Here is a 144,179-nt window from a genome sequence, read left to right on the forward strand (position 1 = left end):
CCAGTATTTTATTGAGGAGTTTTGCATCGATGTTCATCAGGGATATTGGTCTAAAATCCTTCTTTTTTGTTGTGTCTCTGCCAGGCTTTGATATCAGGATGATGCTGGCCTCATAAAATGAGTTAGGGAGGATTCCCTCTTTTTCTGTTGATTGGAATAGTTTCAGAAGGAATGGTATCAGCTCCTCTTTATACCTCAGGTAGAATTTGGCTGTGTATCTGTCCTGTCCTGGACTTTTTTTTGGTTGGTAGGTTATTATTTATTGCCTCAATTTTAGAGCCTGTAATTGGTCTATTCAGAGATTCAACTTCTTCCTGGTTTAGTCTTGGGAGGGTGTATGTCTCCAGGAATTTATCCATTTCTTCTAGATTTTCTAGTTTATTTGCACAGAGGTGTTTATAGTATTCTCTGATGGCAGTTTGTATTTCTGTGGGATCGCTGGTGATATCCCCTTTATCATTTTTTATTGCATCTATTTGATTCTGCTCTGTTTTCTTTTGTGTTAGTCTTGCTAGCGGTCTATCAATTTTGTTGATCTTTTCTAAAAACCAGCTCCTGGATTCATTGATTTTTTTGAAGGGGTTTTTGTGTCTCTGTCTCCTTCAGTTCTGCTCTGATCTTACTTATTTCTTGCCTTCTACTAGCTTTTGAATATGTTTGCTCTTGCTTCTCCAGTTCTTTTAATTGTGATGTTAGGTTGTCAATTTTAGATATTTCCTGCTTTCTCTTGTGGGCATTTAGTGCTATAAATTTCCCTCTACGCACTGCTTTAAATGTGTCCCAGAGATTCTGGTATGTTGTGTCTTTGTTCTCATTGGTTCAAAGATCATCTTTATTTCTGCCTTCATTTCATTATATACCCAGTAGTCATTCAGGAGCAGGTTCAGTTTCCATGTAGTTGAGTGTTTTGAGTGAGTTTCTTAATCCTGAGTTCTAATTTGATTGCAATGTGGTCTGAGAGACAGTTTGGTATAATGTCTCTTCTTTCCCATTTGCTGAGGAGTGCATTACTTCCAACTGTGTGGTCAGTTTTTGAATAAGTGCGATGTGGTGCTGAGAAGAACGTATATTCTGTTGATTTGGGATGGAGTGTTCTGTAGATGTCTATTACGTCTTCTTGGTGCAGAGCTGAGTTCAATTCCTGGATATCCTTGTTAACTTTCTGTCTCATTGATCTGTCTAATGTTGACAGTGCGGTGTTAAAAGTCTCCTATTATTATTGTATGGGAGTCTAAGTCTCTTTGTAGGTCACTAAGGACTTGCTTTATGAATCTGGGTGCTCCTGTATTGGGTGCATATATATTTAGGATAGTTAGGTCTTCTTGTTAAATTGATACCTTTAACCATTATGTAATGGCTTTCTTTGTGTCTTTTGATCTTTGTTGGTTTAAGGTCTGTTTTATCAGAGACTATGATTGCAACTCCTGCTTTTTTTTGTTTTCCATTTGCTTGGTAGATCTTCCTCCATCCCTTTATGTTTGTCTCTATGTGTGTCTCTGCACATGAGATGTGTGCCTATGTGTGTCTCTGCACATGAGATGGGTCTCCTGAATACAGCACACTGACGGGTCTTGACTCTTTATCCAGTTTGCCAGTCTGTGTCTTTTAATTGGAGCATTTAGCCCATTTACATTTAAGGTTAATTTTGTTATGTGTGAAGTTGATCCTGTCATTATGATGTTAGCTGGTTATTTTGCACATTAGTTGATGCAGTTTCTTCCTAGCATCGATGATGTTTACAATTTGGCATGTTTTTGCAGTGGCTGGTACCATTTGTTCCTTTCCATGTTTAGTGCTTCCTTCAGGAGCTCTTGTAAGGCAGGCCTGGTGGTGACAAAATCTCTCAGCATTTTCTTGTCTGTAAAGGATTTTATTTCTCCTTCACTTATGAAGCTTAGTTTGGCTGGATATGAAATTCTGGATTGAAAATTCTTTTCTTTAAGAATGTTGAATATTGGCCCCCACTCTCTTCTGGCTTGCAAAGTTTGTGCTCAGAGATCCGCTGTTAGTCTGATGGGCTTCCCTTTGTGGGTAACCGGACCTTTCTCTCTGGCTGCCCTTAACATTTTTTCCTTCATTTCAACTTCGGTGAATCTGACAATGATGTGTCTTGGAGTTGCTCTTCTCGAGGAGTATCTTTGTGGCATTCTCTGTATTTCCTGAATCTGAATGTTGGCCTGCCTTGCTAGGTTGGGGAAGTTCTCCTGGATAATATCCTGAAGAATGTTTTCCAACTTGGTTCCATTCTCCCCGTCACTTTCAGGTACACCAGTCAGATGTACATTTGGTCTTTTCACATAGTCCCATATTTCTTGGAGGCTTTGTTAATTTCTTTTTACTCTTTTTTCTCTAAATTTCTCTTCTCAATCCATTTCATTCATTTGATCTTCAATCACTGATACCCTTTCTTCCACTTGATCGAATCGGCTACTGAGGCTTGTGCATGCGTCATGTAGTTCTCGTGCCATGGTTTTCAGCTCCATCAGGTCGTTTAAGATCTTCTCTACACTGTTTATTCTAGTTAGCCTTTCATCTAGTGTTTTTCAAAGTTTTTGGCTTCTTTGCAATGGGTTTGAACATTGTCCTTTAGCTCAGAGAAGTTTGTTATTACCAGTGGTCTGAAGCCTACTTCTGTCAACTCGTCAAAGTCATTCTCTGTCCAGCTTTGTTCTGTTGCTGGTGAGGAGCTGCATTCTTTTGGAGGAGAAGAGGCACTCTGATTTTTAGAATTTTGAGCTTTTCTGCTCTGGTTTCTCCCTATCTTTGTGGTTTTATATATACCTTTGGTCTTTAATGATGGTGATGTACAGATTGGGTTTTGGTGTGGATGTCCTTTCTGTTTGTTAGTTTTCCTTCCAACAGTCAGGACCCTCAGCTGCAGGTCTGTTGGAGTTCACTGTAGGTCCATTCCAGACCTTGTTTGCCTGGGTATCAGCAGCGGAGGCTGCAGAACAGCAAATATTGCAGAATGGAAAATGTTGCTGCCTGATCCTTCCTCTGGAAGCTTTGTCTCAGAGGGGCACCCAGCTGTATGAGGTGTCAGTCGGCCCCTACTGGGAAGTGTCACCCAGTTAGGCTACTTGGGGGTCAGGGACCCACTTGAGGAGGCAGTCTGTCCATTCTCAGATCTCAGACTCCGTGCTGGGAGAACCACTACTCTCTTCAAAGCTGTCACACAGGGACGTTTAAGTCTGCAGAAGTTTCTGCTGCCTTTTGTTTGGCTATGCCCTACCCCCAGAGGTGGAGTCTACAGAGGCAGGCAGGCCTCTTTGAGCTACGGTGGGCTCCACCCAGTTTGAGCTTCCTGGCTGCTTTGTTTACCTATTCAACCTCAGCAATGGTGGACCCCCCTTCTCCAGCCTCATTGACACCTTGCAGTTCAATTTCAGACTGCTGTGCTAGCAGTGAATGTGGCTCTGTGGGCATAGGACCCTCCGAGCCAGGCACAGGCTATAACGTCCTGGTGTGCCATTTGCTAAGACCATTGGAAAAGCGCAGTATTAGGGTGGGAGTGTCCTGATTTTCTAGGTACCATCTGTCGCGTCTACCCTTGGCTAGAAAAGGGAATTCCCTGACCCCTTGCACTTCCTGGGTGAGGCAATGCCTTGCCCTGCTTCGGCTCACACTCCATGGGCTGCACCCACTGTCCAACAAGCCCCAGTGAGATGAACCCAGTACCTCAGTTGGAAATGCAGAAATCACCCGTCTTCTGCATCGCTCATGCTGGGAGCTGTAGACTGGAGCTGTTCCTATTCAGCCCAATTTTTGTATTTTCGGTAGAGACGGGGTTTCTCTATTTTGGCCAGGCTGGTCTTGAGCTCCTGACCTCAGGTGATCCACCTGCCTCAGCCTCCGAAAGTGCTGGTGTTACAGGTGTGACCCACTGCACCACACCATAGGTTTGTTTTAATTGTCTGTCTTGCTCACTGGAATAGGAGCTTCAGAAGAGCAGAGATACACTTTTTATCTCTTATGTCCTAGACCTTAGCACAGTGCCTAGCACAGAGTGGGCATTCAGTAGGTCCCAAATTATGGTTGATTTTGATTGGTGGGCTAAGTAATTGTAAGGAGTTGAAACCAGATTAACCAACTGATATCCTCCTGACAGTCATGGACGCCTGGAGAGATGCCTTGGAGGGAACTTGCAAAGAGACACCAGCAAGAAACAACTCTGAGGTACCTGACAATTTTTCCTTATCTCTGATCCACCTTGCCTGGCCATGTTGTGCATAAAGACAGTCTTATGACACCTCTCATAAAAGCAACCCTAACCTCTCGATCACTGAGCAATTTGGGGGAGGAAAATCAGACATTGAAAATGAAAGTGCACAGTGGTAATATATGATATCAGATCCATCATTCTTTACAGCAACATGGACAATGGCCTTTAGGAAGAAGCAGTGCATCTGAAAGATAGGCAGTTTAGACATGTCTTGAGAGAGAAGAATTACCCATCTCACCCTCATCCCCCCACATCCCCAACCTGATCCCAAGGAGTGGCAGAATTACAAAGAAATCAAACACAGGGCAGATTCAGCAGAGATTCAGGGCTTTGGTGATAATAACAAGATGAAGTTCCAGTCTACCAGGTATCAGCATATGCTCAGTCTGGGCAAGGGCGTGGCTGCTCATTAGACAGGACTTGGTGGGATATGGGAGGACTTACTTGCCTCCAATAGCTCTCAATAATTTGTCCAGGGTGCTGAATTGGGACCATGCAGGCCTAATTAGTGTTGACAAGTAGCAGTCACAGGTGATGGCTCTTACCTTTGGCTTCTGTGCAAGAGTGAGTTTATTTTGGATTGATGAAACTGGAGTGGGAGTAGATATCTAGAAATTATAAACATAAGCTTACAAGGGCCAGTTGATAACATAAGCAAGTGAAGCAAGTTATAAAGCAATAGGGAGTAGTGGGGATTGTGGTTAACCTGAAGGTGCATCCGCTACCTAAAGCGGGAAGCTATCACTGAAGTTTCAGCTGTTTGAGGCCAAGTGGGAGTGTGAGACTGGTTTTTCCAATTGGAATTTATGGGAGGAGTTAAAAACCTCTTTTATGTGGGGTCTCTAGATTTTAAATATTGGCAGCTAATTTTAAAATGTTCTAGACTAACCCCTTATCTTAAGATGGGGAGTTGAAGGCCAGTCCAGAAAGGAGACGAGACTTGCTCAAAGCAGCTCAGCAGCTTTGCCACAAGATAGGGATTGTAATTTCATTGCCTGACTCCTAGTTTAGTGCTCTTTCCTTTTCACTTCAGCTTGCTTTCCTCTTTAACAAAAGTCTTTCCTCTCTGATCCCTGGGCCCAGAAAAGACAGGGGAAGGAAGAAATTGGCTGGGTTGGGGGATGTCTAAACAAACGAGTCCTAAATTTTACAAGAGCACAAGATAAACACAATTATTTTAGCTCAGCAAAGTTCTGGGTTTAGGGTACAGAAGCTGGGGAATGAGGATATCAGGATTGGAGAAGCAGGGGTGCTTTGCAGAGATGTGTGCTCCTCTTGGACCATCTGCAGAGTTCTGGGACATCCCTTGTGGAGGACCTCTGAGCTCTGAGCCAAATGCGTCCCCTTTTTCTTTTATCCTAACCAAGTTTCACAAGAACAGATCCTGTGGCCCCTGACTTAAACCACTGTAGTAGCAAACTCTCCTTGTAGGAGTTCTCTGGACCAGAATAATCAGGCAGACCATGGAGAAAAATCCGTCAAGGTATATCTGATCTAGCCACCTACCATACCTCAATCCCATCCTCCTTCTTCTCCCTGGCTTAGACTCCCTGAGCTGTCATCCTCCAAAGCTTGGTGAATCTTTCTCCTTTAGCAATACTGTTTGCGTTAGACAAATCAACAATGTCATCTCAAAAGAGACCAAATAGGGGATAAGAGGCCTCATGGGATTTCTCAGTTACTGTCTAAGACCATATTTCTTTGGGAAGTGATTTTTTCACAGAATCTAACATTTCATAGTTTTAGATTACTTCCAACCAGGACAGCCTACAAGATAGCAGTACAATCAGAGGAGGATTGGGCAATGTAATTATAGTATGGAAATGATGTTGATCACTCAAGCACAGTGTAGACTTTGAATCTAAAATCTTGCTCTGTCTTCCCACCCCCTGTTTTCCATGGCTCCCACTTGAAGCTGTAGCCACCACACCGAGGAAACCTGGATGTAAACTCACTCTTACTTGGAAGCTGGAAGGTGGTCAAATCCCTGTGTAGGGTGTAATGAGGGGTGGGCCAAGTGATCAGGACCAAGTGGGGACTGAGCAGTTGGGGCTAACAGGAAGACCTGAGTTCTCAGGGGTAACCCATTGCCCTAGTTTATGACGGTGACAATTTCCCAAGTACTTAATTTCCCAAGCATATATATATATCCTAAGTCTTGTTACATATTAACAAAACTATGTATATGTATATATGTGTATGTAGTGTATGTATATATATACCTTCCTTCCTCCCATCTCCCTTCATTTCTCTCACTCATCCTTTCTTTCTTTCATCCATTCATCTATCCATCATCCATCCATTATTAAATACTCTTACCATTTTCCTTCCTTTCCTCCTTCCTTCATTTGTTCCTTCCTTCCTTCCTTTCTTCTTTCCTCCCTTGCATCCTTGATTCATTTCACCCATCCATTCATCTAGACATCATTCACTCATCTGTTATTAAATCTTTTCTTCCTCCCTTTCTCCCACACGTCCTTGATTTCTTTCATCCATCCATCCATCCATCCATTCATCGATACATTATCTACCCTTTGTTATTAAATCTTTCCTTCCTTCCTTCCTTCTTTCCTTCCTTCTTTCCTTCTTTCCTTCGTTCTTTCCTCCCTTCCTTCCTCCCTCCCTCCCTCCTTCTCTCCCTCCTTTTCATCCATTTATTTACTGAGCACCATCTCCACATCAGGCAATATGTAAGGCTTTTCAGAATACAGAGATGAATTATTTCAACTACACATTGAGCATATGCTATGTGCAAACATACCTATACCTAGCATCCAGGTATAGAAAAACTCATTATTCATATTATTCATCAAATATTTGTGGATGATTGACAAGTTTTTTGGACTTAGTACTGCTCATCAAACCCATTTCCACTTTTACTTGAGCACACAGTTAAGCTACATTTTCCAGCCTTCCCTGCAGTGAGGTTTGACCAAGTGACTGAGTTCTAGCCAAAAGAATGTGAGCAGAAGTGATGTGGGGTAGTTCCTGGCCTGGCCATAAAATATTCCTGCTTTTTCCACAACTTTCCAGCTAGGTTTCCACACCAAGGATGACCCTGGAAGGCCACTTGTTGAAACTGGCAGAGCCATCAGGAGCCTGGGTTCTTGAATGAACCAGTGGAGCAGAGCCCCTCCTTCCCTCCCCCATCTTCTGCTGCCCTGAACCTGCATTGCATCATCAGGTAAGTAAGGTAAACCTGCACTAATTGAGTTGAATAAACATGGGGGTTGTCAATTGCACAGTTAGATAAACTCTATACCAGGTGCAGGGGGAATGGACACTCATGCAAACCCTTTTTTGTCACCTACTATGGTCCAGGCAGCATAGTGAGTGGCCAGAATATGAGGCACAGTTCACTCATTCAAACAATTAACTCTACTAGGCTGTGGGGCTGTAGAGATAGATTCATAACAATTAATTGGTCATTTCCACAAACACTGATTAGGTAATTAGTATGCCCCAGTCTTGGAGTTAAACTTTGAGGACACAAAGAATAATCCATTCAAACATGGATTAAGTTTACCACTACATGCTTGACACTGGGTTAAGTATTAGGGAATCAAAGATAAACATAACTCCTCTACTCAAGGGGTTCACCATTTGGTGGAAGAGCCACATCATGTCCTGGTGTTGCAAGTATAGAAAGTGTTCAAATAGAACTTTTCATGAGATTCCATGGCGACCCAAGAAATTATCTCTGCTTGAGGCTGAGGGAGAAGAGGAGGGAGCAGAGAAGACTGCAATAAATGGTGGTTTTAGATCCGAGCTTTGAAGGATGATGTAAGTTTTCTAGGCAGAGAATAGGTGGAAGGGAAATCCAGGTAGAGGACACAGCATGAGCAAACGGGGTATGTCCCAGGATCAATGAAGAGTTCTGTGTGTCTGGAGCTCAGGGACAGGTGCCAAGGACAGAAGCAGGTGAACAGGGTGGCAGCCTGACTCTATGGCAGATGCTCTCCTCTTTCTCCCTGCAGGGTTTGTGTGATTGGACTCAGCAGGGATAAGAGGCTGAGATTAATTCCATCCTGGACTGAGGCGGGAGTAGACATTCTGTCTGATGCCTCTCCCACTGAGCGGGGACTGTTGTTCATTTTAAAAATGATACCTTAATGAGGAACCTCATGATGTCATCCTGCTAATATTATCCTCATTTTATGAATGAGCAAACTGATGAGCAGAGAGGTAAATTACTCATTCAGATGACACAGCTGTTTGACCCCAGGTTGGCACTTAAGCCTCCAAGTGAGATTGCATTTATAATGTGCTTGTGGCCCTTGCAAAATAGAAAAGGGTTTTCCAGATCAAACAATGATGCAGAGGCTCTGAAAATTTCGGGGTGAATGACTATATTTGGCAGAGGCCAAGGAGCTTCCCTTTCCAAACACTAATCAGAACTAGTTCCACCTGGCACTCGTGTGTACGTGTGTGTTCATGCACACATACATGCGCCTGTATGTGTGCATGCATGTGTGTGTGTATGTGTAGTGTAGTGAGGGGTGTAAAGGTGGGAGAGTCCTAGCTGAGCCAGGTAGAGCCTGCGCTGTGCTAGGAAGGAATAAATCTCTCCCTGAGCCAACATTAATACAAGCTTGGCAGGTTCTGGGCAGGCCTCCAGTTGATTATGCTAATGGATGCTGGGGAGGAAAAGATTAAGCTGCCAGAGTGGGGTGTGAATGCACATTACACAGGGTGACCACACACAGACCCACACAGCCACACACCAACCCACACAGCAACACACAGACCCACATACCTACACAGCCCCCCACACCCACACAGCATACACTGACCCACATGGCCTTATCAAGGTGATGAGAGTCTGGAACACTCTCCCTATAGACTGACCGCAAATTGGATTTCCTATCAACTCTTGTACTTGGAGCCACAGCTGAGGGTATTTGAAGAACACACTTGATGGGGGCTCACAGAGCCATTTCCCTAATTTGGGGCAGCCCAATCTGTAGAGTTATAAATTGTTGCTTTTTACAAGGTTACTTCACTGGATGGGTTTTGTGCGGCTTTGAAAATCAGATTTATTCCTAATAGAGCTTTCCTCTGGGGCTGTTGTTCCGTTACTGTTTTTATTATGTATTTATATGGGTGTGACATGGTGGGGGGAGGAGAAATGGCATGTGTGTGTGTGTGTGTGTGTGTGAGAGAGAGAGAGAGAGAGAGAGAGACCATGGAAGCTGGTTGGCACCCTCTAAAGCATTTGTATGAAGTCCCTTCCAGAAATGTGTTTACGTGTTTACGTGACAGACTGTCTCAGATCCAGCAAGGCAAAGGCTGCTTTTCGGCATACATTATCAATTCCAAAATGTATAATAAATACACATTTCACAAAAGCAATGTGTGTTTTAAAATATAATATGTGCAAGCAATCTTATAAATCACTAGGCTTGACGCTAGTGAGCTGGAGAGGCTTCTGGGGCAATGGTGATGTGCATGTGTGTGTGTTTTTAATAATGTCAACATATTCATAACCTGTTTGAAAAACAACAGCCAAAAACCCCTTCTACCTGCCAACTTTATAGTACATATTTACCCAGAACCTGCTGTATCCTAGAGTCCCAGGCAAATAACAAGGGGCTTCATCTCAAAAAAAAAAAAAAAAAAAAGAAAAAGAAAAGAAAGGAAGAAAGTATAAATATGAATAAGATGTGAAAGCTCCACTCATCTCAGGATATGTTTCCCAGATGGACTTGACCAGCTGATGTCGAGACCAGCCCGGTCGGGGAGACCCTAACCCAGCGGCGTTAGAGGAATTAAAGACACACACACAGAAACATAGAGGTGTGAAGTGGGAAATCAGGGGTCTCACAGCCCTCAGAGCTGAGAACCTTGAGCAGAGATTTACCTACATATTTATTAACAACAAGCCAGTCTTTAGCATTGTTTCTGTAGATTTTAGTTTAACTAAAAGTATCCCTTATGGGAAACAAAGGGATGGGGGGTGGGAAATAAATGGATGGGTTGGGCTGGTTATCTGCAGCAGGAGCATGTGCTTAAGGCACAGATGGCTCATGCTGTTGTTTGTGGTTTAAGAACACCTTTAAGCGGTTTTCCATCCTGGGCAGGCCAGGTGTTCCTTGCCCTCATTCTGGTAAACCCACAACCTTCCAGCATGGGCGTCATGGCCATCACGAACATGTCACAGAGCTGCAGAGATTTTGTTTATGGCCTGTTTTGGGGCCAGTTTATGGCCAGATTTTGGGGGGCCTGTTCCCAACAAGCTGAGACTTCAGATGTCAAAAAGCATGCATTTTATGGTCTTCATGCAGAGGTTTCTGTAATAATATTGCACGAGGCAGAGCCTTGGACTGTAAGAGAGGGAGGGCTTCATCAGATCCCCATGCTGACACACCCCATGGAGCCTCATGCTGTCATGGTGTGTTAAGGCCTCAATGTCAACCTAGAGTATAATTTTTTTGCACTTTGTCAGCTGGTGATACCCTTTGGATTTTTTTCATGCCCACTTTTAGTATTGAATGGTTTAATGTCACTCTTCTGGTATAGGTAGTAACGGTCACAGTGGGATTTCTGACTCACAGTTACCCTTTACTGGATCCCTTAATCTCTTCAAGTAGTTACGTGGGCCTCATCACCTTGTAGGTACGGCCTCACAGAGCATCAGTATTCTAACCCTAACCCAGGGTTGTCTATCTCTCCCATCACCCCACCAAAACTAGCAAAGAGAACCAGCATTTCTCAAGTGTTGCCACCAAGTTTTCAACATAAAAATGAGACCAGTGCCCAGATGATGTAAAGTATATTTATAAAGAAGAATTCTCTTACAAAGTACCTAGTGCAGCCTGGGCAACAAAGTGAGACCCCATCTCTACAAGAAGAAAAATTTAAAAAAAAAATTAGCCAGGTGCGGTGGTGCATGCCTGTAGTCTCAGCTCCTTGGGAGGTGGAGACAGGAGGATCCCTTGAGCACAGGGGTTTGAGGTTACAGTGAGCTGATCACACCAGTACACTCCAGCCTGAGCAACAGAGAGAGACCCTGTCTTCAAAACAAAAACAAAAATAACAAATACTGGAAAAAAAGAATATATGCCTATATTTAGGTGAAAGGATACTCATATAAGCATTGGTCATAATATTGAAAAAATAGAAGCAAATTAAATTCCCAAAAAGGAGAGATTATTTAAATGAGTTATGGTACATCTGTGCAGTGGAATACTATGCAACCATTGAAAAAAAAAAGAAAACATTTAGAGACTTAGAAAAGGTTTCATGATACATTAGTAAGTACAAAAAGCTGTTATAAATCAGGCCAATTTGAGAGTACTTTATATTCTGTTATGTTTGTTATTGCTATCGTGAATTACTTATGGAAGGCTGCAAAGTGCAACATATTCAATATGAGTTTAATGTTTTAGCATATAATACACTTCATATATAGGTTTATATTTGGAAGAATATGTCTGGAAATGTTAACATTTGTCATCTTGGGAGAGGGGATTCAGGATCATATTTATTTTCTTTGCCTATTTGCATTTGTTTCTGCAGTGAATAAAAACTGTTTTGTTTTCTTTTAAATTAGAGGGGTTTTGTTTGAGAAAGGGTCTCATTCTGTTGTCCAGGCTGGAGTGCAGTGGCACAATCATAGCTCACTATAAACTCAAATTCCTGGGCTCAAATGAGTCTCCTGCCTCTGGCCTTTAAGTAGCTAGGACTACAGGCATGCAGCACCATGCCTGGCTAGTTTTTGTTTGTTTGTTTATTTGTTTTTTTTTACTTTTAGTAGAGACGAGGTCTCACTATGATGCCAAGGCTGGTAATAAGAATTTTAAAATGTGTTTTTAAAGGATTTTAGTGTCCTAGGAAAGTAAGATAACATTTAAATATTTAGGTCTACCATGTGCATAAAAGAAATCAGGCAGTAGAAGAAAATACTAAGTCAGCAGGTGTCATTACAACTTGCTTGTGACCTCTTACTCCTTTAGGGAACTTTCACTGGTGGACGTCCATGTTTTCTCATTCTCTGAGTGCCCCATTAGTTGGTAGTCACCCCAGTAGCAGACCTGGAGAGTTGCAGGCTGAAGCTGGTATCAGATTCCAACCTTTTTGTTCTTTTATACAGACAACCAGAAATGGGTAACAGCCAGAACAGAACAAAATGACCCTTTCCCCTTGGTCTTGAAGTAATTGTAAGTGAAGGAAAGGGCTCAATGCATGTTCTTGGGAATGGTCATCATCCTCTTTTTTCTCTACTGGCCCACCCATGACCTTATACCTGATTGTCATAATATCAGTAAGTGGAATGACCTCAGAAAATAATACCAGAAAGAGGGTGAGAATAACATTGATAAATGCAAATAGTTGCCTGAAAGCAGGTGTCAGCAAAGTTTTATTGGAACACAGTAACACATATTAGCTTACCTATTGTCTGTGGCTGCTTTTGGATGATAGTGGCAATTGAGGAATTGAGAGTTTAGTCAGGAGCTCACAAACCCCCAGTATAGACTATCTTGATGTTTTATTATAGATCTGTTTATTTGTTGTCTGACTTCTGTGTCTGAAATGTAATATCCATGAGGGCAGAAACATGGTGTCCCTAACAGGCCTTTCCTTAGTATTAAGAGTAGTGCCTGACACATAGTAGGCACTCAATAAATCAATATTGAATGAATAAAACTGAACACAAAAATGACAAGTGAAGAACTTAATCATAACTTAAGCAAACAGAAGCCAGGGAAAGGAAGACAATTTAATGCAACTGCACCATGTTGCTAAGGAATGAAATAACATATATATTTTTAAAGGAAATCAAAGATTATAAAATAGTGAAATGAGAATTAGAGATTTCAAAGTGAAAGAGAGAAACTGTGGGCTAAAACAAAACCACCATGGAACTGACAGATAAATTAGAACAGCAATGATTGAAATACGATTAGCTAAACTAAAATTCTGACATAAAGGCTTAATTTAATCATGGTGAGTGCAGAGAATAAAAGACAAAGCAATAAGAGACAACGTAATCAGTAATGGAGGACAGTCAAAAAGTGATCAATGTAAAGACAATTGATGTTCCTGAAGTAGAGAACCCACCAATGAAGAAACCTGTTAAAGATAGAATTGCCAAAAGATATGAGATAACAACATTACAGGTAATTAGTGATAGATTCACAGAGAAACACTGACCTTACGCTATATTCTGGTTAAATTTTTTAACCTTGATAACAAAGAAAAATTGTTTAGATTTCTAGACAGAAAGTGCAAATCACCAGCAAAGGATCACCGTCCTTTTAGGATGAAGATTAGATAACCTCTTGGCTTTGTCAAACCAATGTTTACTGGTGGACAAGGAAGTAAAGGCTACTTAGGACTTGGTAAAAGAAATGCAACTGTGGAATGATGGGAAAATACGAAAGGAAAAGTTTGTTAATTTTGCAAGAAAATATCTGGAAAAATAAAAGACGCACACAAATGGACACGCACACACAATCTGCGGACTTCAGAAGTTTTCTTTAGAATTGCAATTCATTTTTTTGTTCTTTTTCATGTAATGTGTCATTTTGGCATATCTGCCAGATTGCTTTGAGGTAGCTTTGTGCTGTGAGTCTTAATGAATTCTCATTTGGTTGTTCCTAAAGTTGGCTTCCCCATGTCTGGCCCCAAATCAGGCCGAGTAATCAGGTATGCTGCCTCTGCAACTCCCTGATGATGTGTATATTCTCTGATTAGTGTATTCCACAAGCCTTTTGTTGTTGTTGTTGTTTTTCTTAAACCACTTAATTAAGGTATGATTGACATATAAAAAGTTGTACATATTTAATGTATACATCTTGATCAGTTTGGGGATAAACATCCATGAAACCATCACCACCATCAAGGTTATAAACATACCTGTCACATCTCAAAGTTTCCTCCCACCCCCTTTATTGTGATTGTTGTTGTTTTGATAAGAGAACTTAACAGAAGATCTACCCTCTTAGCAATTTTAATTACACAGTACAGTATGGTTAGCTATAGGCACTATGATGAAACTTTATACCTTGTAACCATCACTTTCAAATCTCCCCCTTCCCCCAGACCCTGGCAACCACTATGCTACTCTCTGCTTCACTATTTTAGATTTCACATATAAGTAAAATCATACAGTGTTTGTCTACCTGTATCTGGCTTATTTCACTTAACATAATGTCCTTTGGGTTCATCCATGTTGTCACAAATGGCAGGGTTTCCCTTTTTTGGGGGCTGAATAATATTCCATTGTGTGTATACCCCACAATTTCTTCATTCGTTCATTTATCAATCAACATGTAGGTTGTTTCCATATGTTGGCTGTTGAGAATGCTGCACTAAACATGAGAGTACAAATATCTCTTCAGCATACTGATTTCAGTTCCTTTTGATATATACCCAATAGTGGGATTGCTGGACCACATGGCGGTTTTATGTTTAATTTTTTGAGGAACCTGTATACTATTTTCTATAATGGCTGTAACAATTTATATTCCCACCAGTAATATACAAAGTTTTCCTTTTTTCCACATCATCACCAACAGTTATCTTTTTTAAAAAATATGAGCCACCCTCATTGTGGATTTGGTTTGCATTTCCCTGATGATTAGTGATGGTAAGCACATTTTCCTATGTCTGTCAGTCATTTGTATGTCTCCTTTGGAGAAATGTCTCTTTAGGTCCTTTGCCCATTTTTTCATTCAGGTTATTTGTGGGTTTTTCTGCTGTTCAGTTGTATGAGTCTTTTAGGAATTTTGGATATTAAACTCTTACCAGATAATATGGTTTGCAAATATTTTCTCCCATTCTATAGGTTATCTTTTTATTTTATTGATCGTTTACTGTACAGAATTCTGCATTTTAGTTTGATATAGTCCCACTTGTTTATTTTTGCTTGGTGTTGTATCCAGTATCAAGGATATTTTTCCCTATGTTCCCTTCTAAGAGTTTTATGGTTTCAAGTCTTACATTTAAGTTTTTAATCCATTTTGAGTTGATTTTTGGATATGGTGTACAACAGCTGTCCAATTTCATTCTTTTGTGTGTGGATATCCAGTTTACCCAACATCATTTATTGAAGAGACTGTCATTTTCCCACTGTGTATTCTTTGTACCCTTATTGAAATTTAGTTGACCATATACGATGGGTTAATTTCTGGGCTCTCTATTCTGTTCCATTGTTCCATGTAGCTGTTTTTCACTAGCCTTTCTACCATGCATAGTTGTTATCACAGACTACAAAAATATCTTAGGTATTTTTAAATTTATTGCAGTGTCTTATTTGTGGAGCTAGTGATTGCTTCATTGGCTCTGTTGCAGGACTCTGTTCTGAGAGAAGCAGGATTAATATTTCATGCAACCTCCCTGAAGCTGCAGCTGCTATATGTCCTGATGTCTTCAGCCTGTTTTACTTGACAGATGGGTTCTAGTGCTTGCCAAGCTTCTAAGTACAAAGAATAATACCATTATTGAAAATGTCCAAAACCACATGAATGAAAAGATCTGATTGCCTTTACAATGCCGTATAAGACATGAGACACGTACAGACAAAACAATCATTCAGGGCTGGGTGCATTGGCTCATGCCTGTAATCCCAGCACTTCGGGAGGCCCAGGTGGGCAGATCACTTGGGGTCAGGAATTCAACACCAGCCTGGTCAACATGGTGAAACCCCATCTCTGTTTTAAAAAAATACAAAAATTGGGCTGTGCGTGGTGGCTCAGGCCTGTAATCCCAGCACTCTGGGAGGCTGAGAGGGCCAGATCACTTGAGGTCAGGAGTTCATGAGCAGCTTGGCCAACATGGTGAAACCATCTCTACTAAAAATACAAAAACTGGCTGGGTGCAGTGATGCATGCCTGTAATCCCAGCTACTCTGAAGGCTGAGGCAGGAGAATCCCTTGAACCTGGGAGGCAGAGGTTGCAATGAGCCGAGATAGCACCATTGCACTCCAGCCCAGGTGACAGAGGGAGACTCTGTCTCAAATAAAATAAAAATAAATACATACATAAGTAAATAAATGATTAGCTCGGCATGGTGGTGCATGCCTTTAATCCCAGCTTTTCAGGGGGCTGAGGCACGAGAATTTCTTGAACCTAGGAGGCAGAGCTTGCAGTGAGTTAAGGCTGTGCCACTGCACTCCAGCCTGGGCGACAGAGTGAGACTGTCTCAAAAAAAGAAAACAAAAATAAAAGAGTCACTCAGTACCGACACCTTTGAGAGTCCACTAGCAGTTTGCACTGGATTCCTCATTACCTTTGTCTTCAAATTATTTTCTCAATATAAAAGACACAATCTTTCATTGAATATGAGCTCATTCTTTTTTTCTTTATAACCATAACAGAGTATATCACTTTCAGATCCCTAATATGTGATAAAATGTAAAAACATTGTATACTTCTGACTCCTAGTAAAATAAAATACCCAATAAGCTTATTTAAGACACATATATTCATCTTTTGGATACTTGGTAACAAAAACCTGAGCACTATCTAGGAGTCAGTTTTCTGAAAACTTCTTGGAGGGAAAACCCAATACCTTGATGAGTTCATTGGGGTCAAAACTTCTGTCCTTAAAATTTCTGCAAGAGGAATTATAATAACTCTAAGGTGAGTGAAAAAATCTGTAAGATGATTAGCATCATAATTTGTAAAGATTATGAAAGGAATGTGTAGACAGGAAGTTGAAGATGGTAAAGGAAGTTGTATTACACTCAACTGAGAAGTATGGGATGCCCCCCGCTTAGTGGTAGAAAAAAACAGAAGACAGGTGAAAATTATTTGAAACTGTCCTCTAAGAAATCAATCACAACTTTCTTACTCCACTGTTATGATCACTTTACCAAAAACATGCATGCTGGGATGGACTAACTATTTTTTACTGAGACTATAATGCTAAAGTTGCTTAATAAGAGATTTGCTACAACAATAACAAAAACCTTAACCTAGTAGAGTATCAAGATCCATATTTTTATAATTATTTCTTTCAAGAAGCTTCTTCCTTGGGTTTAAACGATCATTTACCAAATTAATGGAATAGAATACAGTACCCAAGAATGTTCCCTTTTGGACACAGAAATTTAAAGAGTCTGATATGGTTCAGATCTGTGTCCGCACCAAATCTCATGTCAAATTTTAATCCCCAGTTTTCGAGGTGAGGCCTGGTGAGAGGTGATTGGATCATGGGGGCAGATAGTCCCCTTGGTAATGTCATTGCAATAGTAAGTGAATTCTTGAGAAATCTGGTTGTTTAAAAGTGTGCTGAACCTCCCCTCACTCTCTCTTTCTTCTGCTCCTGACGTGTAAGAGGCCTTGCTTCCCACTTTGCCTTCCACCATGATTGGAAGCTTCCTGAGGCCTTCACAGAAGCCAAAGCCTCTCTACTTCCTGTACAGCCTGCAGAGCCATGAGCCAATTAAACCTCTTTTCTTTATAAATTGCTCAGTCTCAGGTATTTCTTTATAGCAATGCGAGAATGGACTAATATAGAGACATTTTCCTTTCCACTCTAAGCAAGGCAGATGAATTCAAAGATGAGTGAATCAGAAAATCATCAGTGATGGCTTTTTGGGCTTTATTAGGCACGTTGGTGACCTACAGACAGAAATGCTTACATTGGGTGACAACTACAAAGCTAACAAAGTCATGAGAATTCAATTTATCTACAATTTAGGGCATTATTCTCCTCTGTAAATGGTAGCTTCTAAGAATAAACGGTATTATACTTTTGGAATTTTAATAAAGATTTCATTTACCTGCTAAGAAAGACAAATGGGAGGACACCTAGAGCTAAAATCCAGAGAGCCTGGTCCTGCTCTGGGGTTCTCGAGACACAGTGCTGCTCTTGAGAATGATTTGTGGGTTGGTATTCAGTAAATCCGGGGTGACTTTCAATTCATTCCAAAAATTAAATATTTTCATTCAATAGAAAACAAGAACATCAACATGCAGTTTGTCAGTCCTGAGATTTGTTGTGAGTGTTTTGTGAGTTAACGTAGCAAGTGTTTGTCAAGCCCTTAGCAAGTTCTTTTGAGAACATTTTTAAAAGTGTGACACGTAATTCCTCATCGTAGGTATCTTACCAGTATGTTTAATGAAAATAATTCAGAATTCCCCAAAAATGCATGATGTAAATCAACCAACCAGTTTCTCAGTTTCTATAGAATCTCTCCTTTAGAAAACTTGGCACTTTGTAAATCTCTGACCTGTTCTAACGGGCAGAAATTCCTCCTAAACCTTGGAAGGTAGAAAGGAACATGGCAGAAAATAGTTTTAAGGATGTCACAGTTTCTGAAATGGCCTTGACTTAGCCCGTATGATGTTTGTCCCATCCCAAAAGCATCCTTTCCCCTCATGTAATTGAAGATTTCTCACATTCATGGAAAATTTGACATTTATCTTAAGTGGTTCCCCTGTGAGAATATGAAAGTATTTTCTACCTTTGAAAAAAATTAAAAAAACCACACAGAAATATGAAAAGATTACTTCACATTTAAGACCCCAAACACCATTTCACTGTGTATATTAAAACATTGTCTTCTACACTTTAAATACATACACTAAAAAAGAAAATATTTTTAAAAGAACCAAAGAAATGGGGGAGTATATTTATTTTTACATTCTATTGTTTTCAATATTATGAAAACCTGTATCATGTAACAATAATGTAAGAAATACAGCCACTAAGGCTAGGTGCGTTCGCTCACGCCAGTAATCCCAGCACTTTGGGAAGCCAAGATATGCTTAAACCAATAAAGGGTGTCTATCAGAAATATATAGATCACTTGAAGCCAGGAGTTCGAGACCACCCTGGACAAAATGGCGAAACCATGTCTCAAAAAAAAAACCCCACCAAATTAGCCAGCCATGGTGGAGCATGCCCATAATCCCAGCTACTTGGAAGGCTGAAGCATGAGAATCGCTTGAGACCAGGAGGTGGGGGTTTCAGAAAGCCAGGATCGCACCACTACATTCCAGCCTGGGTGACAGAGCTAGACTCTGTCAAAAAAAACAAAACACAAAAAAACTGCCATTGGTAGACAGTTACCCCTCCAATGCCCAATTTTCTAAATCAAACAGCACAACCAACTAGATCAGAGAATTCATATTATACAATCTGCTGTCTAGGAAAAATGATAAGAGTTTTTAAAATTGAGCATGGACACTTCATCATCTAGTAAGTTCCCAATGTCATCCTTTCCTATCCCCACTCATCACTCTTTGCCCCTAACTTCAGAGTTAGGTGTGAAGCAAAGGATATTGCCTATAGACTGAAGCCCAAAAGTCTCACTGTATTGCTAAGCAAAAACATATACCAGGATACCTTCTTTTATTGTGCTTCACTTTATAGCACTTTACAGATACTGCATTTTTTACAAATTGAAGACTTGTGGCAACCCTGCATCAAGCAAGTGTATTGGCACTGTTTTTTCCAACAGTATGTGCTCATTTCATGTCTCTGTGTCAGCATTTGTTAGCAATAAAGTATTTTAAATTATGTTTTTAAACATAATGATATTGCACACTCAGTAGACTGAAGTATAGTGTAAACACAACTTTTATATGCAGTGGAAAACCAAAAAATTTGTGTGACTCACTTTATTGTGCTACTCACTTTATTGAGGCAGCCTGGAATCGAACTCAGAATATCTCTGAAGGAATATAGTGGAAGTCTTGGTTATGCAAGGGGATTTTAACATATTGGAGTTTCCAGATATAAAAACAAACCTCCGAAAAGTCTCCTAGTGAAAGATGACCATATGGTATTGTCCCCAAGCCCCACTGATCATGACCACCCAAAGCTTCATTAAATGATAATTATACTTTTAGATTCTGATAATCTCCTTTTCAAAACCTAAGAGGGAAATACACACACACGGACTGTCAAGAGGGCATGGTAAATTGGACTCAAAAGCATCACAGGTTTCCCCATGGACCAGAAATGGAACAGAAATACAAAGTCACACGTGACACAAGCCGCAGACCTGCCGGAATCTCCGTCCAGAAACGGGGAGTGGCAACTTGGAATTGGGCTACTGTGCAATGATACAGACTAAATGTGCTCTGTAAAAGGTGGGAGATTAGTAGGCTCTGTACATCTCTGCTTGAATTCAGAGGCTAAAGCAAATTTTAGAAGAGGAAATAAAAAGTCCTGCTTGCTTACTGCCTGGAGATTCAGCTTTATAGGGAACTACAGTTTCTGAAACCAATAAGGGGTATCTATTAAAAATATAGAGCATACATCATACAGAATACTTACAGCATTCCATCGGAGTCATTTCCTTTTGATAGAGAAAATTAAGAAGATAATACTGGTAATTATTCTAACATAAATATAAAATATGTAGGAAATTACAAGGAGGATATATGGAAGAGTAATGGAATACGTTGTGCCTATCAGATTATCAAAATAGATTAAGAAGCAACAATAATTAAAGCAATTTGGTATTTCAAGAACTAGAGAGATGGGGAGAATCCAGAAAGAATCCAGAAATAGATGTAAACATAAAGATAGTGTATCGAGTCAGGAAAGAATAGATGACTGCCTTCATAAATAGTGTAGAACACCTGGCTAAACAGTTGGGAAAAAAATAAAGTGACATCAATAAACCTAAATAAATTCCAAATGGATCAAAGACTGCAAAGTAACAAAAGCATAGAAGTTATAGAAGAGAACATTAGTGAACTTAGTATACCAAAGTGGGCAAACTTTCTAAAACAAAGATGAAGACCAGAAGCCACAAAGGAAAAGATTAGTAAGGTTGACTACGTACAAACCAATAAAGAAAACCTGAACAAATAGGAAAATAAGCAATGTAAAACATCAATGTCCTATTAAAAGTCAACTATTAATTTGGCAAAAATGCAAGTTTGAGAACACTAATCCCTGGCAAAGAATTATACCACCATTCTTCATGGAATACAAATTTGTGGAACTTTTTGGAAGGCAATTTGGTAATAAGTATTAAACATTTAAATACATATATTCTTTTACACAGCATTTCACCTGTAGGAATTCGCAGATATGCCTCAAAAATACCACAAAATATCTACAGGGAGACATTTATTAAAGCATTTCTAAACAAAGGACATTAAATATTTGGCAAATGGATTGGTTTAAAAAAAAGTATGGAATATCCTGTGATGGAATACTGTATAGCCTTTAAGAAGACGGAGATAAGTCTTAACAAACTGGTAGAGAAACATCTCTGGAATGTATTTTCAAGTAAAAAACAGTGGAGAAGAGTATGGTATGTTTCAGTATGAGTTCTTTGAGTAAGAAAAAGAAAAAATGGATGGATGATGTATATTATGTGTGTTTTACATATACATTTTAATGCTGACATTATGGATGTGAGCCACCATGCCTGGCCTAGTTTGATGTTTTTGATGAAATGTAGTGCATTTTATCCAGGACGGTGACATTTCATTGAATGGAAGGCTGCCTTTGCATTTCCCTGTCTTCCCTGGATATGAGTTGGCTGGATTTGACAGTGACCTGACGTGGCCAGGTGTCGCGGGTGCCCTGTTGTCAGCTCTGAAAGCAGTGGCTGTTGTTCAGGTGACACCAGAGGCACCTGGGCTGAGTGTGGGAAGTGATTTCTGTGCTCTAGCCCTGCACATTACAGCCACATGCACTGGCCAATCCAGAAAGACTCGCTTTCCAGTTCCCAGGAAAGGAGGTTTTCTCTCAGGGGTGGATGGTTTTGGGGCCTTTTCATCATCTTCTGGGGGTGGAGGCCAGCATCAGACCCAGTCTCCTGCCAGGGCCACAGCCAGCACCTGGGCTCGTTCCACCCTCTCTGATCCTGTTTCCTCCTCTGTGAAATGGGAGCTGTGACCTGTGGCCCGCAGGTGGTGAGAGAGTGTGGGATGTGCCTCACAGAGCATGTTTCCCGCTCCAAGGGACATAAAAAAGGGGGTCCCAAGTTCCCTCACCACTTTCCTCTCCCACTCCCAGAATGTCCAGCTTCGTGGAGCCACCTGACACTATGAAGAAACTGTCCTGGGTAGGAAACTCCTGGCCAGATGATGCATTGCTGGCCAAGCCCAAAGTGACCAAGTCCTGCCTGATCTGCGTGAAGGGCAGCTACACCGACTTCCATATTGACTCTGGGGCGCCTCTGTCTGGTACCACGTGCTCAAGGTGAGCCACACCCCTTGGGGCACCTTGGCTTTACGGTGGCCATGACCCATCTGCAAGATGGTCTGCAGTCCCCAGGAGCCCTGACTGTGGCCAAGATGCCACTCCCCAGCGGGCCCTGGACCATCTATCCCTGCGACAGGAGGCCATGGAGACATCGCTGGGTGGAGGGGCAGGGGTGCATGTGGGATCAGAGAACCGCACGAGTGTCTCATTTTTCTAATGGGATTCAGGCTCAATAACAATTGGGTGAGGCTGCTGGGTGACCGTGCACTTAGAGGAGAAAGTGGGGGAAGGGGGGTGTTGTGAAGACATCCTGGAAGAGGGGCCAGCAATAGCCAGGGCCCCACACAGGAGCCAGCAGGCAGGATAGGGGCATCCGAGTGGGCAAGGAAGGCTAGGAGTCTCATCATCAAGGCCGAGAATGGGAAGCCAGAAGAAAAATGAGACATAAATAGCAACAGAAAAAAAGGAAACCCTAAGCTGTGGGCTCCCCCAGCTGCTCATTGAGCTTCTCCAGACCCGCTGGAACTGGGGACAGGTGCACGTGCTGATCCCACCTCTGGGAGGCCTTGAGCAAGTCACTGGGGCATTCTCGGAACCTGGCTGGGCTTCGCTGCAGTAGGACAGGGGTCTTGCTGCTGCCAGTGCAGAACCACTCCTGGGGCCTGGCATAAGACCGCCTGGGACACAGTGGCATCATTTGACCCAGCCTGGGATCCAAGCGGCTCTCAAGAGTGGAGCTACCTGTCAGTTGCAGCTTTATTTGCAACCTGAGCACCCACACCATTTGTAGTGCCTCAAAACTATGTAATGTGGGATTATGGGCTTTAGCTCTTGACTGTGCTGGGGGCCCAGATACCCAGAGCCTTCCTAACATGCACACCTCTGAATTGCAAAGCACCTGTGCTCTCGGTGTTGCAGGCAGGATTTGCGGAACTGGACGGGATACTTCTCATGTTAAGACCTAACACTTGCACCCCCACCCCTGTGTTCCAGCATGGGCAGCTCTGCCAACAGGCTCTCTTGGCAGGGGGAGCAAACCTTCTATCTCATCAGGCTGACCTCGGCCAACATCTCCCTGGATGAGCTATGGCAGTCTGCCTTTAACCACAGCGAGATGTTCTTTGCCGACCAGGTCCACAAATGCTACAAGTGCATTGTCAAACAGGGCCAGACCCTCTTCATTCCCTCAGGTGAGTGCAGGCAGCTTTGGGGATCATGTCCTAGGGCTTGCCGGCCCTCATCAAGGTTATGCCCCTCTCCCTTGGGCTGTATGCCCACCATAGGGTCTGTCTGCATCCCTGGCATGCCTGCTCCCTTGTCCGGAGCTTAATGCCACCCCAGCCCAGTCCCTGCAGAGGGACCCCCAGTGGGGCTTGTGCTGTCTGGTCAGCATGGGCACTCCTCACCACCGAGGCCACCTTGGAGCTGCACAGCCAGTCAGCCCCTTTCACAGCCTGGCTGGGTTCACTGTGACTGAGCCCCCGGCTGGAGACCCAGCTCAGAGAGTCTTGTGTGGGGACAGCAGCCACGGCATCAGAGCCAGTGAGGGAGGAGGGCACTAGCTGCTAATTAAGGCAATATTAGGGAACATTTTGTGTCTGTGCTGAAGGAGAAGGCCCGTCGTGAGCCGCTGTGTGCCCCTAGATGATGTAAGAACAAATCCCAGACATCCCACTGTTTCATTAAATATTCCACTATTTCTGAAGGACTTCCTTTCCTTCTAAAGTAGCACAGCTACAGTACTGTTTTGACACCTCAAAAAATTAACAATTAACAGCAATTCCCTAGCATCCTCAAATAGCTAAGTTGTGTTCAGATTTTTGAATCATTTTATGGAGGGTTTTTTTTTCATTTTAAAAAATTATCAACTGAGGCCTTCACATTTTAATGATTTATAAGCCTCGGAATCTTCTGTAATCTCTGGGTCCCTCCTCCCTCTGTCGGCTTCCTCACAGTCACGGCTATTTAGGAAAGAGCTGTGGATTTCCCAGGATCTGGCCCAGGCTCCATCTCCGAGGATAACCTGGGGTCCAGTCCCAGCTCTGGGGGCGATGCAGATGCCCCGGCCTTGTCTCCTGCCCCTGAGTGTGGTTGGGAGGACGGGTAGCTGGACACAGGCTGGGGCTTCCTCTCTGAGTACTGCACTCATGTGGCCTGAGCGAGTCTCCTCAGCTCTGGGCCTCGGTTTCCCTGTCTGTGTGGTGCAGGGCTGGACTGACTAGTCTGTGCCGCCTCAGACACAGCCTCTCCCCCAACCCACTTCCATGGAGGCTGGGGTGGTGCCAGGGCTAGAGAGCTGCTCCCAGGGAGGCCTCAGGCTGCTGGTGAAGCTGCAGAGGTGGACAGGGCACCAAGGCACAGGCAGGTAGGAGCTGGAGCCTGGGCTGGGGCGGAGAAGGCCCGTGCTGGTCTCTGCCACTCCCTGATCTGGAGCCATGAGAAGCCCGTTCATGGGAGCGAGGTGGGGCGCCAGACACTCCTGTCTCTCTCTCAGGCTGGATCTATGCCACACTCACCCCTGTGGACTGCCTGGCCCTCACGGGACATTTCCTCCACAGCCTGAGTGGAGATGCAGAGGAGGTAGTGCCTGCCGCACTGTCTGCCCTCAGGCTCCGCAGAGCAGTGTCCTCCCTCTAGCGGGGTCGGTGCCAGACGCCTTGGGCTGAGCACTGGCTCAGCCTGCCTGTGGGTGACCTGACATGACCGTCAGCCTCGGTGGGCCTCTTCTTGATGTGGAGGGAAGGAGGAGGTGGGTTCTGGTATCGTGCAGGCTGGCTCCTCTAGGCACCTGACTGCTGGACGGTCATAGTCGCCCTTGGTAAGGTTGGGGTTGCTTAAAAGGCTGTTCCCGTCTCTTCTCAGGCACAAACAGAGCTCTCACAGGCACCAAGGCCTGCAGCCACCCAGGGCGATTGTCCTCTGGTTCACCTCAGCTATGCAGGGCCCAGTGGGGAAGCCTGAACTGGTGTGTCTGGGGCCTGGATCCACCCCCATCGTCACCTGCTTGATGGTCAGTGCATTGAGAGTGGCTCTTTGGTGGCTTCCAGAGCATATGAAGTGGAAAGAAGGTTGAAACTGTGTAGCCTGACTCAGTTTCCCAACTTCTAAACTGCTTTCTGGTACCTGGGGAAGCACCTGCTGGAGGCGTTCAAATGTACTGGTTACTCCAGGGTGGGCGTCCAAGCCTGAGGCTCTTGGCTGTGGGGGTGGCCAGACCTGGGTCAGGGCTGACTGTCAGGGTGTGAGTGCTGCCTTCCTGTGACCTGAGCAAGTCCCCTTGGGACTCAGCGTCCTAGGCCTCAGTTTGCTCATCTGTGTAATGCAGGACCAGATTGAACAGGCTGGGCCTCTCCTTCTGATTGGACTGTGCCTTGTTTTAGAACGAACACTGGGCTGCGGGATGAGAGGGGCGAGTGTGCGTGGCCTCAGTGCAGGTATCAATCACACCTGCTCCACCCTCCACACTTGCCTCCATTGGGAAGGTGGGGCCCTGGTTCTGTCATGAGCTGAGGAGTGGGTGTGAGTGGGCTCTGGGTCCCCTTAGGATCCCTCAGGGCCATGGCAGCTGGACCATGAGGCAGGCTTGTGGCTCGGCCCTGGCCCTCTATGGACGCACTGTGGCATCCCTGGGCCGCCCCTTCTGTCCCAGGTCCTGCCTGGTTACACCCTCAGAAATGAGAGCAGGTGGCTCCTGGCAGCCACCACCCTGTTCAGGTTTCCAGAGTCTGCCCAGCAGCATGAGGGAGCCTCCAGGAGGGTTTGCATTTATGTGTGATTTGCTTTCTCAGTGTGCCCTTCACCAGAAGTTGCTCTTAGTTGCTCTTTTTTGGTTCTGATAGCAGCCAAGATCTCTTTTACCCAGAACCGTTTGCACTCTGGCCCTAGTTTGAGAAGGAAAAATGGTCCATAGTCATGGCTGGCCAAGTTTCAGTAAGATTTTCCCATTGCTCCCTAAATATGAAGCCCTGAGCTTGACTCTGGCAGAGCGAAGTGCCCAGGATGGGAGTTTAGCCCTGACCTCAGGGGACTCTTTCCAGCAGGGAGGGGATCAGGGTAGCACCTGGGAAGCCCTCCTGTGGGAGGCCTGATTACTGGCCAGCTAGGCCACCGTGGCCATGTCCTCTCTGCCTGGGCCCTCTTCTCTGAGGGGATGACAGTTCAATTTGCCCCCAGGACTGAGAAAACCCAGGGAGCTGTCTTGGCCCTGGTGAGTCAGAGCCCTGGAGCCCTGCAGCCCTCTCCAATAGAGGCCCACAGCAGGAGCGCATCTACCAGCTGAGCTGTGGTTTGTCCCTCCGCTGTGCCAAGGGGCTCCATGAGGTGGGAAGAGGTGCCTGGGGATGTCTGGTGTATGCCCAGGGACAGGCTGTGGCCCGGCTCCTGGCATGACTGTGGTCCCTTGCTCAGGCAGGTCTGGGGTATTGGGCAGAGAGAGCAGAGCCAGGCAGCCTGTGTTAGGGGCCTGTAGGATGAGACAGTGGGAGCACAGTAGGAGGGCCAATCTTTTCTCTCACAGGGCAGGCCACCAGGAGGATGGGCGCCCCCAGGTTCCAAGAGGAACCGTTGGCATTTGGGCTGGTGGCCATGGGTGAAGGGAGATCTCTGGAAGGCTGGACCTGGCGTCCCCCAGTCTGGCTGTGTGGCTGGGCTTGAAGGCACCTGTGGGCAGCGGGCACCCACCCACCTCACCCAATGTCTCTTTCCCGGGCTCTCACAAATCTGGCAAGCAGCTGCCCCCTCATCTAGTCAAGGAGCTAAAATTCTCAATGATGCTTTGAAACCATGGATGAAGAAGCAGGTAGGAATCATGTCACAAATGCCCTAGGGCAGGAAAGCGGTGACAGGTGGGAGAACCTCCCTGGAGACCCAGCAGCAATGTCCTGCTTAATGAAGCTTGTCCTGCTTCAGTAAGATCTGGCCTGGCAGGGACAGTGGTGCTTTCCTGCCTGGCTTGGCCCAGGGTGTGACTTTGCCCCAGACACCCCATGGGTCCGTCCCCTGCTCTCCACTGACTGGGCCACTTGAGAGCTGGGGGAGGACAGATGTAGGTGCAGAGCACCCTCCACCAGGGGCTCACAACTTGGTCGCAAGTTGGTGGGAGGAGGGTGGGCAGGTGCCCATGTGTCCTGGGAGGAAAATGGGTCTGCAGGTGGAGGACAGATGGCTCATGGTGGGATGACACTGTGTGAGCACAGAAAGGCCTGGAACCTGGTGGGAGCAGGGAAGGACTGGGGGAGTGGCTGGCTGCAGGACAGGCAGTGCTGGAGATGCCCTGTTGGCTCCTCCTGGCTGGCCCTGGCATCAGTTCAGAAGCTAAGCTGCCTGATGCGGGTGCAGCACCCCAGCCACCTTGCTCTGTGACCCGGGCATCCCCTCCCTGTGACCCTCCCCGATGACCCTTCTGTGCACGCCCCCACAGAAGCTGCTTCCTGTGTTCCTTAGCATCTTCCCTTGGTTTTGGCTACAGAAGGGAGGGGAAGGTCTGGCTCAGCCTCGAGCACCCTCTGGGAGAGTGTTTCCTGCTGGAGCTCTCATTGTGCAGAGGCTCCATGCCCGCTCCTGAGGGAGGAGGATCCTCTCCCAGGCCAGAGAGGGCCAGTGGAGGTTTGCAGAAAGCCTTCAGGAGGGGGAGGCCAGGCTGCAGGGAACACTATGTGCAGCCTTCCTCTCTCATGGGTGGGCCATGTAGGAGAGGCGGCCAGTACCCTCCCAGGGCCATCCTGCAGCCACCGCCTCCCTCAGGCCTCAAGGCCCAGGGCAGTCCAGGGTGCCCCTCCCACCTCACCTCAGCTGTGTGGCCCAGTGGAGTGGCCTCTGACCAGGAAGAAGGGATGGGACCCATGTTTACTCCATAGCCTGCTGGTGGTGGCCTCAGGCATGCTTGTCCCCTGTGGTTCTCAGTTTGTCCACCTGTTGGTGGGGGTCACAGCAGAGACCTCTTGCTGGGGCAGAATTTGGCTGGGAAGCCCCTCTCATGCTCGTCTGGGTGTCTCAGCAATCAGGGGACAGCCTGGAAGGATGCAGGAATAGATCAAGGCCATGGGATGTGTCTGGCGGTGACCCTGGGCCCCATTGTCCTGTATGCTTTGGCAGAGCATGAGGACAAGCTCCCAGAGCACTTCAAGCCTTCACAGCTCATCAAAGACCTGGCCAAAGTGATCCAGCTCAGTGAGGTGGGGTTGGACCTCACTCAGGTACTGAGTCAGGTACTGGGCTGGACCCCTGGGGATGGGGGAGGGCCTGCCTTTCTTTCTCTGGGCCTGGGGCCCAGCCTGACACAGAGCTGCCAGCTCCAGGAAGGGCAGTGTCCCAGACAGTCCTCCCTGCACTCTCCTGGGTAAGCTTGACTTTGTGAGGGCTCAGGGTCTCAGGTCTCTGGCTGGGTCTGTGTCCTGGTGTGAGTGTGTAGGGACTGAGAGATGGCACTGGCACCTCTGAAGCTCCCATGGGGAGGGCATTCTGTGGGAGGAGCCCCTGCCTCAGCCCCTGGAGTCCCAGCATGTGTGATCCTGGATGAGCCCCCAGCCGCTGTGCTTGGGGTAGGACAGAAGAGCCTCGGGTAGAGCAAGTGACTGACGTCATATGGTAGGTGTGAGTGTGTCACACAACAGTGTGGGGTGGGTTTGAGCATGTCACATCATTGTGTGGGGTAGCTGAGCCTTTCTGGGCTAACAGCTCCCCACCAGGCTAGCAGTGAGGGTCTCCAGCATCCCGATGTGTGGACCCTCCTGGGCCACAATTTGGCAGAAGCAGCAAGTGACCCTCCCCTTTCTGTACCCCAGAATGCCTCCAAAGCTGTCTGACTGGAAGTGAATACTGTCGCCTCGTCAGATGAGGTCTGTGATGGGGACTGGGAAAAGGACGAGCCCCTGCTTCCAACTGAGGCCACCCTGCCTCCAATTGAGGCCACCCCACCTCAATCCCTCCTGGAGAAAGTGCCCCCCCCCAAAAAAAGACTCCCAAAACTGTGAAGATGCCCAAGCCATCCAAAATCCCCAAGCTCCCAAAACCCCCTAAGCCCCCAAGGCGAAGATGGAGGCAAGAAGAAAGGGAAGAAGTCCTGAGAGTCAGCCTTGCCTAATATCCCCAATCTGGACCTGCTCGAAGCCTGCACTAAGGAGGCATTGACCAAGATGGAGCCACCCAAGAAGGGTACAGTAGGGCCCCCTCACCCTGATTCCCCACCTCATCACCAGAGGCACTGCAGCACCTCTTTTGGGCCAGGCCCATAGATATAGCTGGGGCCCATTGTCCTTGTTCTCCAGGGGCCCCTGGGAGGATGTGGGGGTCTGGGCTCTTCTGTGAGCTCAGTCTGCCCAGAACATGCACTTCCCTGCCTGGTCCTGACCCAATCCTGCAGCATCCGGGCCCAGACCCTTCAGGGTGAACAGGCTCTGCCCCAGCAAGCCACAGAGCAGTGGGCCTGGAGAGAAGCCCTCATTGAGGAAGGCAGCACAGTGTGTGTGTGCTGTGGCAGTGGTGGCACTCAGGAGGGCCACCTGGTGGGGGAGGCACCGTGGTTTTCCAGGATGGGATGTCTAGGTTTCCTAGCCAGATGAGCAGTTGCCAGGGGACAAAGAAGCCCTGGGTCCTCCTTGGGGCCAAGGCATTGAGGCTGAAGCCTGAAGGTAGATGAGGTGTCTGTGCAGAAACAACAAGGAGAATGCCATTGGAGGGGAGAGTGTTCAGGGGTGAGGACAGGAGCAGAGTTGCCCTGATAGTCTGAGCCCCTGTGGACAGTGAGAGAGACGGGCCCATCCCTGAAGACCCACTCTAACTAGAGGATCTTAGGTCTGCGCTTCAGGGACCATGAACCCCTGAGATCAAGCACCATTGAGTGTGAACTTCTGCCAGGAGGAGGAGGTTATCCATTTCCTGGGGGCCAGGACATTTCAGGGCCAGCATCACAGGGATTTAGTGGGACACTTTTGTGTTCCCCTTCTCAGGGCAAGCATGAATGAATGCATGAACAAATGAATGGATGGCTAAATGACTGGAAGGATGAATGTGTGAATGAATGAATAGATGGACGAATGGATAGATGAATGGATGAACAGATAGATGGATGGATGAATGAATGAATTGATGAATGACTGGATGGATGGTTGAATGGATGAATAGATGAATGACTGGATGGATAGATGAATGAATTGATGGATAGGTGGATGGATGGATGGATGAATAAATGAATGTGTGTATGGGTGAATGGGTAGATGGATGGATGATGGAAGAATGAATAAATGAATGGATGGGTGGATGAACGGATGGTGAATGAATGGGTAGATGGATGAATGGATTAATGAAGGGATGGATGGATGAGTGGCTGGATGGATAGATGAGTGGATGGATGGATGGATGAGTGGATAGATACATGGGTAGATGGATGGATGAATGGATGGATGGGTGGATGGATGAAAGAATGGATGGATGGTTGGGTGGGTGGGTGGATGGATGGATTGATGAATATATGGATGGATGGATGAATGAACAAATGAATAGATGGATGGGGGGATGGAATGGATAGTTAGATGGAATAGATGGATGGATGGATGGATGAATAAATGGATGGTTAGATGAATGAATGGATAAAAAGGTGGATGAATGAACAAATGGATGGGTGGATAAATGAATGGATGGATGAGTGGATGAATGAATGAACAAATGGTGAGTGGATGGTTGGGTGGGTGGTTGGACGGATAGGTGGATGAATGGATGGATGCATAAATGGATGGATGGATGGATGGATGGATGAACACATGGGCGGATGGATGAATGAATGGGTGAACAAATGGATGGATCGATGGATGTGTGGATGGAGGAATGAATAGATGGACAGACGGATGTCTGAATCAATGGGTGAGCAAATGGATGGATGGATGAACAAATGGATGGATGGATAGGTGGGTGAATGGACCGATGGATGGATAATTGAATGGATGAATGAATGGATGGGTAGATGGGTAGATGGATAAATAAATGGATGAGTCAATGGATGGATGGGGGGGTGGATGAATGAATGGGATGAATGAATGGATGCCTAGATGGATGGATGGATGGGTGGGCAGATGGATGGATGGATAGATGGATGGATGAATGAAGGAATGAATGAATGAATGGGTGAGTGGATGGATGGGTGGATGAATGAATGGGATGAATGAATGAACGGATGGATGGGTGGGTGGATGAATGGACAGATGGATGAATGGATGGATGAGTGGATGGATGAACAAAAGCATGGAGGATGGATGGGTGGATGAATGAATGGATGAATAAATGGATGGATGGATGGATGGATGGGTGGGAGAATGGATGCATGGATGGGTAGATGGATGGGTGGGTGAATGGATGCATGGATGGGTAGATGGATGGAGGCATGAGCTGCAAGCACACGGGCTAGAAGGAGACAAGGAATCTGTGTGGCACAAGGGAGTCCCACTGGCCCTCTGTGTCCACCTCTGGGTCACAGCAGCACTTTTTTCTAGGCCACAAAGACCATCCTGAGTGTGCCCAACAAGGACGTGGTCCACATAGAGAATGATGTGGAGAGGCTGGAAATTCGAGAGAAAACCAAGAGCAACTTGGAGGCCAAGTGGAAGTCCAAGGTGAGACGTGCATGTGTGCATGGATGCATATGCGTGCATGTAGGTCAGTGAGTGTGAGCAGAGATGTGAATCCATGAAGCCCTGTGTGTGTGAAGGAATGTGCAGACATGTGTCTGCTTGTCCTGAGCAGTTGGTGCCATGGGGTGTGGCTATGTGAGTCTGAAGTGTGTGTGGCCACCCATGGACTACCTTCCTCTGAGTTGGTTGGGATGCAAGAGGTTGGCTGTGTCACCCTGTGTGTTGACAGTGTTTCCCTTCATTGTCCACACTCTGGTTTTCATTCCCACTCCCTGAGGGCCAGGCACCATGGAGGCACTGAGCCCATGGGGTGCAGGCCCCTGAGCACCCCACAGCGGCCCAGGTGGCCATGAGAACTATGGGTGACTTTCCTTAGGCCTGTTCCCAGCAGCTGCCTCTGCCCCCTGACACTAGTCGGGGTCCTGACCCCCTACTTATGTGTGGGGCTCAGGGACAGCCCTGGTCTTGCTTTTCAGAACAGCAAACCCGACTCCTTACTGAAGATGGAAGAGGAGCAGAAGCTAGAGAAGTCGCCTCTAGCTGGAAACAAAGACAAGTTCTCTTTTTCTTTCTCCAACAGGAAACTCCTCAGGTATGTGAGTGCCTGGATGGGAGGGGTGACCTCGCATGTAACCCACATCACACACACCATACATACTGCATCACACATGCTGCCTGATACCACACACACATTACACACACACCATGCGTGCACACTGCATCAAACACACACCACACACTGCATTACACACAACCACACACACCGCACATCACATACCCCATACACACACAAACTTTGGCTGACACACCTCTGGGGACTCCTCTCCCTCTGAGCTGCTGACCTCACTGACTGCAGCCCTGTTCCCGGCACCTCTTCTTCAAGGCCTAAACACCAGCAGAGCCGCGTCCCTGCCTCCCACCATGCTCCACCTGAGGGCGGGTGTGAGGAAGCAGACATGCCTGTTTGGGGCTGGGCTGGAAGATGCAGCCAGCCTGCAGAGAGGGATGGGCCCCCAGGCAGGGAGGGAGGCTGTGGGACTCCATGAATGTTAGATGTGTGGCTCTTGTGAGCTGGCGCTGAGGACATGCGTGGTGGACAGGATCCTGGCCCTCGGAGCCCAGTGGCCAGTGGGGAGGGCCTGGTATGAACCCAGCATGGGACCCTGAGTGCTGAGAATGTGACCCATCTGGGAGTCAGGAGGGCCTCCTGGAGGAGGTGTGGCTGAGCAGAGATTAGGGGGTGTGTCTGGGCGGTGTGTGCATGCTGGATGAGCCTCGGGGCGAGGCAAGGGGTGCTGAGGGCTGTGAGCCCCATGGCAGCCTTGAGAGCCTCATGGTACCAGCGACAACACTTGGGCCTGTGTGTGCTCCCAGTGCGTGGGGCATGTCACCTGCTGAGGCCCCACATCTGCCTGGAGTCAGAGAGGTCCCAGTGGGAGGGGCAGCCACTTTTTTGCAGCAACCACTGATTCACTTGGCTGGGTCATAGTTTCCTCGTTGAAGAGATGGGAGGAGAAGACCTCTTTCCGGGTGGTGGAGAAAGGGAGCAGTGCCCAGGCAGAGCCTTGTGAGGGGCAGGGAACTCAGGGCAACAGGAGAGGCCATTCAGCCAAGGGGTGGGTCTTCAGGGTCCTGTGGCTGCCCAGCTTCATGACCCTGGGCATGCCGCTTGCTCTATCTGAAGCTCTGCTTCTAGGTTCCGTTCACTCTGTGGCGGTGCCAGGGAGTTGAGGATGGAGATGAGAAAGGCTGGCATGACTCTAGCCTGTGGACACTTGCGTGTTCTGTGGCTCAGCCCGTAAGGCAGCGGGGTGCGCTGCCCTTTCACTTAGAGCACTGGAAGCAGCCTCGCCCTGGAGCTCTATCCAGGTGTCTGCGCTTCCATTTCCTCAGGATTGGAGCTGTGTCTGTTTGAAGTTCCAGACTTTTCTGCCTCGGCCTGTTGTCCCTGAAACTATAGAGGGAGAAACCCATCCTCAAACCCCTGGGAAGGCAAGGGCAGCAGCTGCTTGCAAGCCAAGCTCTGAAGTAGTCCTCCTTCGCCCCAGCAGGGAGACAAGTTACAAGCCCTTTCTTAGACTGTTAATCTATCCTGTAGCCCTGGGCCTGAGTTTAGTTTTCCAATATAGCTATGGAGAAAAAAACAGGAAAGTTGAATCCTATTCCAGTTAAAGACAGATTCAGCATGTGCCAGGATTCCCAGGCAGGCCAGAGGCAGGGCTTAAGCTTGTCCAGTGGCCCTGGGACAGTTGGGGGTCACTGTCTCAAGCATCTGAACTGCCTGGGGAAGGGCTGTCTCTGGCTGAATGTGGGGAGGGAAGCACAGCATTGTATAGGAGGCCATGGGTTTGGGGAATGTTTCTCCTGTGGGCAGGTAGCTTCCCACAACGGGGACTGAGGGCCCAGCCTGGCCTGGCTGCAGAGGCTTGGGCCCTCCCCCCTCTTCCCACCTTGACTGGTACTGAGGCTTCTTCGGATTGAAATTCAAATGGTGGGGATGTCACCTGCCTCCTGGAGGCTATCCTGCCATGGCCCTGGCAGGGGACGCCTTGGGAGGTCCCACCTGTCCGCTGCCATGGGGCTGTGTGGATGCTGCTGACCCACTCGTTTCTGCCCTAGCTCCAAGGCTCTCAGGCCCCTGACAAGCCCTGGTGTGTTCAGGGCCTTGCAGAACTTGAAGGAAGACAAGCCCAAGCCCGTGCAGGATGAGTATGAGTATGTTTCGGACAATGGCAAGCTCAAGATCAACGAGTTTCCCATCAGGAGGAAGAAAAAGGCCCCAAAAAGGGACTTGTCCTGTGAGTTGGAAGGGGCATTGGGGGAGGGGTTGGGAGAGGCCCATCATGCCCTGAGAGGTCTTCCTGGAGTGGCTGGCTCCCCCCAAGGCTGCCCACTGGACTCCCATCTGCTGTGCTTTCAGTCTTGTTGCATAAGAAGGTGGTGCTGTCCACACCTGTCATGAAGCCAAAGCTTGACTCGGCAGCGTACAAGGTGAGCTGCCTTCCGGGCCCCCTCGGTCTCAGAGGCCATCTCTGGGCAGTCCCCAAGGCCGTGGTTTGAGTGACTCCAGGGCGGACTCTGAGGGTGTTTCTGCACAAGATGGTGGAAGGGCCCCTTACCCTCACTCAACCCTTGAGTGAGTGTTCTAAGGTCACATCTAACTCTAAGACACAGTGGGCATCTCTGCCTGGGCGTGCGAGGGGCGTGTCCCCGCTGAGCACCCTGCCAGAGGGGTTTATCCGGATTTGAGCCTGTTAACTGCTTTCCTGCAACTTGAGGTCCCTCTGAGGCTGCAGACCCTGCCCCTGCCTCTCCACCCAGTCATCGCGGCATCTCTTTATATGTGTTACACACTGGGACTCTCTCATGTTAAGGGTTCCATTGAACCAGTTTCTCTGTGAATATGGTGCACAGTGTGAAGACAGTTTGGTCCTTTGTGGTCCTGAGACATCTCTAGCACCCGCGTCTGCCCCGTGTGCCCGTGTGTGGGCCATCCAGCCCCGTTGGCTCCAGGGGCCTCTGTCTGACCCCAGCAGTGCTCATTAGAAAGGCAGTGCTCTTTAAAAATGTTAAAAAACCTAGTTTAGTCCCTGAAGGGAAAAAGTATCCCCCTCCCAACTCCCAGGCCACTTCGGTGGCCGGACCCTCCCCTGACCGGCACCCTGTCTCTCATGCAGCAGAGTGACAACTCCTTGGATGAGGGTTTGCTGCACATCAACACAGACACCAAGCCCGGCCACAATGCCAGAGTCAAGAAGGCAAATGGGAGCTTGGCAGCCGACATCTTGCACCTGCTACAGGCCAGCAAGGAGATCAGTGCCCTGGAATACAACCCCAGCAGGTGGGCCCCACCACCCAGCAGCACCCAAGAGTGGGGACCAGGCAGGCCCAGGGCTGGCCCTTGGCCATGGTGCTGGGAGCCTGTGAGGTGGACACACAGCTGGAGCCAGTGCTGAGCCGCCCCGGGCCTGGGCAGGAGGGCACACCACAGGGTACAGATGCTGCTCTAATGCCAGGAGGGCACACCGCAAGGTACACATGCTGGACTGGTTGGTCTCACTGGGGCTTTGCTTTCAACCAAGGGCTTACTTTTCTAGTGATGGTCCCTGGTAAATTCTCTCAGAACTCACAGGTTTTCAATTTTAAGTGCGGAGACTGTTGTTTTTTTCAGGTGGAAATGTTATGGGTAGTTCCACATGTACTACAGACAGGTAGCCCAGTGGGCAGAGCGGCAGCCCCCTCCCTGGTGCCCCTGAAGCTCTGCTTCTAGGTTCCTGGGAAGCTATTAGATGGCATTCACTCTGAGACGGTGCTAGGGAGTTGAGAATGGAGGTGAGAAAGGCTGGCATGACTCTAGCCTAGCCCCATGCAGGGTGCCACAGCTGCCATGGGGAGCACAGCTGCAGATTCGCATTGCACGGATGGGGAAACTGAGACTGAGGGCTTACACTTGCACATGGCCACACTGCTAGGAAGCAGCAGAGGCATGCCCAGAATCTCTGTCTGCCTGATTCTGGAACTTGAGGTTGTAGGTCCTGGAGGGTTGACTAGTGCTGGGCAGTGATGTCTGGGTGTGCATGGCAGGTCCCTTGTCCAGGAGTGACTTGGATTGAGGCAGACAGAGCCCATGCTTGGGTCCTGCTCAGTTCCCAAGATCTGCTCTGAGACTCTGTGGTTTCCAGAATCTGTGGGCAACCCAGGGCTGTCCTGCCCCCTGCTCCACAGCCCCGAGCTTCCTCAGTGGGCAGGTGGAGGCCACAGAGCAGGCCTGCTTTTAGACAGATGAGGGGCTTGAGCAAGGTGGATTAAGGGCTTGATTGAAAAGGGCTTTTGCTAAATCAATTGGCTGTATTTTATTTCATATATTACCGTTTTACATGCAATATTATGTTCACGTAATATTGATCAGAAAGCCAGCTGTAAGGTGCTTTTTTTATTATTGGGAGTGAAGCATGATGGGAGGCTTCCATAGCACCTTAGGGGACAGATTTCCTGCTTGGCACTAGGTGGTTTCTGTCCATGTTAAGCTCCTTGCTGCAGAGATGTGCTTGTGGCTGGGGGTGAAGCCTGGCTGTGAGCTCTTCCTCCCTATCAGAGGCTGTGGTGCTCCACACAGCTCTTTGAGGGATGCCTGTCTCTGGGAAGAAGTGTGCACTAGCTGACACCTCAGTGACTGGCCTCAGGGGTGGGAGAGGCTTCTAAACACCCAAGGCCCCTCCCAAGGTCCCTGGAGAGGCCCGGGAGCCCTGGAGGTGGGGGGTGTCCAAGGCTACCCAAGATGAGGGCAGACAGGGCCAAGAGCCCAGGGGCCATGAGGTGCTTTGTTGTGGGCACCTGTGGACTTGCAGGGGACATGGTGATGGGGACAGAGGTGGGGAGGGTTTTGTGCTTGAGTCTGTGAGGAGGCACTGTGTCCTGGGCTCCCGGCTGTGAATCTGAGCCCAGGAGTGGGGCAACCAATCCGTGGACACACTGATAACCAGAAACCCAGAGCTTCCCCGCTGAACCCGTGCCTCAGGGGAGTGTGCACGTGCACATGTGCCTGCCAGGGGCCACTGAGGCTGCCGGTCCCCCTCAGCCCGCTGCAGGCAGTTCCTCTCTCAAGGTCTCCCATTTGGAGCGTAGGCCAGTTTTTGATGGTTCAGTTGCTCTGTTTAATATGGACTGTTTGGAAAAAACAGCTGAAGAAAATGGAGGAAAATATGTTAATTTATCCTGGATAGTTTGTTCAGTGTTTACTGCTGGGGGAAAAAGAGAAGATTTGGGTACGATAATTGGGGGATTAATGTATTATTTTTCATGCCAACTAGTTAGACATTGCTCATTGATTCACCAGCAACCCTGCAGGGCCCGGGCATGCAGCCCTCATCCTTTTAGTTTTCCCAGATGGCACGGCATGAACCCTCGCAGTGGGTGTCCCTGGCCACCCCCGTCCCCCCGTGGCTGGGTGCAGACCCCACCCTCCAGTCTTTCTGGGCCTTGCAGGCCATTTGAGGGGTAGGGTAGGACCTGCCAGAGGCTGCTGGGTGAACTGCGTGCTCTGGCTGGCTCCTGAGCTGGGGCTGGAAGAGCTTGTTCCTGTGGAGATGTCAGTGAGGGCAGGAGTGACCACCCTTGCTCAGGCAGGCCCTCAGCGCTGCGGCTTGTGTGGCAGGGGAAGTGTGGCCCTGACACTGCGGGGGTGGCTCCCAGCAGTGCCTTCTGAGGAGTGCTCGAGGCTGACCGTGCTTGATTTTCTCATTGGTGTGGCTTTCAAACCTCAGTCCTGTTCAGTTCCTGTGAAACCTGAAACGCGGCGCAGTCCGGTGCGTCTGAGACAGGGCCTGGGAGGTGGCATTGGTGAGGGCTGCAGCGAGGATGTCTCCCCCATCACTGGGCACCCCCTGAGTCCACTGGACCCTCAGAGAGCAGTGGATTCGGGCCTCAGTGCTGTCCGGCATGGGCAGCTTTTGTCCAAGTTGCCTCATCAGCCCTAGGGCTCCCTCTGTGTCTAGGCTTCCTGCGGCAGCTTCCTCTCCCTGTCCCGCTCCAGCAGACCCTCAGTCTTAGGAGCCCTCTTGCTTCTGAGCAGGGACTTGTCCTCATGGGCCACTGCCCCAGGTGCCTCAGTCTTTGTGTCTGGTGACACAGGTGGGTACAGGCACGCAGAGCTGGGTGGCCCGCCTGCCGCTGTGTTGTCCTCTTCTTTCTTGTCTCACATGTGTGCTGTCTCTGGTGAGGGGTTCTTGGTACACAAGACCCCATAAAGTGCCTGGGTGCGCTCACAGCCACAGGTTTTCCAGCCTTTCTCGTTTGAATGGTTTTACTGAAAGTGCCTCTAGTTCTTCTGGGAAGTGGTGGAGAGGGGATGGGCAGCTCAAGAGACAGTGCTGTTGATGCAGAAGTACTGGATGGGTGGGTCCAGGGAGCAGAGGGAGAAGAGAGCAGGCACCCTGTGTGCCCCAAGTATGGGCCCAGGAGTGCCCAGATGCAGTGACAGATGTGGCTGGGCCTCTCCTGTAAGGTGGGGTGGGCTGCCTTGTCCTGGGGCCAGGTTTGGGCCACAGGGAAGTGGGCAGGGGTGAGGACTAGAAAGGGATGTTGCAGGGGGTACCTGTTGGGCTGGACCACGTGAGTGATGGGGAAGCCTGGTGCACCTGTCCTGGCTACACACAGCATCTGGAGCCCAGGGCAGACTCCTGACTCATAGTTTTGGGTGGGGCCTGGGCCTTCACTTTGTAAAGCTGCCCAGGTAGTTCTGGTGCACAGACAGGTTAGGGACCTGGCTGCAGGGGGGCTTGGGCTGGGGTGGGGCAGGGACCCATGAAGAGGCCAGGGCTGGATCCCGTGGGAGGGCCCAGCAAGGAGGTCCCCAAAGAGCCCAGGACTTGGCTTTGGGGGTCCTTGCCATCCAGCAGCACCAAGCCCCTGGTTCTGTGGGATGACAATGGTCACCCCATCTCACCACTTTGTGTGCTAGACAGGCTGATCACATATCGGGTATTTTGGAAGCTTCTTCTACAAGGAGGGGAGGCAGTGTAGACAAGAGGTGTGTGCACAGGCCATGGGGCATAGGACAAGGATGCAGATGACAGGCTGGGCACTATGGGAGTGGCCACCTGAAGCTGAGGGCAGTGGGGATGGGTGTGGGGCAAAGAGAAAGCCTGAGAGTCTATGTGGAGCCTGCCAGAAGGGAGTGAGCTTGGGCTGAGCTGAGGTGCAGCTGTGCCTGTTCAGGTGCACATATAGCTGCAGGTCCATGTGCAGATGGGTGCAGGTGTGGGGTTAGGTGCACGTGTAGATGCAGCTGGGGGTGCAGGTGTGGAGTTAGGTGCACGTGTAGATGCAGCTGGGGGTGCAGGTGTGGGGTTAGGTGCACGTGTAGATGCAGCTGGGGGTGCAGGTGTGGGGTTAGGTGCACGTGTAGATGCAGCTGGGGGTGCAGGTGTGGGGTTAGGTGCACGTGTAGATGCAGCTGGGGGTGCAGGTGTGGGGTTAGGTGCACGTGTAGATGCAGCTGGGGGTGCAGGTGTGGGGTTAGGTGCACGTGTAGATGCAGCTGGGGGTGCAGGTGTGGGGTTAGGTGCACTTGTAGATGCAGCTGGGGGTGCAGGTGTGGGGTTAGGTGCACGTGTAGATGCAGCTGGGGGTGCAGATGTGGGGGTAGGCACAGGTGTAGATGCAGGTGCGGGTGCAGGTGTGGGGTTAGGTGCACGTGTAGATGCAGCTGGGGGTGCAGGTGTGGGGGTAGGCACAGGTGTAGATGCAGGTGCAGGTGCAGGTGTGGGTGTGGAGAAAGTTGCAGGTCACTGGGGAGAGCATGCGCCATGGGAGGGAGTGGGCTGTGCTGCCCCTTCTCAGGGTGACACGTGGGAAGGTTCCCTGCGAAGTGGGGTGAGGAATGCCCAGGGCTAGTTCTGCAGTTGGGAGAGAGGGTCAGGATGGACTGAGGGAGTACCCAGAGTGGCTGGGGTGCAGGAGGGAGGTCGCTGAGTCAGCTTGCTAGCTTTAAGGTGAGAGAGACCAGACCGTGACCATGTGAGGGTCTGGACCCTCCTTCCCATCTGCTGTCTTCCCAATTCTCCTCTCCATGCCCATCTCTCTCCCCAGGCCTCCAGCCCTCCCTGTGGAGTATAGGTGGGTGAACAGAGCTGGATGGGGGGAGTGGCTGGCCTTTTCCAAGGGAGAAGTCATCAGCTCACTGCCACCCTCTCTGCTCCACGCCCTCTGTCTACTACCAAGGCCAGGAGTTTGTGCAGGAGTTTGTGCAGGCCATGGGCTGTTGTCTAAGTGCCTGGGCTGCCAGCTAAGAGCACTGGGCTGAGTGCCCGTCTCTCTGTGCCCCTAGCCAGCCCCCAGCCTGCCCCAGCATGCAGGAAGCCATTCAGGGAATGCTGTCCATGGCCAACCTGCAGGCCTCCGACTGGCAGCTGGTTAGGTGGTGCCCACTCAGATTGAGGGTGCATCTGCCTTCCCCAGTCTACTGACTAAAATGTTAATCTCCTTTGGCAACACCCTCACAGGCACACCCAGCAGCAATACTTCACATCCTTCAATCTAATCAAATTGACACTCAGTGTTAATCATCATAGGTGGTAATGGAGAATAGAAGTGATCTGGCTGGTATCTGTGGCTGCTACAGTAAGATCTAATTGCATGGGATACTGCATTTCAAGGCAGCCTACTTTTATGAATAGCATTGTTCATGTTAAGTATTTGGAAAGATTCATTGACATTCCTGGGACTGTTGCTATTACGTTCATTCCCCACAGCTTCCTCCCAGGCTTTCAAATCTCAGGTTCTCGCTCTTTCTCTCTCCCCACCTACTTAATTCTTCCTGTCCTTCTAGGAGCTGGCCTTCCTCTGCTCCACCGCCGTATCACTGGGTACCAAATTGGGATACTCTTTCTATACAAGTGTAGTTTTTAACCTATATCAGTGTCCCTTTCGTTACTAATTGGTGAGCTTTGCTTAAATAGAAAGAGATTTATTAGAGTCTTAGAGAGCTGGAAGAATCTCCAAGAAGGACAGCAACAACAGAAGTTAAGAAAAAGCTCAATCATATTTAATTATCTTCAAATGAAAACCCCAACACTATTTTTTATGGTACTAGACACTAAGGGTTTTAAGAATTATATACTAGGACTTCCACTAGACCTGAATACAAGGCATCAACCCACTGAACCTGTGCTGCCTGCTTTCTAAAGAAGCCATGATCCCTCGATATAGTTGCTTCCTCTGATTGCTCACTTCCTTCCTCTGATTCGATGTAGTTATAACTACTTAGAGGAACCACAGCTGTGTGGGAGTCCATCTGCAAAGGAATCTGAAAATGGTAATTATCTATGTATGTATGTATGTATGTATGTACGTATGTGTTCATCTATGTATCTATTAATAACTTGTTCATTTGTTTTTAGTTTACCACATTTTTATTAAAGAAAATTGTATTAGAAGGTGATTGAAATGAATATTGACTCAATTCATAGTGCTCTCAAAACATCTCATACTAATTTGTTTGAAGTAATTATTTAATCCTGAAAAATCTTTGAAAAAATTTTATGAATACATATTTAAAGTGTTTCCAACAGCAAAAATAACCAAATAATTTGATGAATCATATCTACAAAAGAACATTAAACATCTCATTTAGTAGCCCTAGATAATATTTAACACATTTTATACATACATTAGCTGCCTTTAGATAGAGAGTTCTACAAACATAATATAGTTTGTTAAAATCTAGCATTATATGGAATAATAAAATGCATTTTATTTGTTCTGCTAACAGTTGCCTAAATAGAGGTTTAACATTTAGTGCAAGGGATGAATTTATTAAATCACCCTTCTGGGAGAGGTGGCCCAGAAGATGCATAAAGTTTGTTTGCCTTCATGCAAAGTTATGTTATTTCTGGACTTTCAGAGTGTAGAAGTAGCAAAAGTTAAAAATAGCATTCACAAAGAGTGGAGAAAAAAGACCACAAATGTAAAAAATACCCGTGTAATTCTCTTTAATGCAGAAAAGTTAACTAAAGAGACTTGGCCTGAAACTTCTTCAGATAAAACAAAATTCCAAAAGAGTATTACATGGGCCCTAAAGTAATTTATTTATTTCTTAATGGTGTGTAAAATGTCTTACAATTGTTTTTCATCAGTACTTTTCTTTTACTATCCCCAGAACATATGGGATTAAAAATAGGTAATTTAGAATTTCAATGAACATATTTACCATAGTATTCACTTTGTTTTTTCCCATCCAAACTAAAATGAAAACATTCCAGGTCATTTTATTTTCAGAATAAACCCTCAAAACTGCAGAGTTCTAACAAAAGATTGAAATAGTTGCTCAATTATCAAACAGATGATAGTTGCAAGTTTTTACTAAAAAATGTATATTCATAATAACCTCCAAAAATAAAGAATGAGGATGCTATAGTTAATCATTTCAATCAAGAGTGCAGGTGTCAGATTTCCAGGTGATGGGGGTTAGGCACTGTGGTATAAACCTGGCTATGCCAAATGGAGATAATAGGTACCAGGTTTTGTCTTTTTTATTTATTTTTTGTCTTTTATATAATTGAAGAAAATATTATGTATCCAAGAAAATATGTTTTCAATTTCTTTCTGCCAAAGGTTTCTTCAGCCCAGTCTTTGATTCATTATAATATTTTCTCTCCTGATATCTCAAAAATAATATAACATTATTTTATTTTGCAGCGTGGAAATCCAAAATCCAATTATAATTTTGTGTTCTTGGAAATGTGCTGTGTTTCAATACCAAATATTTTAGGCTTGTTTAAAAGAATAATAAAAGGAGGAGTAAAACAAGAGAAGAAAAAGACCATAAAGGTACAGAAGGAGGATAGTAGTCGTTGTATCAGTGGTAAATCAGAAGGGAGGTCTTCACTTCTCTCTTTCTCCCAGTCTCAATCTGTACATCTCTCTGGATTTGTATTGATCTTTATGTTCTACCCTCTTTCATTTCCAGGGATGTGTCACATTTTTCCCAAATCTAATGTTCAGTCTTTCACAGGAAAAAATGGGGAGGCATCTTTTCCCATCTCTTCCATTATCATGGATTTTGCTTCATAGGTCATCCACTACCCTATCTGGGACTCCAGATTTCCCACTCCATTTCTTTCCTGTCCAAAGTAAACATCTCTACATTTCCATGATGTCAGAAAACAAATGAACACACATAACAATTTTTATTTAATCTTTACATACCTGCAACATACTACAGCTACACCATTGTTCTCCTTCACACCAATGTTCCAAATTGTATTTTCCTCTTCCCATTTCACATTTCTATTCCCACTGTCTTAAAACTCATGGTAGTATGGCTTCCAATTCAACTATTCAAGTGAAAAGTGCTCTTAGGAAATTTCCAGTGTCCTCTAGTTTGCTAAATCTCAGGAACAAATTCAAGTGGGAGTCTTCTCTTTATGGTATATACTGCTGTTAGATTGCTTTACATTTTCACTCTTAAAATGCAGTCATCCATAGCTCCCATGACACTAGTGTCTCAAGATTTTTCTTTTACATTTCTGAGCATTCTTTCTCAATTACTTTTGTAGACTGTTCTTCTTTATGTCATTCTTCCATACATCATTTACAGTTAGTGTCACATAGCATTCTCTTCTGGGCTCAATTTTCTTCTTACTCTCCAAACTCTCCTTAAGTGATCTTATGCATATTCATGGGCTAATAGACAGTAAATGTATATCTACAGATCACACATCTCCTTTTTGAGTTTAAGACCAGTATATGTATACACATATATGCATTGTGTAGCTCTAATTGAATTTCTTAAAGACAGCTCGCCATCAGGATATCCAAAACTGAACTTATCACTGCTTTTATTGTAACATTCATTACCAGTCACCAATCTCTATTCTCTGTATTAATGAGTTGCCAAACAATTCATTCAGTATTTCAATCACTATAAACCATGCTACTTATACATGCAGTCAGTCTTATATGCGCTCTGTTTCCAAAAGCTCTCTATCATGCCTACCACCATCTCCTTAGCTCAGGCTGTCCACATTTCATGCCCAAATTATCACAGCAGCCATCAATTAGATATTCCTGCCTCCAGGCCTACACTGTCTTCTCATTTCTTAAATGATACTCTTCTTAAAATGTGATATTGACTTTTAATCACTAAGTCTTTATTTTTAACTACTAATTACTCTCTGGAAATCAGGAGAAAATATTAAATTGAGCAAGAAGAACAGGAACAAGAAAAATGGTTGAGAAGAATGGTTCAGGTCAGGGCCGAAGTAAACAGCCCATGTTAATAAGTGCTTAATATATAATGTGCCACATGTTTTAAGCCTATTTTCACATTTTAATCATTATAATGTCCCTATGAGCAAGGCAGTATGATTTCCTAAATGTGGTGGTTAATATTGAGTGTGAACTTGATTGTATTGAAGGATGCAAATTATTGTTCCTGGGTGTATCTGAGAAGGTGTTGCCAAGGAAGATTAACATTTGAATCGGTGGACTAGGAGAGGCAGATCAACCCTTAATCTGGGTGGGCATCACCTAATCAGCTTCCAGTGCAGCTACGATAAAAATAGGCAGAGGAACATGGAAAGATTAGACTGCCTGCGACTTATGGCCTCCACCTTTCTTTCGTGCTAAATACCTCCTGCCCTTGGACATCAGACTCCAAGTTCTTCAACTTTTGGACTCTTGGACTTACACCAGTGGTTTGTCAGGGGCCTTTGGCCACAGACTGAAGATTGCACTGTTGGCTTTTCTACTGTGGAGGTTTTGGGACTCGGTCTGGCTTCCGTGCTCCTCAGCTTACAGACAGCCTTTTGTGGGACTTCACCTTGTGATCATATGAGTCAGTATTCCTTAATAAACTCCCTTTCATATCTACATCTATCCTATTAGTCCTGTCCCCCAGAGAACCCTGACTAATACACCAGATTTTTGCATATAAGAAAACTGAGGTGTGGAGACATCGAGTACCTGGAGAGAGATTCAGTTCCAGAAAGTCTGAGTACAGGACTCAGGCTCCTGTGACTAAAGGCAATTATTGAAACCACCACTTTTTGTTTTCTTGGTGGAACATAAGACATCAAAAACATGACCTTGCCTTGAAAGACAACTGTGTACAAGTAGAGAGAGAGAAGCAGTCAAAGAGGTAGAAAAATTAGAATAAAACATTCAATAAATCAAAAAGGAAAAATTTTCTGTAGAAAAGGAGGTCATCCACAGTGTTAAGAATCCTAGGATGGTGAATAGGGAAAAGCCATTTTTAAAAGCCTTTTCAATTTCTCTTAAATAATAATTGGTGGCATTTTAAAGTGTACATTTATTAGAGTGGGAGTTATTTTTAATAAACTCTGGGTTATAACTTTTTAAAATTTTATCACAGCTGATGACTTGCAAAAACAAGACAGAAGACTAAAATTTCCCAAATTTTCAATATGGCTTTTTATACTAACAATAAAACACTTTATTTGCTACTAAAATAGTACAAGTAAATAAGGAAAATAGAGAAACTGATGTTATTTCAATAATTATTTCAATATGAATAGAATAAAACATAATGAGGAACACGTGTTCGCTTGGTGCTAATGATATAACATTTTGCAGTTTTATAGGTAAAGCAAAATGTGTAATTTGAACAAGATGTTGAAATGTTTTAGGATTAGTATCTAAGGGCAAATATTTCAGAAAATATGTGGAAAGGTAAACCACATGTTTGCTGCTGGGAGTCCTGTATGTATGTGTCTTTAGATTGCACTTTACTTGGTTTCTCAAAATGAAATTGTGATCTTTTCTCAATACTCTCTACCTTTAAAAAATCCCACAGAAGCAGTTCAGCAAAGTGGTTAAGAACTCAGGTTCTGTGTCACATTTTTGGCTAAGTCATTTCCCAGCTACAGGACCTTGGGAAACTTAACTTTTCTGAGCTTCAGATTCCTCATTTGTAAAATGAGAATGATAACATTAAAACAGCCTCATAGGACCAATGTGTTGTTTAGGTTAAGATAATGCCTGTAAAGTACTTTCACTGGAACATAGTAAGCACTCAATATAAAGTAGCTAGCATTGTTGTCATTGTTATTATCACTACTATTTTTCATTATTGCTACCAATAAAACCAACATTTCCTAAAATTACTTACTATTAATCTGAGCATCCTTTCAGTCTCACTATCAGTGTCAATTGTTTGCATTCTGAGAAGTGTATCATATACACTTAAAAGAAACTTAAAAGTTTCTTTTAAGTTGCATAGCAGAGAATCACATTCAGTTTTCTCAGGTAATGGGCACCTAGTTTAACAATATATGGGTAAATAAGAAAACATAAAAGCTGGCCTTAGAAGCCACTTGGGGCCTGAAATGTTGTTTTCTTACAGGACCTCATACAACCCCAGCTCTATTGGTCTGGATGTGCTGAATCAGAAGTATTTCTGCTGGTCATTTCTGCTAAAACAGGTATTGCCTGGGCTCTATGGAAATACTTCTACCTATTTGATGTCCAGCTGCTACTGCAGAACCTGCTGCACCTGCACTGATTCTAATGTCAAGGTGAATGATTTCAGCTCAAACTCCCCTGGAAAAGAATGCATTGATGGATTGACCATCACAATCCAGCATAGTGTGTCTCTGGTATGTGGGGTTCTTCCCTTGATCCTCTTAGACTGCTGGACAGTAATCCCTTGTAAATCAACTGCATAGCCAATGCAAAGGGAACATAATTTGGCAAGATCAAGATAGATCTGGCTGTTACGTTCAGGATCCTCGAAGAGATTAATGTAACTGGTAGATGCCTTGCATAACATTCCAATATGGAAAGTGCATTAGGTGGCAAAGCAAGACTTTTTAATTCATTGGTCTCCCTATTAATTCATTTTGGAATTTCAAAATACAGAATTTGCATTCATTATATATTTCTCATGAGAAGTCATTCTGACTAGTCTTCATACCACCCTTATTTGGTGGCTGCTTTTCCCATTTCACCACAAGAGGGCAGTGGTCAGTCTGGGAGGCTATTTTGTACAACATGACCCTGTCCTCTCACCAGGCCTGACAGGGAAGGGCCATCAGAGCCCATTCCCCAAAGACAGTGACTTAGCCTAAGCTATCCACGGTTCAATCCCTAGGAATTTGAAGTTGAGACTGAAAAAAAGAAGTCGGCTTCAGGGAGCAACATGTCAACTCGGGTTTCATCAGCGGCCATGTTTTGTTGTTGTTGTTTCTCCATGTGGTCAGGAAAATTGGAATCCGCTGATCCTTGAGAAGGAGAAAATTGAAACAGACACAAAGAGAGGCATAAAACCTCCTAGCTCCTGTCTCCAGGCAGTTCCAGAGAACTAAATATATGCTTACCCTTCAATTCTATGAGATATTCTAGTCTTAAGCTAGTGCCTGTGAGTGTCTGTAATTTGAAACTGAGTGTAAATAATCAATACAAAGTTAAACTAATTTTTTTCCTCCCAAGAATGTAAATTAGGCACTAAAATGGCATAAATTATATACTAAAATTCCAAAATAAATTTTGTAACCATTCTGCAGTATTGAAAGAGGGACAAAAAAAAAAAAACGTGGATCATTAAATTCTGGGAATAGTACAGTTTTGAGGACCTCAGCTATTAAATTATTTTAAAGGTTTTTGTTTGTTTGTCTCATCCTTATTACTGAAATTTTAAATTCCTAACATACTTGATGACATGTAGTAGAGAAAATAAATATTCAATTATCTTGGGATCTTCAATTCAAATAAATAGTAATTTCATAGTTAGAAATATAGATATAAATGTAGACAGTAGAAGAGGTGGTGAAGGTTTGCTCCAAATCCAGGAGGATATGTATGTGTGTGTGTATGTGTGTGTGTGTGTGTGTGTGTATCTAAAGAATATCTGAAGATGAGTTTATATTATGACTAAACTCAAATTCTAATATAAATTTATTTTCTTGTCATTTGTCTTTTTCTCTAAGGAAGTACACACAGACACACACACACACACACAACTATTTTTACATTTTCTGTAATTAGGGATGCATACGTATATATTCCCATCATTCCAGGATGCAGACATAGAGCTGACCAGGTGGGTGATACTTGTGTTTCTAGTGATTACTATCTGGCCTCGGTGATTCTAAAATCACATTCCTAAAGCCATTTCAGACTTGCATTAATAGTTGGCTTTGAATATTAGGGGCTTAATAGGAAACAACTGATTCTGGCCAGTTAGATTCTGATGAGGCTTGAAGAACTCCTGAAAGAGTTTGACATTTCTGAGAGTTCTCTTTCTCAAGAATTGTCCTTTTCCTTTGTATGATTCATCTGTTGCATGGATGTATGGTTTTCCCTCATCCACACTCTTTTCTCGAATGTACCAGTCATTATTGCTATATAACAAATGTACCCTAATTTGGTGGCCTAAAAAAAACCCCACCATTTGATTGTGTTTATTGCTCCTGTGGATCAGTAATTCAGACAGTGTCCAACAAAAATGGCTGGTCTCTGGTGTATGATTTTGGAGCCTCTTTCACTTCCTTGTCTGGTGCCTGACTTAATCTGCCTCAGCTGGGACTGTAAGCCAGATACCCTCACAGGGCCTCCCTAAGGTGGTTTAGGTTTCTCTTAGCATGGCAGCTGGATTCTGAGATACCAAAGAGGAAGCATCTGGAAAGTGATTGTTCTGGGACAGCAAGGTAAAAGCTGCATGGAAATTTTATGTCCCAGCCTTGGAAGTTATATAGCATCACTTCCTCATTGAATTTATAGGGCAGGGGATATAGACCCCACTCTCAATGGAAGAAATGTCAAAGAATTTGCAGCCGTCTTAAATCCAATCAACTAAGAGCAGACAGAAGAAGCCAAATCAAAATCTGAGTATACATTATTGGTAAAACTAGATTGAAAAATACAGCAGGGATATTTTGCTTATCCCACTCTTATTTGAGTTTGCCTACCTAGAGGCAGATAAAATTTCAAAACTGCGGCTTCTTCCTCATCTTTCCACCCCATTGTAAGAGAGGATAGATCCCAAAAGGTTAATTACACTAGAAGAGGAAAGAGAGAAGAATTTACTCTGCTTGAAGGCAGTCAAGGGCGAAAAGAGAGCTTTTGGGACACTAACTGATTATGTGGACAAATTAGATACTCCTTCCTCCTCCTGCAGAGTAGTGAGTCAGGGGGCAGACAGCAGAATAATGAGAAGCGTCCTGAACAAGATATCCAAGAAAGTATAAATGGTGATGCAATTTTTTTTTCTCTGCAAATGTAACACACTTAGGACAATTTTTTTTCCGTAATAATTCCCTACCTCACTCCCTCATAATCTCTAAGAAATATGTGTGTTTCTCAAACCTAAAGATGTAAAACCACACAGTATGTAATCCTGAATGTGTAAAAGTTTTGTGCAAAATCATCGGAGATAGAAGGAAATAGCCTGGCTTGCTTAGCTCTCAAAATTAAAGAGAGAAATAATCAGATTTTTACATAACCAGGATATTATTAGTTTTGTTTCTTAATGTCAATTTTAAGCATTTAACAAAATACAGACTAGACATCATGTGCATTATTAAATACCTCTTACTATGGAAACATGATAGTCAATATTATAATTATCCAGGATTGCAATCTTGAAATAGAGATGCTTAACAATATATTTGTTTTTTGTATTGTTTTCCATGTAGAGCTTACCATGCAGTATTTTTTCTTCATAATACTTAATACAATTTTAAATAATGAATTATGCTGTAATTACTTATTTACTGTGTGACATCCTCCTAGGAGTCACAGATTGTGTTAATGGCTTGAATACTTCACAATTCCTCTGACTAAAGCTATTGCCTTGAGATTTTGCATTTTCTTCCACAAAAGGGGACATTTCTCTGCCCCTTGATTTGAGGTTTGGTCATCTAACTAACTTGCTTTGACCAATGGAATAAAGCAGAACTTATGGAGAGCTAGTTCCAAGTCAAGAATCCAAGAGACTTTGTGTAAAATGCTGTTCTACATGAGCTGATGCCATCATCATGAGAAAGACACACCTGGTCTAGCCTATTAGCCTGTGGAAGAGAGTGAAAAACACGTGAAACAGAACTTTTCCATCTAAACAAAACCTTCCAAATCCAACCAAGAGCAGAACTCACATGTCTGGCATTACTCTTATGTTTGCAGTTTAGCTGCTTGTGCATTTGCAGATACCAACAGGGGCTCACTATAGGCTGCATTTGGCTGGGGCAGCTTACCTGGTGTTATGGTCTGAATGTATCCCCAAACTTCATCTGTTAGAAACATAATCCCCAATGCAAGTGTTGGGAGGATGGGTTTTTGGGGAGATATTCAGGTCATGAGGGTTCTGCCCTCATGGATGGATTAATGTCATTGTGAAAGGACTCAGTGGAGGGAGTTTGCCTCTCTCTCATCCTTCCATCCCTTCCACCTTTTCTACTTGGTGAGGACACAGCCTTCCTCTTCTTCAGAAGATGCAGCAACAAAGCACCAACTTGGAAGCAGAGATTAGGCTTAATAGATCTGAACCTGCTGGTGCATTGATCTTGGGTTCCAGTCTCCATGAAAAATTCATTTCTGTGCTCTATAAATTACCTAGTCTAAAATATTTTGTTATAATGACACAACCAAAGTAAGACACCTGGTATATCTCTGTTCTACAGCCCAACCATCCTCCTTTTGGGTGGCTAACACAGACATGTTCTACTCATAGTGATTGCAGAAATGCTAAAAAGCAAATAGAAATGCATTATGGTGCTTACTTCAGCAGCACATACACAAAAATTGAAACGATATGGGGATTAGCATAACCGCTGCACAAGGATGACACACAAATTTGTGAAGCATTGCAGATTTTTGTAACACAAAGGATAAATACTTAAGGAGATGGACACCCCATTTCGCATGATGTGATTATTATACATTGCCTGCCTCTATCAACATATCTCATGGACCTAAAGAGTTATTTAAACATCTATTATGTACCCACAAAAATTTAAAATGAAATATTTTTTTTAAAAGTATGAGAGCCTTTGAAGCCTAGGCTTTGAAATACATACCTTCACTTCTGCCTCATTCTACTAACCAAAGCAAGTCATATAGGGAGATATATTCCGCCCTTAAAGTCATTTGACAAAGGGCTCAGTTAGAGAGAGGAGTGAAATATAGGGATTATTAATAAAAATTCATTTCTGGCTTTTCCCATATCCACCTAGATTAAGAAATAGAATATTACTAGGACATTGGAAGTTGCTCTGATGTCCTCGTTCAGTTATTATCTCTAACCTTCATCCTCCATATTAACAATTATCTTGACTCCTATCCACATAGATCAGTTTTGCTAACTTTTATAAAATGAAATCATAAAATCTATATCTGTGTTAGGACTCTTTATTTTAATAAAGTTTTGTGAGATTCATTCTTATTGTTATAGGTAGCCCTAGTGAGTTAATTTTCATTGCCATTTAGTGTTATATTTTAGGAATATGCCACAATTTGTTTATTATCAGTCATCTACTATTGACGGATATTTAGGCTATTTTCAATTTGGGGATATTACAGATAATGCTGCTGCAAACACTTGGCAAACAACTCTAAGCTCGTCTTTTGCCTGTATACTAACAGTGGGTTTGCGCTGTTGGTTGCAGGGCTACTGGACTACAATCCCAGCATGCACCGGGATGGGGGCAGTGTGTAACGCTGCAGGGAAGGATAGAGAGGCACCTCCCTGGCCAGGGATGCTGGGAGTTATGGTCTCTTAAAGGTTTCCAGCGATTGGCTCTCAGACAGCCGATTACAATTCCAGCAGGTACCGGGCTTCGGGGCGGTGTGCAGCACTGAAGGGAAAGATAGGGAGGTGCGTCCTTAGCCAGGCATGCTGGGAGTTATGGCCTCTTAACGGTTTCCAGTCCATTGGTCGCACGGCTACCTGACTACAATCCCAGCATGATTTGGGCTTGGGAGCGGTGCGCAGCCCTAGAGGAAGGATCGGACGGTGGGTACCTCGCAAGGCATCCTGGGAGTCATAGTCCTTTAACTATTTCCAGCCCATTGGTCGCGGGGCTAACAGACTACAATCCCCGCATGCGCTGGGTTTGGGGGTGGTATGTAGTATGGAAGCGAAGGATAGGGAGGTGCGTCCCTAGCTAGGCCTGCTGGGAGTTACGATTTCTTAACAGTTTCCAGCCCATTGGCCGCCGACCTGCGGACTACAATCCCAGCATTGTAGTCCCCCCTCGTGGTGCGCAGCCCTGGAGGGAGGGACAGGGCGGTGTGGACTTCGCCCCTTCCTAAGCGATGTCACACGCTAATTCTGTGCCACACCCTCGCCAAGGGACTCGGGAGAAGGACTTGAGCGGCAGGTCTGGGCTGGGCGGTGAGGACGGTGTGACGCTGCGAAGTGCACCTTCCTTGCTCAAATAGGAGGGGTCTGGTCGTCACTGCACAGCCCGCTGCACATCTCGGTGTCCTCTCCCATCCACACCGGGGGTTTTTCCAGAGCATCGCGCCTCTTCCAGCCCAGGGAGCCGCCTAATGTGCTAAACTCTATGGGAACTGAGACATCCATCTGCTGCGTGGCCGCCCGCGCACAACTTCAGAGCTTTCAAGGGGTGATGCGGGCGTGGCTCCTTCGTGAAAATGTCACCCACTACAGCGCCTTTCTTGTGATATAGAAGTTGACGTGTGAGAGAGATTTATTGGGTTACCCAGGATCTGCTAACAGCAGAGGAGAAAACCACAATTCCCAGGCATAAGAATCTACCTAAAGATGATGGTTTAGATATTTTACACTTGAAATCACCAGCCTCGTCTCAACTGAGTCCTGACTGTCGAGTGTCTCAAAAACACAGTTGGTGACCTGATCCCTCAGGAACAGGTGGTGCTCCAGCTTTGTGGGAATGGCTTTCAAGGTACGGAGCACTTGGGCAGCATTTGAAGTCTATCATGTTTTACATCTCTGCTTTGGATGGAAAGTTAATCACCCATAGCCGTTAGGGATGTATCTCAATATGCTGGGGCTTATCCGTTGAATTTTCCTGTCTGGACAATGGAAACCCAGAAGAACTTCTACTTGCAGGTAACCTCTTAATAATCGACGGCCCTAAGTTCCTTATGTCCTCAGGATGGTTCCTTGGATTCCCAGATGGTACCAGCTTTCATGATGCATCTAATCTGTACAAACCTGGGTATTACTCTATGTGAAAAGAATACTTTGTTCATATTACATGTTCTTATAATTTTCATTTGTGATTCGTGAGTATGGGACACTATAAAAAAACCTGAAAAACCTCATCGTAGCAATTGAATCATGTTACTGTACTTTATGAAGAATTAGCCCCTTCAGGATTAATTACACATGGGTTCATCAGCACATTTGTAAAGAAAGGAAGAAAAGCTGTATGGCATTTATGAAATTGGAAAAATAAAGAACTATATATAGGGAGACCACAGCGCAATACTAGGGCAGTTCTCTTATTTTAAATAGACTCTGTGCGGTCGAGTGCCCGCATTCCTACCCTATCCTGCAGTATTCTCATCCTACTATTTACTGCGTATTTAGGTGGGGGATTCTGAATTCACTTGTCCACAGCATTAGTGGGGATGTTGTAACATGAGGCTATCCATCATCTGTCATCTTAATAAATAATGAAGAGAAGAGCCTTGGGATCTGTGTTCAGATACACTGCTGCTGAGTGTGCCTGCAAAGACACTGCCCACAGCGGTGGTCTCAGAATGTTGAACGTGATGCCACCACAGCTGCTGTTCACAGATCTAGGTGCTCCTTGGGATGTGAGTCTCCTGCTTAGATTTGTGGTTGTGAACCTGCTATGCTCACCCCAATTGTGGTGCTATCTTCTGTATTGCCTTTTCTATTCCATTAGTTTCCTGGGAACTCACTGTGTAACTGCAATTCGGAGACTATGCAGGGATTCCACCCCCACTACCTAAGTCACTGTACACTGGTCACATTTGTGTCATGTTGTCAGACTCCACGCTCTTCCTTTCCGATGGAATTTGTTGAAGAAGTATAGTTACCTGTAGATCTCCTCAGTCTAATGCTGCTGGGATTGATTATGAAGCTGGGCGGCCTCATTGACATTATTCAAAATACGTTTCCCATATTTTGAAGTTTGATACTACTTTCTTAGTGTGAACATTTGCCATAGCAGACAGTTTTAAATATCTTTGTGAATTTAAGTGTCAAAACAACTAATGAAGTAGGCACATGATCCCCATTTTACAGGTGAGGAAACTAATGTTCCAAGATTTTGAGTAATTTTCTTAACTTTACACAACTTTCTGGTGCATTTTGAATGTTAAGTTGGATCTCTGCCTCCACAGTGTGTGGGTTTACCTCCTTTTCTATTTTGTACCTCTCTGCTAGCATCTGCAAGGGCGCGTGTTTTATTCTCAGTCCATCTTCTCCTTGATGATAGGAAACTTGCCAAATACATCCTTAGTGGGAAACAAAACCCGCTGGCAATTGTTCCTGTCTCTGCTCCTTCTCACCCTGGCAGGTGTGAGAGTTACCGAGTGAGATGGAGCAGTGGTGGATCCTGACCAGTCCTCACCTGGAATATTGGTTATGATAAAAAGATAATCCTCTCACTTTTTACAAGCATAATTTATTTGCCTTAACGTTTTGTCTGGGCTTTCTCTTACAGGTTCCTGCTAATGAAGTGCAAATATTGATGAAGATAATACTGCTGCCTTGCTGCCAAGCAATAACAATCGCCTTTTTTTGTATCTCCAATTATAAATGCAATACATATTGTAAAAAGAAAGGAACACACCATAAATATCTTTATAAAGTAAAAGTCTTGGCTGGTGGCCAGGAGCGGTGGCTCATGCCTGTAATTCCAGCACTTTGTGAGGCCGAGGTGGGTGGATCATAAGGTCAGGAATTTGAGACCATCCTGGCCAACATGGTTAAACCCCGTCTCTACTAAAAAATACAAAAATTAGCTGGGCGTGGTGGCGGGTGCCTGTTATCCCAGCTACCCAGGAGGCTGAGCCAGGAGAATCGCTTGAACCCAGGAGGTAGAGGTTGCAGTGAGCCGAGACCATGCCACTGCACTCTAGCCTGGGCAACAGAGTGAGACTCCATCTCAAAAACAAAACAAAACAAAAAGCCTCGGCTGGCCCATTGGCTCAATCCAAGCACTTTGAGAGCCCAAGGCAGGTGGATTTTTTGAGCCCAGAAGCTCAAGACCAGTCTGGGCAACACGGTACAACCCTTTCTCTACAAAAAATACAAAAATCATCCAGTTGTGGTGAGGTACACCTGTATTCCCAGCTACTAGGGAGGCTGAGGTGGGAGGATTGTTTGAGCCTGCAAGGCCAAGTTTGCAGTGAGCTGTAATCATGCCACTGTGCTTCCATCTGGGCAACAAAGTGAGACCCTGTCTCAAAACATAAAAACATAATAAACTGAAAATCTCCCCTTTATTCCCTTCCCTTCAAACTCACTTTTTTTTCCTCTGAAAAAACTGTTAAGAGGTTGTTTTTTATTCTTCTGGCTATGTTCTATAAATTACTTTTTTTTTTTTTCTTTGAGAGGGATTCTCGCTCTGCTGCTCAGGCTGGAGTGCAGTGGCGTGATCTCGGCTCACTGCAACCTCCGCCTCCCGGGTTCAGGCAATTCTCCTGCCTCAGCCTTCTGAGTAGCTGGGACTACAGGCACCCGCACCACGCCTGGCCATTTTTTTGTACTTTTAGTAGAGACAGGGTTTCGCCGTGTTATCCAGGATGATCTCAATCTCCTGACTTCGTGATCTGCCCACCTCAGCCTCCCAGAGTGCTAGGATTACAGGAGTGAGACACCGAGCCCGGCCTGTTCTATAACTTTCTAAATGATACACAAAAACTTTATTTTAAAAATTACATCATACTACATTGGTTTTATAATTTACTCTTTCTCTAGCTATATTTTATCTATCTACCTATCATCTATGTATGTATGTATGTATGTATGTATGTATCTATCTATCTATCTATCTATCTATCTATCCATCTATCTATGACAAGGCCTTAATCTGTCACCCAGACAGTAGCTCAATTATGGCTCACTGCAGACTCAAACTCTCAGGCTCAAATGATTCTCTAACTTCAACTTCTGAAGTAGCTGGGAGTACAGGTGCATGCCACTACACCAGGCTAATTGTTAGTTTAGTTTTGTTTTTTTAAACAGGGTCTCACTGTGTCACCCAGGCTGGAATGCAATGGCACAATCACAGCTCACCCTAGCCTTGACTACTCAGGCTCAGGCAATTCTCCTGTCTCAGCCTCCTGAATAGCTGGGACCACAAATGTGTATTAGCACACTTGGGTATTTATTATTATTATTTATAGAGACAGGATCTCTGTATGCTGCTCAGGCTTGTCATGAACTCTTGGGCTTAAGCAATCTGCTACCTCGGCCTCCCAAAGTGCTGGGATTACAGGTATGAGCAACAACAACTTACCCAGCCTTTTTATTCTGTGTAAGAATAGCTGATGCTATTCTATATTAAAAATATAATGGAAATTATTTATGGTGTCTTTTCAATTCTTATGCATTAAAATTCTCTTATTAGAGCCTTTTATTAATGGTCATAGTGTATTTTCCATAAAATATTACTGTCATACACTACACGCCAGTGATTCAAGATACCTGAACTTCACGAATGCACAGTCACATTAGAATACTGTAGTTATCTAAAAAAATATTTTTATAAATGATACATCAAGTTTGCATACAAGGTAGCTGGGTGTGGTGGCAGGTGCCTGTAATCTCAGTGAAGGCTGAGGCAGGCGAATGGCTTGAACCCGGGAGGCGAAGGTTGAAATGAGCCAACATCACGCCATTGCACTTCAGCCTGGCTGACTGAGCGAGACTCTGTATAAAAAAAAAATAAAGTTTGCACACAAGATTTTATGAGGAAATATTTTTCTTATTTTTCTTTACAATTCCGTATTAGTGTCTCAGTTATTTAGAGTAGGTTCCAGGGCAGCAGTTGATTTGTTTTGGGTTTTACCTACGTATTATAATTTTGGATGTTATAATTTCCAACTCTGCCTGTACACTTGAAGTCAATGTGGATTAAAAAAAATTAATAGTACAAACTCTTCATAGATTCAACTTCATAAAGTTAAAAGCAGGGGCAGCTCCTGCTTTAAAAAGGGAATAGTGGAAGGCAGCATGCCATTTTATTTAAACTCGCAAGTTAGGTTTTTCAGATGGATGATAGTTAAGATCATTCAATCCCATTCCTGCTTCTAAGTGTTCCACAAAATAGCACATTAAATCCTCAGTCCTAAGAAATCACGGCAGAGATTCCAAATTTCCTCTCAATGTCAAGGTGAACAGCGCAGTTTTTTCTCTTGCAATAAAGGTACATCATTTGATACACAAGGGAGCGTAGCAGTCAGATACTTACAAGATTGTGTTGTAGAAATAACTTCTGTGTTTCATGCGCAATATGTATCCTCACCTCTATCTCCCAGTCAGTAACACTATCAGTTTCCTCATCTGTCCTTTCTACTTTCTTTAAAAGAGGATGATGATTGCAGACAACACATGACAGAGGCATTTCAAATCAGGAAGAGTTTCTTGAGATATACGTGATATTAGTTTTAAGCAGAATTTCCTGAAGAGTTTTAGTTACAATACCACATTCAACAGGATGATGGTGAAACTCATAGTAAACATTTGGCAAAACTTAGATTATGGGGCAGCCATCTCCTAGAAACACTTCATCGGGGTTTGTATATGAAATGTGAAATATCGTAGGTTTAATCCTGGCACAGAAACAAAACTGAGTGCATTGCACTTGAACAGCTGACCAATCCCCAGCACAGGTCCATGTCAAGAAACAGAGAAGAAAGAATCCATTTAACCCATGAAAGGTCTTCATTTGCCCAAATTGAAAACCAAATTTCTCTCAGGAAACTAATGTTGGGTTTAATTAAAATATAAATCGGTCATATATTTTCAAAATTAAATTATATATGTGTTTGTTTGTCTCTATAAATATGTCCCCAACTTTGCTTATGGCTTATCTTCTATGTTTTTTGGCTGATTTTCAATGTTTGTCTTATCTTGTGTAGATGAGTAGTCATTGAAATAGTCTTAATTTCACCAAGTGTTTAATTATAAATCTATACTTCCTTTGTGTTAGAGAAAATATTTTGTGAACAAAATTTAATTTTTGGAAAGATTTATATTTTTTCTTTTAAAAATTGTAATTGTGGTAAAAACACATAATGCAAAATTTACCATCTTAATTCTTTTTAAGTGCATATTTCATTAGTGTTAAGTGCATTCACATAGTTATGCAAAAGATCTGTAGAACTTCTATGTCTTGCAAAACTAAAATGCCTTTTAAGACAGTTGCCCATTTTGCTGTCTCTTCAGCCCTTTGACAAACACCATTCTAATTTTTGTTCCTGTGAGTTTGTCTACTTAAGATACCTGATTATGAATGGAATCATACACTGTCACTTTGTTCCTGGCTTATTTCAATTAACATGATATTCTCATGAATTATCATAGAATGTGACTTTTTAAAGACTGAATAATATTCCACTTTGTGTATATGCCACTTGTTATTAATCTGTTCATTGGTCAAGGGACATCTGGGTTGTTTCTGCCTTTTGTCTTGTGTTAATAATGCTGTAATAAATTTGGGTGTGCAAATATCTCTTCCAGATCATGTGTTGCATATTTTAAATACATACGTAGAAGGGGGTTGCTAGATTATATAATAATCTCATTTTAAATTTTTTGAAGAGGTTTCTTACTGTTTTAAAAATAGGTTTGAGGTGATAGATTATTGTGACTTTGCTTTGCATTTTTCTAGTAGAGTAATGTCGAGTATCCTTTTAAATGCCTAGCCATTTGCATGTCTTCTTTGGAGAAATGTCATTTCAAACATTTGCCATTCTAAATCAAGTTATTAACTTTTTGTTGTTGTTGAGTTTTAGGAGTTTATATATTTTGAAAATTAACACCTACCAAATATGTGATTAGAAAATATTTTTACTCTTTTTTATTACATGTATGTATGTATGTATGTATGCACGTATATAACCCTATACAAAATAGGGTCTTGCTATGTTTTCATGACTAGTCTCAAATTTTGGGCTCAAGTGATCATTCTGCCTTGACCTCCTAGAGATCTAGAGTTATAGACACGAGCCACCATGTCCCGCTTTCATCCACTTATTAAGTGACATTTGTATGCCACTAAATGTTTTCTTTGATATGTAGAATAGTTGAAGCTTAATATTGTCCCCCTTTTTTTTGTTGTTCTTTTCCTTGTCGCTTATGCATTTGATGTCATACTTAGGCAAAGAGTTTTAAGATTTATGTCATAAAGTTTTCCCCTATGTTTACTTCTAAGAATTTTATTAGTTTTTATGTTTAAATATTGAATCCATTAAAAAAACTTTTCTTTTTATATATGGTACAAAGGAAGCATTCAACTTAATTTTTTTCTCTGTAAATATTCAACTTTGAAAATTCTTTGTTAAAGAGATTCTTATTTTTCTATTGTGTGGTCATGGAAAGCTTGTGGAAGATTATTTTATCATGTTTGTAAGGGTTTATTTCTGGGATGTCTGTTATTCTGTTTCATCATCTATGTATCTGTTTTTGTGGCAATACCATATTGTTTTTATTTTTGTAGCTTTGTATCATGACTTTAAATCAGAAAGTGTAATGTCTCTTTGTTCTTTTTAAAGGGTGTTTGGCTAGTCATAGTTCCTAAACAACTTTTAGAATTATAAACAAAAATTCTGCATAATAACATACCATTGGGATTTTGATAAAAATTACATTATATTTTTATATCATCATGACTAGTACTGACAACTTTTTTTTTCTTTTTGGAGTAGGAGTTTTAATCAGTCACTCAGGCTGAAGGGCAGTGATGTGAGCTGTGCTCACTACAAGCTCCGCTTCCCAGGTTCAAGCAGTTCTCCAGTCTCAGCCACCCGAGTAGCTGGGATTACAGTCATGAACCATCACGTCTAGCTAACTTTTGTATTTTTAGTAAAGATGGGGTTTTGCCATGTTGGCCAGGCTAGTCTCAAACTTCTGACCTCAAGTGATCCACCCACTTTGGCCTCTCAAAGTCCTAGGACTACGGGCGTGAGCCACTGCGCTGGCATTGACATTTTAACAATATTAAATCACCTGACACTGGAGCAAGGCTATATGTAAGATTTTGCTTAATTTCCTCTTATTTACATATTTGCCTCTTTTTCTTGCTTTTGATTTCTAGTTTCGTTTACATTGTATGACTTCAGTTTTCTTAAATTTAACAAGACGGGTACCCTTACAGAATGTACCATGTGTGATTGATTGAGAATACTTCATATGTTGCTGCTTTCGATTGCAAAGTTCTGTAAATGCTGGTTAGGTCTATAATGTTCAGGTTTTGCTTTCTTACTGGTATTATATCTGACTATTCTAGTCATGATTGAAAGTGGAGTCTTGAAGTCCACAATTGTTGTGTTGCTATATATTTCTTGCTTCACTTCTGTCAATATTTGTTTTACATATTTGAAACACAAGAATCAGTTGAACCTGGGAGGAGGAGGTTGCAGTGAGCTGATCACGAGATTGTGCCACTGCCATCCAGCCTGGGAGACAGAAACTCTGTCTCAGAAAAAAAAAAAAGAAAGAAACATGTCAGTGCTATTTATAGATTTATAGTAATATAAAAATTTAATGTAATTTTTATCAAAATCCCAGTGGTATATTTTTGCAGATTTTTCAAATTATATATATATGATTTATAAATTATTGTTATAAATTCCTTGCAAGTTAATCCATCTCACTATTACATAATGCCAATCTGTCTCTTGTTAACATTTTTGACTTAAAATGTATTTTGTTTAATACAATTATGACCACGCATCTCCAATTGTAGCTCCTCTTTCCATAAAATATATTTTCTTTAAACTGTTACTTTCAACTTATTTGAGTCCTTAGAGCTAAAGTGACTCTTGTAGACAGCACATTGCTGGATCTTCTTTGTTCTTAATCCATTAAATCATTTTATTCATTTTCTTTAAGGTATTTAACTTTTTATATTTGAAGTAATTATTGCAGTTAATGAAGTTACTACTATTATTTGTAATTGTCTTCTGTGTTTCTTGTAGATGTGTTCTTTATCATTTTTTCTCTTACTGCTTTATTTTTGTTGATTTTGTAGTGACATGATTCAATTTCTCATTTGCTTTTGCATACCTTCTACAGGTTTTTTGTAATCATCTTGAGAAATGAAGACTTAATAAAACATCTTAAAGTTATGACAATATATAACAACTATATTTCAATGGAATGCAAAGCTGTACCTCTTTATACCCCCACTTTGTTATTAATATCACATATGATATTTTCTTATTGAGTATCTATGAACACTCATTTATGCAAATTTATGCTTCATTTTTTAAACTCCATAGCAATATTTTGAAAGTATTGTGCACCATCATTATGACAGTAGAGATTTCTATGTCTGTTTTTATATGTACATTTAATAGAGAGGTTTCTATTTTCATATGCTTTTATGATATGCAGCAACATTTCATTTTTGGACATGATAGACTTTCATTTACATTTCCTTTAGGACTGTTCTAGCGGTTAATAACACACTCAACTTTTATTTATTTTGGAAAGACTTAGTTTTTTTTTTTTATTATTTCTGAAGTGAAATTATTCCAGTTGAAGGTTTTTGTTTGGCAGTATTTCTTCTTGTTTAATTACCTTGTCATCTGGGGAGTTCTCAGCTACATTTTAAAATAACCTCTTTATTACTTTTTTCCTATATTGTTTTTCTAAGACTCCTTTTATAAATACAATGGTCCACTTGATGGTGCTCAGTAAGTCTCATATTTCATCTTTTTTTCTCTATTCTGTTTAAAAAATGTTTTCATGACTCAGTATTTATAAGTACAATGTCATCAATTGCATTTTTTTCTGCTTTATTAAGTCTGCTTTTGTGACTGTTGATTAAATTTTTAATATAGTTATTGTGTTCTTTAGATTCACAATTTTTGTTGGTTTTTAAAAATCTTTTTATTAATAATCTCATTTTCTTCATGTGTCACTTCTTCTAATATTCTTTTGTTGTCTAAGTTCTGTTTTTGTTCATTAAGCAGTTTTTTCTAATTACATTTTATTGAAAACTGCACTGAATGCTAAATGTCTACCTTTACAATTAACAAATACAGTAATGGTAACTCACACTAAAACAAAACATACTTCTGATAGCCATTATTTTTCTTCTTGGGACAATTTTAAAGTTTTTCTTTTGTCACAAAAACAGGAATGTACCTATACAAAGGCTCAAAATCGGCCATCATTTTAAACAAATGCAATGATTCACAAAAGACTATGACTAGAACATGTAACTAATTGATACGAATCTAATAGGATTTGTTAAAATCAGCCACATCCAATACATCTGAAGTGTTCTTGTATAAAATACCACGTGAAGAAAAGAAGACTATCAGTATCTAAAAAAGTGGGTTTGGTCATAGACAATCTGACAAGTTACAACTAAAAGTGTTTCCTGTGACATAAGGAAATGCAATATTATTTTTCTTGAACCCTTTTAGCTCAAGACTTTCCACTCAATAAAATAGCAGAGGATCTGAAACTGAGAAAATATGCTTGATTACAAACAGCTTGTGAAACTTAATACTTTTTTTTTTGCATTATCGGAGGCATTTACTGAACTTAACGACCAACTTGCCCGCTCAGTATGCCGTTCAGATGTGAGAGACGCTTCTCTGTACAGGAGCCTGTACTGTCCTCAGTCGTATGCATGCAGGTGTCTACACAGGCAAACAGTTTACTCCACATTTTCTAGGAATGTGATCTTCCTATTAGCACAAAGAGGTAACCAGTCCCTGTAGACTGAAGGGATTCAAGTCACAGGATGGGGATTTCCTCTTCATGGTTTTTATTTTGATGTTTGAACTCTTAATGCAACATTCTAAGCAGGGTGTTCAGGACCTGCTGTGCCCAAGAGACTGATAAAAGAAAAAGTTCTATTTATTCTTTGTGATTTGATCACAGATGAAAAACTTAACATGCAATAACAGAAGCTGGTCATTAATAAATCACACCCTAGTCTTTCAGAGCTTTCGTAAGCAGACGACATCTTCAGTTTTCTAGCTCTTGTAGTTTTAACACTGCAACATTAATGATAGGTATGTCCAGAATCAGCTAAAAAGACCGTCAGATTCTTTTTCTCTTAGTTCATCTATTTTTCACTGTCCTTGTTCCCAAGTATATCTGAATGATTACCTTCCGGCATTCTCTGCTATTGCTCGTTGGGGTGCTCTCGATTGTCCCCGTGTTTTGTGGGCTGGTTGGGAGAGGGCGCTTGGGAAGGATGTGCCACTGTCGGGAGGTTGTGAGTCACCGGTATGCCTCCAGGGATGATCCCTTCCATGGGTTCAGGAAGTCCTCCTGAAGCCACGCCCAGGATGCCTGGATGAATTGCTTGCTGGTCTATTACTGACCAAAGCGCTGATGTGATAAAGAATTCCTTGTTCACACAGTTTCTTAAGCTTCCTGGGATGTGACCTGTGATGGCTCGGCAGATCTCTGTGACAGCTGCCTCCCTCATCTCCTGTGACACCTGCTTGCTGTAGCAGGCAGTGTGAGGAGTGCAAATGAGATTCGGGGCATCTTTGAAGGGACCCTGAGCAAAGCTAAAGGGCTCCGACTCATTCACGTGGAGAGCTGCCCCTAGTATCCTGCCCTCCTTGAGGGCCTATGCTAAGGCTTTCTCATCCACCAGGCCACCACCGGCTGCGTTCACAAGGAATGCTCCCTGCCTCATCTGCTTTATGGTAATTCATTGATGAGGTGGTGTTTATGTTCGTTGAGATTGCAGTTCAAGGAGACGCAGTCGCTCTGATACAGCAAATCCTGCAGGGTGTAGACCCTCTGCACGCCCAGGGACTGCTCGATCCCATCCTGCAAGTAGGGGTCATAAAATACGACGCTGAATTCAAAGGCCGTGTCTGGAACTGCAAACGCCTGCTGCGTGCGATGAGGCCCAGTGTCTCCCAATGAATGCGGGCGGCTCCCGAGGCCACCTCACGGATCTGCTCCACGCTCTGAACCCGCGTGCCTTCCCGCTGTGCTGGTGCACCCAAGTGTTCCTCCAGTACATATTGAGGATGTGGCAGAAGGTAGAGTCAGCTGTCTCTTCCACTGCTGCGGACGGGATGTTTCACACAGCAATTTCGAGCTCACCAGCAGCCTTGATGTCCACGTTGTCATAGCCACTGCCCACCCGCACGATCACTCTCAGGGCCTTAAAATTTGCCAGGTCCTCCCTGGTGAGGTGATGGTGTGGTACATCATGGCGCCCACAGCTCCATTTAGAACTTTCTCGTGGATCTCCTGCGTGGACTGCATCACAGAAGGCCACGGTGGCCAGGTCCTTCAGGATGGGCATGTCCACAGTGCAGTCGTGGCCGACTACCAGCGCCGCCAGGGAGCAGGGATGCAGGGGGCCTTTCATGATCTGGGGGCGAATTCCTTCACAAATTCTGTCCAGTCGCTATCTCTTAAGTTTGCGTTTATCCACAAGGGCCATTCTTTACAGAACGTTGCAACTCTCAGATCAAAAGGCAAAGCAGTTCTCTAAGAACTTAGGGGAATTCTCAACAGTCTGTGTGCATGACGCCACTATGAACCCAATATAAATTTGTTCACAAACTCTATAGTTCACACGATGGGCTGTCCATCTTTTCAAGGGAATATAGCTTCATTGGTTCAAAACCATTTAAGGTGATGAAACCCGTTTGCTTGCAACTCAGCCACCATCGTGCAGTCAGTCAACGAATCTCACCATGACCCCAGGTCTGGAGCTCTTGAAGTCCGTGACTGCTGGGGGTGGAGGCGGCTTCAGCCCATTGCAGCCAGGTCCCTGCTCCTGCTCTGAGCCTCGGGCATGGGTTGGGGGTCCACCTGGGTGTCCCGCATGGTCTTGAGGCTCCTCCCTTGCCGGGGCGCCGCGGACCAGAGGAGTGCTGGTGTCATTAAGGAGCTTTGATAATTATTTTGATTTTTAAAATTATATAATGCAAAAACAACAACAACAACAAAGAATAAACCTACAAATTTTGACCCTTAAAAGTCAACAAAGATTTGTAAAGGTCAATATTTGTAGGTTTATTTTATTTCTTCAATTGGGACATGTTTTCTGCCATGTCTGTGTGCCCTGCAATGTTTTGATGAGATTCAGAAATTTATAAAACAACTGTGTAATGTAGTGTGTACAAACTTTCTTACTACAAGATAATACAGCAATCAGTGAGGCTGTACATTCTGGTGCTTCATTAACAGGGTCTTCAATGTGTCTTCTCTGGGTTTCTGTGTGTATTTTTAAGGTAAAGATATTTTTCCCATTGCTTTCCAGACACATTAGTCCTTTGCTTCCACAGTTGATTGCAGTGTTTGTTCTCTGAGGCTGTGATAAGCATGCAACTTCTTTTCTCAGCACTCATAAATTGTCATTCTCATTACTCTGCCTTTTCCTTTAGCACTCCCTGTTGCGGGAGACAGAATCTAGTCATCAGTGGTAGCCCAAAAAGCCAAACCTTTGAACATATGTTCCACTGTTCTCATTCTATACAGAGGGAGATACTAAAAGTTGGGCGTTTTCTCTTGAGCCCAATTGCTGTACTGGGAAAGAAGAACGGATGTGGTGAATATAAGCCAGACCTGGTTGCCTTTGTACAGCAAGCTTTTCCAACCAGTCTTATTTTGCTGTTGTTATGGCTCTGTTTTATTTTAGACTTTTAGCAGCCTGCAGCCATAGTTTTTGGACTGTCTCTAATGATAAGCGGGAAAGGGGGATGAGGAAAGGGCCTTACTGGCTCATCCGGAGACAGAAACTAAGAACTCATGGCTGTAGTCTCCCTTAGATGCCCTGTTCTACAGTAAAGGAAATATCTTTGGAATGTAAAAAGAGAGAATAATAGGCATCACCCCGATAGGAAAGAATGAACAAATAACAAAGATGAGAGGTGCAAAGGCCAAGGAGAAAACCTTAAAAATGTGGTGTTAGAAGTTCTGCTTCAATGAAATTAGTTCTGGAAACTCCTAGATTTACTCCTTTGGCTGCCACAGATGGAAATTTCCTGCCCTATGCTTATTATGCTCTTAAATCTTCTAAGCCTTCTCCTGTGCGTCCGCTAACATTCCAGGGCATTAACAGTGAGAGCCAATGTTCTCCTCTTCTTTCTGCTATTCCTGTGAAGGCCTTGTACTCTCAGTACTTTTCCGTTGTTTTTGGGGATCTGGGAAAATCTGCACATTTTGTGAGACTTCTATATTAAGCTATTTTGCAAAAATCTGTGCCTCGTGTCAGAAGTTTGTGAGAGAAAAAGTGCAGACATTGGGGTTTGGTTCACATATTTCAGAAACACCAAGCACAAATATTTCCCCTTCATAATTTTCAGTCCTATGATTTCAAATCTGATCCTGCAAAATAATGGGAAAAAAATTGTATCAGAGCCCAAAGTACCTCAGCACGTATGATAAAGTTGAATCTTCTATTTCACTTTATTCTTTTTTTCATCTCTGGTAATGTAGGTCAAAAAGTTTTCTTTTACTTAGTAGGAACTAACTTAGAAATGTGAACTCTATATGCCAAGCGCCTCACCTGTGGAATAGTTTATTGTATCTACTCATCTCAAAGAATCTTAAAAGACCTTAATGCCATAGAAAAACTTAGAAACTTGCCAAGAATAGAATAAATTCTTAATTGTTACATTATTTCTTAATGAGTTATTTTATTAATTAATCATCTTACATAAAGCTTAGTGGGACTGTGATCTGTACGTTTTACCTGTCCTATTTTTATGTATGCCAAATTAGCCTATAATTTTAGCTTCAGGGGTTTCAGAATAGCATATTTGAACTTATGTGTTATATAAAAAGTGAATTAGATACTTAGTATGCATATCACATTAAGAAGTTTTAGTTTGTCTAAGTTTACTGCATAGAAAAGCTTATTAATGTTTCCATTTACTTTCCTTAACAATTATCTGAATGATAGTATAATTTATTTCTAATTGCTTATTATATAGTAGTGTCCCATAGCATATTTTAGAATATTCATGTTGTTCCCATATTTTAAAATATAAGGCTTTGCTTTGCTTTTAAAAAAATAAATTATAGGCCGGTGTGGTGGCTCATACCTGTAATCCCAGCACTTTTAGGAGGCCAAGGTGAGTGATCACGAGGTCAGGAGTTCAACACCAGCTTGGCCACCATGGTGAAACCCCGTCTCTACTAAAAATACAAAAAAAAAAAAAAAAATAGCCGGGAGTGGCAGCGGGTGCCTGTAATCCCAGCTACTTGGGAGTCTGGGGCAGAGAACTGCTTGAACCTCAGAGGCAGAAGTTGCAGTGAGCCGAGGTCTCGCCACTACACTCCAGCCTGGGTGACAGAGTGAGACTCCATCTCAAAAAATAAAATAAAATAAAATAAAATAAAAATAAATTATAGCCTTTCCACTTGTATAAAAAGAGGAGTAATATATTAAGAACATAATAAAACGTGTCTCTAATATCATTGAAATCTTTATTAAAATTTTCTTCTAAATGCTCTTTATGGGAGGTTATAATGCATTTGTTGTGAAATTTTGTTACTCTAATCATAGGCTAATAATTCAAAATCTGCTCTTTATGGGTGCCCAGTTATGGTTGAACATTGTAGTTATCTAGAAAGAGTCTTCTTCAGTTGTATGCTTTTTTAATTTGGTATTTCACAGGTTAATGTTTATTTAATTTTTTGTAATATTTATATTCCTGTATTTCCTTGTTAGGATAGGTGGACTTTCATCACTGAATTGTGTTTTTAGATTCTGCCTATATAATTTTATATGACTATATTCAACTCTGTACACTTTAAGAGAGTGTAGAAAAAAAGTCAAATATAAATCAACCACATGTCTATTTCCAACATAATTCTCTGTTCATTTGCCTGTATAAACAATACTAATACTTTATTTATGACTTGTGTGTTTGTTTTATTAGTTGCTGATCAATTATTTTTTTAATCCTCTCTGAGTGAGTAGTTGTGGAAATTGTTCTAATTTCCACATCTGTTAATGAATCTATATTACTTTTGTGTGAGGGAAACACTTCTGTGATTTGAAGATAATTTTTTTTGACCTCTGAACTTTTATTGGCCTCCTGCTCCCCAAAGGGACCTTGCTTCTACTGGCTCAGCACCTCAAAACGTCAGTGTTGTTGGTCTCAGACACCACTTTGCCGTCCACTGTCCTGCGGGGGGTGGTCTTTTGGATGGTTTGCAGGTATTTGCTGCTGTCCAGAGCATCGTCAAGATTGAAGTCCTCCCTGTCTTCTAGCAGGCAGCAGTAGGTGGCAATCTCAGCCTCCAGCTTGACCTTGATGTTCTGCGGGGCCTCATGCTCCTGGGCCTGGTGCCCCTCTTCCCAGGTCTGTGTCAGCTCTGACTCCAAATGCAGCAGAATCCTATTGAGCTGCTCCATCTGCATCTACTTCCCTCAGGCTCTTCTTCAAGCTGGCCTTCAGATTTCTCATCGAGTCCAGGTCGATATCCAAAGGCTGGACTGTACATCTCAGCTCCCTAAGAGTCATCTCAGCAGCTCCGATCTCAGTGGACTGCGTGGTGACTACTGTGGTGCTGTCCTCAGTCTGCTGGGATCAGTACTTGTTCAATTCCTCTCAGTTTTTCTGAGCCATCTCGTGATATTGGGCCCAGATGCCTGCCATGATCTTGCCAAAGTCCTGTGACTTGGGGATATCTATCTCCATGGTCAACCAAGAGCTGGCAAGCAGGGCTTGTAGACCTTTAACTTCCTCCTCATGGTTCTTCATGAAGAGCAGCTATTCCTTGAGGGCCTCAATCTCTGTCTCCAGCAGCAGCTGAGTGACACTGGTGTTATCAGTGATGTTGCTCTCCATAGACTGGCACATGGCCAACTCTGTCTCACACTTTAAAGTCATCAGCAGTAAAGTGGTCATTGTCAGTCTGCAGGATGATGCAGGCACTGTCCACAGAATTGGCAAAGATCTGAGTTCTCAGGTCCTCGATGGTCTTGAAGTAATGCCTTCAGTCTCTGACCTGGGGACCCTTCTTCTCCAGGTGCTCCCGGATTTTGCTCTCCAGCTTCTGATTCTCAGTTTCCAGGCTCCTCACTCTGTCCAGCTAGGAGGCCAGGCGGTTGTTCAGGCCTTGCATGGTCTCCTTCTCATTCTGGATGCCCCCCTTACCCGCCAGACCCCTGGCAATCCCCGCGGCTAGGACCCCAGACCCCAAGCTGTCGTGGAAGCTGGTGGAATGGGACACAGAGATCCAAGAGCCCCAGCTCCCAGCACCTGCATAGAAGCTGGCTGCGCTGCTGACCTGCTGGATGCTTTAGCTAGGCAACTGGACAGATCCCAGAGACCGGTAGTTGCTGGAGAAGGTGCGGAGGGAGTGGGGAAGCTCGCTCTGTCTGGGGAGGAAAGTGAGAGGACAGGACTCAGGTTTTGCCGAGGACCTGAAGGTAATTACTGAAATGCATTATAATTCTATTTCACTTACGTATTATTGTTGTTTACATTGTTATAAGCAACACATAAAATTGACAATTATTTACAATTTTACAATAATTTACAATGACTATATAGTTTAGACTTGTTAAGCATATTGACATTATGCGAGATATCTCTAGAACATTTTTATCTTACAAAACTAAAACTCAATACACCTGAAACCACTGCCCATCTTCTCCTTTGTTCAGCCCTTTACAAATGCCATCTTATTCTCTGTTTCTCAGGCCGTTACTACTTTAGATATTTTATACATGTGGATTCACACAGTATCTGTCTTGTAGCTGGCTTATTTTATTTAGCATGATGTCATCAAAATTTTATATTTATTGTAGATTGAAGGTTTTCTGCTTTTCAAAAGCTGAGTAATATTCTATTGTTTTTAAATTCCAAATTGTATTCATTCATTCATTTGTTGAGGGAAGTATGGATTGCTTTAACCTATTGATTTTTGGAAATAAAGCTACAATAAACATGTGAGAGTTACATCTTTTTTGCATTCTGTTTTATTAGTCATCTGTCTTTATGCCAGTAACAAACTACTTTGATTGTAATGCTTCCAACATTTTTTCTCTTTTCGAAAATTGTAGAATTCTTTGTGGTCCCCTGAAATTCCATATACTTTTGGGAGTCACATTTTCTGTTTCTGTCAAAAATCAAATTAAGAATTTCATAGGGATTGTATTAAATCTGTAGCTCACTTCGGGCATTATAGACATGTTCAGAATATTAAGTATTCTAACTCTCGAACAAAAGCATGTTCAAGAGTAAATAGTTTAATTTTCATGTATTTGTGAATTTTATTAATTTTCTTCTGTTAGTGATTTCTGGTTTTAATCCTTTTTGGTCAGAAATTACAGTCTGTAACATTCAATTTTTTTATTACACTTTAAATTCTAGGGTACAAGTGCAGAATATGCTAGTTTGTTACATAGGTATACATGTGCCATGTTGGTTTGCTGCACCCCTCAACTCATCATTTACATTAGGTATTTCTCTTAATGCTATTCCTTCCATAGCCCCCGCCCCTAAACAGGCCCTGGTATGAGATTTTTCCTGCTGTGTGTCCGTGTGTTCTCATTGTTCAACTCCCACCTATCAGTGAGAACATACAGTTTGGTTTTCTGTTCTTGTGATAATTTGCTGAGAATGATGGTTTCCAGCTTCATCCATGTCCCTGCAAAGGACACGAACTCATCCTTTTTTTTATGGCTGCATAGTGTTCCATGGTGCATATGCGCCACAATTTCTTAATCCAGTCTATCATTGATGGACATTTGGTTTGGTTCGAAGACTTTGCTATTTTAAACAGTGCCGCAATAAACATACATGTGCATGTGTCTTTATAGTAGCATCATTAATAATCCTTTGGGTATATACCCAGTAATGGGATTGCTGGGTCAAATGGTATTACTGGTTCTAGATCCTTGAGGAATCACCACACTGCCTTCCACCATGGTTGAACTAATTTAAACTCCCACCCACAGTGTAAAAGTGTTCCTATTTTTCCACATCCTCTCCAGCATCTGTCGTTTCCTGACATTTTAATGATCGCCATTCTAACTGGCATGAAATGGTATCTCATTGTGGTTTTGATTTGCATTTCTCTGATGACCAGTAATGATGAGCAATTTTTCATAAGTCTATTGGCTGCATAAATGTCTTCTTTTGAGAAGTGTCTGTTCATATCCTTTCCCCACTTTTTGATGGTTTTTTTTCTTGTAAATTTGTTTAAGTTATTTGTAGATTCTGGATATTAGCCCTTTGTCAGATGGGTAGATTGTAAAAATTTTCTATGATTCTGTAGGTTGCCTTTTCACTCTGATAGTTTTGTTTGCTGTGCAGAAGCTTTTTAGTTTAATTAGATCCTATTTGTCAATTTTGGCATTTGTTGCCATTGCTTTTGGTGTTTTAGTCATGAAATCTTTGCCCATGCCTATGTCCTGAATGGTATTGCCTTTGTTTTCTTCTAAGTTTTTATGGTTTTAGGTCTTACATTTAAGTCTTTAATCCATCTTGAGTTAATTTTTGTATACAGTGTAAGGAAGGGATCCAGTTTCAGTTTTCTGCACACGGCCAGCCAGTTTTTGCAGCACCATTTATTAAACAAGGAATCCTTTTCCCATTGCTTGTTTTTGTCAGGTTTGTCAAAGATCAGATGGTTGTAGATGTGTGGTGTTATTTCTGAGGCCTCTGTTCTGTTCCATTGGCATATATATGTTTTGGTACCAGTAGCATGCTGTTTTGGTTATTGTACCTTGTAGTGTAGATAGATTGAAGTCAGGTAGCGTGATGCCTCCAACTTTGTTCTTTTTGCTTAGGATTGTCTTGGCTATGCGGGCTCTTTTTTGGTTCCATATGAATTTCAAAGTAGTTTTTTCCAGTTCTGTGAAGAAAGTCAATGATAGCTTGATGGGAGTGGCATTGAATCTGTAAGTTACGTTGGGCTTTATGGCCATTTTCACGATATTGGTTCTTTCTATCCATGAGCATGGAATGTTCTTCCATTTGTTTGTGTCCTCTTTTATTTCATTGAGCAGTGGTTTGCAGTTCTCCTTGAAGAGGTCCTTCATATCCCTTGTAAGTTGGATTCCTAGGTATTTTATTCTCTTTGTAGTAATTGTGAATGGGAGTACACTCATGATTTGTCTCTCTGTCTGTCTGTTATTGACGTATAGAAATGCTTGTGATTTTTGTACATTGATTTTGTATCCTGAGACTTTGCTGAAGTTGCCTATCAGCTTAAGGAGATTTTGAGCTGAGACGATGGGGTTTTCTAAATGTAAAATCATGTCATCTGAAAACAGGTACAATTTGGCTTTCTCTTTTACTAATTAAATACACTTTATTTCTTTCTCTTGCCTGATTGCCCTGGTCAGAACTTCCAACACTATGTTGAATAAGAGTGGTGAGACAGGGCATTCTTGTCTCATGCCAGTTTTCCATGGGAATGCTTCCTATTTTTACACATTCTGTATGATATTGGTGGTGGGTTTGTCATAAATAGCTCTTATTAATTTGAGATGCATTCCATCAATACATAGTTTATTGAGAGTTTTTAGCATGAAACGCTGTTGAATTTTGTCGAAGGCGTTTTCTGCACCTATTGAGATAATCATGTGTTTTTTTGTCTTTGGTTCTGTTTATGTGATGAATTATGTTTACTGATTTGCGTATGTTGAACCAGCCTTGCATCCCAGGGATTAAGCCGACTTGATCATGAGGGATAAGTTTTTTGATGTGCTGCTGGATTTGGTTTGCCAGTATTTTATTGAGGATGTTTGCATTGATATTCATCAGGGATATTGGCTTAAAATTCTCTTTTTTTGTGTGTGTCTCTGCCAGGCTTTGGTATCAGGATGATTCTGGTCTCATAAAATGAGTTAGGGAGGATTCCCTCTTTTTCTATTGATTGGAGTAGTTTCAGAAGGGATGGTATCAGCTTCTCTTTGTAGCTCTGGTAGAATTCGTCTGTGAATCCGTCTGGTCCTGGACTTTTTTTGGTTGGTAGGCTATTAATTGTTGCCTCAATTTCAGAACCTGTTATTGTTCTATTCGGAGATTCAACGTCTTCCGGTTTAGTCTGGGGTGGGGGTGTATGTGTCCAGGAATTTACCCATTTCTTCTACATTTTCTAGTTTATTTGCGTAGAGGTATTTATAGTATTCTCTGATGGTAGTTTGTATTTTTGTGGGATTGGTGGTGATATCCCCTCTATCATTTTTTATTGCATCTATTTGATCCTTTTGTCTTTTCTTCTTTATTAGTCTTATTAGTGGTCTAGCTATGTCCCTGATCTTTTCAAAAAACCAGCTCCTGGATTCATTGATTTTTTTCAAGAGATTTTGTAACATTCAAATTTTCAAAAATTCTGTTAGAAATTGTTTTTTGGCTTAATAGTTATTTTTTGGAGAATGTTTTATGAGCTTTTGAGAAGATTGTGAGTTTTGTTGTTGTGTAGAGTGTTCCCTATGTTACATCAAATTGCTTTACAGTATTTTCATGTCCTTTGTTTTCTTTTTAATATTCTATCTGGCTTTATTATTAATTACAGAACAGGTATATTAAAATATTGTACTTTTAGTGTATTGCTGTTTTTTGCTTTTGTTCTGTCAAGATAGTATTGATGTATTTTAAAATTCTCATGTGAGGTGTACATATATGTGTGTGTACACATAATTAGATATATACACACAATTAAATAAATGTATATAATTTTCATAGGTTTCCAGTGAATAAACCCTTTTATTATTTTTTCCTTTGTTTTCTTTGACAAGTTTAATTTATAATACATTTTATAAACTGAGACAGTTATTTAAAAAGTGTTTTTGCATAATATAATTGTGACCTAGTCTGTCCCCATTTGGTTAAGATTTGCATAAAACTTTTTTGATGCATCTTGCCACTTTTAGTCTGTTTTTGTTACTATATAGTACAATGGCTCATATCTTCCATCCTTGCATTTTAGGAGATTGAGGTGGGAGGATCACTTGAGCCCAGGAGTTTGAGACCAGCCTGGGAAACAAAGCAATACAGTGTCTCTAAAATAAATAAATAAATAAATAAATAAATAAATAAATTTGAGTCCCCTGTAGACAGATGTGATTAGATTTTCTTTTTTTTAAATCTCTGTACTCAATTTATGACTTTTGGTTCAGAAGTTTAGTTTGTGAGTAGTTACATAATTTCCTGTATTCGAAGGAATTACTTTTGACACTTTGTGGAGTAAAAGTTAAATATTAAATTTGAACTCAATTGAGCATGGACTCAAACAATGGTCACCAAGTCCTGGAACAGGTTGTGTGAGCCCGTTGAGGCATCATCCAGCGCTATTTCGGCTAAACCTCTATTTCAATTTATTCCTATATGTTAGTTATTGAAAAACAATAGAAGATCACAAAAAAGAAGTTGAACTTTTAGTGTTCCTTGAGCCCAGCCATGAGGGGCCCTCCCGACTGGACTTCACGCCAAATAACTAATTAGAAAAAGAGCTAGGGCTCCAGACTGCACCAAAGCTTCATGAGATCTCTGCTCATCTGTGCACAGACAAGTGGTCAACTCTGGAGCCCAGGATGTTGCTTCCCAGTCTGGTGGTGAATCCTCCATAGTCTGGTGAGTATATATATACATATATATATATTCCGTTCTCCCCTTCCCATTGCAACTTGCTTATTATGTCACATGCTTATTATATCTGCATTGCCATTTACGTGTTATAAAGTCTGTTTATCCTTAAAGGTACTGTGTGTGTGTCTTTTCTTCTCCCTTTGCGCGTTTCCCACACAGAACATTTTTGGTGTCACGAACAGGATCCGAAAGGGAAATCATGCCATTTTTTGACTGCAGGGACCAGACTGAGAGCTCGGGGACTTTCCATATCCTCGGATGGGAACTCCCCCAGTTCTCCCCCTTGGCCATTCAGTGGTCCAAGGGAACTGGCCTTTCCGAAAATTGGGAATCTAAATTAGTGTGTTTTAAATCATTGGCTGTGCATGCGGTGATGCAGGGAATCGCAGTTGGTAAATGGGATGCTGAGGGAATTTCCCGGTATGGATGGTGCTTGGTTACTGCTTATAAGTTAATATGCCAATATAGGGACTGGTTGCTACAAGAGAAATGTATGCCGGAAAAAGGAAAATGCTAATCTGACTTCCAGACTGGCCCTGGCCCAATGCCAGGACTATGTCTTGACTGATCAGGCTCAAAGTTATCAACCTATTGCTGAAAAAAGCAGCAGTCTGAGTGGCCCAGTCAGGGTAAAACTGAAGAACTAGTCAGCCGGGGCTTGGAGCGGGTCAAAACCCAAATCCTATCTCAAGGATGGGAAGTTAACCCTAGTAAAATTCAAGGACCTCCACAAACTGTAAAGTTCCTTGGCATCCTATGGACTTCAGGGAAACAGCCCATTTTACCAAAGGCTAAGGCTAAAATACTGGAATTTGCAACCCTACCACTGAAAAGGAGGTCCAAAATTTTATTGACTTGTTTGGATTCTGGAGACATCATTTTCCCCACTTGGGTAACATTTTACAACCTCTGCATGCAGTCACTAGAAAACACTATGACTTTCACTGGAGAGAGAAAGAGAGCCTGGCTTTTCAACAAGCCAAACAAGCAGAGCAACTGGCCCTGGATCTATGGCCCTTACAGGATGGGCCAGTAGAACTGCAAGTAACTGTCCGAGATCAACATGTTAATTGGAGCCTTAGGTAGAAACAAGATGGGAAGAGGATACCTTTGGGGTTTTAGACCTAGAAGCTGCCAGAGACTGGCAAAGCTTATACTCTCTTTGAGAAGCAGCTGTTGGCCTGCTACTGGGCTCTACAGGAAACAGAACACCTTTGTTTTAATCATGATGTTTTTATAAGGCCCAAAATTCCTATTATGACTTGGGTCATTAGCTCCCTCAAAACTCATTGAATAGGGTACACTCAAAAAAGTAGCATCATAAAATGGAAATGGTACATACAAGACCAGGCTAAGCCGGAACCAAAAGGGGTATCATTTTTACATGAGGATGTGCAAAACTTGCCTTCTCAGGAAACCACTGAGCAAGTCCTGCAGATAGCACAGAGGATTAGAAACATGCTTGGTTTACTGATGGTTCTGCCAAAAACATTGGTGGGACCCGATGCTGGGAGGCTGTGGCTTATAATCCTGCTAAAAACGTAAGCATTTCTGATGAAGGGAGGGATGTGAGCAGTCAGCTGGCTGAGCTAGTAACTGTCCTCCGAGCTATTCAGGAGGAGGCCAGAGGGATTTGTTACTTGTATACTTACTCTTGGTCGGTAGCAAGTGGTCTTACTACCTAGATGCCCAAATGGCAATGAAACAAATGGTCAATTGAAAATAAAGAGGTTTGGCGAAAACACTACTGGGAAGATATATGAATCCTGGCGCACACTACCATTGTCGCTGTTTTCCATATTGATGTTCATGAATCTCTGCTTTCTCCTTTGACAGACTAATCAGCAGGCAGATCAAAATTTCCACCATAAATGCAAACTTGGTTGTGGATGAATGGACAACAACATGTTCAAGACTGGCAATGAGACACATTATAATGTATAGTGGTATAATTGATAGTAATTACCGGGGATAATTAAAGTTCACTTTATACAATACCACTCCAGATTCTTTTGCTACAAGACCGCAGAGGCGGGTTGCTCAATTTTCGGTGGTACCTTGTTAACAATTAACCCCTGAGGAAATCTCTGCCCCAACAGAGACTACGTACAGAACTGGGAGATTCAGACCCACTGGTACAGGTAGCTTAATTCCTGGCGCCAAAATATGGATACAGCATCCATCAGATCCCGCCCCTAAGGCTGGTGACCTTGTAGCTATGGGAACAGAAAATAAAGGGGTAGCACAATTTCCTAAAGATGAAAAACAATATTATGTTCCCCGCCATTTTTCTTATTACAGAGAATAACCTATCTGCTAGTAATCAGTACCTGGGTCATCACGTCTGAGGCAGAGAATGAGTTCATCATCTGGGCAGCCACCGCTGCAACAGAAGCAAACCACAGTCAATGCTGGCTGTGCACCAAATTGCCAGAGGCCACTTGAAATGAACTACCTTGGGGAATTGCCCCTGCCAACATTTCTGAATGGCTATGTCGGTACCAATGGGGCCACAACAACAACACTTGCAATCCAACCTGGACTTCCTTTGCTAATTTAATAATACCTTGATACACTATAATTATAGTATAACCATTGCTGTCTACTGGGGGGCCCTCTGGGTATGCAGATCCTATGGGTGGTGATACCTGGCCCCATATTGGATGGGGAGATGCACTTGGGGGTGCCATTAATTCCATTCATCATCTGGGATAGTATTTTCCTCCCCAGTAATCTAGATGCTTACAAACATTGCTGGTTATGAACGTGCCAGACTCCCTGGTGGTGGTACCCTATCACAGTATTCTTCCCTGCCCCGGTACCATCCTGCTTCAGCAACAAATTAAAATATTAAGCTTACATGTAGAAAAAGCTCTTAATGATAGTAGCACTGGACTTATGTTGTTACCAGATGAATTTGCTCAGCTGCGTACTGTTGTGTTGCAAAATTGAATGGCATTAGGTATGCTTACCACAGCCCAAAGAGGGTTTGAGCCTTGCTGCATACCGAATATTGTGTGTATATCACTGAAAATTCTCACAATATTACTCTCCTTGCCCAATGCAAGGACAAGTAAAACAGTTAGAATCTAACCATCGGGACCCCATCATGGACTGGCTGTCACGCTGGCATTGGCGTTGGCCATGGTGGGTGCGGTTTTTATTAATTGTGCTTTTAATTCTCCTCTGCTTACCCTGTATCTGTAATCTATACCAATTGTGCCTTCCCTGTATATGTGTAAAAATATTTTCCTACAATTGAGCATCAAATTAAGGCTGAATGTGGAGGAAAAGTTAAATAATATATTTGATCTCAATGAACACGGACAGAAACAATGGTCACTAAGTCCCGGAACAGCTTGTGTGAGCCCCTTGAGGTGTTCATCCAGCGCTGTTTCTGAGAAATAGTTATTGAAAAACAACAGACAATCGCAAAAACAAGTTGGCCTTTTCGTGTTCCTTGAGCCCAGTTTTGAAGGGCCCTTGTGACGGGGCATCATGCTAAACAACTCATTATAAAAAGAGCTAGGGCCCTAGGCCACGCCAAAAGTTCATAAAACCTCTCCTTGTCTGTGCACAGATGGGCAGGCTACTCTGGAGCCCAGACTGTTGCTTCCCGGTCTGGTGATGAATCCTCCGTAGTCTGGTGAGTGTGGTGTTTGACTCTGGAGCTTAGGCTGTTGCTTTCCTATGGGCAAATCCCAGGGAACAGAGGAGGGTCACATCAAATAGTTGATGAGTCAAGAGATATGTCACAATGACTCCTGTATGCAGGGTCCAGACAGGAAACTCAACATCGTTTTGGTGCTGAGCCCAGCAATATGTTACAATGCCTTCTGAGGGAAGAACCAAGGCAAAAAACTGGTGTCACTTTGGTGTTAACTCCATTGATATTTCACAATCCCCACTTGAGCAGGAATCAGTCAGCAGAAGAAAGTTACATAACTTGAGTGATGGGTGCAGAGATATGTCACAATGCCCTCTGTAGGCAGGGCACAGGCCAGAGTGTTACATCGCCAGGGTGTTGAGCCCACCAGTATGTGACAACTCCTCATATGTGGGCAGAGCACAGGCAGAAGTGTCACATAACCTGGGTGCAGGGCCCAGTATATTTCACGATGCCTCCTGTGGGCAGTGCCAAAGTAGAAGAAGAGACAACCATCACCTGTGAGCAGGCCCAGCAATACATCATTATGCACACAGTGGACAGCACTAAGATGTGAGAATAGAGTCACATTACACAGGTGTTCTGCCCAGTGATATGGCACAATACCCAAAATATGCAAGGCCCAGGCAAAAGAGGAAAGTCATATCTCCTAAGTGCTGGTTTGAGTGATGTGTCACTATCTCCCTGTTGGGCAGGTTCCAGGCAGAAGAGGAGAATCATGTCACCTAGGTGATGAATAAAAAGATATTTCATAATACCATGTGGGCAGTGCCCCTGCAAGAGAGTTGCATCATCTATATTTTGGACCAAAAAGTCATAATACACGATGTATGCAGAGCCCAGGGGAAAAAAAAGGGGGCGCGACACCTGAGTGCTGGGTTCAGCAATATGTCACGATACCCCCTTAGGGGAAGGCCCAGGAAAGACAGTCACATCACCTAGGTGGGAGGCCCAGAGATATTTAATATGTCACCTGTAGATAGGGCTCAGGAAGAAAAGGAGGGTCACTTAACCTAGAGGCTTGGCCCAGCTATGTGTCAAAATCACTCCAGCGGGCAGAAACCAGGCATGAGATGAGGGTCACATCACATATTTCCTGGGCCACAATCTGCACTCTGGACAGGTCCCAGGAAGAAGAAGAAAGTCACATCATCTAAATTCTGGGAATAGAGATATGTCACAAGAACCTTTGTGAGGTGAAACCGGGTAGAAGTTTCACATCACCGTGTGCTGCTGTCAACGAGGTTACTCTTTTTTCTGTGGACATGACTCAGGCCCAAGAGGAAAATCACATCACCTAAGTGGTGTGCCCAGAGATATGTTACAATCAAAGCCCAGGTAAAAGAAAAGAATCACATCAAATGGTGGATGTGCTCAGAGATATCTCACAATACTGCTTGTGGGCAAGATCCAGGCAGAAGACTCCCATCAGCTTGCTGAGCAATATGTTACGATGCCCGACTATATGTTACAATGCCCAACTATATGTTACAATGACTTTTGAGTGCAGTGCTAAGACAAAAGGGTAATGTCGCTTTAGTGTTGGGCCCAGCGATAAGTCACAATCTTTACTGTGGGAAGAACGTAAACAGAAGAGAAGAGCCACATCATCTAGGTCCTGGGTTCAGCGATATGTTACAAATTCCTCTGTAAGTATGGAACAGGTGAAATAAGAGAGTCACATTTTCTGAGTTATGGGTGCAGAGATATGTCACAATATCCCCTGTAGGCAGAGCCCAGGCAGGAGAGCTGCATCACCTGGGTATTGGACCCAGAAATATAGCTTATTTTTCAGGGCCCTGGCAGAAAATCACTACAAAACATGGGTCCAGAACCAAGTGATATGTTATAACGTCCCCTGAAAGCAGCACCAAGGCGTGAGAGGAGACTCACATCACTTGGTTGCTAGGACAAGTGATCTGTTACAATCTTCTTAGTAGGCAGGATGCAGGCACTTTTTCTAGGTGATGAATGCAGAGAGATGTCACAAGACCCCCGGTGAACAGGGCTCGGGCAGGAGCCATCAATTCCCTAGGTATTGTGCCCAGCAGTATGTCACAATATCCAAAACACGCAGGGCCCCGGCAAAAGAGGAGAGTCATATCATGCGGGTGCTTGTTCCAGTGATTTGTCACAATTCCTCTTTTTGACAGGACCCAGGCAGTAGAGGAGGGTCACATAACCCAGGGGATGAATAAAAAGGTGTCTCATAATACTCCTAAGGGCAAAGCCCATTCAGTAGAGTTCTAAGTGTTGGATCCAGCACTTAGAACAATACACAATGTATGCAGTTCCCAGGTAGGAGAGGAGGGTCACATCTAGTTGCTGGCCCCATTGATACATAGCAATCCACCCTCAAACAGAGACATAGCAGTAGAGGAGACACACATCAATTTTTGAAAGGAGGGCCCAGGTAGGAGAGTCAAATCACCTATGCGAGGGACCCAGTGATATGTCACAATCTTCTCTGATGGAAGAATCTAGAAAGAAGAAAGGAGTCACATCAGGTAAGAGTTGAGCCCAGCAACATATCACAATTCTTCCCGTAAGCAGGGACCAGGCAGGAGAAGAGAGTCACAACACCTGGGTGATGAGCACAGAGATATATTACAATGTTTTTCATTGCCAGGGCCCACACCGGAGACTTTCATGACCTAATTGTTGGACCCAGCAATATGTCCCAATGCCCCATGTTACAGGATGCAGGCAGGAGAATCACATAATCTGAGTGTGGGGCCCAGGAATATGTCACGATGTCGCTTGTAGGCAGTGCCAAGGCAAAAGAGGAGACTCACTTTAACTGTGTGTAAGACCAAGAGATATGTCACAATGAGCCCTGTGGGTATTGCCAAAGCAAGAGAACAGAGGCATCTCACATAGGTGCTGGGTTCAATAATGCCACAATTTTATCTGTGGGCTGGGCTAGGCAGAAGAGTCAAATCACTCAGGTGCTGGGTCGAGGTGTATTTCACAGTAACACCTCCAGGAAATTCCAGGGTTGAGACTAAAAATCTTGCACATGTCCCAGATCTAGGTGTGAGAGCAAACACATTCTGCATGTTGTGTCTAAGTATCCAAGTCACAATCTCAATGGTGGACTGGATCTGTGCATGATAGCCTCAGTCTTTCCTGAGGACTGTGGCGCCTTAATGGAGTTTACATCACATGTTACTGAATGTTGGTTTTAAAGTCACTAATTCAAACATGAATCACATCCACTTCTGAGTCAATTGTTCAACTTTCAACTGCCTCCAGGTGTGAGATTCGGGACCTCAACTGTGGGCTGTATTCATATGAAAAGATGACAATTTTTACTCTTGGCTGTGTGTGCATATGAGTGTCACAATCTCACCTTTTTTCTGGGCCCTGTCAGGGCACTCTCTTCACCACATGAAGCCTTTATATAGTATGCATGAGTGTAAGAATCCTCTCTGAGACCTTAAGCTGGCACAGACCCCTGCATGTACCTTTAGCTTTAAGCCCAGGTATGACAGTCAACATCTTTCTAATTGGCTGGGTCCAAATAAGAGTTCTTAACTACCTATGAGCTGTGTTTAAAAATGAGTGACCATCCCCCCTGTGGCTGGATATTCACATATGAAAGTCACAATCCCAATTGTGGACTGTGCCTGCCTGTGTAATTCAGGAACTCAAAGGTGAACTCTCTCCATATGTGATAGAGACCATCCTGAATATTGGTGGGGTGTGCATCTGAGAAGCATAATCTCTCCTGTGTGCTGAGCCCTGTGGGGACAATTTCTCTACCATACTTTACACAATATGCAAGAGAGTGGTACTCCTCCGTGTGACATATCACTGGATCTTGCACACAGGTAATGTGAGTCTCCTCTCCTGCCTTGGCAATGCTCACAGGAGGCATTAGGACATACCACTGAACCTGATATTCGGGTTATGTGACTGTCTTTCCTGTGCTGTGTCCATGGGCTTTTGTGACATATTTCTGGGTCCAAAACACAGGTGACATAGCTCTCCTGTCTGGACCCAGCCTAAAGAGGGCATGGTGGCATATTTCTGCACAAGCCACTAGATGATGTGACTTTATCTTCTGTCTAGTCCCTGTTTACAGGGTGAATTGTGACTTATTGCTAGGCGCAGAATTTAGCCAATGTGACTCTTCCCTTTTTTCAGATTCTGCCCGTATTGTGGGCAGATTGTGACATATTGATGGGTAAAACACAAAAAAAATTTTACTCTTTTGTCTTGGCTCTGCCCTCAGACGGCATTGGGACATATTGCTGAACCAGCACCAATGTAATGTGAGTGTCCTACCTGAACCCTGCCCACAGGGAGCATTGTGACATATCTCTGAGCCCATAAACTATTTGATATGTCTCTATTCTCGTACCTGGGCTTTGCCCGTGAGAAAGATTGTGACATATTTCTTGGTCCAGTGTTTAGGTGTTGTGATTCTCCTTTCCAGCCTGAGACATGCCCACAGAAGTAAGAGTGACATCTCTGTGCCTAGCCTACAGGTGATGTGACTCTTACTCCTGGTTTCTGCCCAGGGGAGTCATGGTGACATATCTCTGAGATCATTATTAGAATGATGTGACTCTCCTGTCCTTACTGAGACCTGTCCACAGTGGGGATGATGACATATCACTTAGGCCAGCACATATGTGATGTGACTCCCTTCTCATGCCTGTGCCTTGGCCCGTGGGCTAATTGTGACATATAGCTGGGCCCCTCCTCTAGGTTATGCAACATATCCCTGTGATAACACTCTTTGTACCATTCAAGGGCTTTATATAAGAGACAGTGGTATTCCTCTAAGACCTTCATACAAAGAGAAGACTTAGGACCTACCCGTTTTCCAAAGCCTCGCTATGAAAAACAGCATTTCTCTTATTGGCAGGTTTGAGGTATGAGAGTCATTATTACACCTGTGAGCTGGCCAAGATATATGTTTCAATCTCTCCTCTGGGTAGGGGCTGAGCAGGAGAGTCACATCACCTGGATGCTTGGCAAGAGATCTGTCAATATCTTCCCTGATGGCAGGGACCAGGTAGGAGAGTCACATACCTAAGGCTGGGCCAGGGATATGTAACAATGTTTTCTGAGGTCAGAGGCTAGGAGGGGAGTCCCTTCACTTGTGTGCTCACCAGGGATATGTTACAATCCCCTCCTGAATCAGAGTACATGCAGCAGAATCAAATCACCTGAATATTGGGCTCAGTGATATATCACCACACTCCCTGTGGGCAAGGCCATGGCAGGAGAGACACACCTGATTACTGATTACTGGGCCAAATGATATGTCACAATCTTTCCTGTGGGCAAGGTGCAGGCAGAAAGAAGGGTCATATCATCTGGTGGTGTATGCAGAAATATGCTACAAGGCCCCCTGTGGGCAGAGTTCAGGCAGGAGCCTCCAATCTCCTAGGTGTTAAGTTCGGTGATAGGTTACAATGCTCACTGCGGGCAGCACCAAGGCAAGAGAATAGAATCACATCACCTACGTTCTAGGTCCAATGGTGTGTCCCAATTTGATTTGTGAGCTGGGCTTAAACAAAAGAGTTAATCACTCAGGTGCTGGACAAATGTGTATGTTTTTCACAATGACACCTGCATGAAGGTCCAGAGAAGAGATTAATCCTGCACATATTCTGGTTTTAGGCATGAGAGTGAACAACTTCTGTATGTTTGATCTAAGTACACAAGTCACTATCTCAATAGTGGACTAAATTTGTGCATGGCAGCCCCATTTTCTCTTGCAGACTTTGTCCCCTTATTGAAATCACAGCTTCACAGGTGTGTTGACGCATGATCTGAGAGTCATCAATACATCTGTGACTCTCACATATGAGAGTCAATTTTTCAACTTTTGAAACTGCCTTCGGGTGTGAGATTCAGACCCTCAAAAGTGAAATATGATCATGTTAAAGAACGACAATCTTTAATGTTGGCTGGGGGTGTATCCCAATGTCATTATATTATTGTGTGCTAAGCCCTCTTAGGACTTTCTGTGTTGCACCTGAGGGCTTTATATGGTATGCATGACAGTCTCAACTTGTTCTGAGATTTTCATGCTGGTATGGACCCATGATCATACCTGTGGCCCTAAGCCAATATATGAGTCAACATCTTTACAATTGGCGGGGTCCAGATAAGAGAATCATCACCTTTCTATGAGCTGGGTTTATAACAAAGTTCCCATTCCAAGTATGGCCAGATGTTTACATATGAGAGTCACAGTTCCAACTATAAACTGCATTCATGTGTGAAATTCAGGACCTCACCAGTGGGTTCTGTTTATGTCTGAGGGTGAAAATCATAATGGTCAGGAGGGTGCAGTGTGTGCATACGAGAAACAAATTTCACCAGTGTGCATACAAGAAACAAAACCTCACCTGTGTGCTGGGCCCTGTGATGAGACTATGTACCACCTGAGGGCTTTATGTAATATGTGAGAGAGTGGATGACCTTAGTGAGGAGACCCAGGGTTTTTTTTTTTTTTTTTTTCATTTCCCTAAGTGTAGCTAGGAGAAGCAGTATCTCTCCTATTGGCTGGTTTGACATATGAAATTCATCATTGCACCTGTGAGTTGTTCTCCAAGATATATATCACAATTACACCTGCATATAGGAAGACAGCAGGAGTGCAAAATCAGCTGGACACTGGGCCAGGGATATGTTGCTTCCCTGAGAACAGGGACCAGGCAAGAGAGTCACATTACCTGAATGCTCAGGTATGGGTATGTTGCATTCCACTCCTCAAATTAGGACCCAGGCAGCAGAGTCACATCACCTGGGTGCTGGATCTAGCAATATGACACAATTCTCTCTGTGGTCAGGATGCAGGCAGAAGAGGACAGTCACATCTTCTTGGTGATGAATGCAGAAATACGTCACAAGTTTCTATGTGGGTAAGGTAGAGGAATAAACCTTTTATCCCCTAAGTGTTGGGCCCAGGGATATGTCACAATATCCAAAATATGCAAACCCAGGAAAAGAGAAGAGTCATATAACCTTGGTGGTAGGGTCAGTGATATGTCACAATCCCCTCTTTTGGAAGGGCCCAGATAAGAGTGGAGAGTCACATCACCTAGGTAATGAATAGAAAAGTATGTCATAATACCCCTGTTAGTAAAACCTATGCAGAAAAGTCACATCACCGATGTGTTCAACCCAGATGTATGTTACCATACACCATGTATGCAGGGCCCAGGCAAGAGAAAAGGCCACATCACCTTGGTTCTGGGCCCAGCAATATATCACAATACCCCCTAAGAGGAGATGACAGACAGGAGAGACACATCACCTAGGTCAGAGGAGCAGAGCTATATGGTAATGCACTGTGTGTTTGGGCCCAAAAATGGAGGAGAGTTACATCACCTGAAGACTGTACCCAGCTATAAGTCACAATGACCCCTGTGGGCAGCACCCAGGCATGAGAGGAGAGTACCATCATGTAGGTGCTGTGCCAGGCTGTATTTCACCATCTCCACTATGGATAGGTTTCAGGGAGAAAAGGAGCATCACATCATCTAGTTGATGGGTCTAGAGATACGTCAAAATGACCCCTCTGAAGAGACAAGGATGCAGAATCACATGATCTTTGTGCTGGGCCTTGGAATAACTCACTGTCCCTTCTGCAAACATGGCCAAGGCAGAAGATGAGGGTCACATCTTTAAGGTGATGAACGTGGAAATATTTCACAAGGATCCCTGTAGGCAAGAACCAGGCAGGAGATTCCCTTCCCTCAGGTTTTTGGACCAGGAATATGTCACAATGTGGGGCTCAAGCAAAAAACAAAAGAAACATCACCTATTTTCTGGGCACAGAATTATGTCACAATCTCTCCTATGGGCAAAGTCTTGGTTAAAAAAGAAGAGTCTTGTCAAATATTTGATGGGCTCAGAGATATGTCACAATGCCATATGGTACAAATTGCTGTAGGCAGGGTTCAGACAGTAGACTCACTTTGGTGTTGGGCCCAATAATGTGTCACAGTGCTTTCCACTTGCAGGGCAAAGTCAAAAGAATAATGTCACCTAGGAGGTGGACTAACCAATGTATCACAATCTCCTTCCAAACAAATCCTAAAAAGCAAAAGTGTAACATAGCTAGGTGCTGGGCACAGTGATATGTCACAACCCCTTCTTTAAGCAGGGACTAGGCAGGAGAAGAGAATCACACCACATGGGTGATGGGCACATAGATATTTCACAATGTCCCCTTGGGCAAAGCTCAGGAAGGAGAGGTAGATTATCTAGGTTTTGGACGCAGCAATATGTCACAATGGCCATTGTGGACAGGGCACCAGCAGAAGAGTCACATAACCTGGATGTGGGGCCCAGCAATACATCACAATGCCCCTGTGGGTAGCACTAATGCAAGAGAGAAAACTTACATTACCTAGGTGCAAGGCCAAGTGATATGTCCCAATGTCCCCTGTGGGCAGCACCAAGGCAGGAGATAAGAGTCAAATCACCTAGGTGCTGGCTTCAGTGATATATCAGAATCCCATCTGTGAAATGGGCACAGGAAACAGAGCTAAAACACTCAGGAGCTGGGCAGAGATGTATGTCACAATCCCACCTGCAGAAAGTGACAAGAATGAGATGAGCAACTCCACATGTCCAGATGCCAGGTATGAGAATTTGTATGTTGGGCCTAAGTACACCAGTCCCAATCTCAGCAGTGAACTGGATTCATAAATGAGTCTTCTCTGGCTGACTGTGTCCCTTTAGGAGAGTTACAGTCTCACAGATGTAATGAATTTTGGTTTGAGAGTCACCAATCCACCTGTGGACAAGATCCATATATGAGAGTCATTTTTCATTCTTTCATTCTTTCTTTTTTTTTCTCCCTTGAAATGGAGTCTCACTCTATCGCCAGGCTGGAATGCAGTGGGGCGATCTCGGCTCACTGCAACCCCTGCCTCCTGGGTTCAAGCTACTCTCCTGCCTCAACTTCCTGAGTAGCTGGGATTACAGGTACATGCCACCACGCCCAGCTAATTTTTGTATTTTTAGTAGAGATGGGGTGGCCAGGTGCAGTGTCTCATGCCTATAATCCCAGTACTTTGGGAGGCCGAGGTGGGTGGATCACCTGAGGTCAGGAGTTTGAGACCAACCTAATCAATATAGTGAAACCCCATCTCTACCAAAAACACAAAAATTAGCTGGGCATGGTGGCATGAGCCTGAAGTCCCAGCTACTTGGGAAGCTGAGATAGGAGAATTGTTTGAACCTGGGAGGAGGAGGTTGCAGTAAGCCTAGATGTTGTCACAGCACTCTAGCCTGGGTGACAGAGCAAGACTCTGTCTCAAAATAATAATAATAATAAATAAATAGTAGAGAGACGAGGTTTCACCATGTTGGCCAGGATGGTCTCCATCTCCTGACCTTGCGATCCGCACACCTCAGCCTCCCAAAGTGCTGCAATTATAGGCGTGAGCCACCGAGCCCAGCTGGTTGTGTTCATTTTTGAGGATGATAACATTTCTTGTCACCAGAGTGTGCATGAGTATTACAATCTCACCTGTTTGCTGGGCCCTGTTAGAACACTATGTACCCCCTGAGGGCCTTTTACAGTACGTGTTAAACATAATCCACTCTGAGGTCTTCATGCTGATATGAACCTATGATCACACCTGTGGCCATAAACCCAGGTATGAGAGTCAACATCTCTCCAGCTGGCTGGATCCAGAAAGAGGATCTTTACTTGGCTATAAACTGGGTTCAGAAATAAGTCACTATCCCAACTGTGACTGGATGTTCATATATGATAGTTACAATTCCAACTGTGGACTGTGTTCAGGTATGAGATTTAGGACCTCCCCAATCACCTCTGTTCCTGTGTAAGAATGACAGTCCTGATGATTGGTGGGTGTGCCTACATAGAACACAATCTCTATGTGTTCTGGGCCCTGTGATGACACTGTACCATCTGAGTGCTTTACATGATATGCAAGAGTGCTTATTTTCTCTGACCTTCATAGTAAGAGAAGACCCATAATTTTGCATGTCTTTTTTAAGCCTGGCTATGAGAGAAAGTATCTCTCCTATTGGTTCGTTTAAGGTATGAAAGTCATTATCACACCTGTGTGCTAGGCCAAAATATATGTGACAATCTCACATTTGGGTAGTCAGCAAGCAGGAGAGTCTCATCACCTGGGTCTGTGTCAGCGATATGTCACAGTCTCCCCTGAGGACAGGGACAAGGCAAGAGAGTCACATCCCTAGGTGTTCTGCCAGGGATATGTTATTGCTCCCTCCTGAAAGCGCGACACATGCAGCAGAGTCACCTCACCTGGGTTCTGGCCCAGCGATATGTCACAATTTTCCCTGTGAATGAGGCACAGGCAGGAGAAACACATCACCTGTTTGCTGGGCCTAGCAACATGCTACAATTTTTCTTGTGAGCAGGGCTCAGGCAGAAATGGGGTTGGATCACATTTTCTAGGTGATAAATGCAGAGCTACGTCACAAGGCCCCCAGTAGTCAGGGCCTTGGCATAAGCTTCCTACTGTCTAGGCGACTGACTTAGTGATATATCACAATATCTAAATTATGCAGGGCCCAAGGCAAAGGGGAAAGTCACATCACCTAAGTGATGAACAAAAAGATATGTCATAATACCCATGTGGAAATGGCCCATGCAGATGAGTCACATTACTTAGGTGTTGGACCCAGTAATATGTCACAATACACAATATATGCAAGGCCCAAGCAAGAGGGGAGAGTCAAATCGCCCAGGTGCTGGGCCTGGTGATACATTGTAATCTCTCTTTGATCAGAGCCCTAGCAGTAGAAGAAACTCACATCACCTAGGTGCTGAGGTCAGCCATATGTCACAATACCCCTGAAAAATGAGCCCAGGCAAAGAGTAACATCATTTAGGTGAGAGCCTCCTGTGGGTAGCACTCAGTAAAATGACAGTCACATTTCCTGGAGTCTGCCCCCAATGATTTGTAACAATCCCTGCTGTGAACAGGCAGCAGGCAGGAGAAGAGAGTCCCATCACCTGGGTGATCAGTGCAGAGATATGTCACAATGCCCCCTGTAGGCAAAGCCTAGACAAGAGTTACATCACCTGGGTGTTGGACCCAGCAATATGTGACAATGGCTCATGTGGGCAAAGCACAGGACAGAGCCACATAACAAAGTGCCAGGACCAATGATAGGTCAGGATACCCATTATGGGCAGTGCCAAGACAGGAGAATAGAAGCACGTTAATTAGGTGCTGGATTCAGGGATGTATCACAATCTCATCTGTGGGCTACACCCAGGCAAAAAAGTAAAATCACTCAGGTACTGGCTAGAGGTGTACGTCGGAATCACACCAGGAAGGTCCATGGATGAGATTAACAATCCCACATAAGTGCCGGTTCTGGGTATGAGAGTCAATGCCTCCCATATGTTGCATCTATCTACATAAGTCACTATCTCAATGGTGGAATGGAGTTTTCCATGAGAGCCTTAATCCCTTTTGAAAACTGTGTTATCTTAGTGTAGTCACAGCCTCACAAGTGTTTGGATCTTGGTCAGGGAGTCACAAACCCACTTGTGGACAATATCCACTTATGAGAGCCAATTTTCCAACTTTTGACTGCCTCTGGGTGTGAGATTCAGAACCTCCATTACGGGCTGTGTTCATGTGGGAGAATGACAATTTTTACTGATGGCTGGGCTCAGGCAGGAGCCTTTCATCCTGCAAGTGTTGAGACAAATGATACATCACAGTACCCAAAATATGCTGGGTGCAGGCAAAAGAGGAGACTCATATTAGCTGGCTGCTAGGTCCAGTTATATGTCACCACCTCCCTTTTTGGCAGGGCTAAGGCAAAAGTGGAGAGTCAGAGCCAAAGAAATGTCATAATATCCCTGTGAGTAGGGCCTATGCATAAGAGTTGCATCACCTAGCCATTGAACCCAGCCATATATTACAATACACAATGTATAGAGGGCCCAGGCAAGAAAGGAGAATAATATCACATAGGTACTGGGTCCAGCAATATCTCACAATACCCCCTGAGGGGAGGCTCCAGGCAACATGGTAACATTACCTAAGTGAAGTGCCCAGAGAGATGTTTCAATGCCCCTGGTGAGTAGGATTTTGAAAAAGGAGAAGTTACATAACCTAGGGGCTAGGCCTAGCTTTGTGTCACATTCATCTCCAAGACAGAGCCCAGACATGAGAGAAAATTCACACCATGTAGGTACTGGGCAAAGTAATATATCACAATCCTTACTGTGAGCAGGCCCTAGGAAGAAGTAAAGAGTCACATAGTCTAGATGATGGGCTCAGAGGTATTTGACAATAACTCCTGTAGGTAGGGACCAGGCAGAAGAATCACATCACCCGTGTGCTGTGTCCAGTTATAAGTCACACTTCCTTCTGTGGGCATGACCCAGGCAGGGAGAAGAGTCACATCATCCCCGTGCTAGACCCAGAGATATGTCACAATCTCTCTTATGGGCAATGCTCAGGTAAGAGAGGAGAGTCACATCAAATAGGTAATGGACCCAGAGGTATGTTACAATGCCTTCTGTGAACTTGATCCAGGCAGAAGATTCACATCAAGTTGGTGCTAAGCCCAGCAACATGTCACAATCCCTTCTATGTAAAGGGACCAGGAAGGAGAAGAGAATCACGTTACCTGGCTGATGAGCACAGAGATCTGTCACAATGCCTCTTGTAGGCAGGGCCCAGGCAGACGAGTTACATCACCTGGGTGTTGGACCCAGCAATATACCACAGTGACCCATATGGGCAGTGCACAAGCAGGAAAGTCACATAACCTGGGTGCCAGGCCAATCTATATATAACAACGCTTCCTGTGGGCAGCGCCAAGGCAGAAGAGGAGACGCACATCACCTGGGTGCAAGGTCTAGCAATATGTCAAAATGCTCACTGTGGGCAGTGCCAAGGAAGGAGAATAGAGTTACATCCTCAAGGTGCTGTATCCAGCAATATGTTAATATCCCATCTGTGGGCTTGTCCATGCAAGAGCGTCAAGTCCCTCAGGTGCTAGGCACTGGCAAATTTCATAATGAAACCTGCAGAATGGTCCAGGAATGAGATTAACAATCCCACAACTGTCTCAGTTGTAGGAATGACATTCAACACCTCCTGTATGTTGGGTCTAAGCCCATGAGTAACCATCTCAACACCAGACTGGGTTTGGCATGAGACCCTCAATTCCTCTGCAGACTGAACTGTGTTCATGTGATAGGATGACAATAGTTACTGTTGGCTGGGTGTGCATATGAGTGTCACAATCTCACCTGTGTGCTCGGCCCAGTTAGCATGTTCTGTGTACTACCCAATGGCGCTATACAGTATGAATGAGAGTTGCAATCAACTTTGAGACCTTCCTGCTGGTAGGGACCCATGATCGTACCTGTAGCATCAAGCCTGGGTATGAGAGTCAACATCATTACAATCAACTAGGTTAAGATAGAAGAGTCCTCCCTTGCCTATGAGCTGAGTTTAGAGATGAGCCACCATTTCAACTCTGGTTGAATGTCTATGTATGAACACGGGCCTAGCACCAAGGTGATGTGAGTCTTTGGCTTAGACACTTCAAGCAGGAGGCAATGTGACATATCTCTCGGCCTATCAAATATTTGATGTGACCTTCCTCTTTTACGTGAGCTTTTCCCATAAAAGAGATGTGACATATGTCTAGACCAAGCACCTAGGTGATATGACTCTACCTGGGTTATGTGGCTTTCCTTTTTTGACTGAGCCCTGTGCATTTTGGGTATTCTGACGTATCCCGGGTCCTAACATCTGGAAGATAAGAAGATCCAGTATGGGCCCTGCCTGAAAAGTTTCTTGTGACATATTTCTACATGAATCACCTTGGAGATATGACTCTTCTCTCTTACCTGAGCTTTGCCCATAGAGAGATTGTTACACATATCTGCAGCAAGCACCTAAATGCTGTGACTCTTCTTTCTTGTCTGGGTCATGCCCACAGATGAAAGGGTGGCTTATCGTTGTGTCCAGCACACTGGTTATGTGATTCATCTGCCTGATCTCTGCTCACAGGAGCCATTGTGACATATCCCTGGGCCCAGAAACTACTTAATATGACTCTTCTCTATGACCTTAACTTTGTGCATAGGATAAATTGTGACGTAGCTCTGGGTTCAGCACCTAGGTGATGCGACTCTATGCCTACAAGAAGGAGGCTGACTTATTGCTGTGTTGACAGCTCTGTTCTTGTGATACCTCTGTTCTTGTCTTCTTAGTTTATAAGAATTTAAACAACAGACACACAGAAAAAAAGTACAGCATAATTTATTGGAGAAGAAAAATAAATTGAAAGTTAAGTGCAGAATAAAGTACACCCTGAGAGAGATATTCCAGGGCGGGCTGCTCATAAGAGTGAGACAGCTTGGATCATCACTGGAGAAACCCCCTTATGGGAGTTTTACATTATTATTAAGGAGGGGGGAAGAGGAGTTGCTAGTGAGCATGTTCTGAGTGGTCTTCTGGGTGCACATGTGCAGTAGCTTTACATGGTTGTTCATATGTTACATGTCTAATTAGCATCTTAGCTCTCCACCCAGGAGTGTATTTCTGTTTGTTCATTTGTTGGTTTGTTTGAGACAGAGTCTCACTCTTTTGCCCAGGCTGGAGTGCAGTGGTGCGATCTCCGCTCAATGCAACCTCTGCCTCCCGAGTTCAAGCCATGCTCATGCCTCGGCCTCCTGAGTAGCTGGGATTACAGGCATGCACCACCATACCCAGCTAGTTTTTGTATTTTTAGTTGAGATGGGGTTTCACTATGTTGGCCAGTCTAGTCTTCAGCTTCTGGTTTCAAGTGATCCATCCTCCTCAGCCTCCCAAAGTGCTGGGAGTACAGGTGTGAGCCACTGTGCCCAGCTGGGGGGTGTATTTTTGCTATTAAAATAAGCACAAGTTAATTTTGAGGACAGGTAAAATCAAAATGCACATGCTCTCTAGAACAGAAAGTCCTTAATGAAGATGGCTTTGCTTGAATGAGCCCAATTACAATGCGAATGCTAAGGCTTATTGTGTTGGCTGTACAGTCACCACGGTTTCTGTATCCCGAGATCATGGTCATTTTCTTGACTATCTATTCTGCCTCAATTTCCCCCTAAGAGATTTTAGGGCCATAATCATATTGGAGGTTGAGGGGCTAGGCCATTTTTTTCTGGAGCTGTTTCCTGCTGAGTGGGTGTTACTTCTGCCTAGCCTGGGCCCTAAAGTTTCTTCCTGTGTGATCTAACCGGGTGTAAACCATACTGTTCATGGAACCAGTGGGCAAGATGTTGGCAGCCAAAGGTTGAAAGCCTTGCAAAACCATCATGCAAACATGGAGTTGCCATAAGCAAGACAGCAAGAAATCAGTTAACATTTTAAACAAAATTGGAACAAAACTAAAAACTGAAAATCCAGTAATGACTGGTACTGTTAAAGAGAGCAAGGCAGGCAATAGACATTGCTTTCAGGTTCCCATGGAAGTTCCTAGAGATTCAATTTTTTTCTGCCGGGGTGATGATATTATTAATTTTTCTTGGACTAAACCAGACAGATTGATCTCAAAAACAGCATTCTTCTTTTAGATATAAACATGTTCCTCTTTGCCTGGTTGGGAGAAGATCCCAGGCTCTTTGGTTTTGTCGGACTACAGTGCCCATGGAGTCCAAACATTGTTGAAGTCTATTGAGGCCCTTTGCTGCTTGTTGGGGACCCATTGAGGTTTTCTGAGATAGTTTATACTGGATTCCCAAGGCTCCACCTTATGGTGACATTTGTGCTGCAAAAGTATTCTGCATTAAAATGGTGAAAGCAACAAAAGTTTTAAGTCTTTTCTATATTTTGCCAATAAGCAAAAGTTTTGTGCAGCTAAGTTGGCAGCAGTCATTGAGTCCATTTATGGACGGTGAAGTTGAATGGTGGTCAAAGTTAGAGCCTGGAAGCCTTCAGTAAATGCCCTGAAGTTCTCTGATAGCCATCAGAGTTGTTGCTTACATTGGATTAGATCATTTATTGAGAAGAGAACCAGCACTCTGATGGTCCTCTTTCCATTTGGGACTTTCTGTAAGGGAAGCAATTTCTCTGGCCCTGGATGGTGTGAAGCTCCACTGCGAGTAACTACAGCTGGGCTTGTCTCTATTGTACCTGGCAAAGGCTGACAGAGAGGAGCATGAGGAGGTGGAAAAAGCTTAGATTCTACAGAAGACTCTGGTAGTGTGGGGGACACTGGGGATTCTAAAGGAGGTGTGGGCCCCTATCTGGAGGTGGTGTTGGGCTGTGGAGTCTGCTGTCCCCTGCCCTTAATAAGAGATGATCTTCTAATGGTTCTGAGGGGCTTTGTGGCTTACTAGGCTTTAGCCCACAGGTGCTGCATAGAGTTGGGTTTTGTTGTCAGGCCATAAAGGCTTGCACATAGGATACTTCAGACCATTTTCCCTGATTTCTACAGAAACGATCTAGCTATAGGATGGTGTTAAAGTTCACAGTCTCATTCTCCAGCCACGTTTTGTCAGCTAATCTGTATGCAGGCTAAATAGTGTTACAAAAGAAGATAAGCTTTTGTTTTGTTTTTTTTTTTTTTTTAGGTTCATCTAGCCAAAAGCTGTTCCAATTTTTAAATATACATCCCAGGGGTGTTTCAGTGACAGTAGAGGAAGCGGCTCCCACAGTGCCGAGAGAATCCTGCAAAGACAGAACATGTACTGAAGTCCAGGAGGCCATGGGCATCCGCATGAGCCAAGTGGAAACACCACGGTGTCCAGTGCGTCCCCTCGAAACCCCATTAACTGAAGCTCTAGGAGGTCGTAGGCATTTGCCATACACCGTCCTAGCTCTCACCAGGGCTGAACATCTCCAGCCCTACCTAGATGACCCCCACTGCTGGCTGGGGGGCAGATGTCTGGCCGACAAGCCTTTCCCTAATTCACTGGTTTGCCATTTATGAAGCCCAATTATAACACCTGCAATGCTGAGATGCAATCCCTATGACTGGGCGTCTACATGACTGTGAATCTTTTGTTCAGCAAAGAAAATCTGTTGAAGAACAATTACAAGGAGCTGGGAAATGCATAAAGCCTGAAGGGACAGGATTCTGTTAATGTGCTGCTCAAAACAAAACAAAAATTTTGTAAACAGAAAACCTGACCAGAAAATAAATTATAATAGCCACTAGGTGGCGATCGAGTATTGCTGAACGGACAGCAAACGATAAGCTGTGTCTGAAGTGTGGCCAGAAAGATGTGAAACTAAGCAGGGAAGTAGCCCGAATATGAAATGTTGAGAGCAACACATGTGGTTAGTTAGTTATGGATAGTACAGAAGCAGCAGCCAAAAGGAGAGAGGACATATATTCTCTCTCTAAAGAATATAGGTGACTTAAACACATTTCCCCAGAACTTTAGTGAAACAGCGCTGGAACAACCAGCGATAGTTAAGCAGGTAGTCTGGAAGTGTCATAGTATTCACTGCAAGTAAGGGGAAACTGAAATTAATGAATCGGACAAACCTCTCTCCGGGCCATGGCACCAGAAATGTTGACGGCTGATGTAATACCTTGGTTCCTATCTTCTTGGTTTAAAACAATTTAAACAAGAAACACACAGCAAAAGAAGTACAGCATAGAGTAATTTATTTCACAAAAAAAGAAAAGAATATTTTGAAAATTAAGTGCAGAATAGACGGTACAGTTTGAGAAAGAGATTCCAGGGCAGCCTGCTCATAAGAGTGAGACAGCATTAATTGTTGCTGGAGAAACCCTCCTTGTGGGAGTTTTACATGATCATTCATAAGAAGGTGGAAAGAAGTGTTACAGTAAGCATGTTTTGAGTGGTCTTCTGGGTGCACATGTGCAGTAGCTGTACATATTTGTGCATACATTGTCTGTCTCATTAGCATCTTAAATCTCCACCCAGGAATGTATTTTTTACTATTAAAATGAGCATAGGGTCAGCTTGAGGACAGATAAAATCAAAATGCACACGCTCTCTAGAAGTTAAAATCTCTACTGAAGATAGCGGGTTTCAAATGACCCCAAGTGCTCCACATCTTAAAAGTCGCTCCCACAAAGCTGGAACACTATCTGTTCCTGAGGGATCAGGTCCCATCTGTGTCTCTGAGACACTGGCAAGTCAGGCGTGACTTGAGATGAGACCGATGATTTCAAGCGTAAAATGCCTAAATAGTCGGCAGCTTCAGGTTGCATTTTGGAGGTTGTCCACTTAAATGGATTGACGAAAATGACTTAGAAGACTCACGCCTCAGAAATGGGGTTTTCTCCTTTGCTCTTAGCAGATTTTGTGCAACCCAATAATTAACCTTCCTGATGCCGCGACTTTCACATTCGTGAAAAAGGCGCCATTGAGAGTGACACTCCCAGGAAGCCACAGCTTTTATCACTCCCTGCAGAGCTCTGATGTTTATAAGCAGGCCAGGTGGAAGATTTCTCTAAAAAGCTGTTGAGCACTTGCTCTGGCTAGAGCAAAAAGAGGGCTGCGGCACAACAGATAGTGTCTCGGACATCAGGACAGTTTCCACAGCAGTTTAGGAGAGAAGGCAGCGCCCTGGGCTGCAGAAGACGCAATGCTCTGGAAAGAACCCTGGGTGCAGCTGAAAGAGGAACCTGAGAAGGATAGGGCCAATCGGGTGAGGACAACCCGCCCGATTTGGGCAAAGGTAAGGTATCTTCGTAGGGTAATACCCTCCTCAATGCTCAGCCCAGATCTCCCCTCCGGGTCCACCTCTGTACTCACTCTCCTTGGCAAAGAGTTAGCATAGCATCAGAACTCAGCCACGCTTTGGACACTAAGAAGTTCACACCGCTCTGCCCCTCCCTCCAGGGCTATGCACCCCCGCATCCCGGTACATGCTGGGATTATAGTTCTGAAGCCTGCCCACAAACAGACTCAGAGCAGTTAACGGACTACAGCTCCCAGCATATTAGGTGGTGCGTGTACCACTCTGCCCCTTCTTCCACGTCTGCGCATCGCCCCGGAGACTGGTGCATGCTGGGATTGTAGTCCTGTAGCCCTTTGACCAAAGGCTGGAAGTGTTTATGAGAATACATCTCCCAGCAAGCCTAGGGAGACGCACACCGCTCCCCCTCCACTCTTTTTCCAGTGAGACGCACTGTCCCTGACCCCAGTGCATACTGGGATGGTAGTCCTGCAGCCCTGTGACGAAAGTTCTGGGAGTCTTTAAGAAACTACATCTCCCGGCAAGCAAAAGGAGGCGCCCACAGCCTAGCCTTTTCCTCCAGTAATGCGCACTGTCCCTGAGCTGGGTGCATGCTGGTATCCTAGTCCTGTAGCCAGGCGATGAAAGGTCTGGGAGTGTTTATGAGACTACATCTCCCACCAAGCCCAGGGAGGCGCGCACAGCCCTGCCTCTTCCTCCAGTGACGCGCACTTTCCCTGAGCCCGGTGCATGCTAGGATTGTAGCGTTGCAGCCCTGTGACCAACGGGCTGTTAGTGTTTAGGAGACTGCATCTCCCAAAAAGCATAGCGAGGAGAGCACAGCTCCACGTCTTCCTCCAGTGACGCACGGTGCATGCTGGGATTGTAGTCCTGAAGCCATGTGACCAAAGGGCAGGGAGTGTTTATGAGACTACATCTCCCAGAAAACCTAGGGAGACGCACGCAGCCCCCGCATCTTTTGCCAGTGATGCATATTGTTTTTAATCCCAGTGCCGCATACTGTTTTTTATCCCAGTGCATCATGGGATTGTAGTCCTGCAGCCCTGTGACAAAAGGGCTGAGAGTCTTTATGAAACTGCATCTCCCAGCAAGCGCAATGAGGTGCGCACAGCCTTCCGCTCGTTCTCCAGTGAGGCGGACTGCCCATGAGCCCCGTGAATGCTGGGATTGTAGTCCCGAAGCACTGTGACCAAAGGGCTGGGAGAGGCCATGAGACTACTCTCCCAGGAAGCCTCGCAAGGCGCACACTGCTCTGCCTCTTTCTCCTTAGACTAGCGCACTGTCACTGAGCCGGATGCATGATAGGATTGTAGTCCTGCAGCCCTGTGACCAAAGGGCTGGGACTGTTTATGAGAATACATATCCCAGTAAGCCCAGGAGGTGCACACACCCCTGCATCTTCCTGCAGTGACTAGCGCACTGTCCCTGAGTTGGGTGCACGCTGGGATTGCAGTCCTGGAGCTCTGTGACCAAAGGGCTGGGAGTGTTAATGAGACTACATCTCCCAAAAAGCATATTGAGAAGCGCAGAGCCCTCCCTCTTCCTCCAGTGACGCGTCGTTGTCCATGAGCCCAGTGCATGCTGGGGCTGGCATTGTAGTCCTTCAGCCTGTGTCAAAAGGGCTGGGAGTGTTTATGAGAATACATCTCCCACCAAGCCCAGAGAGTTGCACACAACCCCGCCTCTTTTTCCAGTGTCGCACAATTTCCCTGAGCCCGGTGCTGGCTGGGATTGTAGTCTTGCAGCCCTGTGACCAAAGGGTTGTGAGTGTTTATGAGACTACATCTCCCAACAAACATAGCAAGGAGCGCACAGTTCCGCCTCTTCCTCCAGAGACATACACTGTCCCTGAGCCAGGTGCATGCTGGGATTGTAGTCCTGCAGCCCTGGGACCAAAGAGTTGGGAGTGCTTATGAGAATATATATCCCATCAAGCCCATCGTGGCGTGCACCCTCACCCCCCATCTTCCAGTGATACGCACTAGCCTTGATCTTGGTGCATACTGGGATTGTAGTCCTGCAGCCCTGTAATGAAAGGGCTGTGTGTCTTTACGAAACTACATCTCCCAGGAAGTCAAAGGGGGAGCGCACAGCTTTGTCTCTTCCTCCAGGCACGCGCACTATCCCTGATCCCAGTGCATGATGGGATTGTAGTCCTGCAGCCCTGTGACCAAAGGGCTGGGAGTGTATATGAGACTGCATCTCTCAGCAAGCAAAGCAGGGCCACCACAGCCCCGCACTTTCCTCCAGTGACACGCACTGTCCATGAAGGACTGTTCATGAGATTACATTTTCCAGCAAGCCCAGCGAGTCGCGCACAGCCCTACCTCTTCCTTCAGCCATGCACACTGTCCCTGATTCCGGTGTTTGCTGGGATTGTGGTGCTGCATCCCTGTGACCAAAGGGCCGGGAGTCTTTATAAGGCTACATTTCCCAGCAAGCCCAAGAGATGCTCACAGCTGCGCACGCCCCCCACCACCCTCTGCCCCACTTTTCCTTCAGTGACGCGCACTGTCCTGTGAACCTGGTGCATGCTGGAATTGTCCTGTTGCAGGATTCAGGAGGACCAGAGAGACCTCAGGTTGAAACATGAGAATCTTTATTGAGTGAACTCAGGTCCAGCTGACTCACGTCCAAAAGACTGGGCCTGGAACAAAGACAGTACCTGACTTTTATAAACACTTCACAAAAGGGGGTGGGCTAGCTTGAAGCAAGCTTACAGTGGCGTGAAAGCAAGGATACAGAGGCAGGACAAAGACAGGATTGCACAAGACCATTGCCAAGCAACCCAGATGTCAGTTATCTAGGTTTGCCTGGGCATGGGCTTATCCTATAATCCTCGGTAAGGTGACCAGGCAGCTGTAGTTCAGTCTTACTCAGGCTTCTCATGACCTTCATTGTACTTCTTAGATAAAACAGAATAATTGAAGTCACTAGTTACAGAGAACAAGAATCTATCAACTCATTCCAAAAAACAAAGGAAAATTTGTTTTTCTTTTCCCTATGTTGGGGGAGTGTTGGGAGGGTCTCCAGAGCACATTAGATAATATTATCAATAATTTTCCTGGGTCTGGGCTGTGCCTTTTGCTGCCTGTGGGACAAGTCAGCCTAAATCAGGAAAACCTCTTTCTTTTCAATTTTATTTTTCTTTAATTTCCCTCCTCAGTACTGCAGCCCTGTGACAAACGTGCTAGGAGTGATAATGAGGCTACATCTCCCAACAAGCCTGCACACAGCCCCGCCTGTTCCTCCAGTGATGCGCATTGTTCCTGAGCCTGTTCCATGCTGGGATTGTAGTCCCACAGCCCTGTGACCAAAGGACTGGGAGTGTAGAGTTACACATCTGTTCACTTGTCGTGAGACTGTTTTCCTTTACCCCCATGAGCATAGTTACAATAGCTTGTTTCAAATCTTATTTACTGATTACAGCATCTTGCACATCTTGAGAATGGGTTCTATTGTCTGCTCGTGAATTGATTACATTTTCATGCTTCACACATCTCATGAATTTTTAAATTATGTAATAGGAGCTACAGGGACTCTGGATTCTGTTGTATTTCTTTGAAAATTATTATTTTAAGAGGGAGTTAATTTGAATAGATTCAAACCCCAATCCTTATCTCTTCTACAGTGGCATAGCTAAAATCTTCATTCTGTTCCTCGAAACATACATATTATATATGTATTATATATAGATGTGCATTTCTATATAGTAAAATATAGTATTTTATTAAGCTTTATTATAGTTATCTGTGAAATAGTTATTCAACAAACTACTTCATTATTACTGGAAGCCAAACCTCAGTTGTGTTCACTTTTTGGATTTTATATAAGTGAAATTATATTATATATATACATTTACATCCACTTTCTTCTATGCAACTTTATATTTATGATATTAATTCATGCTATTGCAGATAGCTATAGTTTTTTAATTTAAAAAATATTTGTTACATTGTGGTAGAGTATACATAAAATTAACCATTTTAGCTATTTTAAGGGTGCAGCTCAGAAAAATTAACTACATTCACATTGTTTTGCCACTATTATTCCCATTCATAGAGACCTTCTTTCAACTTGCAAAACCCTAATTCTGTACCCATTAAATAACAGCTCCCTGTTACTCCCCCTCCAGCTCCTAGGAACCACTCTTCTACTTGGGTTTCTAGGATTTAACCACTGTAAGTAACTCATAAGTGGAATGATACAGTATTTGTCCTTTTATGACTGGCTCATGTCACTTTGCACAATGTCCTAAAGTTCATGCATGATGTACCATATGTCAGAATTTCCTTATTTTACATAACTGAATAATATTCCACTGTATGTATAAATCACATTTTATCTATTCATTGATGGTAATTCAAACAACACTTGGGTAATTCAAACACCTTTTGGGTGATGTGAATAATGCTGCTAGGAACCTAGGTGCACATGTATTATTTTGTGTCTTTGCTTTCACATCTTTTGCTACATAGCCAGATGTGAAATTGCTGGATCATATGGGTGATTTTATGTATAAATATTTTAGTTACTATGCTGTTATTTTACAGCAGTGACAGCATTTTACATTTCCACCAACAGTATACAAGGGTTCTAATTGCTCCAAATCCTCACCAACACTTGTAATTTTCTGGGTTTTTTTTTTTCCTTTTTGTAGTAGCTATGCTGATGGGTATTAAGTGATATGCCATTTGGGGTTAGATTTGCATTTTACTACTGATTAGTTTTGTTGAACATCTTTTCATGGCCTTATTAGCCACTTTACATAATTTTTAGAGAAATATCTGTTTAAGATTTTTGCCCACATTTTAAACAAGTAGTTTGTTTTATTACTGCTGAATTGTTCTTTGTATATTTGGGATAGAGTCCTATTCATCTATTTTTCTTTTGTTTCTTGTGTTTTGGGTGTCCTGTTAAAAAAAAATCACTGCCAAATTCAGTGTTATGACATGTTTTACTTATATTTTATACTAAGAATTTTGTAGTTTTAGCTCTTACATTTAGGTCTTTGAACCAGTTAGTTAATTTTTTCTTATGGTATAAGTTAAGGACCCAGCTTCTTTTTTACATGTGGGTACCAAATTTCCCCAGCACTAATTGTTGTAAAGACAGTTCTTTTCTCATAAAAATCATTTGACCATATATATGAGGGTTTATTTATATTGGCTTTCTATATTATTCCATTAGTCTATTTGTAGCATGCTATTTTGGAATTCTGTAGTAAGTTTTGAAATCATTAAGTGTGACTTCTCTAACTTTGGTATTTTTTTTCAAAATTATTTTTGCAATTTAGGGTCCCTTGAGATTCCCCATAAACTTAAAAATTGATTTTTTTTAATCTACACAAAAGTAATTGGAATTTTACTTCTTGGTTACTTCCTAAGTACTTTATTCTTTTGAAGTTACTGTAAATTGAATTGTTTTCAAGTTTTCTTCTCAGATTATTTATATTACTACATAAAATAGAGTTTCTTTTTCTTTTTCTTATTTATTTATTTATTTATTTATTTTTGAGACGAAGTCTTGCTCTGTCGCCCAGGCTGCAGTGCAGTGGTGCGATCTCGGCTCACTGCAAGCTCCACCTCCTGAGTTGACACCATTCTCCTGCCTCAGCCTCCCAAGTGGCTGGGACTACAGGTGCCCACCACCATGCCTGGCTAATTTTCCATATTTTTAGTAGAGATGGGGTTTCACCGTGTTAGCCAGGATGGTCTTGATCTCCTGACCTTGTGAACCACACGCCTCGGCCTCCCAAAGTGCTGGGATTACAGGCATGAGCCACCGCGCCTGGCCACAAAATACAGTTTATTTTTCTATGTGGATTTTGTATGGTACTACTCCGCTGAATTTATTACTGATAATATTTTTTGTGTGGAATCTTTAAGATTTTCTACATATAAGAATATATTTTCTGTACACACTTTGATGCAGTTTATTTCATTCTTTTTTAATTTCTCTGACTGAAACTTCTAATACTGTGTTGAATAAAAGTGGCAAGAGCAGACATTCTGTCTGTCTTCTGAGCTTAGAGGACTTTTGGCCTTTTCCTCTAGAACATATTGTTTGCTGTGGGTTTTTATATATGAATTTTACAAAGGTGGTTTCCTTTTATTCCTAATTTATTGTTTTTATTATAAAACATTTTGAATTTTGTAAAATACTTTTTCTGTATTAATGAGATAATGTTTTAAAAAATTTTGTTAATGTGGCATATGCGTTGATTAATTTTCATATGCTAAAACTTTTGTTAAGAAAGGATAGCTAACTGAACCAGTGGGAGTGGAAAAGGAATAAAGAGATCTATACTGGTTGTGATCAATTAGTTGTAAACACCACTGTGCTGAAACCAGCCATAAGCTAAAACTTCCTTGCATTCCAATAATAAATTCCCGTTGGTCATGGGTGTAATCTTGCTAGTATGCTGCTGAATGTAGTTAGCTAGCATTTTGCTGAGTAGTGTTGCATCCATGTTCATAAGGGATATTAGTCTGTGGGTTTTTGTAGTCTCTTTGTCTGGCTTTGGTATGAGATAATGCTGGCATCATGGAATAAGTTTGGAGCTGATCTCTTCAGTTATTTGGTAGAGTTTGGAAAGGATTTTTGTTCTATAAATGCTTGATATAAACCACTAGTGAAGCCAAAAAAAAAAGGGCTTTTCTTCATCAAGAGGTTTTTAATTACTGATTCCATTTCCTTAGTAGTTGTGTATCTATTCAGATTTTGTATTTCTTTGTAATCAAGTCTTGTATACCCAGGAATTTGCCCATTTTATCTGGGTTTTACAATTTATTATCCTATCATAGTTCATAGTACACTTTCTTAAACATTCTATTTCTTTAGAATTAGTAGTAATGTTCCATTTTCATTTCTCATTTTAGTATGTGAATATGCTATTTTTTTTTTAGTGTAGCTGAAGATTTGCCAATTGTTAACTTTTATGACGATCTGAGAATCAACTTTTGGTTTTTTGGAATTCTGTTGTTTGTATAATCTCTATTTCATTTATCTCTGCTAAAATCTTTATTATTTTCTTCTTTCTATTTGCTTTGCATCTAATTTGGTCTTATTTTTCTAATTTACTAGGTGATAAAGTTATTATTGATGTGAGATCTTTGTTCTTTGTAAATGTTTTTTAGCTGCAAACTTTTCATCTTAGCACTGTTTTTGCTGTTTCCCATAACTTTTGATATGTTTTGTTTTCATTTTTCTTCCTCTGTAGGTATTTTCCTACTTCCTCTGTGATTTCTTCTTTTCCTTATTGGTTGTTTAAGAGTATGCTGTTTAATTTATACAAGTTTGTAAATTTTCTAGTGTTTCTTCTGTTATTGATTTAATTTGAGATCTAATATAAAGCCCATCCTGGAGAATTCCCCATGTACTTTTGAGAAGAGTGTGTACTCTCTTTTGTTGGATGGAGTATATTGCATATATCCGTTAGATCAATTTGGTTCATTGTGTTAGTCAAGTCCTCTATTTCCTAATTTATCATCTATCTCATTATTCTATTCATTAGTCAGAGTGGAGTATTAACATCTTCAACTATTATTTTAGTACTGCCTATTCGTCCCTTTAATTCTGTCAACTTATGCTTTCTATATCTAAATGTTTTATTATTAGGTATGCAAGTGTTTAAAATATTTCTATCTTCTTGCCAAATCGACACTTTATGACTATATAATGTGTTATTGTTCCTTGTAACTTTTTAAAGTCTATTTTGTCTGCTACTGATATAGTCATCCCCAGTATTATTTCATACTATTTGTATAAAATAATTATTTTCTTCCTTTTTTTATAACCCCCAAGTCCTGTGGAAAACTAACAGCAGAATTACTTAATTTAAAAAGCACAGAAATCTTAAATCAATAGCTTAATTTTTGTAAAAGCATTTAAATGGAAATGTACTCCTCAGTCCACGAGGAACAAAGGATATCAGTTGGGTCTGAAAATAATCATGCTGAAAAGCTGTAGGAGGAAAAGCTGGTGAGAATTAGGACTGTGATAATAGTCTTGGGGATCAAGAAGGAAATGGGGATGCTCAGGGTCAGGCACATACTTAGCAAAAGACTCGGAAAACTCTAAGCTCTCACCTCTGTATTTTAAACTCTGCACAAGTAGAAAGTAGAGGCACAAGGACAGTTGTAACTTCATGTTGATTGGTAAAGGCATGCTCCAACACATATACATAGATCTCAGGTGAAAAAATCAGAGATGTGTGTGTGTGTGTGTGTGTGTTGAAAAATCTAGAGTCTTACTTTTCAATTAAGGTTTAGTGAAAATATTTGGGGAGATTTGCATTGATCAATTTATCCTGAGGTCAAGAAAATCTTGATTTTGATATTTGGAGCCTCCAGTAATGAATTAGCTTCCACCTAGAGGTATTCTTTGGGCTTTTGGACTCAGAGCCATCTTAACACTACTGCTGGTTACGCTGATTTGAAAGTCAGCTAAGAGCTTGCTACAGAACTCCTGCCAAGCTAAGTTTGACCCACAGAGGGCTAGGGCATCCCCAGCTGGTAGAAACTTTGTGCCTCCTTCTATCCTCTGAAGCAAAGCTGCTGTCTCTGTGGGGCCCCCAGTTTACTTAGTATTCCCTATATGACTGGTCCTGGTTTACAGATGAGTCAGGGAAGCTGACACCTCATGACGTCCACTGGGCTGCTGTGGCTATTTAACGTGTGCCAGCCATACAGAGCCTGAAACAAGTGGTTGCTCCTCTCAATGGTCAGAACTCAGGGTTTGGGATAATTGCCCATATTCTATCTGTTTGGTTATCTACAATGGAAACTATAGACTGTCTAATTGTCTTTTGGGCTGCAAACTGGAAATAATCTCAGATGTTGATGCCTAAATCTGTGTCTAATGCAAAGTCTAATACTGCAAGCCAGACTTGGAGTTGCTGGTGAAAGTTGGTCTATTTGTCTCATGGTTGAACAACTCCCAGACTATACCTAGCAGAATAACCAGAAGTGGACTTTTGGTCCACTTCTTGAGATATCAGTCACGACTGTTGACATCTTCAGCATAATAGTCAGCTGACTCCAGCCATACCATATGTCCCTTGAAGCTAATCTGTGCCACCTTTTAGGCTTTTGAGACCACCTGAGCTCTGACTTCGTGGCATTTATCACCACATCTACTAAAACGGGCCAACTCTATGATGTTACCTCCTTTCCCACACATGTTGGTTAGATAATTTGTTGATTAGGTATGGTTTTCTCTAAAAGGGGATTATCTCTTCCTGATTGCCTCCAAGATAAGGATGAAATGGTTGAGGGCTCTAGAAATCTATTTCACAAATTTGAGAGTTCATGCTAATCATTCCTGGGTGAAATGTGCGTTTCTTTCCCATAACTGCAATTCTAGGCAAGCCTGGGTTTTGTACCCCCTGAGTTGCATCCCAGTAAGCAGTTATGGGACTCCAACTTAGTTCTGGTTAAGTTTTATGTAAATACTCTTGTCTCTATTTTACCTGGCTCTACTGGTTAAAATGTCTAGAAAAAAGTTGAGGGTGACTAGAATAAAGGTGAGATTATAGGTACCGGAATGAGACACACTAATTCTGTGGAGGTAGAGGGAGAACAACAACCTGGAACCTGGGGAATGAACAACTTAGACCTCAGAAGCCATGGGGGATGATGGGGCATTAACAACTTTTTTTCTTTCTGAATAACCCCTGGTGCATCCCTGAAAAGTGTCTGGGAATAGTATTAGACCAGACAGTAAGGCAGAGGCTGTGGATTCATCTCCTTTTGGTTCCCCACATCACCCTTAAGAATCCTGTGAAACTGTTCCATCTCTCTGTGATGTAGGCATGGAACTGTAGTGGGCAGTGTGCACTCTCAGTGCCCATGGTTCAAGGCCACAGTTTTTCAGATGATGGACAACAATTGCTTTTTCCTGAAGAGACTTAGTACCCTGTGGCTGAACTTAAGTGGGACTCTAGGCAGCATTGATTGCATTTTCTTCTTCCTATATGAACTGGGATTTCTCCTTCTGTTTTTCTACTCCCTAGAGATGAATCTGTATTTGTCAATATTCAGGTAAATCAGAGACATAAATCAGGTAAGGAACCCTAGACACAGCTTCTAGAATAGCTGGGCTTTTGCCTATTTCTCTTCTCACTTTATGAGATCAATTATATTGGCACAGAGAGATACCCTTAGATGGGATCTCTCAGGAGCAATTAGAGAAGCATACTTCTAGAGAAACTGGTAGGACAGGGCAGGAGAGCCAGTGAGGATCAAAGCTTCTGTCCAAATTTTGAGTCTAGCTGTATGTGGCCGACGAATCCAGGAAAGATCTCAGATCTCTAGAAGGAATTATTAAGAGAGGCTCCATTAGATTAGAACGCTAGGGTGGGTGTTCATCCATCACCTTCTGAGTCAGATTTTCAGGGTTACGTCTATGGTAGGGCTGCATAGAAATGCTCACCTGGGAAAGCCTCTGATCATGTACAACATATGTGGGTCTGGCACAGGGACAAGTCTTCTATTTGAGGAAAATCATATGTGTGTGGATGTGAGTGTCTGTGCTCTTCCTCAGCAGAGCACCACTGACTGAATCATTGTTTGAGAGTTACGCGTAAATAGCCCTTTATTATTTTGAATTTAGTAAATACTGGAACAGAAACAAACATTTTTATCTACTTTCAAGTTGAATAAGAGCATGAGCAACTTCCAGGAAAATGTCACAAGAGGAAACTCCGGGACCTTGCTCATCCCTGGAAACCTCGAAAATCCTGAGGCAACCTGAAGAATTAACCTTATCAACAGTTAGGTTTTTGCCGTATAGATTTATCTTTATGAAAAAATATTTTCATTGGACCTTTATTTTGTTATATACCATGAAGAATAAATCATTTATTTCATTTGTGATAAGAACATCACATTTTTACACCTCAAGTATTAGTGATGCCATACTCCATGTAGTTTTTATTGCTTACTAAATTATTGCTATGGCCGGAGTATTTATGTCCCCCTTCAAATTCATATGTGGATAATTTTAGGCATGCAGCCTTTGGGGAAGTGATGAAGCCAAGGGTTCTTCATCTTCATGAATGGAATCAGTGCCCTTTCAAAGGAGGTTGAAGGGAATGCTTTCACCCATTGTGTGAGATGGTACCATCTATGTGGAACAGGGCTCTCACCAAATACTAAATTTGCTGCTGCCTTGATCTTGCACTTTCCAGCCTCCATAACTGTGAAAAACATTTCTGTTGTTTATCCTTTACCTAGTCTATGGTATTTTGTTATAGCAGCCTGAATGCACTATCCTTCTTAGGCACTTTGGTCTATTTCTGAATTTTTAGTTTCAGTGACCTATGAGTTCTTTAATCAATCAAGATTTTTCACAGGGCTTGCCAGTCTTGTTTTTTTTTTCAGAGTTTTCTTGTCTATTCTTATTGTATTTTCATCTATATAATATTTTATAGTAACATGTGTCCTTTCAATATTTAATGGTATCTGTACAGGAACAAAATTGAATTTATAAATTATTTTAAGGACAATTGATGTTGACAATATTGAGTTTTTCTGCCTAAGAATATGATACAAATTGTCTATTTGCTTATGTCTGCATTCATATATTTCATAAACTTTCTATGTTTTTTTCTCATATTCTGCACACATTTTTGTAATATTTATTCCTAGTTTATTTTATTCTGCTAAAAAGTAATTTGAGACACAATGAAAGTGTAAAGTGTTTATTTGAGGAACAGCAATTGATAAATTATAAAATATCAGGCTGAAAGATATTTAGTGCTTCACTGACAGTGTAAGAAGCAAGTATTTATTGGAAAAATGTAGAAACAAAGAAATCATTTGATTGGTGGTTGCACAAAATTTTTTTATTGTTTTTTGTTTGTTTGTTTACCTTGTTGGACTGTTTCTATTTATATAAGGTTGTTGGCTACTCCTGATTGCTTGACCTTCATTTCTGTTTTTTAAATAGGCAACTACAAGAAATAATTTATGTTTTGTTTGTATTTGAAAATCAAGCAAGTTTGAGATCACTTACGAGATCTAACTAATTTTGTCTGCTCAGAGATTATTGAGACATGATATCCATTTTAATTTACTTTAACAAATTTTCTGTACTTTTATTTTCCATCCAAACTGTAACTATAAATTATTATTATTGTACATAGGCAGGCCCATATTGTGCATGCTTTGAAGACATGTCCTGCTTTCAGACTCATTTGCAGCATGTTATTACTGAATTTGCCCCATTTATTGGAATGATAAACTGTAATCCCCCAACTGCAAGGGCTATGAGTTCTGAGGAGATCACAGTAAAGATGAAGCAGAAGTGAAAACAGTTCTCCAAACCATACATGCAGTAAAAACAAACTTCACATGGATACAATGAGTAATTATCTAAAATTTTAAATACCCTGAAAACATTAATGTTTATCTCATTGCTATGTAATATGGAAATTACAAGACAAAAAAAAACCCAAAGACTTTTATTTTTAAAATAGAAATGAAGACATTTATATGATGAAATTGTCCATAATTTAAATGTAAAATTCCAATGGGAAATATATGAAATAAAAGAAAATTATATGTAAAAGTGACAATGCCTGTATTAGATTTAATATCTTACAATAAAATAGGTTGAAACCTACAAAATGGAAGAAAGTTTAAAATTAGGCAGATACTATGAGCCTGGTGAAGAATAAATACATATGTCAATAAGCACTTAATGTGGCCGGGCGCGGTGGCTCATGCCTGTAATCCTAGCACTTTGGGAGGCCGAGGTGGGCGGATCACAAGGTCAGGAGATCGAGACGATCCTGGCTAACAGGGTGAAACCCCATCTCTACTAAAAATACAAAAAATTAGCCAGGCGTGGCGGTGGGCACCTGTAGTCCCAGCTACTTGGGAGGCTGAGGAAGGAGAATGGCGTGAACCTGGGAGGTGGAGATTGCAGTGAGCTGAGATCGTGCCACTGCATTCCAGCCTGGGTGACAGAGCAAGACTCCATCTAAAAAAAAAAAAAGTTTAATGTATTTTGTCTTGGATTGTATATTAAATGAAAAGTAAACAAACGAATAGCATGGAAATTTCACCCTGATTGCATGAAACTGAAAAAGTATAAACATTTCTCCATTAGAAGGTGGATTTATGAATTGGCCTTATGCTGCATTCAAACACTTTGGCCAGGACCCAACACTCATTGCCAAGAGTCAGCAGGCTAGAAGTTTGTTTTTAAGATGTTCCCCAGCCTGCGACCAAGACATTTTGTCCTGACTACTTCTTCAACTCTGACATAGGTTTTGCTGATATAAATGCAAACCCAGCTCTATGCCTACCAAGCATCTATGTGGCTAGAGCTGCAAATTGAGCATTTAGGCACGAGGCAAGAGGTCTTCCCAGGTTTCCAATCAGACTTTCTAGAATTTCCCCCAAAATACTGACTTTGTCTTTTTCAGACCCCATCTCCCAAAGAGAATCAGAGAGGCAGTCTGGAAGCCGTTTAGAATCTCCAGCCTCTTCCCTAGTAATGATGGACTTGGATACAAGGAGGAAACCTACTGACCTCAAAGACACCAGCCTAGATTCTGAGCATTGAATTCCTGCCTCCCCCTGAAAGGCCTCATCTGAGTCACATCGAAGCCCACACTCTTCTTCAACGTTCACCTTCCAGACACGTTCCAAAACAGCCCCTCAGAATTGTCTTGAGATGAAACAAAAGGTGATGAAGCTCCAGGTTTGGAATGCCGACCTCATTCCCCCCTTCCTGAAAAGTCTACACCTGCTGGTTAGAGCTCTCACACCTGAGGGAGCTTGGCCTGTCAGAGTGCATCCTCTGAGGCCTTTTCCTCCTTAGAGGAGAGCGCCCAGGAATAATAGGGAATACATGGCCTCCACTCTCACATGAATTGGTTGACTGATGAACTGATGTCTGAGAAGGAAAAATATGCAGGAAACAGCCTGTGTCTTGTGAATCCCTATTTCCCCAGCTATGATGCCTATGCAAATGGAGGGAGAATCTCCAAATAATATTGGGGGACAGACACTGCCTAATACAATTAAGTAAATTTAAGGTAACTTGAAGGGGAATTTATCATATGTCATATACAAAATTTTAGTTAGAGAACTTTATTTAAAAATAGTCACAATTTGTAAGGGCATTAAAATATAATTTTAATAGGAAGCTATGAAAATTATCTGCACTTGCTATGTAAATGATTGAGTTTGGGGTAACTATCCAAAGGCCATGAGCTTGAAATGATATCTGCTACTTAATTTCATAAGACATTTACTTGCAAATGGTTGCCATTTTTGCCCTCGTTATATGAAAATATTTTCTTGTGAAGAGCGTTTTTATGAACAAAAATAGTAGACATTTTGCCAATTTTGATTATTAAAACAATAAAATTGTCTGGTTAGTTTGTTATTCTTAACCAAAAGCTCCTACAGATAGCACAGAGTACTCATGCTTTGTTTTTTTTTTCACCTTAGGTCAATTGCCTTTAATTTTATTCATCAAACTGTATTTACTGTAGATAGACACTGCAGTTGTCATGTGACCTATGGATTTGTACTTTGTTAGAAATATGGATTCTCAGGCTGAGTATGGTGGCTCACACCTGTAATCCCAGCACTTTGGGAGTCTGAAGCAGGTGGATCACCTGAGGTCAGAAGTTCAAGACCAGCCTGGCCAACATGGTGAAACCCCACCTCTCTATTATTTACAGTTCAGATTGTACCTTGCAATGAATATACATGCTATCCAAAAAGCCTAAGAAATAATGAAATTGGGGGAGAATGGCTGGAAGCACAGATGAAACAAAAATGACACATGACTAGTAGCTGTTAAAGCTGGGTGACTGGTCTGTTATACTTTTTTTGTATTTTGTATATGTTTTTAATGTTCTGTAATAAAACACTTGTACAAAATGACAAAGTTTTTCTACACTTAGCTCTTAAGATCTTGGTTATGTTTGGGAAAAAGAAAGTGTCAGGGACATGAACAAGTCTGATTCTTAGATACACAGGCATATTTATTTTGTAATAATTCATCAAGCATTCCATAAATGTTTTGTGCCTATATTGCTGTATGCATGTTATACATCAATAAAAATTTAAATAGTACATATTTGCATAATAATCCCAAATTAACATTTTAGAATAATAGCAATGGTTTGTTTTGTTTTAAAGTGGGGCGTGTTCGCTCAGGACATCATCAGGTGTATATTAATGTTACAAGTTATTTATTTGTGTTTTAACTTTTGGGTGAGCCCCCCCTAGGTCTTTTAATTTTTACCTCAACACAGTAAGTAACATGGTTTTAACTTTTTGGAATAGAGCTTTGTTTTCAGCAAGGTGCACCCCCAAGAATGATGCTCACTCAGGCCAGGGCACACCATGCAGTGATCCATGCACAGGATGCCCTGAGCACACACGGAACTGGGTGAATTAGGAATGGAGTGAGCAGCAGAGCCTGGGTCTGCAAAGTATGGTTAGTAGGAAAAACAGATAAGATTGAAAAGTCACAATTTAGCAGCAAACGTTTTTACATTCATTTGAGAAATCATTTCTAACAAAAGCTGCTGGTTAAAGCCATGGTTTTGTGGCTTGCCTACACACTGGAATCACCTGGAGAACTTTAAACCATATTGTTTTGCAGATCCAACTCCAAGGATGCTGATTTAATTGATCAATTACAACTTGTGTTTAAGGGATTTTGAAAGTTTTCCTCCCTGCAGGTGATTCTCTTGCACCAGGGTGAAGAAGCACTGGATACGGGTGAGGGATGATTTAGCTGCGAGGGATTTCCATGTACGCTTCAGGATTTGCCCCATTGCAAATCTGGAGATTGGAGTCTTAGAAAACATACTTGCCCTGTTAAAAATTAAAGGGATGGCTTCAAGACATACTTAGTTGTTTGGCTACATTATAGGAAAAGAAACCACCTTTCCAAAGATCAGTTTTTTGAGATAGGATTTTGCTCTGTCAGTCAGGCTGAAGTGCAGTGGTGTGATCATGGCTCACTGCAGCCGTGATCTCCCAGGCTCAAGTGATCCTCCAGCTTCAGCCTTCTGAGTAGCTGGGACTGAAGGCATGCACTACCAGGCCTGACTAATTTTAAAATTTTTTTTTTTGTAGAGATGGGGTCTTGCTTTGTTGCCAAGGTTGGTTTCAAACTCCTGGCCTCAAGTGATCCTCCCACCTCAGTCTCCCTAATAGCTCAAACTACAGGCACAGGCAAGCATGCCTGGTGTCTTTATTAAAATATAGCTACTGGAAAATTTAAAATTCACGTGTGCCTCACATATTGTTTCTTAGAGAATTGGCTCCTTTTGAAATCTCAGGCTGCCTGCTCTAAAGCCTAGATGCCAGGAAAGTAAAAAATCTGAAATTTAGAAATAATTGTCATTATATTTCTTCCATATATGAATAACACATATATGTTATTCATAAATAAAAATAACCTTACATACAAATGTAAATGCAAAACTTTTACAGGCAGGACCAGTTTCCAGTGCATGGAGGAAGCCCTGCCAGAAAACAATCCAGGAAAAACCTATAATTCTTGCTTTATTCAACCCAGTGTCAAATCACTTATGTCACTCATGGCGTGAGAGGATGGTGTGGGTAACTGAACTATATCCAATCATGGGTGCTGGAGTGGAAACTATCTAATCAGGTGCACAGCTGAAGAAGAGGGGGTAGCTTTTTGGATCTAGGGGGGCCTTTGTCCATCGCTCCAGCCAGAGCTCAGGGCACTAGAGCCACCTCAACCTAATTGCCTGTTTTTTAGTTATTTTAACACTCCAAAAGTGAACTCGTTTTCTCATGCATTTTCCAAATGTGTCAAAAGAAGAGCCTCAAATCTACTACCCTGTTGCCCCAGCCTAACTCTGGCTTGCAGTCAGATTTTAGATGTCCAGTTCTTTCCTGACACTCACCAACACTAACTAACCTTGTATAACTCACAATATTATCAACGGTTCTTTATTGTACATTTCAGACACAGTATTTTAATTCTTCATTTTTTCAAAAAGGAGTGGATGGCACTTTTTACAAAAAGATTTTTCATTTGTAAACATTTTACAGGAGATGAGAGCAGAGAATGATCCCCTGACACTCTGTTGTAAAAAAAAAAAAAAAAAAAGCAGCAAACTTTTGTGCCCCTTCCTTTAATCTCCCCTTGGCACATACCCTCATCACTTCCAAAGGTTTCACTTTGGAAACTTCACGGAGCAATACATCCTCAGCCATCATGTGGTATTTTCTAGGTTCTGAGTTTCAAAACTCTCTGAGGATTACCCAAGATGCCAACAGTGGCCATGACTCCTGAAGTGTCTAGTAAATAGCATCCCTTGTGTCATCTCCTCTCAAGAAATAGCCCAAGGTATGGGAATGCAGCCTCTTTGTGGAGTGGTTGGATGCGCTGTGCCTGGAAGGAATATCCAGGTATAACCTTCCTCTAAAAGCAAACCCCTTAGTACATTAAGATTTTCTTACCCCAACGTTTAGTTTCCATTCCTTAGAGACACACTGCAGTTTGGAAACACTGTTTTTGTAGAATCTGCAAAGGGATATTTGGAGCGCTTTGATGTCTGTGGTGAAAAAGGAAACATCTTCAGATAACAATTAGAAAGAAGCCTTCTGGGAAACTGCTTTGTGATGTGTGCATTCATTTCACTGAGTTAAACATTTCTTTGGATTCAGCAGTTTGGAAACACTCTTTTTGTCCATTCTGAGAATGGACATTTGGAGCTCATTGAGGCCAAAGGCAAAAGAGTGAATATCCCAAGATAAAAACTAGGAGGAAGATATCTGACAAGCTGCTTTGTGATGTGTGCATTCATCTCACAGAGTTAAACCTTTCTTTTCATTCAGCAGTTTGGAAACACTGTTTTTGTACAATCTGGGAAGGGATATGTGGGAGCGCATTGAGGTTATGGTGAAAAAGGAAACATCTTCAGATAAAAAGTAGAAAGAAGCTTTCTGAAAAACTGCTTTGTGGTATGTGCATTCATCGCAAAGAGGTAAAACTTTCTCTGGATTCAGCAGTTTAAAAACACTGTTTTTGTCAATTTTGCAAATGGACATTTGGGAACTCATTGAAGCCAATGGAGAAAAAGCAAACATCCCAGGATAAAAACTACAAGGAAACTATCTGAGAAACCACTTTGTGAGGTGTGCATTCACCTCACAGCAATTGGAAACATTCAGCAATTTGGAAACAATGTTTTTGTAGAATCTGCAGTTTGATGTTTGGGAGCACATTGAGGTCTAAGGTGAAAAAGGAAACATATTCAGATAAAAACTAGAAAGAAGCTTTCTGAGAAACTGCTTTGTGTTGTGTGCATTCATCCCACAGAGTTAAGTCTGCCTTTCTTTGGATTCAGCAGTTTGGACAAACTGTTTTTGTCCATTCTTCAAATGGATATTTGGGAGTTCTTTGAGGCCAATGGTGAAAAAGTCAATATTCCAGGATGAAAACTAGAAGCAAGCTATCTGAGAAACCACTTTGTGATGTGCACATTCACCTCACAGAGCTAAAACTTTCTTTTCATCCAGCAGTTTGGAAACACTGCTTTTTAAGAATCTTCAAAGGGATGTTTGGGAGCGAATTGAGGTCTATGGTGAAAAAGGAAACATCTTCATCAGATAAAAACAAAAAAAAACCGCATTCTGAGAAACTGCTTTGTGATGTGTGCATTCAGCTCAATGAGTTAAACCTTTTTTTGCATTAAGCAGTTTGGAAACACTGTCTTTGTCCATTCTGCAAATGGATGTTTGGGAGCTCCTTGAGGACAATGGTGAAACAGCAAATATCCCAGGACAAAAACTAGAAGGAAGCTATCTGATAAACTGCTTTGTGATGTGTGCATTCATCTTGCAGAGTTAAACCTTTGTTTTCATTCAGCAGTTTTGAAACACTGTTTTTGTAGAATCTGCAAAGGGATATTTGGCAGCACATTGAGGCCTATGGTGAAAAAGGAAACATCTTCAGATAAAAAGTAGAAGGAATCTTTCTGATAAACTGCTTTGCAATGCCTGCATTCATGTAACACATGAAAACATTTCTTCTTATTCAGCAGTTTGGTTACACTGTTTTTGTCTATTCTGTGAATAAACATTTTGGAGCTCATTGAGGCCAATGGTGAATCATTCTGAGGAACCACTTTGTGATGGGTGCATTCATCACACAGACTTAAAACTTTATTTTCATTGAGCAGTTTGGAAACACTGTTTTTGTAGAATCTGTGAAGAGATATTTAGGAGTGCATTGAGGCCTATGGTGAAAAAGGAAATGTCTTCGGATAAAAACTAAAAAGAAGCATTCTGAGAAACTGCTTTGTGATGTGTGCATTAATCTCACAAAGTTAAAACTTTCTTTGGATTCTGCTGTTTAGAAACACTGTTTTTGTCCTTTCTGTGAAAGGACATATAGGAGATCATTGAGGCCAATGGTGAAAATGTGAATATCCCAGGATAAAAATTAGAAGGAAGCTATCTGAGAAACGGCTTTGTGATGTGAGCATTCAGCTCACAGACTTAAAACTTTCTTTTCATTCAGCAGTTTGGAAACAATGTTTTTGTAGAATCTGCGAAGGGATATTTGGGAGCGCATTGAGGCCTATGGTGAAAAAAGGAAACATCTTCAGAAAATAACAAGTAAAAAGCTTTCTAATAAACTGCTTTTTGATGTGTGCATTCATCTCACAGTTAAACCTTTCTTTGGATTCTGTTGTTTGGAAACACCGTCTTTGTCCTTTCTATGAAAGGACATGTAGGAGAACATTGAGGCCAATGGTGAAAAAGCAAATATCCCATTATAAAAGGTAGAATGAAACTATCTGAGAAACGACTTTGTGAATTGTGCATTCAGCTCACAGAGTTAAAACTTTCTTTTCATTCAGGAGTTTGGAAACACTGTTTTTGTAGAACCTGTGAAGGGATATTTGACAGGGCATTGAAGCCTATGGTGAAAAATGAAACATTTTCAGATAAAAACTAGAAAGAACCTTTCTGAGAAACTGCTTTGTGATGCATGCATTCATCTCACAGAGTTAAAATTTCTTTGGATTTATCAGTTTGGAAACACTGTTTTTGTAAATTCTGTGAATGGACATTTGGCAGCTCATTGAGGCCAATGGTGAAAAACTGAATATATCTGGATAAAAACTAGAAGGAAGCTATTTGAGGAACAGCTTTGTGATGTGTGCATTCATCTCACAGAGTTAAATCTTTCTTTTCATTCAGCAGTTTGGAAACACTGTTTTTGTAGAAGCTGTGAATGGATATTTGGGAGCAAATTGAGGCTTATGGTGAGAAAGGAAACATCTTCAGATAAAAACAAGTAAGAAGCATTCTAAGAAACTGCTATGTGATGTGTGCATTTATCTTACACAGTAACACCTTTCTTTGGATTCAGCAGTTTGGAAACACTGTTTTTGTCCATTCTGCAAATGGACATTTAGGAGCACATAGTGGCCAATGGCAACAAAGTGAATTTCCCAGGACAAATACTGGAAGGAATCTATCTGAGAAACCTGTTTTTGATGGGTGAATTCATATCACAGTCTTAAAACTTTCTTTTCATTGAGCTGTTTGGAAACACTGTTTTTGTACAATCTGCAAAGGGATATTTAGGAGTGCACTGAGGTCTATGGTGGAAAAGGAAACATCTTCAGAAAATAACAGGTAAAAATCTTTCTAATAAACTTCTTTGTGCTGTGTGCATTCATCTCACAGAGTAACAACTTTCTTTGGATTCAGCAGTTTGGGAAACACTGTTTTTGTCCATTCTATGTATGGCCATTTGGGAGCTTATTGAGTCCAATGGTGAAAAGTGAATATCCCAGGATAAACCCTAGAAGGAAGTTGTCTGAGAAACCGCTTTGTGATGTGTGCATTCACCTCACAGAGTTAAATGTTTATTTTCATTCAACAGTTTGGAAACACTGTTTTTGTAGAATCTGTGAAGGGATATTTGGAGCTCATTGAGGCTTATGGTGAAAAGGGAAACATCTTCAGATAAAAAATAGAAAGAAGCTTTCTGAGAAACTGCTTTGTGTTGTGTGCATTCACCTCACAGAGTTAAAACTCTCTTTTCATTCAGCAGTTTGGAAGCACTGTTTTTGTCCAGTCTGTGAGTAGATATTTGGGAGCTCATAGAGGCCAATGGCCAGAAGGGGAACATCCCAAGATAAAAACTAAAGGAAGAGATCTGAGAAACTGCTTTGTGAAGCGAGCATTCATCTTGCAGAGTTAAACCTTGCTTTTCATTAAACAATTTGGAAGCACTGTTTTTGTAGAATCTGCAAAGCCATATTTGGGAGTGCCTTGAGCCCTATGGTGAAAAAGGAATCATATTCAGATAAAAACAGGAAAGAAGCTTTCTGAGAAACTCCTTTGTGATGTTTGCATTCATCTCACTGACTTAAACCTTTCTTTTGCTTCAGCAGTTTGGAAACACTGTTTCTGTCCATTCTGTGAATGGACATTTGGGGGTTCATTGAGGCCAATGGTGAAAACTCAAATATCCCATGATTAAAAACTAGAAGGAAGATTTCTGAGAAACCACTTTGTGATATATGAATTCATCTCACAGAGTTAAACATTTCTTTTCATTCAGCAGTTTGGAAGCACTGTTTTTGTAGAATATGCAAAGGGATATTTAGGAGCATATTGAGACCTATGGTGAAAAAGGAAATATCCTCAGATAAAAATTAGACAGATGCTTTCTGAGAAACTTCTTTGTGATGTGTGCATTCATCTCACAGTTAAAACTTTCTGTGGATTCTGCAGTTTGGAAATACTGTTTTTTTCCTTTCTGTGAATTGACATTTGAGAGCTCATTGAGGCCAATGGCGAAAAATCAAATATCCCAGGATAAAAACTAGAAGGAAGCTATCTGAGAAACAGCTTTGTGATGTGTGCATTCAGCTCACAGAGTTAAAACTTTCTTTTCATTCAGCAGTTTGAAAACACTGTTTGTGCAGAATCTGCAAAGGAATATTTGGGAGCACATTGTGGCATATGGTGAAAAAGGAAACATCTTCAGATAAAAACAAGAAAGAATCTTTCTGAGAAACTGCTTTGGGATGTGCACATTCATCTCACAGAGTAAAATCTTCCTTTAGATTCAGCAGTTTGGAACCACTGTTTTTGTCTATTCTACAAGTGGACATTTGGGAGCTCATTGAGGCCAATGACAAAAAAGAGAATGTCCCAGGATATAAACGAGGAAGAAGCTTTCTTATTTACTGCCTTGTGATGTGTGAATTCATCTCCCAGAGACAAAACTTTCTTTGGATTCAGCAGTTTGAGAACACTGTTTTTGTCCATTCTGCAAATGGACATTCTGGAGCTCATTGACACCAAAGGCAAAGATGCGAATATACCAGGATAAAAACTAGAAGGATGCTATTGGAGCAACTGCATTGGGATGTGTGCATTCATTTTGCAGAGTTAAACCTTTCTTTCATTCAGCAGTTTGGAAACACTGTTTTTGTAAATCTGCAAAGGGATATTTACATTGAGGCCTATGGTGGAAAAGGAAACAACTTCAGATAAAACAATAAAGAAGTTTTCTGAGAAACTGCTTTGTGATGTGTGCATTCATCTCACAGAGGTAAACCTCTCTTTTGAGTCAGCAGCTTGGAAACACTGTTTTTGTCCATTCTGCAAGTGGACATTTGGGAACTCATTGAGGGCAATGGCAAAAAAGCCAAAATCCCGGGATGAAATCTAGAAGGAAGGTGTCTGAGAAACTGCTTTGGGACGTGCATTTGTCTCACAGAGATAGCCCTTTCTTTTGATTCAGCAGTTTGGAAACACTGTTTTTGCAGAATCTACGAAGGGATATTTCAGAGCACATTGAGGCCTGTGGTGAAAAAGGAAACATCTTCAGATAAAAACTCTAAAGATGCTTTCTGACAAACTGCTTTGCAAAGTGTGCATTCATCTTACAGAGTTAAACCTTCCTTTGGATTCAGCAGTTTGGAAACACTGTTTTCGTCCATTCTGGATATGGACATTTGGGAGCTCATTGAGGCCAGTGGCAAAAAGTGAATATCCCAGGATAAAAACTAGATGAAACCTATGTGAGAAACTGCCTTGAGAGATGTGCATTCATGTCACAGAGTTAAATCTTTCTTTTCATTCAGCAGTTTCGGAACACTGTTGTTGCAGAATCTGTGATGGGAGTGCATTGAGGCCTATGATGAAAAAGGAAACATCTTCTGATAGAAACTCTAAAGAAGCTTTCTGAGAAACTGCTTTGTGATGTGTGCATTCATCTAACAGAGTTAAACATGTCTGTGGATTCAGCAGATAGAAGCATTGTTTTTGGCCAGTCTCCAAATGGACATTTCAGTGCTCATTGAGGCCATTGGTGGAAAAGTGAATATCCCAGGATGAAAACTACAAGGAAGCAACCTGAGAAACCACATTGTGATGTGTGCATTGATCTTGTGGAATTAAACCTTCCTTTTCATTAAACAGTTTGGAAACACTGTTTTTTTAGAACCTGCTAAGAGAATTTGGGAGCACATTGTGGCCCATGGTGAAAAAGGAGACATCTTCTGATAAAAAGTAGAAAGAAGTTTTCTGAGAAACTGCTTTGTGATGTGTGCATTCATCTCACAAAGGTAAATCTTCCTTTGGATTCAGTAGTTGGGAAATATTGTTATTGTCTATTAATGGACATTTCGGGTCTCATTGAAACCAATGGCAAAAAAGAGAATATCTCAAAAAAAATACTAGAAGGAAGCTATCTGAGAAACTGCACTGGGATATTTTCATTCACCTCACAGAGTTAAACCTTTCTTTTCATTCAGCACTTTGGAAAAACTGTTTTTGTCCATTCTGTGAATGTTCATTGGGGAGCTCATGAGGCCAATGGCAAAAAAGCCAATGGCAAAAAAGCCAATAGCCCAGAATGAAAACTAGAAGGAATCTATCTGAGAAACTGCTTTGAGGTGTGTGCTTTCATCTCGCAGTGTCAAAACTTTCTTTTCATTCAGCAGTTTGGAAACACTGTTTTTGGGGAATCTACAAAGGGATATTTGGGGGCCCATTGAGGCCTGTGGTAAAAAAGGAAACACCTTCAGATAAAAACTAGAAAGAAGCTTTCTGAGAAACTGCTTTGTGATGTTTGCATTCATCTCACAGTTAAAACTTTATTTAGATTCAGCACTTTGGAAACACTGTTTTTGTCCATTAATGAACATTTGGGTGCTGACTGAAGCCAATGGTGAAAAAGTGAATATCCCAGGATAAAAACTAGAAGGAAGCTCTCTGAGAATCTGTCCCATGATGTGTGCATTCATCTTGCAGATTTAAAACTTTCTTTTCATTCAGCAGTTTGGAAACACTGTTTTTGTGGAATCTATGAAGGGATGTTTAGGAGCTCATTGAGGCCTTCATTGAAAAAGGAAATATCTTCAAAACAACTAGAAAGAAGCTCTCTGAGAAACTGCTTTGTGATGTGTGCATTCATCTCACAGAATTAAACCTTTCTTTGGAAGCAGCAGTTTGGAAATACTGGTTTTGTCCCTTCTGCAAATGGACACTTGGGAGCTCATTGAAGCCAATGGCCAAAAAGGGAATATCACGTGATAAAAAATAGAAGGAAGCTATCTGAGAAGCTGCATTGTGATGTGTGCATTCATCATGCAGACATAAAACTTTCTTTTCATTCAGCAGTTTGGAAACATGATTTTCTTTTCTATAAAAGGACATTTGGGAGCTCATTGAGGCCAATGTGAAAAAGTGAATATCCCAGGATAAAAACTGGAAGGAAGCTTTCTGAGAAACTTCTTTGTGATGTGTGCATTCATCTCACAGAGATAAAGCTTTCTTTTCATTCAGCAGTTTGGAAACACTGTTTTAATAGAATCCATGAAGGGATATTTGGGAGTGCATTGAGGTCTATGGTGAAAAAGGAAATATCTTCAGATGAAAACTGGAAACAAGCTTTCTGAGAAACTGCTTTGCATTGTGTGCATTCATCTCACAGAATTAAACATTTCTTTGGATTCAGCAGTTTTTATACACTGTTTTTGTCCATTCTGTGAATGGATATTTTGGAGCTGATTGAGGCCAATGGTGAAAAAGTGCATCTCCCAGGATATAAACTAGAAGAAAGCTATTTGAGAAATCGCTTTTTGATGTATGCATTCATCTCACAGACTTAAACATTTCTTTTCATTCAGCAGTTTATAAACATTGCTTTTGTAGAATTTGCAAAGGGATATTTGGGAGCACATTGAGGCCAATGGTGAAAAAGCCAATATCCCAGGATAAAAACTAAAAGGAAGCTAAATGGCAAACTGCTTTGTGATGTGTGCATTCATCTCACAGAATTAAACCTTTCCTTTCAGCAGTTTGGAAACACTGTTTATGTAGTATCTGTGAAGGGATATTTAGGAGTGCATTGAGGCCTATTGTGGAAAATAAAATATGTTCAGATAAATATTAGAAAGAAGCCTTCTGAGAAACTGCTTTGTGATGAGTGCATTCATCTCACAGAGCTAAACATTTCTTTGAACTCAGAAGTTTGGAAACACTGCTTTGTCCATTCTGTGAATGGACATTTGGGAGCTCATCAAGGCTAATGGTGAAAAAGCGAATATCCCATGATTAAAAACTAGAAGGAAGCTATCTGAGAAACCACTTTGTGATGTGTGTATTCATCTCACAAAGTTAAAACTTTCTTTTCATTCAGTAGTTTGGAAATGCTGTTTTTGTAGAATCTGTGGAGGGATATTTGGGAGTGCATTGAGGCCTAGGTGAAAAAGGAAACTTCTTCAGCTAAAAACTAGAAAGAAGCTTTCTGAGAAATGGCTTTGTGATGTGTGCATTCATATCACAGAGTTAAACCTATCTTTGTGTTCAGCAGTATGGAAACACTGTTTTTGTCCATTCTGCAAATGGACATTTTGGAGCTCTTTGAGACCAATGGTGAAAAAGCTCATATCCCACGACAAAAACTGGAAGGAAGCAATCTGAGAAACCACTTTTTGATGTATATATTCATCTCACTGAGCTAAACCTTTTTTTTACATTCAGCAGTTTGTAAACACTGTTTTGTAAAATCTGCAAAGGGTTATTTGGGAGTTTATTGAGATCTCCAGTAAAAAAGGAAACATCTTAAGATAAAAACCAGAAAGAAGCTTTCTGAGAAACTACTTTGTGATGGGTGCCTTCATCTCACAGAGTTAGAACTTTCTTTGGAATCAGAAGTTTGGAAACACTTTTTGTGTCTATTCTGTGAAAGGACATTTGGGAGCTCATTGAGGCCAATGACATAAAAGCTAATATCCTAGGATAAAAGCAAGAAGGAAGCTCTCTGAGAAACCTCTTTGTGATGTGTGCATTCATTTAAGAGAGTTAAACCTTTCTTTGGATTCAGCAGTTTGGAAACACTGTTTTTGTACAGTTGGCAAATGGACATGTGGTAGCGTATTGAGGCCAATGTTGAAAAAGTGAATATCCCAGGATTAAAACTAGAAGGAAGCTACCTGATAAACTGCTTTGTGAAGTGTGCATTCATCTTTCAGAGTTAAACCTTTCTTTTCACTCAGCAGTTTGGAAACATTGTTCTTGTAGTATCTGCAAAGGGATATTTGGGAACACATTGAGGCCTACTGTGGAAAATAAAATATGTTCAGATAAAAATTAGAAAGAAGTTTTCAGATAAATTGCTTGTGATGTGTGCATTCATCTCACAGAGGTAAACCTTTATTTGGATTCAGCAGTTTGGAAACACTGTTTTTGTCCATTATGCAAATGGACATTTGGGAGCTCATTGAAGCCAATGGCCAAAAAGGGAATATCGCATGATAAAATATAGAAGGAAACTATCTGAGAAACTGCTTTGTGATGTGTGCATTCATCTTGCAGAGATAAAACTTTATTTTCATTCAGCAGTTTGGAAACACTGTTTTTTTCTTTTCTATGATAGGATATTTGGGAGCTCATTGAGGCCAATGAGAAAAAGTGAATATCCCTGGATAAAAACTAGAAGGAAACTTTCTGAGAAACCGCTTTGTGATGTGTGCATTCATCTCACAGAGACAAAGCTTTCTTTTCATTCAACAGTTTGGAAATGCTGTTTTAATAGAATCTGTGAAGGGGTATTTTGGGGCACATTGAGGCCTAGTGTGAAAAAGGAAACATCTTCAGATGAAAACTGGAAAGAAGCTTTCTGAGAAACTGCTTTGGGATGTGTGCATTCATCTCAAAGAGTTAAACATTTCTTTGGATTCAGCAGTTTTTATACACTGTTTTTGTCCATTCTGTGAATGGATGTTTTGGAGCTGATTGAGGCCAATGGCAAAAAAGCTCATCCTCTGGGATAAAAACTAGAAGAAAGTTATTTGAGAAATAGCATTGTGATGCATGTATTCATCTCACAGACTCAAACATTTATTTTCATTTGGCAGTTTGTAAACACAACTTTTGTAGAATTTGCAAAGGGATATTTGGGAGTGCACTGAGGCCTCTGGTAAAAAAGGAAACATCTTAAGATAAAAACTAGAAAGAAGCTTTCTGAGAAACTACTTTTCGATGTATGCCTTCATCTCACAGAGTTAAAACTTTCTTTGGATTCAGCAGTTTGGAAACACTCTGTCTATTCTGTGAAAGGACATTTGGGAGCTCATTGAGGCCAATGCCATAAAAGCAAATATCCTAGGATAAAAACAAGAACGCAGCTCTCTAAGAAACCTCTTTGTGATGTGTGCTTTCATCTAACAGAGTAAAACTGATCTTTGGATACAGCAGTTTGGAAACACTGTTTCCAAATGTGGAAACATATTGAGGCCAATGTCAAAAAATTGAATATCCCAGGATAAAAACTAGAAGGAAGTTACCTGAGAAACTGCTTTCTGATGTGTGCATTCATCTTGCAGAGTTAAACTTTCTTTTCATTCAGCAGTTTGGAAACACTGTTTATGTAGTATCTGCAAAAGGATATTTGGGAGTGCATTGAGGCCTACTGTGGAAAATAAAATATGTTCAGATAAAAATTAGAAAGAAGTCTTCTGAGAAACTGCTTTGTGATGTGTGCATTAATCTCACAGAGGTAAACCTTTGTTTGGATTCAGCAGTTTGGAAACATTGTTTTTGTCCATTCTGCGAATGGACATTTGGGAGCTCACTGAAGTGGATGACCGAAAAGGGAATATCACATGATAAAAAAATAGAAGGAAGCTATCTGAGAAGCTGATTTGTGATGTGTGCATTCATCTTGGAGAGATAAAACTTTCTTTTCATTCAGCAGTTTGGAAACACGGTTTTTTTCTTTTCTATGAAAGGACATTTGGGAGCTCATTGAGACCAGTGCAAAAAAGTGAATATCCCAAGATAAAAACTAGAAGGAAGCTTTCTGAGAAACCACTTTGTGATGTGTGCATTCATCTCACAGACATAAATCTTTCTTTTCATTCAGCAGTTTGGAAACACTGTTTTTGTCCATTCTGTGAATGGACATTTGGGAGCTCATTGAAACGAATGGCCAAAAAGGGAATATCACACAATAAAAAATAGAAGGAAGCTATCTGAGAAGCCACTTTGTGATGTGTGCATTCATCTTGGAGAGATAAAACTTTCTTTTCATTCAGCAGTTTGGAAACACGGTTTTTTTTCTTTTCTATGAAAGGACATTTATTTAGGAGCTCATTGAGACCAATGTGAAAAAGTGAATATCCCAAGATAAAAACTAGAATGAAGCTTTCTGAGAAACCACTTTGTGATGTGTGCAATCATCTCACAGAGATAAAGCTTTCTTTTCATTCAGCAGTTTGGAAACACTGTTTTAATAGAATCTGCAAAGGGATATTTGGGAGCACATTGAGGCCTATGGTGAAAAAGGAAACATCTTCAGATGAAAACTGGAAAGAAGCTTTCTGAGAAACTGCTTTAGGATGTCTGTATTCACCTCACAGAGTTAAACATTTCTTTGGATTCAGCAGTTTTTATACACTGTTTCTGTCCATTCTGTGAATGGACATTTTGTAGCTGATTGAGGCCAATGGTTAAAAAGTGAATATCCCAGGATAAAAACTAGAAGGAAGCTATCTAAGAAACCTCTTTGTGATGTGTGCATTCAACTTGCTCAGTTAAACCTTTCTCTTCATTCAGCTTTTTGGAAACACTGTTTTTGTAGAATCTGCATAGGAATATTTGGGAGCGCATTGAGGCCTATGGTGAAAAAGGAAATATCTTCAGATAAAAACTAGAAAGAAGCTGTCTTATAAAGTGCTTTGTGATTATTGCATTCATTTCATGGAATTAAACCTTTCTTTGGATTCAGCAGTTTGGAAAAACTGTTTTTGTTCATTCTAAGGACAGACAATTGAGAGCTCAATGAGGCCAATGGCAAAAAAGTGAACATCCCAGGACAAAAACTACAAGGTAGCTATCTGAGAAACCGGTTTGTGATGTGTGAATTCATCTCAGAGAGTTAAACTTTTCTTTTCATTCAGCAGTTTGGAAACACTGTTTTTGTAGGATCTGCGAAGGGATATTTGGAAGCCCAATTCAGGCCTATGGTGAAAAAGAAAGCATCTTCAGATAAAAACTAGAAAGAAGCTTTGTGAGAAACTGCTTTGTGATGTGTGCATTAATCTTACAGAGTTAAACCGTTTTTTCCATTCAGCAGTTTGGAAACACAGTTTTTGTCCATTCTTCACATGGACATTTGGGAGCTCGTTGAGGTCAATGGCAAAATAGCAAATATCTCAGGATAAGAACTGGAAGGAAGCTACCTTAGAAACAGCTTCATGATGTGTGCATTCATCTCACAGATTTAATCCTTTCTTTTCATTCAGCGGTTTGTATACCATGTTTTTGTAGAATCTGCACAAGGATATTTTGGGGTGCATTGAGGCATATTATTAGAAAAGGAAACATCTTCAGATAAAAACAAGAAATAAGCTTTCAGAGAAACTGCTTTGTGATGTGTGCCTTCATGTCACCAAGGTAAACCTTTCTTTGGATTCAGCAGTTTGGAAACACCGTTTTTTTCCATTCTGTGAATAGACATTTGGGAGCTCATTGAGACCAATGGTGAAAGAGTGAATATCTCAGGATAAACACGAGAAGAAAGTTATCTGAGAAACTGTTTTGTGATATGTGCATTCATCTTGCATAGGTAAACCTTCCTTTTCATTCAGCAGATTGGAAAAAATGTTTTTGTAGAATCTATGAAGGGATATTTGCCAGCACATTGAGGCCTATGGTGAAAAAGGAAACATCTTCAGATAAAAACTAGAAGTCAGCATTCTGAGAAACTGCTTTGTGATGCATGCATTAATCTCACAGATTTCAACATTTCTTTGGATTCAGCTGTTTGGTAACACTCTTTTTGTCCATTCTGCTAATGGACATTTTGGAGCTCTTTGAAGCCAATGTTGAAAAAGCTAATATCCCAGGATAAAAAAAAAGAAGGAAACTATCTGAGAAACAACTTTGTGATGCATGCGTTTATCTCACAGAGTTGTACCTTTATTTTCATTTTGCAGTTTGGAAACCCTGTTCTTGTAGAATCTGTGAAGGGATATTTGGGAGTGCATTGAGGCCTATGGTGAAAAAGGAAATATTTTCAGATAAAAACTAGAAGGAAGCTTTCTGACAGACTGCATTGTGATATGTGCACTCATCTAACAGAGTTAAACCTTTCTTTGGATTCAGTATTTTGGAAACACTCTTTTTGTCCATTCTGCAAATGGACATTTGGGAGCTCATTGAGTCCAATGGGGACAAAGTGTATATATCAGGATATAGCTAGAAGGATGCTAGCTGAGGAACCACTTTGTGATGTGTAAATTCATCTCACAGAATTAAATCTTTCTTTCCATACAGGAGTTTGGAAACAATGTTTTTGTATAGAATCAGCAAACAGATATTTGGGAGAGCATTAAGGCCTAATGTGAAAAAGGAAATATATTCAGATGAAAACTAGAAAGAATCTTTCTCAGAAACTGTTTTGTGATGTGTGCATTCATCTCACAGTGTTAAACCTTTGTTTGGATTCAGCAGTTTGGAAAAACTGTTTTTGTCCATTTGTCCATGCTGCGAATTGCTTATTGTGGCCAATGGTGAAAAAGCGAATATCCCAGGACAAAAACTAGAAGGAATCCATCTAGAAATTGCTTTGTGATGTGTGCATTCATCTCACAGAGGTAAAACTTTTTTTCATTCAGCATTTTGGAAATACTGTTTTTTGTAGAAACTGCAAAGAGATATTTGGGAGCACATTAAGGTCTATGGTGAAAAAGGAAATATCATTAGAGAAAATTTATAGAAGTTTTCTGAGAAACTGATTTGTGATTTGTCCATTTAAAGCACAGAGTTAAAGCTTTCTTTGGATTCAGCAGTTTTTAAACACTGTTTTTGTCCACTCTGTGAATAGACATTTTGGAGCTCACCGGGGCCAATGGCAAAAAGGAGAATACCCCAGAATCAACACTAGAAGGAAGTTATCTGGGAAACTACTTTGTGATGTGTGCACACATCTCACATAGCTCAAACTTTCTTTTGATTCATCAGTTTGGAAGCACTGTTTTTGTAGAATCTGCGAAGGGAAATTTAGGAGCACTTTTAGGTCTATGTCAAAAAAGGAACTATCCTCAGATAAAAACTAAAAAGAATCTTTCTGAGAAACTGCCTTGTGATATGTGCATTCATCTCATAGTTAAAACTTTCTTCAGATTCTGTAGTTTGGAAACACTGTTTTTGTCTATTCTGTGAATGGACATTTGGGAGCTCAAAGAAGCCAATGGCGAAAAAGTGAACATCCCAGGATAAAAACTAGAAGGAAACTATCTGAGAAACTGCTTTGTGATGTGTTCATTCATCTCTCAGAGTTAAACCTTTCTCTTCTTTCAGCAGTTTTGAAGCACCGCTTTTGTAGAACATGTGAAGGGATATTTGGGAGCACATTGAGGCCTATGGTGAAAAAGGAAACATCTTCCAATAAAAACTAGAATCTTTCTGAGAAACTGCTTTGTCATGTGTGCATTCATCTCACAGAGTTAAATATTTCTTTGGATTCAGCAGGTTGGAAACAGTTTTGGTCCATTCTGTGAATGGACATTTTGGAGCTCATTGAGGCCAATGGTGAAAAATTGCATATCCCAGGATAAAAACTAGATGGAATGAGCTGAGAAATCACTCTGTGATGTGTGCATTCATCTCACTGAGTTAAATATTTCTTTTCATTCAGCACTCGGAAACAATGCTTTTGTAGAATCTGGAAGGGGTATTTGGGAGCACCTTGAGGCCTATGGTGAAAAAGGAAATATCCACAGATAAAAATTATAAGGAAACTATCTGAGAAACCGCTTTCTTATGTGTGCATTTATCTCACAGAGGTAAACACTTCTTTTCATTCAGCAGTTTGAAAACACTGTATTTGTAGAATCTGTGGAGGGAAATTTGGGTGCTTATTGAGGCATATGTTGAAAAGTGAAACAACTTCAGCTAAAAATAAGAAGGAAGCTTTCTGAGAAACTGCTGTGTGAAATAAGCATTCATCTAACAGAGTTAAAATTTCCTTTGGATTCAGCAGCTTGGAAACACTCTTTTTGTCCATTCTGTGAATGGACATATGGGAGCTCATTGAGGCCAGTGGTGAAAAATGAGTATCCCAGGATAAAAAGTAGAAGGAAACCATCTGAGGAACTGCTTTGTGAAGTATGCAATGATCTCACAGATTTAAATGTGCTTTTCATTCAGCAGTTTGGAGACACTGTTTTATGTAAAATCTGTGAAGGGATATTTAGGGCACATTGTGGCTTATGGTGAAAAAGGAAATATTTTCAGATACAAATTAGAAAGATGATTTCTGAGAAACTGCTTTGTGATGTGTGCATTCAGCTCCAGAGTTAAACATTTCTTTTCATTCTGAAGTTTGGAAACACTCTTTTTGTAGAATTTGCAAAGGGATATCTGGGAGCACATTGAGGACTATGGTGAAGAAGGAATCATCTTCAGATAGAAACAGGAAAGGAGCTTTCTAAGAAACTGCTTTGTGATATGTGCATTCATCTCACCGATTTAAAGCTTTTATTTGGGTTCAGCAGTTTGGAAACACTCCTTTTGTCCATTCAGCGAATGGACATTTGGGTGCTCATTGAGGCCAATAGCAAAAAACATAATATCCCAAGATAAAAACTAGAAGGAAGCTAAATGAGAAACCTATTTGTGATGTGTGCATTCATCTCACAGTGTTAAACCTTTCCTCTTATTCATCAGTTTGGAAGCACTGTTTTTGTAGAATCTGTGAAGGGATATTTTGGAGTGCATTGAGGCCTATGGTGAAAAAGGATAACATCTTCAGATGAAAACTAGAAAGGAGCTTTCTGAGAAACTGCTTTGTTAGGTGTGCATTTATCTCACACAGGTAAACATTTCTTTGAATTCAGCAGTTTGGAAACACTGTTTTTGTCCTTTCTACAAATGGACAATTGAGAACTCTTTGAGGCCAGTGGTGAAAAAGTGAATATCCCAGGATAAAAACTAGACGGAAGCTATCTGAGAAACCACTTTGTGATGTATGCATTCATTTATCAGAGGTAAACCTTTCTTTTTGTTGAGCAGTTTGGAAAAACTGTTTTGGTAGAATCTGCGAAGGGATATTTGGGAACGCATGGAGGCCTACAGTTAAAAAGGAAACATCTTCAGATAAAAACTAGAAGGAAGCTTTCTGAGAAACTGCTTTGTGATGTGTGCATCTATCTCACAAAGTTAAAACTTCCATTGATTCAGCAGGTTTGGAAATACTCTTTTTGTCCATTCTGTGAATGGACATTAGGGAGCTAAGTGAGGCCATTGGAGGTAAAGCAGACATCCCAGGATAAAAACTATAAGGAAGATATCTGAGAAACTGCTTTGTGGTGTGTATGTTCATCTCCCAGAATTAAACTTCTCTATTCAATCAGCAGACGGGAAACACTTTTATTGTAGAATTTGAGAAGGGATACTTGGGAGCACATTCAGGCCTATGGTCAAAAAGGAAATATCATTAGATAAAAAAAGTAGAAAGAAGCTTTCTGAGAAATTGATTTGTGATATGTGTATTCATCTCACAGAGTTAAACCTTTCTTTTGATGAAGCTGATTGAAAGCAGTGTTTTTTTAGAATCTGCAAAGGGATATTTGGAGTGCATTGAGGCCTATGGAGAAAAATGAAATATTTTCAGATACAAATTAGAAAGAAGCATTCTGAGAAACAGACTTATGATGTGTGCATTCATCTCACAGAGTTAAACCTTTCTTTTTGTGGAGCAGGTGGGCTATACTGTTTTTGTAGTATCTGCAAAGTGATATTTAGGAATGCATTGAGGCCTAAGGTGAACAAGGACGTATCTTCAGAGAAAAACTAGAAATAAGCTTTCTGAGAAACTGCTTTGTGATGTGTGCATTCACCTCACAGAGAAAAACCTTTCTTTTGATGGAGCAGTTTGGAAATAGTGTTTTTGTAGAATCTGCGATGGGATATTTGGGAGTGCATAGAGGCCTATATTAAAAAAGGAAATATCTTCAGAGAAAAACTAGGAAGAAGCTTTTTGAGAAACTGCTTTGTGATGTGTTCATTCATCTCAGGAAGTTAAACCTTTATTTGATGGAGCAGTTTGGAAACACTCTTCTTGTAGAATCTGTGATGGGATATTTGGGAATGCATTTAGGTCTATGGTCAAAAAGGAAATATCTTTAGATTAAAAGTAGAAAGAAGCTTTTTTGGAAACTGCTATGTGATGTGCACATTAATCTAACAGAGATAAACACATCTTTGATGTAGCAGTTTGGAAACACTGTTTTTGTAGAATCTGCAAGGGGATATTTGGGAGTGCATTCAGGCCTATGGGGAAAAAGGAAATATCATCAAGAAAAACAAGAAAGAAGCTTTCTGAGAAACAGCTTTGTGATGTGTGCATTCATCTCACAGACTCAAAACTTTCTTTTGTTTGAGCAGTTTGGAAACACAGTTTTTGTCTAATCTATGAAGGGATATTTGGGAGCTCAGTGAGGCCTACTGTGAACAAATAGAAGTTTTCTATGAAACCAGTCTGTGATGTCTGCATTCATCTCACAGAGTTAAAAATTAATTTTCATGCTGCTGTTTGGAAACACTGTTTTTGTAGAATCTACAAAGGGATATTGGGGAGCATATTGAGGCCTATGGTGAAAAAGGAAACATCTTCAGAAAAAACTAGAAAGAAGCTTTCTGAGAAACTGCTTTGTGATGTGTGCATTCACTTCACAAATTTTAACATTTCTTTTGATGTAGCAGTTTGGAAACACTTTTTGTAGAATCTGTGAAGAAATATTTGGGAGCTCATTGCGGCCAATGGTGAAAAAGAAAATATCTCAGTTAAAAACTTCAAAGCAGCTTTTTGAGAAACTGCTTTGTGATGTGTGCATTCATCTCACACAGTTAAACCTTTCTATTGGTGGGGTAGTTTTTTTGTAAAATATGTGAAAGGATATTTGGGAGCGCATTGAGACCTATGGTGAAAAAGGGAATACCTTCAGAAAAAAACTAGAAAGAAGCATTCTGAGAAACTCTTTTGTGATGTGTGCACTCATCTAGCAGTGTTAAAGCTTTCTTTGATGGAGCAGTTTGGAAACATTGTGTTTGTAGAATCCGCAAAGGCATATTTAGGAGTGCATTGAGGCCTATGGTGAAATAGGAAATATCTTCAGAGAAAACCAAAAAAGAAGCTTTCTGAGAAACTTCTTTGTGATGTGTGCATTCATCTCATAGAGTCAAAACAGTTTTTAGTTGAGCAGCTTGGAAACTTTTTTTGTAGATTCTGCAAAGGAATATTTGGGAGTGCTTTGAGATCTATGGTGAAAAAGGAAATATCTTCGGAGAAAAACTAGAAAGAAGCTTTCTGAGAAACTGCTTTGCAATGTGTGTATTCATCTAACAGAGTTAAACCTTTGTTTTAATTGAGCAGTTTGGAAACACTGTTTTTGTAGAAACTGTGAAGGGATATTTGGGAGCACATTGTGGCCTATGGTGAAAAAGCAAATATCTTAAGATAAAAACCAGAAATAGCCTTTCTGAGATACTGCTTTGTGATGTGTGCCTTCACCTCACAGTGTTAAACCTTTCTTTTGATGGAGAAGTTTGTAAACACTTTTTTCTGTAGAATCTGCACAGGGATATTTGGGAGCACATTGAGGCCTGTGATGGAAACAGAAATGTCTTCGGAGAAAAACTAGAAAGAGGCTTTATGAGAAACTGCTTGGTGATGTGTGCATCCATCTCACAGAGTTAAACCATTCCCTTGATTGAGCAGTTTGGAAACACTGTTTTTGTAGAAGCTGCGAAGGGATATTTGAGATTGCATTGAGGAGTATGGTCAAAAAGGAATAATCTTTAGGTAAAAAGTAGAAAGAAACTTTGTCAGAAACCTATTTGTGATGTGTCCATTCATTGCACAGAGGTAAACATTTCTTTTGTTGGAACTGTTTGAAAACACTGTTTTTGTAGAATCTGGGAAGGGCTATTTTGGAGCACACTGAGGCATATGGTATAAAGGGAAATATCTTCAGAGAAAAACAAGAAGAAAGCTTCCTGAGAAACTGCTTTTTGATGTGTGCTTTCAGCTAACAGAGTTAAACGTTTATTTTAATTGAGCAGTTTGGAGACACTATTGTTGTAGAGTCTGTGAAGGTATATTTTGGAGCACATTAAGGCCTGTGGTAAAAAAGTAAATATCTTCAGAGAAAAACTAGAAAGAAGCTTTCTGAGAAAATGCTTTGTGTTGTGTGCATTCATCTCACAAAGTTAAGCCTTTCTTTTGATTGAGCATTTTGGAAACACTGTTTTTGAAGAATCTGCGAAGGGATAATTTGGAATGCATTGAGGCCTAGGGTGAAAAAGGAAATATCTGCAGGGAAAAGTAGAAAGCAGCTTTCTGAGAATCTGCCTTGTGTTGTGTGCATTTATCTCACAGAGTTAAACTTTTCTTTTCTTTGAGCAGTTTGGAAACACTTTTTTTGTGGAAACTGCTAAGAGATATTTGGGAGTGCATTGAGGCATATAGTGAAAAAGGAAATTTCTTCAGATAAAAACAAGAAAGAAGCCTTCTGAGAAACTGCTTTGTGATGTGTGCATTCATCTCACAGAGTTAAACCTTTCTTTAGATGGAGCAATTTGGAAACTCTGTTTTTTATAGAATCTGTGAAATGATATTTGGGAATGCATTGAGGCCTATGGTGAAAAAGGAAAATTAGAAAGAAGCTTTCTGAGAATATGCTTTGTGATTTGTGCATTCATCTCACAGAATGAAACCTTTCTTTTGATGGAGCAATTGGGAAACATTGTTTCTGTAGAATCTGTGAAATGATATTTGGGAGCACGTTGAAGCCTATGATGAAAAAGGAAATATACTCGGAGAAAAACTGGAAAGAAGCTTTCTGAGAAACTGCTTTGTGATGTGTGAATTCATCTAACAGAGTTAAACTTTTGTTTTGATGGAGCAGTTTAGAAACACTGTTTTTGCAGAATTCACAAAGGGATATTTGGGAGCACATTGAAGCCTATGGTGAAAGAGGAAATATCTTCAGATAAAAAGTAGAAAGAAGCTTTCTGAGAAAATGCTTTGAGATGTTTGCATTCATCTCACAGAGTTAAACTTTTCTTTTGATGGAGCAGTCTGGAAACACTGTTTCTGTAGAGTTTGTGAAGAGATATTTTGGAGTGCTTTGAAGCCTATGGTGAAAAAGGAAATATACTCAAAGATAAAGTAGAAATAGGCTTTCTGAGAAACTGCTCTGTAATGTGCGAATTCATGTCACAGAGTTAAACCTTTGTTTTGATGGAGTAGTTTGGAAACCCTGTTTTTGTAGAATCTGTGAAGGGATACTTGGGAGCACATCAAGGCCTATGGTGAAAAAGGAAATAAATTCAGATAAAAAGTGGAAAGAAGCTTTCTGAGAAACTGCTTTGTGATGTCTGCATTCATCTCACAGAGGTAAAGCTTTCTTTTGATTTTGCGGTTTGGAAATACTGTTTTTGTAGAATCTGCAAAGGGATATTTGGGAAGGCATTGAACCATATGGTGAAAAAGGAAATATCTTCAGAGACAAACTAGAAATAAGCTTTCTGAGAAACCCCTTTGTGATGTGTGCATTCATCTCACAGATTCAAAACTTCCTTTTGGTTGAGCAGTTTGGAACCACTGTTTTTTTAGAATCTGCGAAGGGATATTTGGGAGTGCATTGAGGCCTATGGTGAAAAAGGAAATATCTTAAGAGTAAAACCAGAAAGAAGTTTTCTGAGATACTGATTTGTGATGTATGCATTCATCTCACAGAGCTAAACCTTTCATTTAATGGAGCAGTTTGGAAACACTGTTTTTGTAAAATCTGCGAAGGGATATTTGGGAGTGCATTGAGGCCTATGGTGAAAAAGGAAATATCTTTAGCAAAATGCTAGAAAGAGGATTTCTGAGAAACTACCTTGTAATATGTGTATTCAGTTCACAGAGGTAAATATTTCTTTTCTTGGAGCAATTTGGAAACACTGTTATGGTAGATCTATGAAGGGATATTTGGGAGCTCATTGAAGCCTAGGCTGAAAATGGAAATATATTCAAATAAGAACTAGAAAGAACATTTCTGAGAAACTGCTTTGTGTTGCATTCATTCAGCTCACAGAGTTAAAGTTTTCTTTAGACTGAGAAGTTTGGAAATGCTGTTTTTGTGGAATCTGCAAAGGGATATTTGGGGGCACATTGAGGCCTGTGGTGAAAAAGGAAATATCTTGAGATAAAAACTAGAAAGAAACTATCTGAGAAACTCCCTTATGTTGTGTTCATTCATCTCACAGAGTTAAACCTTTCTTTTGATGGAGCAGTTTGGAAACACGATTTTTATAGAATCTGTGAAGGAATATTTGGAATCAGATTAAGGCCGATGAAGAAAAAGGAAAAAATCTTCAGAGAAAAACTAGAAATAATCTTTCTGAGAAGGTGGTTTGTGATGTGTACATTCATCTCACGGAATTAAACCTTTCTTTTGATGGAACAGTTTGGAAACACTGTTTTTGGGGAATCTGCAGATTGATATTTGGGAGCACTTTGAGGCTTACAGTGAAAAAGGAAATACCTTGAGAGAAAAACTAGAAGGAAGCTTCCTGAGAATCTGCTTTGTGATGTGTGTATTCATCTCACAGACTGAAGCCTTTCTTTTTGTTGAGCAGTTTGGAAACACTGTTGTTGTAGAATCTTCAAGGGATATTTGGGAGTGCATTGAAGCCTGTGGTGAAAATGGAAATATCTACAGATAAAAACTATAAAGAAGCTTTCTGAGAAAGTGCTTTGGGATGTGTGCATTCTTCTCACAGAACTAAAGCTTTCTTTGATGGAGCAGTTTGGAAACATTGTTTTTGTAGAATCTGCAAAGGGATATTTGGGAGTGCATTGAGGTGTATGGTGAAAAAAGAAATATCTTCAGATAAAAACTCAAAAGAAGCTCTCTGAGAAACTGCTTTGTGATGAGTTCATTCATCTCACAGCGTTAAAAGTTTCTTTTGATGGAGCAGTTTGGAAACACTGTTTTTGTGCAATCTATTATGGGATATTTTGGAGCGCATTGAGGACTATGGTCTAAAAGGAAATATCTTCAGATAAAAACTAGAAGAAGCTTTCTGAGAAACTGCTTTGTGATGTGTGCATTCATCTGACAGAGTTCAACCTTTCTTTGGATTCACCAGTTTGAAAACTGTGTTTTTTTCCCATTCTGTGAATGGACATTTGGGAGCTCATCGAGGACAAAGGTGAAAAAGCTAATATCCCAGGATAAAAACTAGAAAGACACTTTCTGAAAAACTGCTTTTTGACATGTGCATTCACATTGCAGAGTTAAACTTTTCTTTTCATTTAGCAGTTTGGAAACCCAGTGTTTGTAGAATCTTTGAAGGGATATTTGGGAGCCCATTGAGGTCTATGGTGAAAAAACACCTTCAGAAAAACACCTTCAGAAAAAAATTAGAAAGAAGCTTTTTGATAAAGTGCTTTGTGATGTGTGCATTCATCTCACAGGATTAAAACTTTCTGTGTATTCAGCAGCTTGGAAGCACTGTTTTTGTCCAACCCACGAATGGATATTTGGGAGTTTATTGAGGCCAATGGTGAAAAACCGAATATCCCAGGATAAAAACTAGAAGGAAGCTAGCTGAGAAACTGCTTTGTGATGCCTGCATTCATCTCATAGTGTCAAAACTTGCTTTTCTTTCAGCTGTTTGGAAACATTGTTTTTGTAGAATCTGAGAAGGGATATTTAGTAGCACATTGAGGCTTATGTGAAAAAGGAATGATCTTTAGATAAAAACTAGAAAGAAGCTTTCTGAGAAACTGCTTTGTGATGTGTGCATTCATCTCACAGAGTTACAACTTTCTTTGGATTCAGCACTTTGGAAACACTCTTTTTTTCCATTCTGTGAGTGGACATTTGAGAGCTCATTGAGGCCAATGAAGAAAAAGCCAATAATCCAGAATAAAAACTAGAAGGAAGCTATCTGAGAAACTGCTTTTGATGTGTGCATTCGTATGGCAGATTTAAACCTTTCTTTTCATTCAGCAGTTTTGAAACACTGTTTTTGTAGAATCTGTGAAGGGATATTTTGGAGTGCGTTGAGGCCTATGGTGGAAAAGGAAACATCTTCAGATAAAAATTAGAAAGGAGCTTTCTGAGAAACTGCTTTCTGATGTGTGCATTCCTCTCACAGAGTTAAACCTTTCTTTGAATTCAGAAGTTTGGAAATACTGCATTGACCATTCTGTGAATGGATGTTTGGGAGCTCATTGAGGCCAATGGCTAGAAAGGGAATATCCATGATAAAAACTAGAAGGAATTTATCTGAGGAACAGCTTTGTAATGTGTGATTTCATCTCACTGAGTTAAATCTTTCTTTCCATTCAGCAGTTTGGAAACATTCTTTTTGTAGAATGTGCCAAGGGATATTTGGGAGTGCATTGAGGCCTATGGTGAAAAGGGAGACATCTTCAGATTAAAGCCAGAAATAAGCTTTTAGAGAAATTGCTTTGTGTTGAGTGCATTCATCTCAGAAAGTTAAAACTTTCTTTTGATTCACTCATTTGGAAACACAGTTTTTGTCCATTCTGTGAATGGACATTTTGTAGCTCACTGGGAACAAAGGCAAAAAGGGAATATTGCATGATATAAACTAGAAGGAAGCAATGTGAGAAACCAGTTTGTGATGTGCACATTCATCTCACAGGTTTAAGACTTTCTTTTCATTCATCAGTTTGGAAACACTGTTTTTGTAGAATCTGTGAAGGGATATTATGGAACGCATTGAGGCCTGTGTTGAAAAAGGAAATAACTTCAGATAAAAACCAGAAAGAAGCTTCCTGAGAAACTGCTTTGTGATGTGTGCATTCATCTTACAGAATTAAATGTTTATATGGATTCAGCAATTTGGAAACACGGTTTTTGTCCATTCTGCAAATGGACATTTGGGAGCTCATTGAGGCCAAAGGTGGAAAAGCAAATACTGCAGTATAAAAACTGTAAGGAAGCTCTCTGAGATACTCTTTTGTGATGTGGGCATTCATTTCACAGAATTAAATATTTCTTTTCCTTCAGCACTTTGGAATCTCTGTTTTTGTAGAATCTGGAAGGGATATTTGGGAGCGCTTAGGTGCCTAAAGTGAAAAAGACAACATTTTCAGATAAAAACTAGAAAGAAGCTTTCTGAGAAACTAGTTTGTGATGTGTCCCTTTATCTTGCAGAGTTAAAAATTTCTTTGGATTCAGCAGTCTGGAAACACTCTTTTTGTCCATTCTGTGAATGGACACTTGGGAGCTTATTGATGCCAACAGCAAAAAAGCAAATACCCCAGGATAAAAACAAGAAGGAAGCTCTCTGAGAAACCTCTTTGTGATGTTTGCATTAATCTTGCAGAGTTAAACTTTTCTTTTCATTCAGCAGTTTGAAAAAATTGTTTATGTAGTATCTGCAAAGGGATATTTGGGAGTGCATTGAGGCCTATTGTGAAAAATAAAATATGTTCAAATAAAAATTAGAAAGAAGCTTTCCAAGAAACTGCTTTGTGATGTGTGCATTCATGTTACAGGGTTAAACATTTCTTTGAATTCAGAAGTTTGGAAACACCGCTTTATCTATTCTGAGAATGGACATATCCGAGCTCATTGAGGCCAATAGCAAAAAAGTGAATATCCCGTGATTAAAACTAGAAGGAAGCTACCAGAGAAACTGCTTTGTGATGTGTGCATTCATCTCACAAAGTTAAAACTTTCTTTTCATTCAACAGTTTGGAAACACTATTTTTATATAATCTACAGAGGGTTATTTGGGAATGCATTGAGGCCTATAGTGAAAAAGGAAGCTTCTTCAGCTAAAAACTAGAAAAATGGTTTCTGACAAACTGCTTTGTGATGTGTGCATTCATATCACAGAGTTAAACCTTTCTTTGGATTCAGCAGTATGGAAACACTGTTCTTGTGCATTCTGTGAATTGACGTTTTGGAGCTCTTTGAAGCCAATGGCGAAAAAGCACATATCTCAGGATAAAAACTAGAAAGAAGCAATCTGAGAAACTGCTTTGCAATGTATGCATTCATCTCCCAGAGCTAAAATTTTCTTTTCCTTCAGTAGTTTGTAAACACTGGTTTTGTAGAATCTGCAAAGGGGTATTTGTTAACATATTGAGATCTTGGGTAAAAAAGGAAACAAGGTAAAAACTAGAAAGAAGCTTTCTGAGAAACAGATTTGAGATGGGTGTCTTCATCTCACAGAGTTAAAAGTTTCTTTGGATTCAGCAGTTTGGAAAGACTCTTTCTGTCCATTCACAGAATGGACATTTCAGAGCTCCTTAAGGCCTATGGTGAAAAAGCTAATATCCCAGGATGAAAAGAAGAAGGAAGCTCTCTGAGAAACCTCTTTGTGATGTGTGCATTCATCTCACAAAGTTAAACCTTTCTTTGCATTCAGCAGTTGGGAAATACTGTTTTTGTCCATTCTGTGAATGGATATTTGGGAGTCTATTGAGACTAATGGTGAAGAAGAGAATATCCCAGGATAAAAACTAGAAGGAAGCTATGTGAGAAACTGCTTTGTGAAGTGTGTATTCATCCTGCAGAGTTAAACTTTTCTCTTCATCCAGCAGTTTGGAAACACTGTTGTTGTAGAAACTGTGAAGGGATATTTGGGAGTGCCTTGAGACATATATTGAAAAAGGATACCTCTTCAGATAAAAACTAGAAAGAAGCTTTCTGAGAAACTACTTTCTGATGTGTGCATTCATCTCACAGAGTTAAAACTTTCTTTGAATTCAGAAGTTTGGAAACACTGCTTGGTCCATTCTGCAAATGGACGATTGGGAGCTCATTGAGGCCAATGGCAAAAAAGCAAATATCCCATGATAAAAACTAGAAGGAAGCTGCCTGAGGAACTGCTTTGTAATGTGTGCATTCATCTCGTTGAGTTAAAACTTTCTTTCCATTCAGCAGTTTGCAAACACTCTTTTTGTCCATTCAACAAATGCATATTTGGGAACTCACTGAGGCCAATGGTGAAAAAGGGAATATCCCAGGGTAAAAACTGGAAGGAGGTACTCTGAGAAACTGCTCTGTGATGTCAGCATTCATCTTGCACAGTCAAACCTTGCTTTTCATTCAGCAGTTTGGAAACACTTTTTGTAGTATCTGTGAAGCGATATTTGGGAGTGCATTGAGGCCTGTGGTGAAAAAGGAAATACCTTAATATAAAAACTAGAAAGAAGCTTTCTGAGAAACTACTTTGTGATGTGTGCATTTGTCTCACAGAGTTAAACCTTTCTTTGGAATCAGAAGTTTGGATACAATCTGTTTTGTCCATTCTGTGAATGGACATGTGGGAGCTTTTTGAGGCCAACGGCAAATAAGCAAATATCCCAGGATAAAAACTACAAGGAAGTTATCTGAAAAACAGCTTTTTCATGTGAGCATTCATCTCACAGTGTTAAAACCATCTTTTCTTTCAGCAGGTTGGAAACACTGTTTTTGTAGAATCTGCAAAGGGATATTTGGGAGCACATTGAGGCCTATGGTGAAAAAGGAAATATCTTCATATAAAAAGGGGAAAGAATTTTTCTGAGAAACTGCTTTGAGATGTCTGCATTCATCTCACAGAAAGAAAACTTTCTTTTCATTCAGCAGTTTGGAAACACTGCTTTTTTTCCTTTCTGCAAAAGGACATTTGGGAGCTCATTGAGGCCAAGGCGAAAAAGCGAATATCCCAGCATAAAAACTAGAAAGAAGCTACCTGACAAACTGCTTTGTGATGTATGCATTTGTCTTGCAGAGTTAAACCTTTCTTTTTATTCAGCAGTTCCTAAAAACTGTTTTTGTAGAATATGCAAAGTGATATTTTGAAGTGGATTGAGGCCTCTGGTTAAAAAAAAATCTTAAGATAATATCTGGAAAGAAGTTTTCTGAGAAACTGCTTTGTGATGTGTGCCTTTAACTTGCAGAGTTAAAACTTTCTTTGGATTCAGCAGTTTGGAAATCCTCTTTTTGCCCACTGTGTGAATGGAAATTTGTGAGTGCATTGAGGCCAATTGTGAAAAAGTGAATATCCCAGGATAAAAACTAGAAGGAAGCTGAGAAACGACTTTGTGATGTGTGCATTCATTTCTCAGACTTTAAACTTACTTTTCATTCAGCATTTTGCAAACACTGTTGTTGTAGAATTTGTGAAGGGATATTTGGGAGTGCCTTGAAGCCTGTGGTGAAAAGGAAATATCTTCAGATACAAATTATAAAGAAGCTTTCTGAGAAACTGCTTTGTGATGTGTGCATTCATCTCACAGTGTTAAACCTGTCTTTGGATTCAGTGGTTTGGAAACACTCTTTTTGTCCATTCTGCAAATGGACATTTGGGAGTTCATTGAAACCAAAGGTGAAAAAGTGACTATCCCAGGATAAAAACTAGAAGGAATCTATCTAAGAAGCTTTGTGATGTGTGCATTCATCTCGCAGAGTTAAACCTTTCTTTTCATTCAGCAGTTTGGAAACACTTTTTATGGGACCTGTGAAGGGGTATTTGGGAGCATATTCAGGCCTGTGGTGAAAAAGGAAATATCTTCATATAAAAACGGGAAAGAATGTTTCTGAGAAACTGCTTTGAGATGTGGGCATTCATCTCACAGAGTTAAAACTTCCTTTGGATTCAGCAGTTTGGAAACACTGTTTTTTCTTTCTGCAAAAGGACATATGGGAGCTGATTGAGGCCAAGGCAAAAAAAATGAATATCTCTGCATAAAAACTAGAAGGAAGCTATCTGAGAAAGGGCTTTGTGATGTGTGCATCCACCTCACAGAGTTAAAACTTTCTTTTCATTCAGCAGTTTGGAAACACTTTTTATAGGACCTGGGAAGGGGTATTTGTGAGTGCATTGACACGTATGCTGAAAAAGGACACATATTGAGATAAAAACTAGAAAGAAGCTTTCTGAGAAACTGCCTTGTGATGTGTGCATTCATGTCACAGTTAAATCTTTGTTTTGAATCCGCAGTTTGGAAACGCATTTTTGTCCATTCTGTGAATGGACATTTGGAAGCTCATTGAGGCCAATGGTGAAAAAGTGAATATCCCAGGATAAAAACTAGATGGAAGCTGTCTGAGAAACCACTTGTGATGTGTGCATTCATCTCACAGAGTTTAAATTTTCCTTTCATTCAGCAGTTTGGAAACACTGTTTATGTAGGATCTGCAAAGGGATATTTGGGAGAGCTTTGAGGCCTATTGTGAAAAAGGAAACTTATTTAGATCAAAACAAGAAAGAAGCTTTCTGAGAAAAAGCTTTGTGGAATTCATCTCACAGATTTAAACATTTCCTTGGATTCAGCAGTTTGGACACACTTTTTTTTTTCCTTTCTGAAAAAGGACATCTGGGAGCTGATTGAGGCCAAGGCAAAACAGTGAATATCCCTGCATAAAAACTAGATGGAAGCTGAGAAACAACTGGTTATTTATGCATTCGTCTCACAGACTTAAACCTTTGTTTTCATTCAGCAGTTTGTAAACACTGTTTTTGTAGAATATGCAAAAGTATATTTGGGAGCACATTGAGGCCTCTGATTAAAAAGGAAACATCTTAAGATAAAATCTGGAAAGAAGCTTTCTGAGAAACTGCTTTGTGATGTGTGCTTTTATCTTGCGGTGTTAAAACTTTCTTTGGATTCAGCACTTTGGAAACAATCATTTTTTTAAAATTATACTTTAAGTTTTAGGGTACATGTGCACAAAGTGTGGGTTAGTTACATATGTATACATGTGCCATGTTGGTGTGCTGCACCCATTATCTCATCATTTAACATTAAGTATATCTCCTAATGCTATCCCTCCCCCATCAACCCACCCCACAACAGGCCCCGGTGTGTGATGTTCCCCTTCCTGTGTCCATGTGTTCTCATTGTTCAATTCCCACCTGTGAATGAGAACAAGTGGTGTTTGGTTTTTTCTCCTTGCAATAGTTTGCTGAGAATGATGGTTTCCACCTTCATCAATGTCACTACAATGATATGAACTCATCATTTTTTATGGCGGCATAGTATGTGGCTCCATGGTGTATATGTGCCACATTTTCTTAATCCAGTTCGTCATTGATGGACATTTGGGTTCGTTCCAAGTCTTTGCTATGGTGAA

At 42.0% G+C, this 144,179-nt stretch overlaps 2 long non-coding RNA genes, 1 other non-coding gene and 3 pseudogenes across 5 annotated transcripts; 4 read left to right on the forward strand and 2 right to left on the reverse strand.

Annotated features, from left to right (window-relative positions):
- The first annotated feature begins 13,218 nt into the window (after positions 1–13,218).
- LOC129022709 (lysine-specific demethylase PHF2-like) lies at positions 13,219–52,136 on the forward strand (annotated as a pseudogene).
- LOC129022731 (U6 spliceosomal RNA) lies at positions 51,194–51,297 on the forward strand. The gene has a single exon (XR_008496530.1). It is a non-coding gene; the product is annotated as a U6 spliceosomal RNA (small nuclear RNA).
- Positions 52,137–52,555: 419 nt separating the features above from the next.
- Positions 52,556–61,388, forward strand: LOC129022366 (uncharacterized). 2 transcript variants are annotated; one of them, XR_008496389.2, is made up of 2 exons: positions 52,556–54,683; positions 55,105–61,388. It is a non-coding gene; the product is annotated as an uncharacterized LOC129022366 (long non-coding RNA). The 2 variants fall into 2 exon arrangements; XR_008496388.2 differs by having other exon boundaries at positions 52,556–53,516.
- A 672-nt stretch (positions 61,389–62,060) lies between these two features.
- Positions 62,061–65,046, reverse strand: LOC129022367 (C-terminal-binding protein 2-like; annotated as a pseudogene).
- Positions 65,047–68,030: 2,984 nt separating this feature from the next.
- On the reverse strand, positions 68,031–77,508 carry LOC129022710 (keratin, type I cytoskeletal 18-like; annotated as a pseudogene).
- Positions 77,509–86,040: 8,532 nt separating this feature from the next.
- LOC129022368 (uncharacterized) lies at positions 86,041–114,612 on the forward strand. 2 transcript variants are annotated; one of them, XR_008496390.1, is made up of 3 exons: positions 86,041–87,451; positions 95,407–97,492; positions 110,949–114,612. It is a non-coding gene; the product is annotated as an uncharacterized LOC129022368 (long non-coding RNA). The 2 variants fall into 2 exon arrangements; XR_008496392.1 differs by lacking the exon at positions 110,949–114,612 and adding an exon at positions 100,680–100,967.
- Positions 114,613–144,179: the final 29,567 nt, after the last annotated feature.

This window comes from Pongo pygmaeus, chromosome 22 (assembly GCF_028885625.2).
Source record: "Pongo pygmaeus isolate AG05252 chromosome 22, NHGRI_mPonPyg2-v2.0_pri, whole genome shotgun sequence".
NCBI classification, from domain to species: domain Eukaryota; kingdom Metazoa; phylum Chordata; class Mammalia; order Primates; family Hominidae; genus Pongo; species Pongo pygmaeus.